The 144,179-nt window shown below is 36.8% G+C and overlaps 1 protein-coding gene and 1 long non-coding RNA gene across 2 annotated transcripts; one reads left to right on the forward strand and one right to left on the reverse strand.

The window, feature by feature from the left end:
• Positions 1-1,809: 1,809 nt before the first annotated feature.
• On the forward strand, positions 1,810-93,758 carry LOC149796300 (heat shock protein 75 kDa, mitochondrial-like). Its single transcript, XM_089960950.1, has 18 exons — positions 1,810-1,968; positions 4,517-4,690; positions 8,312-8,394; positions 13,308-13,457; positions 15,808-15,879; positions 22,071-22,237; positions 29,415-29,524; positions 36,816-36,889; positions 41,824-41,986; positions 50,248-50,361; positions 50,702-50,771; positions 56,976-57,123; positions 60,928-61,055; positions 64,561-64,751; positions 80,530-80,615; positions 82,503-82,648; positions 88,013-88,085; positions 91,992-93,758. Exons 1-18 carry the CDS (start codon positions 1,830-1,832, stop codon positions 92,091-92,093), a joined length of 2,190 nt encoding a protein of 729 aa, XP_089817076.1. The 5' UTR covers positions 1,810-1,829; the 3' UTR covers positions 92,094-93,758.
• Positions 93,759-99,053: 5,295 nt separating this feature from the next.
• Positions 99,054-118,304, reverse strand: LOC149796301 (uncharacterized). The gene is made up of 2 exons (XR_016421656.1): positions 118,177-118,304; positions 99,054-100,360 (listed from the first exon to the last, which is right to left on the reverse strand). It is a non-coding gene; the product is annotated as an uncharacterized LOC149796301 (long non-coding RNA).
• Between the last annotated feature and the right edge of the window lie 25,875 nt (positions 118,305-144,179).

Below are 144,179 nucleotides of genomic sequence, written 5' to 3' on the forward strand. Positions count from 1 at the left end.
CAGTACTGAAACTACTCTTCTAAAAGTAGTTAATGACATTTCTCTGCTTTGGATAGCGGAAAGAGTACAGTCCTCACCCTCCTTGATTTGTCTGCAGCATTTGACTCAATATACCATGATATATTACTTCACCGTCTCCAGCATGTATTCGACATTCATGATACAGCCTTACTGTGGTTCAAGTCCTACTTGGTCAACAGGACACAAATAGTCTGCAAATGGAATACATTCCAGCCCAGTTAATCTATGTTGTGGTGTTCCAGAGGGGCCTGTTCTTGGACCTGTTCTCTTCATTCTATACACTCGGCCGCTCTCAAGTGTCATAGATCATCATCCAGTGTCTCACCAATTGTACGCTGACGATACCCACGTATACAAATCTAGCCACCCAAATAAGGTTGATGCTACCATCCAAGGTGTAGAGAGGTGCATTTCTGATATGAAATCATGGATGACATGTAACAAGCTACAGACGAATGATGATAAAACTGAGGCCATTCTGATCACAACACAAAAACTTTCTCGTCACACCCTTTGCCTCAAGCAATAAATATCAGTAACAGCAACATTAAATTCACACAGTCAGTACGAAACCTAGGTGTCTCTCTGGACAGCACTCTCACGTTGCATCAACATGTCATGAACATATGCAAGGCTGCATATCTTGAGCCGAGACGCATCAGCTCAGTTCGCTAATATCTTTCAGTTGATGCCACTAAAACACTTGTATGTTCATTAGTACTTTCAAGACTGGACTATTGTAACTCAGTTCTGACTGGTTCATCTCAATATCTACTTCAGAAACTTCAAAAAAGTTCAAAACACAGCTGCTCGGATCATACTTAGAGTACGCCGATCAGAGCATGCCTCCCCGCTGCTCTGTACCCTACACTGGCTATCCATTCGATCCAGAATCAAACACAAAATGTGTTCTCTGTGCTATGTTTCAATGACGGACTCCATTCCAACATACATATCCTACCTCACCCATGTGTATACACCTGCAAGATACTAATGCTCCTATTCTGACAATCGTATACTCATTATTCCCACTACGAAAACGAAGTCATATGGACAACGTTCTTTTGCATACCAGGGCCCAGAAACGTGGAATGAATTGCCCACTGAACTTAGACACAAAGATAGAGTGCTCTTAAAACTCTCTTATTTCGACTGCAAGAACAAACTTAAAGACCTAATAATGTTCTCTACCTTAAATATTTACAAATGTTTTTGTTTTCTAATTTCATGGTGTTTGTTTTCCGTAATAATATCATTATATATGGTTTTTATGTTATAGGTGTTGTCTAATGTTGTAAAGCGCTTAGAGCTTATAAAGATTAGGCGCTATACAAAGTCCTCATTATTATTATTATTATTATTGACTTGTCGACAACAACGATCACAACAACGATGACGGCAGAGTAAACAAATATAGCAAATTAATTCAAAAGCTGATGATTTCTTTAAAATAACAGAGTAATTCGACTTTTTAAAGAACCGAAGGAAACGCAAAACGAAAACCCTGATCAACGTTACGAACATAAATGTTAACTTCATAATTGGTAAATGAGTCCTGAAAATTTAATTTGAATTCATTTAGTCTGCAAGTAATTTTAATGTGTTAATGTTGAATAACTGAACACATATATAATGTGTGATAGTTTTGCAATTTATGTTTGTTACGTAAACTGCAATGAAAAGAAAAGAAAAAAAAATCTTATTTTCTATTGTACTTTGCAGTGGTAGAATTTGACGGGTTCCATGATATGATTTCTATAAGCACAGTCTGGTTCTTGCCTAGCAACATTTAACCAGTCTCTTGCAAAATGTCAGCCTCCATTGCAACACGTTTTCTTCGCCGATCTTATTTGAACAACACTTGTATGAAAAGTTGTTTGAAAAGTACAAAATGCTTACACACGGCGCGTGTTTGGAGATATGTAAACAACTCATTTTTTGGTCAGGGTATGTAAACAATATGAAACTTACATGGTTCAGCCAATTCAAGAAGCATGACATGCTCGAGTCAAGGTCAAAAGTCGCAGTGACCACATGAATGTGACGTTTTATCAATAAAGTACGATGAAATCTCTGACAACACGAAACCACCTACCTTATCAGTACCATACATTAGATGTTAATTAAATGTTAATGTATGGTACCGATAAAGTGATTTTGTGTTGTTGGAGGTTTCATTGTACTTTGTTAACGTAGACCTACATGTAAAACCTCGACGTAGTCCCACAATGTACGACATCAAACATGTTGGTTTTGTTTTAGTGATATATCTTACTATCCAAATAACGGCCTTGTATAGCATGTTCCGATGTCAACGACATCGAAATGAGTAATCAAAGTTTCAGGAACATCGCACACACTTGGCAGCCTATATCGACAGTCTTCCACTAATTGAAGTATATTAAGTGTATTAATATACTTACTGTGCTGTCTTTATCCAGGCGGAATGAAAGTATGATACAAACAAATGAATGCATTTTCACATTCCGTTGACATACATTTGAATTTGTTGCAATGTGGCGGTAGTCCAGGTCTGCCTTAAGTAACTTCAAGTAGGTTCATTTTGGGGATATGTTTCATGAACAAAACGAACCGTTGCTTACAGTTCCAATAGGCATAATATATTTTTATTTGTTTCGTTAAAGAATAATATTTCAACTTAACCCGATTTCGGCATTTCCGGCTTTCATTGCTTTCCAGCCAACTGAAATGTCGGCCAATGAAACTTTAAAACAGGTCCATTTCTTTTTGGAGAATTTGAATTTATTACAGAAAAGACATCAGAGTAAGTAAAATCTGACTAAAACATTATGACTTTACTTTGTAGAAAAGCATTGCTATTTTAGTTGTCATTTGTATGAAATATTTGTGAAAATGTGACTTTCCTAACTTGGTAGCCTATATTGACAGTCTTCCACTAATTGAAGTATATTAAGTGTATTATTATACATACTGTGCTGTCTTTATCCAGGCGGAATGAAAGTATGATACTAGCAGATGGATGCATTTTCACATTCCGTTGACATACATTTGAATTTGTTGCAATGCGGCGGTAGTCCAGGTCTTTCCAGCCAACTGAAATGTTGGCCAACGAAACTTTAAAACAGGTCCATTTCTTTTTTGAGAATTTGAATTTATTACAGAAAAGACATCAGAGTAAGTAAAATCTGACTAAAACGTTACGACTTTACTTTGTAGAAAATTGTTGCTATTTTAGTTGTCATTTGTATGAAATATTTGTGAAAATGTAACTTTCCTAATGCTGTTAGTCTACATAAAAACACGCTACACAGTGCTGTTACTTCGGCTGTAAGACCTTGACACCCACAACATAAATATCAGTGCATGTATATTAAAAGTAACTAATACATAAATAAAAAATTCTTGTTTTATTATGAAATATCTATAAATACTGTGCAGTAAAGGAATTCAAATGTATGCCAATGGAACATGGAAATGTGTCCATTTGCTATTATCATATTTTCATTAGTGGAAGAGTGTTGATATAGGCTTCGAAGTGTGTGGGATGTTCCTGAAACTTTGATAACTCATTCTGATGTCAATGACATTGGAACACGCTATACAAGGCTGTTATTTGGATAGTAAGACATAGCACTAAAACAAAACCATCATGTGCTATGTCATACATTGTAGAACCAAAAGAACCCATGGCCAAAATGGACTAGTGTTGAAAAGGCCCATTCCAAAGAGGCCCGACCCCAAAAGGCCCATTTATGTCTCAATTACTAATTACTACTATTATGTATATTAAAAGTAACTAATACATAAATATAAAATCCCTGTTTTATTATGAAATATCTATTAATTACTGTGCAGTAAACTAACATTGTGCAATATTTCACTTGCACGTGAGTTGTCATGAAAATAATTGTGACACTACTACTTGTAAGTAAAATGAACAGAGAAGAAAATAACACAAGCTATTGAATGTGAGAAAGTTCAAATAAGGCAAATACTAATTGTGAAAGAAAACATTCAAAGCAATGCAGATCGGTAACATCTGATATAAAGACTGAATATGAATTAGCGTAACCCACATGTGCCTTGTGTATGCCAACTTTGTCATAGTAATGCCTTAAGTAATGATGATTCCATTACTGATGGATAAATATATTAATTTGTGAAGACTATTTACTCTTTTCCTGTTTCACATACATTCAATATCGTTAATACATTTGTATGCATAATTTATTTTTATTGATATAATTTAAGCTTTAAATAGACGTTTGCTTTATTGTGTGACTTGTTGGCACTGTTATTGTACATGGTTGCAGTGAAGGTCAAGTCAAAATTTAACGAGAATTAAGGGGTTATTTTTTTTTTAATTGTTACGGTTAGGTGATAGATAGACAAGAAGTAAAGGTAAATTGTCTAAATAGCATTAAGCAACAAAAGAGACAATTATGCTAACTCAATTTCAGATTTATGAATCTATTAATAATAACAGTTATTGATAATACATGAATATTCACAGAGCTGAATGGTACCATTCCCATCTATCAATCCCGGAAGACCATTCAAGGGCAACTTCGATGTGGCTTTGTAACAAGCTGTCGATGTTTGGAAGCTGAGGGAGCAACGGAGGTGAAAAGAGATGACCAAGAGGAGGAGTATCACTCCCTCATAAAGGATACTGAAAGGGCTAGAGGTTAGATATGTTGTACGGATAGAATGCAGTCATAATAACATTGTCATTAATGATGGTCTTTTTGGTTACATGGCAAAGACTTCATATTCCATTTCTAAAGGAGCAGTAAACTCACGTATGCCATATATACTTGCCTTTAGGTTGGATCCAACTGCATAGACCCATATCCACCATTTCAGTGTCTGTTGTTAGCAGTTGTAGTTGTCTTGTACATTAGTATGTATGGTTTATATTTACTGTATACCCTTTTTAAATAAAGCAGAAATACATATTTTTATGTTACGTTATGTTATGGCATTGTAAAATGTGAACTGCACTCTTTACAAAGAATAATAATGATGAATTCGGATTGCAATTTTAGTTATGTTTGAGCAGCTTTTAATGGATGGAAGATGATGGTTGATTAAAACATGGCAGATATCTGAACAAAATTCTAAAATAAGACCTTGTGGTCATACAAGTTGACCAAGGCATTGTTGAAAAAATTGTACTTAAAAGTGCTGAGAGATAAAAATTGGATTAATGATAGCAAAAACATACAATATTCAGTCAGACTGGAAATGAAAGAAGACATTTTGTAATGCCTTGGTAGATCAGATTGATGAAAGATATAATATTCTTTCAAAAGGTTCATTGTTTCTTTTATATGGCAGGTACCGCTATGAATCCCATAGAACTAAAAACTTGTATGTATGTATGTGTGGTCTTTTTGTAAGGCAGTTAGCTTAATGACTTCCATGGACAGTGTTATAATGAATGATAAGGCAGTCTCTTAGGCTGTTAGCTTAATGACTCCCATGGAGAGTGTTATAATGAATGATAAGGCAGCCTCTCAGTTTGGCTGTTATCTTAATGACTTCCATGAAGAGTGTTATAATGAATGATAAGGCAGTCTCTCAGTTTGGCTGTTAGCTTAATGACTCCCATGGAGAGTTTATAATGAATGATAAGGCAGACTCTTAGGCTGTTAGCTTAATGACTCCCATGGAGAGTGTTATAATGAATGATAGGGCAGCCTGTCAGTTTGGCTGTTAGCTTAATGACTTCCATGGAGAGTGTTATAATGAATGATAAGGCAGCCTCTCAGTTTGGCTGTTAACTTAATGACTTCCATGGAGAGTGTTATAATGAATGACAAGGCAGTCTCTCAGTTTGGCTGTTAGCTTAATGATTTCCATGGAGAGTTATAATGAATGATAAGGCAGACTCTTAGGCTGTTAGCTTAATGACTCCCATGGAGTGTTATAATGAATGATAAGGCAGCCTCTCAGTTTGGCTGTTAGCTTAATGACTTCCATGGAGAGTGTTATAATGAATGATAAGGCAGTCTCAGTTTGGCTGTTAGCTTAATGACTCCCATGGAGAGTGTTGTAATGAATGATAATGCAGTCTCTCAGTTTGGCTGTTAAATCAATGATTAACTTAATGATTACGATGGACAGTGTTAGAATGTATAAAAAATCTGATTACTCTCGTTTTTGGTGATTCTTAGGTTACATGTTTAGGCTCGAATAAACAGTAACACAGAAAAGAGTGAAAACATCAAGCTTTGAAAAATATAATAATTTATATCACTGGAAATAAATTCTGTAAAAATAAAAAAAAATGTGAACTTATGGTTTTAAGAATAAAATCCAAAATTAATCCAAGAATAATCCACAAATAAAATTTTTGAAGTCCTAATAACAAAATGTTCTAATGATTTCAAGTTCAAGTCCTGATGAAGAATCAAAGATGGAAGACGATGACATATGCTATAACCTGTAGTGTTGAAGTCTACAGTTCCTTGTAGAAACAAGAATTATCACTCCTGTTTTGGAAATCTGAATAAAATTTTTATAAGAACTGTCTTTGATTAAGAATCTCATGCGAGCACATGTATTTTCCAGGGAAAAAAAAAGAATTAATCCTTTTGAATCCAAGTAATTTGAAATAACTCTGAACAAAACAACATACACCTTCCGGTGTAAAGAAAAAGCCCAGTTACTACTGGGGGCCCCGAGTGGCCGAGTGGTCTAAAGCGCTCTTCATTACGGATCACTGCCATCTCACCTCTGTCTGTGGCGGTTCGAGTCTAAGATTCAGCCAATGTGGGTATATGAGAAAGCTTGCCAGTAGCTTCTCGAGGGTTGGTGGTTCTTTCCGGGGTTTTCCTGGGTTCTTCCTCCACCATTAATACTGGCCGCCATGTATAGCCTATTGTGTGCTGAAAAATGGCATTAAACCCCACAACAACAACAACAGTTATTACTGAGAATATCTCTCCAAATCAAAGGTTATATCATATTCTAAAACACAGAAGTGGTTCACATGATCATGTTCCAGAACCTTGTCAAAATTATTTACATGTTAAAATACATGTAACCCAGTGTGGCCCTGACGAAAACCAAGCATTTTACTTTAAGAAATTAAATTTTAAAAAATTGTTTACATCTTAAACATGTAGTCCCATCATGACCTCGACAACAGCCAAGCATTTTAAAATGAAAATAGAACTTATTTACATGGTTGCTACTAATTTTGAATCAAGGTCCGGATCTAGATCAACACCTGGTGTTTACTAAAACGAACAGTCAAGGTCAAACTATTGTCTGGAAAAAGTATCATCTCCAGTGAATAAATTTACATTACAATAGCATGTAATGAAAAATATTTTTTTTAAAACTGACAAAAATCAATTAAATTGAAATACATATATATTAGATCAGATATAACTCAATCAAATATACATGACAGTGATGCATGGTGATTACTCACATTTTTGATGGTGCACTTTGTTGGTGGTGCATGGAGACTATCATTGTTGGTGATGTACTGTGATTGCTTATTGTTGGCGATGCACTGTGATTACTCTCATTATTGGTGATGCACTGTGATTACTCTTTTGTGATGCACTGTGATTACTCTTTGGTGTTGATTCCTTGTGATTACTCATTGTTGATGATGCACTTTGATTACTCTCATTGTTGATTCAGTGTGATTACTCATATTATTGGTGATGCACCATGATTACTCATTGGCGATGCACTGGGAGTACTAATTGTTGGTGATGCACTGTGTTTACTCATTCTTGGTGATGCACTGTGATTACTCATTCTTGGTGATGCACTGTGATTACTCATTGGTGATGCACTGTGATTATTCGCTGTTGGTAATTACTGTGATTACTCATTGTTAGTGATACTTATGATTAGTTTCATTGTTGTTAATTCAGTGTGATTACTGTCATTGTTGGTGATGCACTGTGATTACTCATTGTTGGTAATTCACTGATTACTCATTGTTGATGCAGAGGATTACTCATTGTTGGTGATGCACTGTGATTACTCGTTGGTGATGTACTGTGAATATGCATTGTTGGCGATGCACTGTGATTATTCATTGGTGGTGTTGCACTGTGATTACCCATTGTTGGTAATTCACTGTGATTACTCATTGTTGATGATGAACTGATTACTCTCATTGTTGGTGATGCACTGTGATTACTCTGATTGTTGGTGATGCACTGTGATTACTCTCATTTAGATTTATAGTTGTTTAAACTGTATCTACTATCTTTTAAAAGAGACATTTTCCTCTGGTTTAAAATGATTCCATTGTTACTGTATGTTCTTATTGCAGGCCCAGCTGATAAGCATGAGTTCCAGGCAGAGACAAGAAAGCTTCTTGATATAGTAGCTCATTCACTGTACTCCGAGAAAGAGGTATTTGTCAACATCAATATTTTGTCACAAAATGTTCATTTGTTTTATGCTTGCAGTATTTGTCATGACTGGACTTCAAGGTAGTAAGAAATGAGGGCCATATTGGATATGTCTTGGGACAAAAGGCATTATTTATAAAACTTGTATGTATATAAGTTTGTCTGTCTGTCTTTCAAGACTTTAATGGTACATCAGTGCAATCCAGGCTGTACAGGGGCCAGTTAAATTTTGACATCCCCTAAAAACTGTACAAAGCAAAGATGATGCTTAAATTGGTAAAATTATTAGAAGTCCAGTTTTGTATGAAGTAGCACTCTTCTTAAAAGTGAACACCTTGGCAGAAACTTCATCATGAGCTTCTCTGGGTATTAAGGTGGCCTCAATTAGTGGTCTCTTCTGACATGCAGTAGGGCCCTTTAAGTCCATTCTACATTTCCAATATTTTTATGAGGTGCTATTATAATTGGGACAACCTTGATTATTTTAAAAAGTAAATTTTTAATGCTTTGTAAATATTAGGATATAAAATTATTGGATTTAAATACAGTATTACCTCATGATTTAAATACATCAGTACCTCACTATAGAATTTAAATACATTAGTACCTCTGATTGGATTTAAATACATTAGCACCTCATGATTTAAATACATCAGTACCTCACTATTGAAATTTAAATACATTAGTACCTCACTATAGGATTTAAATACATTAGTACCTCATTATTGGATTTAAATACATTAGTACCTCATGATTTAAATACATCAGTACCTCACTATAGAATTTAAATACATTAGTACCTCACTATAGGATTTAAATACATTAGTACCTCATTATATCACCTCTGTCTGCGTGGGTTTGAGTCTAGGATTCGACCAATGTGTATATGTGAGAAAGCTTGCCAGTAGCTTCTTGCGGGTCGATGGTTCTTCCAGGGGTTTTCCCGGGTTCTTCCTCCACCATTAATACTGGCCGCCATGCATAGCCTATTGTGTGCTGAAAAATGGCATTAAACCCCACCAGAGCAACAGCAACAACAACCTCATTATAGGATTTAAATACATTAGTACCTCATGATTGGAATTAAATACATTAGCACCTCATAATTTAAATACATTAGTACCTCACTATAGTATTTAAATACATTATTACTTTCATTATAGAATTTAAATACATTAGTACCTCATTATTGAATTTAAATACATTTGTACCTCATTACAGAATTTAAATACATTAGTACCTCATTATAGAATTCAAATACATTAGTACCTCATTATAGGATTTAAATACATTAGTACCTGACTATATAATTTAAATACATTAGTACCTCATGAGATTTAAATACATTGGCACCTCACTATAGGATTTAAATACATTAGTACCTCATTATAGAATTTAAATACATTAGTACCACACGATTGGATTTAAATACATTAGTACCTCATGATTGGAATTAAATACGTTAGCACCTCATGATTTAAATACATTAGTACCTCACTATAGGATTTAAATACATTAGCACCTCATGATTGGATTTAAATACATTAGCACATCATGATTGGATTTAAATACATTTGTACCTCATTATAGAATTTAAATACATTAGTACCTCAGGATTGGATTAAAATACATTAGTACCTCATTATAGAATTTAAATACATTTGTACCTCATTATAGAATTTAAATAAATTAGTACCAAATTATAGGATTTAAATACATTAGTACCTCATTAGAGGATTTAAATTGTTGTTGTTGTTGTAGGGTTTAACGCCATTTTTCAGCACGATAGGCTATACATGACGGCCAGTATTAATGGTGGAGGAAGAACCTGGGAAAACTCCAGAAATAACAACCGACCCACGAGAAGCAGAGGATTTAAATACATTAGTACCTCATTATAGGATTTAAATACATTAGTACCTCATTGTTGAATATAAATACATTTGTACCTCATTATAGAATTTAAATACATTAGTACCTCAAGATTGGAATTAAATACATTAACACCTCATGATTTAAATACATTAGTACCTCACTATAGGATTTAAATACATTAGTACTGCACTATAGGATTTAAATACATTAGCACCTCATGATTGGATTTAAATACATTTGTACCTCATAGAATTTAAATACATTAGTACCTCATTATGAGATTTAAATACATTAGTACCTCATTATAGAATTTAAATACATTAGTACCTCATTATAGAATTTAAATACATTAGTACCTCATTATTGAATTTAAATACATTTGTACCTCATTATAGGATTTAAATACATTAGTAACTCATAGAATTTAAATACATTAGTACCTCATTATAGGATTTAAATACATTAGTACCTCAATATAGAATTTAAATACATTTGTACCTCATTATAGAATTTAAATACATTAGTACCTCATTATAGGATTTAAATACATTAGTACCTCATAATTTAAATACATTTGTACCTCATTATAGAATTTAAATACATTAGTACCCCATTATAGAATTTAAATGCATATGTACCTCATTATAGAATTTAAATACATTAGTACCTCACTATAGAATTTAAATACATTTGTACCTCATTATATAATTTAAATACATTAGTACCTCATTATAGGATTTAAATACATTAGTACCTCATTATGGAATTTAAATACATTTGTACCTCATTATAGAATTTAAATACATTAGTACCTCATTATGAGATTTAAATACATTAGTACCTCATTATATAATTTAAATACATTAGTACCCCATTATTGAATTTAAATACATTTGTACCTCATTATAGAATTTGGGGCCCCGAGTGGCCGAGTGGTCTAAAGCGCTCTCCGTTACGGATCACTGTCATCTCACATCTGTCTGCGTGGGTTCGAGTCTCGGATTCGGCCAATGTGGATATGTGAGAAAGCTTGCCAGTAGCTTCTCGAGGGTCGGTGGTTCTTTCCGGGGATTTTCCGGTTTCTTCCTCCATCATTAATACTGGACGCCATGTATAGCCTATCGCGTGCTGAAAAATGGCGTTAAACCCTATAACAACAACAACAACATTATAGAATTTAAATACATTAGTAACTCATTATAGAATTTAAATACATTAGTACCTCATTATAGAATTTAAATACATTTGTACCTCATTATAGAATTTAAATACATTAGTACCTCATTATAGAATTTAAATATATTTATACCTCATTATAGAATTTAAATACATTAGTACCTCATTATAGTATCTAAATACATTAGTATCTCATATAATTTAAATACATTTGTACCTCATTATAGAATTTAAATACATTAGTACCCCATTATAGAATTTAAATACATTTGTACCTCATTATAGAATTTAAATACATTAGTACCTCATTATAGAATTTAAATACATTAGTACCTCACTATAGAATTTAAATACATTTGTACTTCATTATAGAATTTAAATACATTAGTACCTCATTATAGGATTTAAATACATTAGTACCTCATTACTGAATTTAAATACATTTGTACCTCATTATAGAATTTAAATACATTAGTACCTCATTATAGGATTTAAATACATTAGTACCTCATTATAGAATTTAAATACATTTGTACCTCATAGAATTTAAATGCATTAGTACCTCATTATAGGATCTAAATACATTAGTACCTCATAGAATTTAAATACATTTGTACCTCATTATATAATTTAAATACATTAGTACCTCATTATAGGATTTAAATACATTAGTACCTCATTATAGGATTTAAATACATTAGTACCTCACTATAGAATTTAAATACATTAGTACCTCATTAAAACAAACATGAGAAACGTGATACTAAGTTTGCTAAAAGATTACTCCATGTTGGCTATTATATTTATATGGTATGTAGATGATTAGATACATTTAGTTAATTTTGTTTTAATTGCAGTTTTAGCACATTCTTGGTCTTATCATGCTAAGAAAATGGGCACTTCATGCATTTCCCAAGGACATGCCACGGCATCCATTCCTGGTTGACCTTGGTGGGTATCAGACCAAGACTTTTTAATAACAAGTCTGATGCTCTGTCTGCTGAGCTACTTTAGTTCCCCAGATCCAATTTGTGTTGGATTTGTGGGGTACTAAAACTCTCCAGATCCAATTTGAGTTGGATTTGTGAGGTACTAAAACTCCCCAGATACAATTTGTGTTGGATTTGTGGGGTACTAAAACTCCCCAGATACAATTTGTGTTGGATTTGTGGGATACTAAAACTCCCCAGATACAATTTGTGTTGGATTTATGGGGTACTAAAACTCCCCAGATACCATTTGTGTTTGATTTGTGGGGTACTAAAACAGTTTTGAAATTTTCTCTAGATTCTTTAAACTAGATAGCCTGATTATATGTGTAGGCCACAAGAGAAGAAAAGGAATCAAGGAACCCTTTTTTTTGAACATTTGATCTGAAAATGTTTTCTTAGCATGGTTATGTACAAACCTCTTCTGTTAGACTTTGAAATTGAGTGTGCATGTTGGTGTGGATACAAAGATAGCTAGAAATTTAGCATGTTGCTTGGTGTGGATATTTAGATAACATGAAATATAGTATGTGTGTTGATGTGGTTATTTCGCTGATCAGATGAGATTTTCATGCATTTTCTGTTAAAGATTTTGGATTTTGAATATTTTGTCTTCCTGTGTGTAGTGGAGGCAAATTTGTTTTCTAGACAGAGATCTAGGTTCTTTTTAGGTCAGTACCTGAAATACAAGATGATATATTAACCGAGAACTTGATTCTATCAAGATGAATGTATTGCCTGCTAATTCTACACACACACACACACACACACACACACATAATATAATGAATAGACAAGTACTGTCTTTGCTACTGGCAGTAGAGGCTTGGTCATGTGTAATGAAATCTTGATTACCTTCATCTCTTAATTTCAGGTTTTTATTCGTGAGCTGATATCAAATGCTAGTGATGCATTGGAGAAGTTGCGCTACATACAAATGTCACAAGAGAATATTGTAGATGAACATGTCCCCCTTGAAATCCATATTGCCACTGATGACAGCAAAAAGACATTTACCATTCAGGTAATCCTTGTGTTTCATTTCATCTAAATGTACGTTTCCTTTTTATCTTTATTTTACTCTCCTCATTTCCTTATACATTAGTTTTTGAGATGTTGGTATTATGTGTTATAAGGTTTCATGAATATTGGTAGACGACCAGGAATGATTTCCACTTCTGTATTAAGCCTCAGGGTGATGGTGGTAGTTTGGTAGCTCTGATGACTTTAATAGCAATAATACAAACATCTGTCATCACTATTGGCTTGTTTCCCTTCTAGGATGCATAGTTTCTTGGTTTAGGCACATAATTACAACCTCTCATTACATGGGAATTTCTAGAATTCAGAAAGAGAGAACCTGGACCCTGTTTGATTACCACAGTATCAGCTCATACAGGATTCCTCGTTTCCTTGGATGCTTTAAATTTTAAGACTTGTTCATATTTAAATATGTGTTTATGTAAGTTATTCTAATTTTCATTTTAATTAAGGCATTCCTCATTCAGTCCTAGCATTATTATATGGCAAATTTAGCTCTCTTGATAGTTATATGTCCATGCAGCAGATTCTCTGCAAGGGGACTTCATTATATGTCCATGCAGCAGATTCTCTGCAAGGGGACTTCATTATATGTCCATGCAGCAGATTCTCTGCTTTTCTCCTTTTCCCATACCTCATGTTAATGGAAAGAATTCCTTCTGTATGGTAATCATGAAGTTTATTTTAGTTATCATTTGGGCAGTACTTGTTATAATTTTTTTGTGCATATATTTCGTACAGGATAACTGTTACTCCTTATCATGGTTCTGGAATCTTAATAACCTTTGAATTTGCTTATGGTAATTAATAGCGCATGCTTAGGCAATGCCCTTTGTGGTTTTGTTGAATTTTGTCAGAATGGTTAAAATGTTTTTTCATCCAACATAATATAAATTTAGGCTGTATTATAATAATTTTGTTTGTTACTCACAGGTGTTAAAGGAATAAAGGTACCTAGTTTTCATATGTCACCATTAGTGTCACATTAAATTAAAGTTCAATTCTGTTTTTAAAAAATGCAAATCTTTACAGCATAATTACCAAGAAGAGACAAGTCAACAGACTAGAATAATGTCATTTCACCTAAACGAGGCCATTATAAACAAGTGAAAAGTTCAATTTCTGGAGTAAATTATGACTCCGTAGATGTAGCCAGGTCGATTAGGAATAAAAATAATCATTGTATCCACTATTTAAAATACAGAGGGATAAAAATAGGCCTGTGTGGAAACAGTTGCCAATTTCTAACTGTAACTAATTTTCAAGGTTGTCATTCGATAAATACAACTGTAGTGAAGCCATATAAGAGTATTACTGTTTTTATAAAAGAAAATTTGTGATAATATTTCATCAGCATTTTAATGTGACATGAAAATATGCAAAAATGAAATTAGATATTGGGTCACTAGCTAGAAATAAGAGTTAAAAAATGAGTCCATTCTTTCATCATGATATATATTATAAGATATTTATATCCAGATTTAAAACCAAACCTTGGCTGAAAGACTTTTGTCATGCCATCACTTGCAGTTCCATGTAAATTCATTTGAATTGAAATATTTTTGCTTTACTTGTTTCTAGTGGTACATCTTGTGTTTTGGTACTAGTTCTAATTCAGATGTTATGGGAGAGTCTAAAAATAGACACAGCTTTTTCTTGTAACACATTTTCTAAACCAAATGATTTTGTTTTTAGTTCAGTAAGGGTTACAAGTGTTCCTTGGAAAAAAAATCAGAGGAAATACTTGGAAAAGACAGCAACATTTTTTTTAATACACAATGTTGAGTTGTATTTATACACAAGGCATGCATAAAGGTAAAACATTTAACTCATAATGTTGAGTTGTAACAAGACATAAGTCATGCATAAAGGTAAAACATATTTAACCCACAATGTTGAGTTGTAACAAGACACAAGTCATGCATAAAGGTAAGAACAAATTTAACTCAGTTTTGATATGGATCAAGACAATCACGAAGATGGGTTATAGAAGTCACTTCCTTTCCACAGGTCATCTAGGACTGAAACAGTTACATTTTATAAAGGATGTATTTATTTGATTTAAGGATGTATGCATATTAAGGAATGTATGGATGTTGTCAGATAGTGTCAGTGCAATCTCTTTATTTGTATTGTGATAATAATAGTGTGTGCATTTTGAATAGAAAAGTTTGCACTTTCTTCAATAGTCACCTGCAAAATTTATTGTAAAATTGATAGTATTTGTTACTGAGTTGATAGTATTTGTTATTGATTGTTTTTTGCAGCCATAATCTCCATCACCAGTTATTTAACAACATAATAAATAGTGATTCTGTTTTGTCATTTTGCAGGACACTGGAGTTGGCATGTTGAAGGAAGAAATGATCGATAATCTTGGCACAATTGCTCGGTCAGGATCCAGGGTGAGAAAAACAATCATTTCTTGAAGTCGTTGAATGTAATCTATTTAGATGCAATATTTAGGCCCTTATTATAACAGTAGAAAGGATCAAGTTCAAGCATTATCTTTTCTCGATTTATACAGGTGAACTTGTATCGTTATTATACAAATTTGGATATTCCATAGTTGTATCATGGCTCCCAGATTTTACTTGTTTTAGATGTCCCATATTCCATGACACTATGGAAAAACATTCAACAGGCTGCCCCCCCCCCCAATAATTCAGTTCATTTTCAGAAATCTGTAATTAATGTTTGTACACATCAAGAACTTTCACTGTTGATGTGGCTGACTTAATCCCAACTGTCATATAAATTGGTATCTATTAAAATCAGTACTATTCATTTGACTGGTTTTCTTTATACCACCACCATCCCATCACACAGCGCTTATCATGCACTTGCTAAAATCTTGATTGTTCACATTATACTGTAAAATTGTTAAATAATATAGACAGCATTTATGGTCTCCAACAACTGAGTTACAGCTGGCTTCCCCTGTATTAGTAACGGAGGCAGAATGCTTATGAGGATGTCAGAAAGTCAGGATAGAAAAGACACAGGTTCATTAGTAATTTCCTAAAGTGTGGTCAGTATTCAGTATTATCTTTTTGATGGTATTGTGTTGAACACGAATTGGAAGCACGTACCTTACTCATGAATAAAGACTTTAAAAAATTGTACTAACAGCTGCATTGCTTGGCACTCAGCATTAAGAGGTTAGTGTTAGGACTGGTCGGCCTGGTGTCAGGATAATGTGCTACATGTCTGCGGCATGATGCCCCAGTGCTAGACATCACTATAAACTGTCACACTGCAGACATTGTAGTGATATGACTGAATTTTTTTTAAAGCTACATTAAAGGTCCAAACCACACACACCAGTGTTTCCCTATACGCACATTTGTGCGTCAGGGACGCACGCTGGAGAAAATTGACGCACACATTTTGTTTCTGTGCGTTTTTTTGACGCAAAGGATTTTCATAATGTGATCATGATTTATTTAATACCCAATGCATTGGATGAGGGATGGCATCATAATACTTCGAGCATAGGCATTGACTGGTTCCCCGCTTTGTTTGTTCCTTGCCTTGCGCTCCTCTATTCGTATAGCAGAGTGCAACGCAGGGAACATTCGAAAAATGAACCAGACCAGCATAGGCAATATTATGACGGAATAGCTTCCCTTAATCTCGCGAGCTCTCACGCAATTTCCATCGAGCTCAGCAAGCTGTCATCTAAATGTTTAATCTCAATGCTTGTTGTACTAGAAAGTGATCTCCAGATTAAAACGACGTACACTAAAAATCATTAGCGAAGAAAGTGAAAGAAGCAGAACATAAAAGAGTAACTGTGGATCTAACTTTAATGAAAAATGGAGAAAATAATACCCTTGACTGGAATATGGTATTCATACATTAGGATTACTGGTGTGACTTGTGATCGCGTGATTGCGAAGACTGCAAAAGTGAATAATCCTTTCATGACAGGGTTTTAGAATTTTAAAAACTCTGCCCTCGTTCGCCACAAGATATCTGGAGAACTCATTATAGCCCAAGACTTTCTTTCACAACAAAGAAATCAGTAAACTTGCATAGACAAATGCGTTATATGGATTACAAAGTCAGCGGGTCATTGCAGATTTTGTTGGTTGTTAGCTTTGCTGCAATAAAAGATAGATCTTAAAGTTCAAGTGTAACTTATTAGAAAGAAGATGAATCATTATAATCCTTAATATTTGGATAAATATGTTCTAGGACGAAGTACAATGAAACCGATGATAGTACACATTTTATGAAAGGCAGTAATTTGACTGCCATTTTGTTTAAAAGATTTTTTTTTTTTTTTGTATTGGCTTGTATGTACTGTGTTGGGCTATAATATTGCTTCATATTGATTATAAGGAGACTGTTAAAAGTACGACTTTAAAACAAAAATGAACTAATAAAATTTTTCTTTGAATGGACAATGCATTTGTTTGTTAATTGTGCATGTTGGTTTATTTGTATGTTTAGAGAGAGAGAGAGAGTATGTTGTGCAAGTTGCAATATTCTATTTCAAGCTGAAAAAGTACAAGTCATATACAAATTTGTCAGTACATTTTTGACCCCCACATTTTTTATTTGACCCCCAGTTGTGACAACAAGGGGTTTTATTTACCCTCAGTTTTACACCCCTGGGGGATACACTGCACACACACACATACTCATGCATACCTCCTGAAGGGTGACCCTTGACCAGAGTATGTACCCTGCCAGTGTCCACTGACATGGGAGGACATACTTGTTGAGTGTGTTGATTTCAGCTCCATGAGACAAAAGTATTTTGACGTGAACTGCTTAAAACTGTACAAGGCTGTACCACCAGAAACAATCATGTTTTTTTTAAACCAATGCAGTTTATACATAAAAGTTTCATCATGTTGTCATGATTTTGATGTGATCTATTATTTTTGTATACTTTATACAGAAGTTTAACATCTTTACATTGTACATTTAAATATGTTTTATATTTTATTTTGTTGAACATAATTATACATTTATTTCAAATACTTGATGTTCCTAATTTTTTGTGCAGTTCTGTTTTACTTTTTGAACTTTTGTAGGCATTACATAGCCACTTTATGCTGAGGTGCCCTAAAACATCAATAGATACATACATACATAGACACACACACACACAGACACACATACATACATATGGTAGGTCTTGCATCTTTATTCCAGTCTTATGTATTTAATTTCATGAGATGCGTCTTGCCATGATTTACCTTTAATAAAAAAATTGCGAGTGGTATGTATTCTTGAAGTGCTGAAAATAATGGGACAGGTACAGAATTTTCATATATTTATTTACGAACAAATCAAGTTTGCCTGACAAATAAAAAAAATCAATCTTTTTTTCACTTTTATTTCTTTTGAAAAGTTGTGTCTTTCATATCAGTAAGGTGTGTATATATTCAGAACAGCCAAAACATTTGCATATATAACTATTCTATCTCAACTCTTGCTGTCTTCACTGCCATATGTAATTGGGTGCCTTGTACTGTCATTCCTGTGGCAGTTATGTAAATTTGAACACTCAGCTATAGACTTACCTCACTTAATGACCGAGTTTCATTCCTACAACTAGGTCGTTAAGTGAATTGGTCAATAAGCAAGGAGCTTAATCGTTTTTATTTACTCTGAATAAAGAAAAGGTCTAAAGGAAACTCCAACTTGATAACCTTGTTTTAATTTGCATCTCTTACATATTACAGAACATAAAAATGCAATCAGCAAATTTTATAAAAATGATGTACCCAAAATATTAAAGTTTATTCTTAAAAAAAAGACATTCAGATTTTAGTCATCAAATCCTTCAACGTGTGGTAGCGGTTCGAGGTCATCAGTGTCATCATCGGAGTTTTCAGCAGGGTTTTCAGGAGCTGTCGAGTGCACGGGTAAGGGAGATGACGACGAGGAAATGGAAGTACTTGTAGGGGTAGGGGTCCTGGGTGTAGCATTCAAGACTCTCGTTTGTGTGGTCGTCTTTGTAAGTTTCTTTCTTTCTTCATAAATGTTATGGTAGCATTGTAAAAGTTCATTCATTTGATATTCCACTTTCGTGAACCGTTCAACATTCGGAGCCATACCCACTAGTTCTAATATAGTCGCATTCACTTTCGAGAACACACCAGCTAATGCCTTTACAGTGAACTTCTTTTGTACTTCTTCAATTCTTTCCTCTTCTTCCTCTTCCAGTTACTGCTGCACTTCCAACTCTATTAAATCTTCGTTAGTTAGGTCTCGCCGACATCTTGTATTTTGGGTGTACAATAAAGTACAAATTTATAAACAAAATATGTAGTCTTGGAGATTGCGAACCCTTCGTGTAGTGAATATATGTACATGTACTGATTGACTGCAGGAATGAGAGTGACTGAGAAAGGGGATTCCCTGTGCTGGAGAGCTGGTAGTAAGTCCACATGGTCATTAAACGGGTAGTTCGTTAAGTGAGGAGACTATGTCCAGTCATATAGGTCAAAGCAGTGGAGTCTCGCATTGCATGATTGGACTTGGAACAACCTACTTTCAGATAGCGGCGTGTTTTATGCATGCCTCACTTCTGTTTGTTAATAATATTGACTGATCTCTTCACAGATTATATTGGCTGAAACTTGAACAGTGTTGGAAGGTACATGTAGTTATATTCAACAACCATAAATTTGTAAAGGCAAAAAGGTAATATTTATGCTGGTTCCTTAATTACCCCCTTATTGTATGGAAAACGTGGAATATTAAATTCTGTCCACTCTGTCTGTCTGTCTGCTCCTTTGTCCCACATTCAATTCCATACAGTAACTCCCTTAATTACTATTTAACCAAAGTTGGTTTTTGGCTTGATATTGACAAGACCATGTCGGAGTTTGGTTAACAACATTGTGTTTATTTAGCAGAGTTATAGCCCCTGGTTTTCAAAGCTTTTTCATTTCCACACAGCAACTCCCATAATTATTATTGTCCTTCAACCATGTTTGGTATGCAGTTCGTATTGATAAGAACGTAGCTGATGTTGATTTTAGTCTAATAAATTACCATTTAGCATAGTTAAGGTCAGTGATTTCGGACATACCCACCTTCTTTTCTGCATAATAAATCCCTTGATTATTATTACATTTCAATCAGCTTTTGTATGTTGCTTGATGTTGACGACACTTTGGCTGAGTTTGTTTGACTGTATTCTACATCATTGTTTGGTGAAATTATAGATTCTGATATTCAGACACACCACCTGTCATTTCCAGACTATAACATCTTAATTATTGTTGTGTTTTTTGATGCAGCTTGATTTTAATGAAACCTTGCAAGGGTTGTATTGTCAGTGTGCTGCTTCATCGCTTAGCAGTTATATACTCTAATTATCCCACTTTTGCTATAGGAGTTTCCTTAATTATTGAATTTGAACAAGATCTAAATCAGATGTATCTTGATATTGATCAAACGGACTTAGATTGGCCGCTTTTTGCATCATTATTTAGTAGAGTTACAACCTACAATTATTAAAGCAAACTGCTTTTATTTTGCACCGAGCCCAAACTTATAGGGAGCTTGCTAGTGAAGAAACATGAAATTTGTTTTCATCCATTTATTTGAGTTATAGCCCCTGATTAACAGTCCCACCCACTTTAATTTCCACACAACTATATTATTTATGATATTAAGCAAATTAGACACATTGATATTGACAGGATCCTTGCAGGTTGATTATAAGCATTCTACATTAGTGGAGTTACGGTCACTGGTTGATTATAAGCATTCTGCATTAGTGGAGTTACGGTCACTGATTATAAGCATTCTGCATTAGTGGAGTTACGGTCACTGGTTGATTATAAGCATTCTACATTAGTGGAGTTACGGTCACTGGTTGATTATAAGCATTCTGCATTAGTGGAGTTATGGTCACTGGTTGTTAGAATTACTGTTATTTCAGCACAACATCTCCTGGCTACCACTTTTAATTGGAGTTCAACCCTATTTGATTTGAGACTTGATCTTGTTAAGACCTCAGTTCATTGTTGCTTAGATACATTTCCAGCATCTTTTGGTGGAATTATGGCTCCAGATTGTCATTGTGCTGACATTACTTTACTGCACTGTAACTCCCTTGGTAAGCAGCTTATATTGATCACACTTTGGCTTGGTTTGATTTTTGAGCATTTGATCTGCATCATCACTTGGCAGATTTGTGATGTCTGATTGTTGAACTTTCCAACATTTTCTTACACAGTAATTATCTTAATTATTATTTGATTTTAATACAATTTTATATGCAGCTCTTTAATTGTATAACTTAAGCACTTTTTATTATGAGCTTCCTGTATCTCATCTTTTAGTGGAGGGATGGCTGCTGAATATATGTATCCACATTTTACATGCAGATTTATATTGAGAAGTCTACAAAGGGTTTTAACTTTAGTGTTTTATGTTGTCGTTAGTGTCTTGCCTTACAAATGAACCTTAACTGAATTGTTAGATTCACTGTTACAGTAACTTCTGGCTTTACTCCTCTACTTCAGTGACATGCAGAGAACATCTGTTGCTGGAATATTTTTCAAAATGAAATTCTTGTTCATGACAAATAATCTTGTATTAAAGGCCGTTCTGATTTCAGGCATTTCTGGAGTCACTGAAGGATAAACCATCAACAGACATAAACAGCAGTATTATAGGACAGTTTGGCGTTGGATTCTACTCTTCCTTTATGGTTGCAGATAAAGTCTCTGTGTTTTCTAAGTCATACAAGCCAGGTTCCACAGCCTACAAATGGACCTCTGATGGGTAAGTATGGGAACAGAAATAGTCTTCCTTTATTCACCTAACATAATCATTGCATTTAAATCACAATGGAGAAATCCAGTTGTTGAATGAACAGATATCATATATGCAAGCTTATAAGTTGAGTCCGATTGTAGACAATATAGGCCCTGGTTTGCTGTTGCATAAAACGTTTGTTCTACTAATTACTTGTGACAAACTTGATATTCCTAGATCTGCTGGCACATTATGCAGTGGCAGATCAGGGTCTGTGCAGTTTGCATTGGACCAGGCTTATAAGTGAGTATATGCGGTACTTATTTTGAAATTAGTGGTTCTACACTAGTATCACCATGTGACTCCTCTGGGCTGACATAAAAATGTGACTCCTTTGGGCTGACATAAAAATGTGACTCCTTTGGGCTGACATAAAAATGTGACTCCTCTGGGCTGACATAAAATGTGACTCCTCTGGGCTGACATAAAAAAGTGGCTCCTTTGGGCTGACTTAAAAATGTGACTCCTCTGGGCTGACATAAAAATGTGACTCCTCTGGGCTGACTTAAAAATGTGACTCCTTTGGGCTGACATAAAAATGTGACTCCTCTGGGCTGTTCATAAAAATGTGACTCCTTTGGGCTGACTTAAAAATGTGACTCCTCTGGGCTGACATAAAAATGTGACTCCTCTGGGCTGACTAAAAAATGTGACTCCTTTGGGCTGACAAAAATGTGACTACTCTGGGCTGTTCATAAAAATGTGACTCCTTTGGGCTGACATAAAAATGTGACTCCTCTGGGTTGAGATAAAAATGTGACTCCACTGGGCTGACATAAAAATGTGACTCCTGGGCTGACATAAAAATGTGACTCCTCTGGGTTGACAAAAAAATGTGACTCCTCTGGGCTGATATAAAAATGTGACTTCCTCTGGGCTGACATAAAAATGTGACTCCTCTGGGCTGACATAAAAATGTGACTCCTCTGGGTTGACATAAAAATGTGACTTCTCTGGGTTGACATAAAAATGTGACTCCTCTGGGCTGACATAAAAATGTGACTCCTCTGGGTTGACATAAAAATGTGACTCCTGGGCTGACATAAAAATGTGACTCCTCTGGGCTGACATAAAAATGTGACTCCTCTGGGCTGTACATAAAAATGTGACTCCTTTGGGCTGACATAAAAATGTGACTCCTCTGGGCTGACATAAAAATAAATAATTACTCTAATGAAAACAACGATAAAATCTTTGGATCTCTGTGTCATGTCAAACAGTATATGCCAAACATCATTTTATAAAACCGGATTTATTTTTTGCAAATGAATATGTATTCCGAGTTCAGGTTAAGATTAATGGATTAATTATTTTTCCCTGCTTTTTGGAACTTGTTGGTTTTTGTGTTCCCAATTTTTTATAGAATGTGGGTGAGAATAAATTGTGCCTTTCCATTTGTCCATCTGGCCATCTTTCAATTCATCTCATTTCATTTCTGCACAACAATTCCCATTTATTTTTGCATTTTGGCCAGTTGTGATAAGGTCTTGGCTGTCAGAGTGCAGTCTACCTATCCTTTAGTGGATTTATGGCCTCTTTTGTCAGACCCACTTCCAGAATTTTTGAATTTTGATGTAAACCTTGGAGGTGAGTCAAGGGGGTTTTGAGGTGTTGTATATAAGATGTTTTTTGTAAACTAATTATATGGTTATGTGTTCTATCAACACTCTATGTATTAGGTTATGTGTTCTATCAACACTCCAATTATTAGGTTATGTGTTCTATCAACACTCCAATTATTAGGTTATGTGTTCTTTTAACACTCTAAGTATTAGGTTATGTGTTCTATCAACACAAACCACTCTGGTGGCCTAGTGGTTATAGTGTCCGCCTTGGATGCGGAAGAGTCTTGGGTTCGATACCCAACTGAGTCATACCAAAGACTTACAAAAATGGTACTAACAGCTGCCCTGCTTGGTGCTCAGCATTAAGAGGTAAGTGTTAGGACTGGTCGGCCTGGTGTCTGGATAATGTGACTGGGTGGGACATCATGCTACATATCTGCAGCATGATGCCCCAGTGCTAGACATCACTATATATTGCCACACAGTAGACATTGTAACGATATGACTGAAAAATTGTTAAAACTACTTTAAATAAATCCAAATCACAAATCCAAATCTATCAACACTCTAAGTATTAAGTTATGAGTTCTATCAACACTCTTAAGTATCATGTTATATGTTCTATCAACACTCTAAGTATTAGGTTATGTGTTCTATCAACACACTCTAATTATTAGGTTATGTGTTCTATCAACACTCTGATTATTAGGTTATGTGTTCTATCAACACTGAGTATTAGGTTATGTGTTCTATCAACACTGAGTATTAGGTTATGTGTTCTATCAACACTCAGATTATTAGGTTATGTGTTCTATCAACACTCTAAGTATTAGGTTATGTGTTCTATCAACACACTCTAATTATTAGGTTATGTGTTCTATCAACACTCTAAGTATTAGGTTATATGTTCCATCAACACATTCTAATTATTAGGTTATGTGTTCTATCAACACTCTAAGTATTAGGTTATGTGTTCTTTTAACACTCTAATTATTGGGTTGTGTGTTCTGTAAACACTCTACTAGGTTTCATTCGACTCTTTCGGCAGTTTGATATCTCAGTTTAATTTTCAGTTTTCTCCATCATATTTAGCAGTTACAATCCCGGACTGTCAGGCCAATATGGGTAGGCCATTTTATATTGATTAGATTTATTTGTCAACATTTTGTGTTATTATTTAGAAGAATTACAGCCCCTGAATGTTATACCCCTCCACTAATTGGAACATTCCTGGACTTTTACATTTCATGCAAGGAACAATCTTGGATGCAAATAATGGTGGTTTGGAACTGCTGCCATGCCCATTGTTATTTTTGATAACAGCACATTGACGAGATCGAGTTTCTATTAGACATAGTCATTTAACTTGCATCAGACAGTGGTGAGGATGTTTGTAATGACCCATCCACTTTCACTGCTACACATTAATTCTTATTATTGGATAATTTAGTAGGCAGCTTCAAATTGATGGGACCCATGCTGAATTTGATTGAAAATATAGTGGAGTTAGATTTCAGAATGTTTCATCATCTAGCTGCAGTGATGTACAAAAATAACCTTTTTTTTGTATCATCATTTTTACCCATCTCCTTTCTTAACAAAACTAAATTCTGATAAATCTAATGAAGATCAGATTTCTTGTTGAAATTTCAATTTAAAGCATTAAATTTTTTTTTTACAACACAATTTACAATACCAGATTTAGTTAAATAAGCAGCCTAAAGATATTTGCCATGCCTTTGATGATGCCCTAAATGGGACTATTTCTAGGTATGCTTCATTATCCACTTGAATGATTATATTCATGGTGATCAAGTACTATCATTTTAAAAGTGTGCAAACTATAAGTAACTCTTTCTGTTGCATAATTTATATTGATAATGTGCCACCATAAGAAACATTAAATGTAAAATATACAAATTTGTAACGTAATGTTTAAGATTAAACTATTTTGCGTACTCTAAATACATTTATAAATTTCTTTATGGATAATTAGCAAATTCAGATACAAGAATATGGTGTTTATCTAGGACAGAGCATGTTCATTTTACTTTGTTCTTGACCTGTCTTGTTTATTTTTTTCTTTTCTCTTCATTTTCTTTACTTGTATCTCTTTTCAAGTCTATAACTTTCTAACCCAGTGTGTAAGGCAAAGTGCCAAGTGTAAGGCAAAGTGCCAAGTGTAAGGCAAAGTACCAAGTGTAAGGCAAAGTGCCAAGTGTAAGGCAAAGTGCCAAGTGTAAGGCAAAGTGCCAAGTGTAAGGCAAAGTACCAAGTGTAAGGCAAAATACCAAATGTAAGGAAAAGTACCAAGTGTAAGGCAAAGTACCAAATGTAAGGCAAAGTGCCAAGTGTAAGGCAAAGTGCCAAATGTAAGGCAAAGTGCCAAGTGTAAGGTAAAGTGCCAAGTGTAAGGCAAAGTACCAACTGTAAGGCAAAGTACCAAGTGTAAGGCAAATTGCCAAGTGTAAGGCAAAGTCCCAAGTATAAGGCAAAGTGCCAAGCGTAAGGCAAAGTACCAAGTGTAAGGCAAAGTGCCAAGTGTAAGGCAAAGTACCAAGTGTAAGGCAAAGTACCAAGTGTAAGGCAAAGTACCAAGTGTAAGGCAAAGTACCAAGTGTAAGGCAAAGTACCAAATGTAAGGCAAAGTGCCAAGTGTAAGGCAAAGTACCAAGTGTAAGGCAAAGTACCAAGTGTAAGGCAAAGTATCTGATCTGGTCCTACATCTGTAGCTTATCATCTGATCACATATGTGGTGTGCCATCCATCATGCATCTGTGGTGTGCCATCCATCATGCATCAGTGGTGTTTCATCCATTATACATTTGTGGTGTTTCATCCATTATACACTGTGGTGTTTCTTCCATCATACATCTGTGGTGTTTCATCCATTATACATCTGTGGTGTTTCATCTATTATACATTTGTGGGGTGCCATCCATCATGCATCTGTGGTGTGCCATCCATTATACATCTGTGGTGTTTCATCCATTATACATCTTTGTGGTGCATCATCCATTATAAATCCTTCAACAATTACTTTCTATCAACCTCCCCTGCCAAAAAACTAAATCACTTTCTTGCAAACTTGGTGAAGGCATCCTGTCAGGTAAGCCTTGTACATTTGTACAAATGATGCCAGTCTGCCATCAGATGTGGCTGCAGTTATATAAAATAGAAACAATCTTAACAGCTACTCAAAAACCATTATATGTAATTTGACAAAGTTAGGCAGAAAGGATCATGGCATGAAGACCTTTCAGTTTTATGCAAGGATGCCATTGTGCTAGCAAATACAGCTACCATTGTTTACAAGTAGGAACATGTTTAAATGATTTCTTATGAGAGATCACTTGGCTGAATTTGACAAAAAGTCAATTTTGTTACAAATTAGGCTGATTTGCCATCAAATATAGCCACCTCTACTCAAAATTAAAACCATTTGTATGGTTGTTTCTCAAAATCCACTCATGAGATTTTGACCAAGTTTGGCAGAGGGCATCCCAGCTTGATGGTCTTTGAAGTCTGACAGAGGGCATGCCAGCTTGGTCTTTTAAGTGTGACAGAGGGTATACCATCATGATGGTCTTTTAAGTCTGACAGAGGGCATCACAACATGATGGTCTTTGAAGTCTGACAGAGGGCATCACAGCATGATGGTCTTTTAAGTCTGAAAGAGGGCATCCCAGCTTGATGGTCTTTTATATCTGATAGAGGGCATCCCAGCTTGATGGTCTTTGAAGTCTGACAGAGGGCATGCCAGCTTGGTCTTTTAAGTGTGACAGAGGGTATACCATCATGATGGTCTTTTAAGTCTGACAGAGGGCATCACAGCATGATGGTCTTTGAAGTCTGACAGAGGGCATCACAGCATGATGGTCTTTTAAGTCTGAAAGAGGGCATCCCAGCTTGATGGTCTTTTATATCTGATAGAGGGCATCCCAGCTTGATGGTCTTTGAAGTCTGACAGAGGGCATGCCAGCTTGGTCTTTTAAGTGTGACAGAGGGTATACCATCATGATGGTCTTTTAAGTCTGCTAGAGGGCATCCCAGCTTGATGGTCTTTTAAGTCTGATAGAGGGCATCCCAGCTTGATGGTCTTTTATATCTGATAGAGGGCATCCCAGCTTGATGGTCTTTTAAGTCTGATAGAGGGCATCCCAGCTTGATGGTCTTTTATATCTGATAGAGGGCATCCCAGCTTGATGGTCTTTTAAGTCTGAAAGAGGGCATCCCAGCTTGATGGTCTTTTAAGTCTGAAAGAGGGCATCCCAGCTTGATGGTCTTTTATATCTGATAGAGGGCATCCCAGCTTGATGGTCTTTTAAGTCTGAAAGAGGGCATCCCAGCTTGATGGTCTTTTATATCTGATAGAGGGCATCCCAGTTTGATGGTCTTTTATATCTGATAGAGGGCATCCCAGCTTGATGGTCTTTTAAGTCTGATAGAGGGCATCCCAGCTTGATGGTCTTTTATATCTGATAGAGGGCATCCCAGTTTGATGGTCTTTTATATCTGATAGAGGGCATCCCAGCTTGATGGTCTTTTAAGTCTGAAAGAGGGCATCCCAGCTTGATGGTCTTTTAAGTCTGAAAGAGGGCATCCCAGCTTGATGGTCTTTTATATCTGATAGAGGGCATCCCAGCTTGATGGTCTTTTAAGTCTGAAAGAGGGCATCCCAGCTTGATGGTCTTTTATATCTGATAGAGGGCATCCCAGTTTGATGGTCTTTTAAGTCTGATAGAGGGCATCCCAGCTTGATGGTCTTTTATATCTGCTAGAGGGCATCCCAGCTTGATGGTCTTTTAAGTCTGATGGAGGACATCCCAGCTTGATGGTCTTTTAATTTTACACAAGTGATACCGATTTGCCATTAAATATGGCCACTATAAATAAAAAGAAAAATAAATATTGAAATGACTTCAGAAACAAGTCTTTTATTGATTTTAACCAAATATGAGGTATTCTGCTTTTCATCTGTCAAAATTTTGCTGATCTGCCATGAAATGTTGCTGATATTGCTAAAGAAGACACACCATTAAGCTTATCATTACAAAAACCATTCAGCAACTTTTTCCATCCCTCCCTCCATCCATCCATCCATCATTTTTGGTGGTACATAATTTCATGTACTGGACAATACATCGTTTCAACAGAAGAATCACTGTGTATAGTCATGGTTTTTAGTGTCAGTTTTTTGAGTCATTCAGTTTGTGGTGTGTTGAGTCATTCTTGGCATGTTGGGTTGTTCATTTATGGCATGTTGAGCCATTCAATTTATGGTGTGTTGAGTCATTCAGTTCATAGCATGTTGAATCATTCAATTCATGATGTGTTGAGTCATTCAGTTGATGGTGTGTTTTGTCATTGAATTCATGATGTATTGAGTCATTCAGGTCATGGTGTATCGAGTCATTCAATTCATGGGGTGTCAGGTCGTTCAGTCATTCATTTCTTGTTGTGTTGAGTCATTCATTTCATGGTTTGTAGCAACCATGAATTGAATGAAAATTGGTGCTGTGCAAATATTAGTGAGTTGACAGTGAATATATGGTGAAATTATACTTGTTTCTTTTTAGAACTGGGACCTATGATATAACTGAGGCAGAAGGGGTACAGAGGGGCACTAAGATTGTAGTCAGCCTTAAAGGGGATTGCTATAACTTTGCAAAGGAGGAAATCATTAAAGGTAAGAATGAAAAGTGAAGCCTTCCATTTACATAAGGTATTCAGGACTTTGGTCTTTGAATGCCTTCCAGTTATGTAATGTATTCCAGATCTTGGTCTTTGAAAGCATTCCATTTATGTAATGTAATCAGGACTTTGGTCTTTGAAAGCCTTCCATTTATGTCATGTATTCCAGATCTTGGTCTTTGAAAGCATTCCATTTATGTCATGTATTCCAGATCTTGGTCTTTGAAAGTGTTCCATTTATGTAATGTAATCAGGACTTTGGTATTTGAAAGCGTTCCATTTATGTAATGTAATCAGGACTTTGATATTTGAAAGCCTTCCATTTATGTCATGTAATCCAGAACTTGGTCTTTGAAAGCCTTTCATTTATGTAATGTATTCCAGATCTTGGTCTTTTCCTTGAAATGAAGAGTCGAGCAAAAAATAGATCTTGAAGTTGTCTGATTTTGTGAAACAAATGTTTGCTTTGCATTTGAAATGACGAGGTCATTATGATGAGACACAGTTGTGATGTCTCTATACAGACCTTATACATAATGATGTAACACAGTTGTGATGTCTCCATACAGACCTTATGCATTATGATGTGACACAGTTGTGATGTCTCCATACAGACCTTATGCATTATGATGTGACACAGTTGTGATGTCTCCATACAGACCTTATGCATAATGATGTGACACAGTTGTGATGTCTCCATACAGACCTTATACATAATGATGTGACACAGTTGTGATGTCTCCATACAGACCTTATACATAATGATGTGACACAGTTGTGATGTCTCCATACAGACCTTATACATAATGATGTGACACAGTTGTGATGTCTCCATACAGACCTTATACATAATGATGTGACACAGTTGTGATGTCTCCATACAGACCTTATACATAATGATGTGACACAGTTGTGATGTCTCCATACAGACCTTATACATAATGATGTGACACAGTTGTGATGTCTCCATACAGACCTTATACATAATGATGTGACACAGTTGTGATGTCTCCATACAGACCTTATACATAATGATGTGACACAGTTGTGATGTCTCCATACAGACCTTATACATAATGATGTGACACAGTTGTGATGTCTCCATACAGACCTTATACATTATGACGTGACACAGTTGTGATGTCTCCATACAGACCTTATACATTATGACGTGACACAGTTGTGATGTCTCCATACAGACCTTATACATTATGACGTGACACAGTTGTGATGTCTCCATACAGACCTTATACATTATGACGTGACACAGTTGTGATGTCTCCATACAGACCTTATACATTATGACGTGACACAGTTGTGATGTCTCCATACAGACCTTATACATTATGACGTGACACAGTTGTGATGTCTCCATACAGACCTTATACATTATGACGTGACACAGTTGTGATGTCTCCATACAGACCTTATACATTATGACGTGACACAGTTGTGATGTCTCCATACAGACCTTATACATTATGACGTGACACAGTTGTGATGTCTCCATACAGACCTTATACATTATGACGTGACACAGTTGTGATGTCTCCATACAGACCTTATACATTATGACGTGACACAGTTGTGATGTCTCCATACAGACCTTATACATTATGACGTGACACAGTTGTGATGTCTCCATACAGACCTTATACATTATGACGTGACACAGTTCTGATGTCTCCATACAGACCTTATACATTATGACGTGACACAGTTCTGATGTCTCCATACAGACCTTATACATTATGACGTGACACAGTTCTGATGTCTCCATACAGACCTTATACATTATGACGTGACACAGTTCTGATGTCTCCATACAGACCTTATACATTATGACGTGACACAGTTCTGATGTCTCCATACAGACCTTATACATTATGACGTGACACAGTTCTGATGTCTCCATACAGACCTTATACATTATGACGTGACACAGTTCTGATGTCTCCATACAGACCTTATACATTATGACGTGACACAGTTCTGATGTCTCCATACAGACCTTATACATTATGACGTGACACAGTTCTGATGTCTCCATACAGACCTTATACATTATGACGTGACACAGTTCTGATGTCTCCATACAGACCTTATACATTATGACGTGACACAGTTCTGATGTCTCCATACAGACCTTATACATAATGATGTGACACAGTTCTGATGTCTCCATACAGACCTTATACATTATGATGTGACACAGTTCTGATGTCTCCATATAGACCTTATACATAATGATGTGACACAGTTGTGATGTCTCCATTCAGACCTTATACATTATGATGTGACACAGTTGTGATGTCTCCATACAGACCTTATACATTCTGATGTGACACAGTTGTGATGTCTCCATTCAGACCTTATACATTCTGATGTGACACAGTTGTGATGTCTCCATTCAGACCTTATACATTATGATGTGACACAGTTGTGATGTCTCCATACAGACCTTGTACATTATGATGTGACACAGTTGCAATGTCTCCATGCAGACCTTATGCATAATGATGTGACACAGTTGTGAGGTCTCCATACAGACCTTATACATTATGATTAGACACAGTTGTGAGGTCTCTATACAGACCTTATACATAATGATGTGACACAGTTGTGATGTCTCCATTCAGACCTTATACATTATGATGTGGCACAGTTGTGATGTCTCCATACAGACATTATATATTATGATGTGACACAGTTGTGATGTCTCCATACAGACCTTATACATTGTGATGTGACACAGGGCCCTGAGTGGCCTAGTGGTCTAAAGCGCTCACCATTACGGATCACTGCCATCTCACCTCTGTCTGCATGAGTTCGAGTCTCAGCCTCGGCTAACATTGGTACGTGAGAAAGCCTACCAGTAACTTCTTGTGGGTTGGTGGTTCTTCCCAGGGTTTTCCAGGGTTCTTCCTCCCCCAATTATACTGGCCACCATGTATATCCTATCTTGTGCTGAAAAATGGCGTTAAACCCTACAACAACAACAACAACAACATGATGTGACACAATTGTGATGTCTCCATACAGACTTATACATAATGATGTGACACGGTTGTGATGCCTCCATACAGACATATATTATGATGAGACACAGTTGTGATGTCTCAATACAGACCTTATACATAATGATGTGACACAATTGTGATGTCTCCATTCAGACCTTATACATTATGATGTGACACAGTTGTGATGTCTCCATACAGACCTTATACATAATGATGTGACACAGTTGTGATGTCTCCATACAGACCTTATACGTAATGATGTGACACAGTTGTGATGTCTCCATACAGACCTTATACATAATGATGTGACACAGTTGTGATGTCTCCATACAGATCTTATACATAATGATGTGACACAGTTGTGAGGTCTCCATACAGACCTTATACATGAAGTTATAAAAGATGATGCATAGTCTATGTGGCACAGAGAAAAATTTCCAGACTTGGAGAGAATTGCAGTAGTTTTCCATTCTTGTCATGGCTCTTTAAATAAATATACAATAAGAGGCAAGATTTTTAAGTTGAGAAATTGCAGATGCACACCAAGTTCCTGATTTCTTAATGGTATTCAGGTGTACAATGAAATCCATCGTAATCTAGGTGTCATTTTAATGGGGAGAAATTTTCATTAAGCTATTATGAAAATGTGTCAGATGTGTGAGGAATCAGGGGATGGAGAAAGTTGTTATTTTTCATTGGGACAGACTGTCACTCTTGCATCTGGTCACTGGTATTCAAGACAATCTTTATTGATCTGTTGTCAAGCCAGGCCATCAACATTGTCAAGACAATCTTTTTGATTTGTTGTCAGGCCAGGTCATCAACATTGTCAAGACAGTCTTATTGATCTGTTGTCAAGCCAGGTCATCAACATTGTCAAGACACTTGTTATTGATCTATTGTCAAGCCAGGTCATCACAATTGTCAAGACAGTCTTATTGATCTGATGTGAAGCCAGGTCATCAACATTGTCAAGACAATCTTATTGATCTATTTGTATCAAGACAGTCTTATTGATTTGTTGTGAAGCCAGGTCATTAGCATAGTCAAGACAATCTTATTGATCTGTTGTCGAACCAGGTCATCATTATTGTCAAGACAGTCGTATTGATCTGTTATCAAGCCAAGTACTCAGCATTGTCAAGACAGTCTTATTGATCTGTTGTCAAGCCTGGTCATCAGCATTGTCAAGACAATCTTGTTGATCTGTTGTCAAGCCAGCTCAATGGCATTGTCAGGACAGTCTTATTGATCTGTTGTCAAGCCAGGTCATTAAAATTGTCAAGACAGTCTTATTGATCCATTGTCAAGTCATGTCATCAGCCTTGTCTAGACAATCTTGTTGATTTGTTGTCAAGCCAGGTCATCAGCATTATCTAGACAGTCTTACTGATCCATTATCAAGCCATGTCATCAGCCATGTCTCGACAGTCTTGTTGATCTGTTGTCAATTCAGGTCATCATCATTGTCAAGACAGTTTTATTGATCTATTGTCAAGCCAGGTCATCAGCATTGTCAAGACAGTCTTATTGATCCATTGTCAAGCCATGTCATCAGCCTTGTCTAGACTGTCTTGTTGATCTGTTGTCAATCCAGGTCATCATCATTGTCAAGAGAGTCATATTGATCTGTTGTCAGGCCATGTACTCAGCATTGTCAAGACAGTCTTATTGATCTGTTGTCAAGCCAGGTCATCAGCATTGTCAAGACAATCTTGTTGATCTGTTGTCAAGCCAGGTCATTAACATTGTCAAGACAATCTTATTGATCCATTGTCAAGTCATGTCATCAGCCTTGTCTAGACAATCTTGTTGATTTGTTGTCAATCCAGGTCGTCATCATTGTCAAGACAGTTTTATTGATCCATTGTCAAGCCAAGTCATCAGCCTTGTCTAGAGTGTCTTGTTGATCTGGTGTCAATCCAGGTCATCAGCATTGTCAAGACAATCTTGTTGATCTGTTGTCAAGCCAGCTCACTGGCATTGTCAGGACAGTCTTATTGATCTGTTGTCAAACCAGGTCATTAACATTGTCAAGACAATCTTATTGATCCATTGTCAAGTCATGTCATCAGCCTTTTCTAGACAATCTTGTTGATTTGTTGTCAAGCCAGGTCATCAGCATTGTCTAGACAATCTTGTTGATTTGTTGTCAAGCCAGGTCATCAGCATTGTCTAGACAGTCTTATTGATCCATTGTCAAGCCATGTCATCAGCCTTGTCTTGACAATCTTGTTGATCTGTTGTGAATTCAGGTCATCATCATTGTCAAGACAGTCTTATTGATCCATTGTCAAGCCATGTTGTCAGCCTTGTCAAGACAGTCTTATTGATCTGTTGTCAATCCAGGTCATCAGCATTGTCAAGACAGTCTTATTGATCTGTTGTCAAGCCAGGTCATCATCATTGTCAAGACAGTCTTATTGATCTGTTGTCAGTCCAGGTAATTAGCATTGTAAAGTCAATCTTGTAGATCTATTGTCAAGACAGAACATCAACATTGTCAAGACAATCTTATTGATCTATTGTGTGCTTTAAAAATAGATTACGGTAGAATGCATAGTATTAAAGTGGTTGGAATTATCGCATTTTTCTTGTGAATCTGGTGATGGGTGGTAATTCAAATCCCTCATCTCAGTTTAGTGTTGGCCTCTGCTCTCATATTTTGATTGCCTCCTTTGACTTCCTTTTTTCATATGTTGTCTTCTGATGTGATGACCTTGGTCCGATTGGGAACAAAGGGAATATCCCATATTGCTACAATGTTCATGTATGACTGATGCCTCTGCTGATTTTTTCCCCGATGCAGTGATTCTCAAAAGCATTACATTTGATGTAATAAATCTTACATGTTTTCAAATTTTCTGCTTTGTCATTCACATGTGTAAGTTGTCTTAAAGAGTTGTATGGCTTGTTTGATATGTTAATCCCATATTGTCTGAATACTGTAGCTATGGCTTCTGATGTACCACAGATTATAAGATTACGATGTTGCTTCTGTTTGGGCTACTCCTGGTTTTGTTTGGTGTTTTTTTTAAAACGCTTTTCTAGAAGCTTGAAAATCAACTCTAGATAGCAATTTACCTTTGCTTAATCCATCATTATTACGCATGTCCAAGAATAATAGTTTGCCATTTTCTTCTTGTTCTGAAATGAACTGAATATGTGGGTTAATGGAGTAGAGATGATCAGAGAACTCTTGAACATGGTGCTCATGTAGTTGAGTCAAGTTATTGTCCACATTTTTTAACCATATAGTTGATGGGTTCTTGGCAGATTCCAGGGCCTTTCTCAAAAAAATTGGCACCTATGGGTGAGACTCAAGACCCAACTACTGCTCTCTGTTGGTTGTTGTTGTTGTTGTATGGTTTAATGCCATTTTTCAGTACATGATAGGCTATACATGGCGGCCAGAATTAATGGCGGAGGAAGAACCCAGGAAAACCCTGGAAAGAATCACCAACCCATGAGAAGCTACTAGCAAGCTTTCTCACATACCCACATTGGCCGAATTGGAGACTTGAACCCACGCAGACAGAGGTGAGATGGCAATGATCTGTAACGGAGAGCGCTTTATACCACTCGGACACTCTGGGCCCTCCTCCTTGTTGGTAAAACTGCCTGTTATACATAAAATATGTGCTGTCCAAACTTAGTTTCAATAAGGCACAGACATGTCCAATAGTGAGGTCACAGCTAAATTTCATTGTTGTCTGCCTCTAATGTGTCATCACACTTGTAGCTTTATCCACTAGAATACTGGTGAAAAGTGGTAATACATCATAAGAGACCAGTTTTCTTCATGGTGGTACCTCTAGTCAAAACGTACTGTGCATTGCCCAAACTAGATACTATAGTGGGGGATTCTTCTTGTGAATTTTAGGTAGCCCATATAGCTTCAGGATATTGATGCTTTGGCTATGGGAAATTATTAATGATCATGAATTATTCCAAGCAAGGAAGCAACTGTTTCAGTTTTTGAGGATACATGGTTTTCTTGAGACGGTTGAGGGTGAGTTGGGATAAGTTGCCATGGCAGCAATGTGTACTTTGTATTGTTTTTCAATAAAGAGTTGGGATAAGTTGCCATGGCAGCAATGTGTACTTTGTATTGTTTTTCAATAAAGAGTTGTGAAATATACCAAGTAATCAGATTGTACTTTTTATCTTATTTTAGATGTTGTTAAGAAGTACAGTATTGTTGCTTTTGTTCCAATTTTCTTGAACAAGAAGAGGGCTACAATACTTTTTTCCATCTTATTTTAGAGGTTGTTAAGAAGTACAGTAACTTTGTTGGTGTTCCAATTTACCTGAATGGGAAGAGGGCTAATATAATTCAGGTAAGTTTTGTAGAAATGTTTTGATACCATCATAAACTTTTGTTGCTGCCGGTAGAAACATGTATGATGTGGATGGTCCTTTTATTGTAAGTTCCAATTCGTAAGGAAATTCCATTATGTTTGATAAAATTATCACATTTTTAAAGAAATTAAATATGGCATGACAGCCAAATTTAAAGTTCATTATCCCACTTTGTTCCATAGTTATTGTCAAGAAAGGTTCATAGAGACAATCAAAAATGACTTTGTATGCATGCCAATGGGTGGAACATATTATGTTAGGACATTGCCTGTCCATCTCCGTCTGTCATTTTGTATGTCCCTGCCATAGTTTCTTTGATGCCTATGTCCTTCTCAATTTATATGTTTTTCCTGGAATTCACAAATTTATTTTCTTTTCTTCGATTTTTTGTTATGAGTCAAAAGAGACAGCAATCAAGCCTTATTTCACCTTTTCCAAACTAAAACATGACTGAATTATAACCCTTATCAGTTTGAGGTTGAATTGCCCGATTTGCATATGATTTATTCAGTAATTTGGCATCCCTTATGAGTTTCTTTTTGTCCAGTAATAATTTTCTTTATAGTAGGAAACTTGATGTGGACACTGAATGGATATTAAGTATGCTTCATTTCAGCATGCACGGATGGAATGGTTGGTTGCCATGACAACCAAATCCAGCCTAGATTGTGTAAAAATCATGACAAAAAATTACATTTTTTGCTGTTCATTTATATCATGTTACTGCTTTCTTCACAAATCAGGCATGCTTTTGAATTATTTCAAATTATGATTGAGAAAAATGAGATCTTCTAATTTATTTGGCTTGGATTGTCCAAGTGCCACCAAATATAGATGAATTTTAAGTTTGTAAAGTTTTAGCTTTAAATTCTGTGCTTATATTTTTCTTGAATGTACTTGCTTGGTCTTAAACATTTAAAATATAAAAAGGTATTTTAGTTTAACATTGAATTTATTTGAAATTTATATAAGTAGATTGGTTATTAATGGTAACAAATACAAAAATGCAGTGAAAATATTAAGATATTAAAGCCGATTTTGTAACATCTCCAAAAATGAATGCCTGTTTTCAAGTTCAAAAGAAGTTGAAAGAAAGATATATGGAAAAGACTTTATAAAGATAAAAGTAGTATAATCAATTATTTATTCACATATTCATGTGCTTAAATACTGCATTATTTTTATCCAGACACAATGAATACAGTGTACCATGCTGATGAATCAATTTATTATCTCCTAAGACCTAAAATTGACCAATTAAATACCACATGAAGTGTATTCAGTTATTATATCCTAAGACCTAAAATTGACCAGTTAAATACCACATGAAATGTATTCAGTTATTATATCCTAAGACCTAAAATTGACCAATCAAATACCACATGAAATGTATTCAGTTATTATCTCCTAAGACCTAAAATTGACCAATTAAATACCACATGAAATGTATTCAGTTATTATATCCTAAGACCTAAAATTGACCAATCAAATACCACATGAAATGTATTCAGTTATTATCTCCTAAGACCTAAAATTGACCAATTAAATACCACATGAAATGTATTCAGTTATTATCTCCTAAGACCTAAAATTGACCAGTCAGATGCCACATGAAGTGTATTCAGTTATTATCTCCTAAGACCTAAAATTGACCAATCAAATACCACATGAAGTGTATTCAGTTATTATCTCCTAAGACCTAAAATTGACCAGTCGAATGCCACATGAAATGTATTCAATTTGAAGTTGTATCACCATTTTTTAAAACTTCTAACATCATTGAGAAGAATACAAAAAAGCACATATTTTGGTGTCTTCAAACAAGTATTTAAAAAAATCTAAAATATTTTAACAAAAACTTATTTCACAGTTTACAGGCTTGCATAGATAAAAAGTATTGAAAAGTCTGCGCAGTAAAGCTTGAATAAATGGGTTGTAATAATGTACGTTGAAATAATCAGCAACAATAACTTTATAAAGAAGCCAAATAATGAGTGGATAAAGTATGTTATTTGCATCAAACTATATAAATGGTATCCTTGTTAGTATGTGCCCATTGACATTTGTGACAGATGGAAACTCATTGTTTCATTTAACTAAAATTTAGATTTTCTGATGAAATTATGTTACATTAGCTGCCAAATGATACATCTTGATTGCACAAACAAGTCTAGTGCATTATCAGTTTCTAGCTTTCCTAAATGGATTGTTTACAATTATTTGTATGTATTCAGTAATAAAAATGCACTATCAATTGGTGGAGCCAAGCAGAATTGGATGTGCTATGTTTCTATTTGTTTTTCCTTTTTATAAAACTAGATGAAAATTCATGGACTACATTTGTTTATTTTTGTATGTTAGTATTACAGTTAGGGACTATATGATTTTTAAATATCAAAAATCCCTTTTTTTAGAAGTTGGTGATTCTTGGTTGTATCTTTGAAATAAATTATGGATATGAGCTTAGTAACTTATAACATGGGTTGGTGCCTAAGGCATCATTATGCTGTACGTGGGTTGGTGCCTAAGACATCATTATGCTGTACATGGGTTGGTGCCTAAGGCATCATTATGCTGTACATGGGTTGGTGCCTAAGACATCATTATGCTGTACATGGGTTGGTGCCTAAGGCATCATTATGCTGTACATGGATTTGTGCCTAAGGCATCATTATGCTGTACATGGGTTGGTGTTAAAAGGCTTTGTTATGTATTAGAGGGGTTGGTGTCAAACTTCATCATTATTCACAAGAGGGTTGGGTTAAGGTTTCTTCATTTATACCATATTGGAATGAGGATCTGTATTGTCAGCTTTGTTACTTGGAATATCAAATAGAAGGAGACAAAGTAATCATAGATTGGTCTAGCAACCATTAACCATGTGATTCTTGTAATAGTGGAAGTGGAAACAAAAATTAGAGGGAATCGATTAACTAGTGGTATTAACTGATAATGGAATATGGTACTGCACTTGTACACAAGTAAAATCAGTAATCAGGTAAATGAACAATACAGAATTACAATCATGAAGACATTTGTATGTCTCTCTCTCTCTCTCTCAATGGGACATACAAATTATTTTAGATCATTAGGTGCAAGAAGAATATTGTGATGGAATATGTCTTTGTCATGGTTATTCATCTTCTAACTTGTAAATTCTAATGCACATATATGTAATTAAATTTAAACAACATATATTACGAACAACGTACATTACTGGTGCATCCTGCTTTAGCGCAATTACATCTGATCTGTGTTAATTTTTAATACTAACGCTCATGTAATTGTTAAAAATACTCACTGTGGGATCCTGTATTTGTTCATACATAATCTCTTCCCCAAAATGAAATATTTTTTGCACATTATTTTTTGTACTCTTGCAGACTTATTTTATTAATGAGAAATATGATAAAGCAATTCAGATGACATAATCCTTATATATAAAATGAACCACACATGAACCTTATAGGCTGGCAAATACAGTATATATATATATATATATATATATATATATATATATATATATATATATATATATATATATATATATATATAATGAACCACACATGAACCTTATAGGCTGGCAAATACAGTATATATATATATATAATGTACCACACATGAACATTATAGGCCGGCAAATACAGTATATGTATGTATATATATATATATATATATATATATATATATATATATATAATGAACCACACATGAACCTTATAGGCTGGCAAATACAGTATATATATATATAATGTACCACACATGAACATTATAGGCCGGCAAATACAGTATATATATATATATATATATATATATATATATATATATATATATATATATATATAATGAACCACACATGAACCTTATAGGCCGACAAATACAGTATACATATATATAATGAACCACACATGAACCTTAGTCTGAAGCTTCTTTTGAGAATCTTACCCATAAAACTGTCTTCCTGCTCTCCTTAGTATTCGTAAATTGAAGCACACATGCATTCATCCCATGTGTTAGTAGTCCTAAATGAAAATGGTGCTGCTTGGACATTCTTCATTAAAAATATTATCGCCATTCATCTTGAATGGAGGGTAATATCAACATGATGTTTTCGCTAAATAATTCCTTATGTCAAGTTGGTCTTAAATATGGTGCCAATCGGATGCACAATATGGCCACCATGGCAGCCATTTTTGAAAATCTTGTTATTTCTACTTCTTCTGAATAGATGGTCATATCAACATGGAATTTGCACTAGGAGACTTTTTGTGATCATTTGGTCCTATTTGAAATGGTGCTGATTTGATGTCCATTATGGTTGCCATGGCAGCCATCTTGAAAACCTTGTACTCCCGCATGAATGGTCATAACAATATGGGGTTTCCACTAAAATACTTCTTATGATGTCTAGATGGTGCTGAATAAAAATGGTACCAGTTCAATATGACTGCCATGATGTCTGTTTTAAAAATCCCTTGGATTGGATGATGATTGTGACAGAGTTTTTACCAAGTAAGTCATAAATGAAAATGGTACCAGCTGAATAGTTATATTGCCACTATGATCATTGTTTTAAAAATAATGCTGACTCTACTCCCCATGAATGAATGAATTGATGATCATTATAACATATGGCTTTCGCCTACAAACGATGTCTACTTTGTCCTAAATGAAAATAGTGCCATAATGATGTACAGTATCTGCACCACAGCAACTAATTTGAAAATCTTGTTATCACAGAATAATATGAGAGATGGTTTCAACACACGACAGTTAAAAGAATGAAATGTATTATCTTGAATTATTGGAAACTATTTTTGCCCAGTAGAGTGTCAGTTCCTTTGATGACTATTGTTTTGTTATTATTATTATTATTATTATTATTATTTAATTATCATCATCATTATTGCAGCCTTTGTGGTTAATGGATCCCAAGGACATTACAGATGAAATGCATGAGGAATTTTACAGATTCATCACCAATGTCTTTGATAAACCACGTTATCATTTACACTACAAGACAGATGCCCCATTAAACATCCGAGCACTTTTCTACATCCCAGAATACAAGCCAAGTAAGGATTCACTGACAATTAATGAAATTTAATCTTTTAATTTGAGCAGAATTTTTAAAAATCTTATACGGGAAAAATATTTGGATGTTGTTTAGCACACCTCAGTGTAGTGGAGTAGTGCTGTTTGACTACAGTTGGCATCAGTGTGGCATCCACACATGTAAGACCATATAAAAATGTACAGCCTTACTGCACACCAATGAGTCCTGGGTGATAGTCAACAATGTGAGTTGGGTTTCATGGTACCAACTCCCTTGAGGTGTGGGCTAAGAGGGCTTATTTTGTATAGTATTAGTAATTTAATGCTGATATAATTCATAACAACAACTGTTCTTTGCACCCTGTATACATACTATTATACCTAGAATATACCTGGATGTACACCCTGTATACATGCTATTATACTTAGAATATACCTGTATGCACACCCTATATACATACTATTATACCTAGAATATACCTGTATGTACACCCTATATACATACTATTATACCTGTATGTACACCCTATATACATACTATTATACCTAGAATATACATGTATGTATACATACTAGTATACCTAGAATATAGCTGTATGTACACCCTATATACATATTATTATACCTAGGATATACCTGTATGTACACCCTATATACATACTATTATACCTAGAATATACATGTATGTATACATACTAGTATACCTAGAATATACCTGTATGTACACCCTATATGCATATTATTATACCTAGGATATACCTGTATGTACACCCTGTATACATACTATTATACCTAGAATATACCTGTATGTACACCCTATATACATACTATTATACCTAGGATATACCTGTATGTACACCCTGTATACATACTATTATACCTAGGATATACCTGTATGTACACCCAGTTTTCGTACTGTTATACCTAGGATACATACTATTATACCTAGGATGTACCTGTATGTACACCCTGTATACATACTATTATAGGTAGGATATACCTGTATGTACACCCAGTATAAATACTATTATGCCTAGGATATACCTGTATGTACACCTTGTATACATACTATTATACCTAGGATACATACTATTATACCTAGGATATACCTGTATGTACACGCTGTATTCATACTATTATACCTAGAATATACCTGTATGTACACCCTGTATACATACTATTATACCTAGGATATACCTGTATGTACACCCTGTATACATACTATTATGCCTAGGATATACCTGTATGTACACCCTGCATACTATTATACCTAGAATATACCTGTATGTACACCCTGTATACATACTATTATACCTAGAATATACTTGTATGTACACCCTGTATACATGCTATTATACCTAGGATATACCTGTGTACATACTATTGTACCTAGGATATATACTATTATATCTAGAATACATACTATTACACCCTGTATACATACTATTATACCTAGGATATATACTATTACACCCTGTATACATACTATTATACCTAGGATATATACTATTACACCCTGTATACATACTATTATACCTAGGATATATACTATTACATGCTGTATACATACTATTATACCTAGGATATATACTATTACACCCTGTATACATACTATTATACCTAGGATATATACTATTACACCCTGTATACATACTATTATACCTAGGTTATATATTATTATACCTAGGATACATACTATTACACCTTGTATACATACTATTTATACCTAGGATATATATATACTATTGTACCTAGGATACATACTGTTACACTCTGCATACATACTATTATACCTAGAATATACCTGTATATACACCCTATATACATACTATTATACCTAGAATATACCTGTATGTACACCCTGTATACATACTATTATACCTAGGATATACCTGTATGTACACGCTGTATGCATACTATTATGCCTAGGATATACCTGTATGTACACCCTATATACATACTATTATGCCTAGGATATACCTGTATGTACACGCTGTATATATACTATTATACCTGGGATATACCTGTATGTACACCCTATATACGTACTATTATACCTAGGATATACTTGTATGTACACCCTGTATACATACTATTATACCTAGAATATACCTGTATGTACACCCTGTATACATACTATTATACCTAGGATATACCTGTATGTACATGCTGTATATATACTATTATACCTGGGATATACCTGTATGTACACCCTATATACATACTATTATACCTAGAATATACCTGTATGTACACCCTGTATGCATACTATTATACCTAGAATATACCTGTATGTACACCCTGTATACATACTATTATACCTAGGATATACCTGTATGTACATGCTGTATATATACTATTATACCTGGGATATACCTGTATGTACACCCTATATACATACTATTATACCTAGAATATACCTGTATGTACACCCTGTATGCATACTATTATACCTAGAATATACCTGTATGTACACCCTGTATACATACTATTATACCTAGGATATACCTGTATGTACACGCTGTATACATACTATTATACCTAGAATATACCTGTATGTACATGCTGTATACATACTATTATACCTGGGATACATACTATTATACCTAGGATACATACTATTATACCTAGGATATATGCTATTACATGCTGTATACATACTATTATACCTAGGATATATACTATTACACCCTGTATAGATACTATTATACCTAGGATATATACTATTACACCCTGTATACATACTATTATACCTAGGTTATATATTATTATACCTAGGATACATACTATTACACCTTGTATACATACTATTTATACCTAGGATATATATATACTATTGTACCTAGGATACATACTGTTACACTCTGCATACATACTATTATACCTAGAATATACCTGTATATACACCCTATATACATACTATTATACCTAGAATATACCTGTATGTACACCCTGTATACATACTATTATACCTAGGATATACCTGTATGTACACGCTGTATACATACTATTATGCCTAGGATATACCTGTATGTACACCCTATATACATACTATTATGCCTAGGATATACCTGTATGTACACGCTGTATATATACTATTATACCTGGGATATACCTGTATGTACACCCTATATACATACTATTATACCTAGGATATACTTGTATGTACACCCTGTATACATACTATTATACCTAGAATATACCTGTATGTACACCCTGTATACATACTATTATACCTAGGATATACCTGTATGTACATGCTGTATATATACTATTATACCTGGGATATACCTGTATGTACACCCTATATACATACTATTATACCTAGAATATACCTGTATGTACACCCTGTATGCATACTATTATACCTAGAATATACCTGTATGTACACCCTGTATACATACTATTATACCTAGGATATACCTGTATGTACACGCTGTATACATACTATTATACCTAGAATATACCTGTATGTACATGCTGTATACATACTATTATACCTGGGATACATACTATTATACCTAGGATACATACTATTATACCTAGGATGCATACTATTATACCTAGGATCATAGAACTTATTGAGAGGATACTTTTTACAAGTACTGCAAAGTCATTAGATAAGTAGGTTGCTGTGACCCAAATTTTATGTTGCACTAATTAGAGTTAAAGTGTATTTCTCATGCATTCTTTATGCCAGAATCATTACACTAGATGATTTGTATTAATCTCTGTTAGTACCACAGCCATTTATCAACAGGATGTAAGGGACAGAAAAATGGGAGAATGACTTTTGCAAATGAAGAAAGGGAGAAATGAGAGAGAGAGTGAGAAAGAAGTGATGGAGAATAAAATATATAAATATAATTTTCTATTGCAGATGTATAATTATTAACTGAAGATATAAATAAGTACATAGCTGCCAACCCTCACGAAATTGGTGTGAATTTCACAACTTTTTCAGCGATTCATGGATTTCTGCTGTAAGCCAAAAATTCATGAATTTTCCAATCCTCAATTATTTTAAATCTTTTGTAAAATAACCGATTTCACGTTAAGCACTAGTCATGATATTCGCAGTTGCCGAAATGGTCCAGTACTGCTGGTCATGATATTAGTAGATCTACAGCTGATTAGTACAGTTGGCTTGGTAGCAAGCAATTTAGCCTCTTTTAATCTATATGTATAAGAGTAGTTTTACAAATGCTTTTGAGAGAAACTGAGGCGTAACGGAAATTTGCTCCGCACATGCGTCAAAAGACTGATTTGAGTTACCGTTCAGCCTCGCATGTAAGATTTTGAAAATGTCTTCACCACCAAGGAAAAAAGAAATGTATTACTCAAAAAGTGAAGTTTAATTTGGAATATATCAAAAATTGGCCATGCATTCTGCCATTAAACATTGATATTCATTCATGCTTTTTGTGCTCAGTATGTCATCGCAGAGACGATATGAGGAAGAATGTCGGTTGCAAAAAACACATAGAAGTTGGGAAAATTAAGAATTCGCAGATTTCAGCTCTGGAATATTTTAAACCATTTGCAGAAGACCTGCAGGCTACCAACGCTGAAGCATTATTTGTGAGTTTTCTTGTCGAACACAATCTACCTTTATCAGCTGGAGACCATCCTAAACATTTGTTGCGACAAATGTTCCCAGACTAGAAAACCACTTCCAAATTTTCCTGTGGAAGAACCAAAAATGCAGCAGCTCCTGTGCATTACTCACAGCAACAGTGACAGTGAAAGAGTATTTTCTTTAGTGAGGAAAAATAAGACAGACTTTAGGGCCTCCTTAGCTGCAGAAAACTTGTCAGCAATTTTAGTCCCCAAGATCAACCTGCAGACAATAAGTCGGAACTGTTTAGAAAACAAATTTACGATCAAGCAGTTGAGGAAGTTCAAGTCTGCCACAGTATAATGTTTTGATAAATAAATATTTCTGCATATATGTAGTGTTTTATTTTTGTTTTGCGAACTTGATATAGTGTAGTATTGATGGTCGGAGTGGTCAGAGTGGATGGAGTTATTGTCATGGTATTTTTCACGAATTCATGTCCAAATTCACGACTTTTTATCCCTATTTTCACTAACTGTGAGCCTGGAAGGTTGGCAGCTATGTAAGTAGTCTTTTACTGGGGTAAACTAAAACATGCCTTCATAAACCACAACAGAATTCTTTTGTGATTTTGAAATTAAATTCAAGTGCTACACATTTATTTTAAAATGTATTTGTAAACATAAAATGTTTTTGGAAACTGTTCCTTCCTGTTACAGGCGAAAAATAAATGTACTTATTTGTCTGGCCATCTTTCTGCCCACCTGTCTATTCATCATACATTGCTATAAGGACAACTAGTCCTGAAGTTTCGGATGACTTACCATGAAACTTTATGAGAGTCTAGAACATTACCCCCATGTCAATTACCCCCCTGCCACTATCCCCCTGCTATTACCCCCCCCACATCATTTACCCCCCTCAGTAAATTACCCCGCTGCTTATTACCCCCCTTTTTGTTACACCCCTCCCACCCCCTACCCAATTGTCTATTACTGTATAACATATAAGTGTTATACCCCCGAAGGAAAAAAAAAAAATTTCAAAAGAATTATTGTAAATTTTTATTTTATTTAATTAATTTCAGCCTTGAAAACATGTACTTGTCCAGGAATATTTATTATTAAATTCATCGTATCATAATGTTATAGTACCATAAAATATGTTATATTGATATGATTATAGTATAGATTGAGCACAGAGTAAACTGCTAAAATCATTTGGATTGATCTGAAGCCAGTACTCTTATCAGATTGTGTTTGTGTACACTTAATTAGAAACCATTTCTGCTTTAATTATGTTCAGTGAGGTGAAGTCAGCACAATAGTATAGATTGAACTGCTAAAATCATTTGGATTGATGTGAAACCAATACTCTTACCAGATTGTGTTTGTGTACACTTAAATTGACGGGATATAATCTTATTGCGGTAAAGCCTACACAATATGAATTAACAATTAAATTCGTAGTAACTAGTCATCATTTGCTTTAGTTCGATTTTGTATCTGTACTTGTAAATGATGGTAATGGCATGGGGGGTAATGTCATGATTCCACTTTATGGTGCACATGTTGGCAGATTGATTCCCTCCTGTAATTTTTCAAGGAGTTATTGCTCATTTTTAATTGCAGCTGAATGCATTGGATGAAAAAATCTTATAGATGCAAATAGCCGTACAGTTTTCATTGGGTCTTGTGGATGCAAATAGCCTTACAGTTTTCAGTGGGTATTGTGGATGCAAATAGCCATCAGTTTTTATTGGATCTTGTGGATGCAAATAGCCTTACAGTTTTCATTGGGTCTTGTGGATGCAAATAGCCTATCAGTTTTTATTGGATCTTGTGGATGCAAATAGCCTTACAGTTTTCATTGGGTCTTGTGGATGCAAATAGCCTTACAGTTTTCATTGGGTCTTGTGGATGCAAATGGCCTTACAGTTTTCATTGGGTAACCATGAAATTTTGTAAATGTTATGGTCATTATCTGAAAAAGTGAATATCAACAATTGGCCTTACTCCTTTTGATTTTGTTAGAGTTATTACCCTTTTTGTATTGTGGCTTTATACAGTGAATATCAACAACTGGCCTTGCTCCTTTTGATTTTGTTGGAGTTATTACCCTTTTTGTATTGTGGCTTTATGCAGTGAATGATAGAATCTTGTGATCTCAACTAGTCTCAGTTTTTTTATTGCTTACTGTGAAAATTGGTACATATTTATTTGAAGATACACATAAAGCAGTGTTCACCAATTATTATGTACTTTTGAAAGAGTTACGTATGTAAGGTGAAGTTGTTTGCATTTAAAACATGCACAGTGGAGAGATGTTTGCATTTAAAACATGCACAGTGGAGAGAATGTTGGCATGCCTCTATGCTACTTTAATGTAGCTGACATTTCTTTGGATATTGTACTTTTGGAAATTGTTCATGATCTAAGCGAACTGCTAGCTAAAACGACTTCTCCCTTGTGCTAAAAAAATCAGCCTGAATTAGTCTAAAGTACATTATCCGTAGCAGCTATTAAAATAGGGAAAATGAATTTTGCCAGACTAGACAATACAAGCTTCTGAATGTGCAATGAATGAATTACCAAATATATAAGATGTAAAAAAAGGTTTTGGCTCTTTTCTATATAATTTACCTCTGAAGTTTAGGAATTGAAAGTGACCAGGTGGAGCTAGCACTTTTTTTAATGGCCAAGCTCTGTACTCTATAACCCATCTTACATCCATCAATCATACACCAAAATAAAGGGAATTAAAGGTTCTTTGAACTTTACCAAAGATATACAAGATCTTTTTTAAATAGCCAGTATAACTAGTAAGGAAAGTTGGGGAAATTCTTTTTCTTTAAAATTCTAACCCAGTGCAAAATGCGAAACTGTAGAGCACACATAAGCAAATCACTGTGCTTCTGTGAATTTGTTAGAGTTAATGCACTTTTGACATGGAGCTGGATTTGGTGTATGACAGAATATTATGAATTCATCAGCTGATTGTCAGGAAACTTTCTATATTATTATAGCTATCATCTGAAGATGTGCAAATCGACAGATCCCTTTGCTCTTGCAGTGCTTGTTAGAGGTGCTGGCCATGTACCCCAAGCAGGTGCAGTGAATGTAAGGCAGATTTTTAAGAACACAACTTGTCTATTTTTTTATTGATCAATATGAAGCATGGAGCTTGTTTTATGGTCACCATCTACATATGTTCATCTTGACAATTCTTTTGTGGTTCTTTGATATTTGTAAGAGTTATTTCCTCTTTTCACCTTTAACTGGATGCTGTGTATAAAAGCATTTGTTAATACAACTACACTCCCAGTTTTCAGTGGATTGCTGTGAAACTTTCAACATATGTTCATCATCAGAAAGTATGCATATTGACCGATGATTATACTCACTATTTTTAGAAGAGTTGTGCATTTTGTTTTTACTGTTGACTCGTCTCCATGTTGGGGTTAGGGGTTGGGATCCAAGAGAGGCAGGAATATATTTATGTGAAGAAATTGCTCGTCATACCGCTAGCTGAATATTTTTTGACCAAGCTTTATATATATGGTCAGAGCATTAGGACACAATATATATGCAACAGATTTGGGGTTAAAATCCCTGTGTTAAGATTGTGGACTTAGGTCAGGGGTAAGATGTAATAATAATCATGTAGATTTACCATGGTCAGTAATGGAAGCAGATAAGGTTTTAATTTTGTTTTTTATTCTAGCTATGTTTGACATGAGCCGAGAGACAGATGTCAGTGTAAATCTCTACAGCAAGAAGGTTATGATCATGGCCAAAGCAAACACCATCCTGCCCAAGTGGCTTCGCTTCATGAAAGGTAATGTCCCTTTCTCTGTTGTCCCTTAAAAATAACGAGGAAAGGATGTGGTTTATCACTGCCATAGATTAGTGTCAGCATATACTATGTAGTGACTTATTTTCTTGGTGTCATATTCCATAAAAACAAAATGTTGTGTAGCCATTTTTTTATAGGTGTAAGTTTTAGCAATATTATCTAAAATGGTATATTCAAAATTATAGTTAGTCATATTTTAGCCATTGGAGACCAAAGGAGTTTATAATATGTATAGGACATGTTTTAAGCAGTAAATTACTTATATTTCTCCCTCACTAAAATATCCACTCAGTACAGTATAATCTGCTTGCTACCATTACAGGTGTTGTTGACAGTGAGGATATTCCATTAAATCTCAGCCGAGAACTACTACAGGACAGTGCTCTCATCAGGTGAGACAGGTTTTTCGTGGAGAATTTATCATGAAATATTCATAGCTTCCAAGTGTCCCGTTTTTCCCATGTTTGTCCTGTATTTTGGATTTTGCTATTGGGCAAATTGGGCATGAGACCACTCTGGTGGCCAGTGGTTAGAGTGTCTGCCTCGGAAGCAGGAGGTTGTGGGTTCGAACCATGGCTGAGTCGTACCAAAGACTTACAAAAATGGCACTAACAGCTGCCTCATAAGGCACTCAGCATTAAGAGGTTAGTGTTAGGACTGGTCAGCCTGATGTCAGGATAATGTGACTGGGTGGGACATCATGCTACATGTCTGCGGCATGATGCCCCAGTGCTAGACATCACTATAAACTGCCACACTGCAGACATTGTAGTGATATTGCTGATTTTTTTAAAAGCTACATTAAAAATCCTAATCACACACACACACATGCTATTGGGGATGAAGGTGCCCATGACTTACAAGATAATGAAAAAGTGAATAAACATCAGTTTGCTGCTTCATCATCAACAACTTAGCCTGAACAACGCCATATATAATACCAGAGAGAGCTTTGATGTAATTTGATCAAAATTCGGTTTATTCAATTTCTTGTAGAAATGAACCTTACTCTTTCAATTATTAGTGTTGCTGGTGATTTGTTTTGCGCATGTTTTTGAGACAGCATAATTGCAAAGGATTACTTGTGTGCTAGAATGCAAACAGTTCAGTAAGAAAATCACACAGAATTCAGATCATCAGTGACAGATGGTACATTGGAATCGATAATGATTGGGAAAAAAGCGAGGTGTGGAAAAGGCTCATATAAATAGCCTGTGTATAAGTGTGTGTGTTTTACTATATGGACACCCAAATGGAACTGGATGCCCATTCTAAAGGTGCAAGAGTGCAATACAGGCATCTTTGACATTAAATAATTAAGTAAGGTACTGTCCAACTTTGCCATAGGTGTTGTAAATAGTTACATATGCATTAAAATTTTTAAATCAGTATTTGTTCCTGAAAATCAGTATTTTTGTCATAAGATGTCCATATTTCTGTACTTGGGGGTTGGCAGCTATGAATATTGTATTTTCTCTTTTGAAATTCATATCCTCTTGTGAATAGATAAACCTAGATATGCTATCCCATAATATACCAGCAGATCTGTGTCATTGTTGATAACATAAACTAAAAGGAGAAAAGTGTTCACCTTGGTGTGCCATCCCATAATATACCAGCAGATCTGTGCCTTTGTTGATAACATAAACTACAAAGGAGAAAAGTGTTCACCTTGTTGTGCCATCCCATAATATACCAGCAGATCTATCTTGGCTTAGGTAGCGCTCTACAGTTTCGTATTTTGCATGGGTTAGGATTTTAAAGAAAAAGAATTTCCCTGGCTTTCCTCACTGGTTATAATGGCTATTTAAAAAAGACCTTGTATATCTTAGGTATAATGCAAAGAACCTTTAATTCCCTTTATTTTGGTGTATCATTGATGGGTGTACTATGGGTTATAGAGTATACAGCTTGGCCTTACTTCAGATGTGCACCTTTCAAAAAAGTGCTAGCTCTACTTGGTCATTTTCACTTCCTGAACTTCAGAGATAAATTGTATAAAAAGGAGCCGATAACTTTTTTTACATTTTATATATTTGGTAATTCATGTACTTTAGACTAATTCAGGCTGAGTTTTTAACACAAGGGAGCAGTCATTTTAGTTAGCAGTGTGCTTAAATCATGTAAAATTTCCAAAAGTACAATATCCAAAAGAAATATCATCCACATTACATTAATGTAGCATAGAGGTATGCAAACATTCTCTCCATTGTGCATGTTTTAAATGCGAACTACTTCACCTTACATACGTCACTCTCTCAAAAGTACATATTATCTGGTGAGCGCCCCCTTATCACAGAGATTCATAAGGAGATCAAACAGTGCAGGCCATCCCATAATATTCTAGTAGATATGTGTTGTTGATCATAAGTAGAAAAAGTAAAATAGAATGGACATAGATCTGGGCATGACTGATAGTTTGGTAAGTGACAAAGCACAGTAAATATTGTATCTGTTATTTCATCAGGGTATTTCTTGTGAAATATTGTTTTAAGCAACAGATGACCTTGGTTATCAGAATACCATTGTATTCATACACTGGTACACTTATACTGAACTACTTAAAACAGATGTCATTGGTTATTAAAGATTACTTACGCATTATGTTATGGATATATGTTTTATACTGTGGCTGTTGTTGACATTTATTATAGGTGCATGTTTTATACAGTGACGGTTGATATTTATTATAGATGCATCTTTAATATTCTGGAAGTTGATATTTATTACGGATTCATATTTTATCCTCTGGCAATTGACATTTCTTATGGATGCTTGTTTTATAGTTTAGCTGTAAAAGAGGCATTGGTTACTTTACCAATTTTCCGAACTTATATGTTTTTAAACAGTGTATTTTCCTGTCATAATCATTATCTGATCATATTACATTAGGATAACTTTATTTGCTACCTCTGAATCCAGCTCTCTTGAAAAGCTGGAAAAATGTGTCATAGACAAAGGGAAGCAACTCTTACACTTTAACTTCAGTCTACACTTGGTGGCAACATTTATGCCCTGTTTAAACCAGTTTTTGCTTTCGATGCTATATCAGATTGTACTGCAGACAATCAAGTTATAACTTTTTGAACCGAAACGTATTATTCAATATTTCTTTTTCAGAGGTATAACATGTCACAATTTTGTTTCTTATGGTACTTAAAACAATTTTGTAAAATATCACTGAATATCATGATATTTTTGAAATTATCATAACATTTGTTTTTCATTATTGATTTAAAACAGCAACACATATTTTCACTGGTGGAATTTCGTAGGCATTGCTCTACTTTTCTCTCATTTTAATAACATATGTGTATACTTCATATTTTGTGTGTGTCTGTATGTGTTTATTTCATATTCTATGTGTGTGTGTTTATTTCATATTTTGTGTGTGTGTGTTTATTTCATATTTTGTGTGTATATATGTTTATTTCATATTTTATGTGCTTATTTCATATTTTGTGTGTATGAGTGTTTATTTCATATTTTGTGTGTGTGTATGTAGGTGTATTTATTTCATATTTTACGTGTCTGTGTGTGAGTATGTGTGTGTGTGTGTTGTATGAACTTGTTTGTTCTCTTCATTACAGAGATGGCAATAAATGCAAATGATCAAGAGTTATGGAGGGCATTCACAAAACACACCTGCTTTGTACAAAATGCTGTGCATCACACAACTGTAAAGTTTGTGTTGCATGGATAGAGAATATGTGGTGACCAGTGTCCTTAAGAAACAGCTCAAGGAATACAAAAAGAGAGCACTATTTATACACCCCATGTCAGACTCGCTTACAAGTCTCATGGGGGATGTCAAGGTACCTCCCTCCACCCCAACCCCCCTGAAGATACAGAAGGCAGTGCTAGATATTAAGGCAGTCGGAATGAGTAGAATAAGAGTTGGAAATGTGGATACTATCTCTAATCAGTAAGACTTTTAATTAGAAAGAAATTTCTTTGGATCCTGTTGGTGATGAAACTTTACTTCCACCCAAGAGGCAGGACAGTCAAATATCATCCTGCCTCTTGGGACATGAGTTTTCAAAGTCATATCTCTGCCCTTGAGGCATGAATATTCAGAAACCCATAAAATGGGCACGAGGAGGAGTTTCACTCAGACCAGTCTTGACCAACTGCCAAGGTGTGTCCTAGAACAATGCACATTATTATAGTTGCCTCATCTCTAAATAACCAACTTCTGTTACTGTGCCATAAACACCAAACAAAACCCCAAACAAAATTGATCATGCACAGCATTTTTGTCGGACATGAGGGGATATTATTTCAGACTTATGAATGTGCGATATGTGACTATAATGGTCACAAATCTCTTCTAGACTGAGGGGCTTGCCAGCTGGCCACATATTCAGACAGTTATGATGTACCACGTAGTGAAACTGACTTGTCAGATTGATACAGTATGTGAGCTGTTTTTTATTTTGGGTTGAAATGATAACACTCGCTTGTTGATTGTGGGATTTATTACAAGATGAAATAGTACGAAATAAACTTAAAAATATGCAAAATGCATACTTAGAATACAAGACAGATACAATATAGATTATAACTGACACAAATACAGTATACAGTATACAACCCACCTACCGACATTTATAATTTTATCACAGAAAAACAAATCATACCTTACCAGACTCGAATGGTATAATTTTTTCAAAATTATATTCAATCCCTGCCTGGTCCAACAACGGAATGGATGGAATTCAGCTTAAAGGCATCAGTAGAAGAATTCTGTGCTGCCTACATCCAGATGTCCTCCTCCACATGTCACCATCCCAATATACAAGGTCAAATCCTCCTCCACATATCATCCCTTTCTCCAAGGTCAAATCCTCCTCCACACATCATCCCTTTCTCCAAGGTCAAATCCTCCTCCACACATCATCCCTATCTCCAAGGTCAAATCCTCCACATATCACCCCTATCTACAAGGTCAGATCCTCCACACATCATCCCTATCTGAAAGGTCAGATCCTCTACACATCGCCCCTTTCTCCAAGGTCAAATCCTCCTCCACACATCATCCCTTTCTCCAAGGTCAAATCCTCCACATATCATCCCTATCTCCAAGGTCAGATTCTCCACACATCATCCCTATCTACAAGGTCAGATCCTCCACATATCATCCCTATCTCCAAGGTCAAATCCTCCACATATCATCCCTATCTCCAAGGTCAGATCCTCGGTAAATGTAGATGATAATGATGATAGTCCATCATTCAGAAATTTGCCTCAGTCGTCAAAAGTTGCAGAACTAAGCAAGCATTGGAAAATATTTTCAAGCCCAGCAATGCAGAAGCCTTTTATTTCCATAATTCATTTGCCAGGTAGATTCTCATCCCACTGGTGTAAGTCTCATGCATACTGTCTGGAGATACCTGATGTTGACAAAGATGTTTCCACTTTTAGCAGGACTGCACCACATTGTTTTGAAGTGGATCAGAAGTCTTCCCTGCTTGTTGAGATCTTTATACTTGTGATGCATAACTCAACATGCTCTAAAGGGCATCACTCAACATGCTCTAAAAGGCATCACTCAACATGCTCTAAAGGGCATCACTAAACATGCTCTAAAGGGCATCACTCAACATGCTGTCTAAAGGGCATCACTCAACATGCTCTCTAAAGGGCATCACTCAACATGCTCTCTAAAGGGCATCATAGATTCGAACCAAATTAAGTATGAAGTTCTACATTGAGAAGTTAGATTTTTAGAGGTTCACAGTTAAATTTGATTGAGTTCACAGTTAGGTATAGAACTTGCCCTTAGATTGTATTAGAATTTTGTATTAGATTGTATTGCTATTTGATTGCGTCCACTGTTTGATAAAGAAATTGCCCTTAGAATTTTGTATCCTGGAGGGGCCCCGAGTGGTCTAAAGCGCTCACCGTTCCGGATTACTGCCATCTCACCTTTGTCTGCGTATGTTCGAGTCCAAGGCTTGGCTAGCGTGGGTACGTGGGAAAGCCTGCCAGTAGCTTCTCGTGGGTTGGTGGTTCTTTCCTGGGTTTTCCAGGGTTCTTCCTCCACCAGTTATACTGGCCGCCATATATGGCCTATCTTGTGCTGAAGAATGGCGTTAAACCCTTGAACAACAACATTTGTATCCTGGAACTCAAGGACTTAGTGCACTGAAACTAAATTTTGTATTTATATTAATAAGACCTAGGTCAGGTTTGATTTTCACATTTTCAGACAAAAGTTTCAGAGTTCTGACCCCTATATTTTACAGTCAAACTTTGTCGTTTAGTTGCATCATATTGGCAGGGGCATCTGGCATATTGACAAATTTACAGTTTCGATGCATACGGTCAGTTCAGATCATATTGGCAGGGCATCTAGCATATTGACACATTTCTAGTATGCATAGATGTTGATCCAAATTGTTTGGGGCAATGTGTATTACCGGTAATAATATAAAGATATGAAGTAATTCCATTTGTTTTATAATTCACTGGACAGCATTACTGCAAAATCTTCCCTGGTCTAAAACATCTGGAACAAATTAGGAGTTTCATTATTTAGTTCCACATTGGAAATTCTGGTCCATGTAATTAGCATATTTATCTCTTTTTTGCAGAAAACTAAATTCAGTGCTAACAAAGAGGATCCTGAAATTTTTGTTAGACCAGGCCAGGAAGGATAAGGATAAATACTTGAAGTTTTATGAAGATTATGGACTGTTTTTTCGTGAGGGGATAGTGACACAACCAGATCAGGAAACCAGGGTAAGTTTTATGAACTGTTCCCATATAAGGATGTAGTGACACAGCCAGATCAGGAAACCAGGGCAAGTTTTATGGACTGTTCCCATATAAGGATGTAGTGACACAACCAGATCAGGAAACCAGGGTAAGTTTTATGGACTGTTCCAGTATAAGGATGTAGTGACACAACCAGATCAGGAAACCAGGGTAAGTTTTATGAACTGTTCCCATATAAGGATGTAGTGACACAACCAGATCAGGAAACCAGGGTAAGTTTTATGGACTGTTCCAGTATAAGGATGTAGTGACACAACCAGATCAGGAAACCAGGGCAAGTTTTATGGACTGTTCCAGTATAAGGATGTAGTGACACAACCAGATCAGGAAACCAGGGCAAGTTTTAGGAACTGTTCCAGTATAAGGATGTAGTGACACAACCAGATTAGGAAACCAGGGTATGTTTTATGGACTGTTCAGTATAAGGATGTAGTGACACAACCAGATCAGGAAACCAGGGCAAGTTTTATGGACTGTTCCCATATAAGGATGTAGTGACACAACCAGATCAGGAAACCAGGGTAAGTTTTATGGACTGTTCCAGTATAAGGATGTAGTGACACAACCAGATCAGGAAACCAGGGCAAGTTTTATGGACTGTTCCCATATAAGGATGTAGTGACACAACCAGATCAGAAAACCAGAGCAAGTTTTCTGAGGATTATGGACTGTTCCTACATAGGGGTATGGTTACACAATCAGTACAGGAAACAGTCGTAAGATATATACTACAGATAGCTACTCTTCAGCTTGGAAAATTGTTTTAGTCTGCCTTGTTATGAAACTTTACAGGAGTTCTGCCATCTTGTACATAATTTAGCATTCAGTTTAAGATAGCAAGTGATGAGGAGCAATTTTACATATCAGAGTTAATCTTTTGTTTTGGACATAATATTTAAAATAGGAGATACATCTCTTCAGAAAAAGAGCTTTATAATAAATGTTCATAGATCTAGAAGATACTTTAAAACTGTTCTCTCACAATACCTCATCAACTTTTATAACGCAAGTGTTTTTAAAAAATGATAAACATCATTCACTTCATGCATTAGCATAGATATAGTTTACAAAAAACAAGGAGCTAATTAAATAGAATCATTGGCATGATTATTAGTGTATACCAAAACAGTGGTATCACCATCCTATCTACCTTATACATACCAACATAATGGTATCACCATCCTACCTACCTTACATACCAACATAATGGTATCACCATCCTACCTACCTTACATACCAACATAATGGCATAACCATCCTACCTACTTTACACATGCCAACATAATGGCATACCATCCTACCTACCTTACACATACCAACATAAACAGTGGCATCACCATCCAACCTACTTTACACATACCAACATAATGGCATACCATCCTATCTACCTTACACATATCATCATAATGGCATCACCATCCTACCTATCTTACACATATCAACATAAAGGCATCACCATCCTCCCTTGCACATAAATATTTGATGGCAAGACTAAGAGAGTTTATATATAATTTTGGTTGCATGCCATTAGGAAGAGCATACATTATAATGTAAATTTTTGGAATAAGAAGTTCATGCTAAAGTTTAGAAGGGCTGTACTGACAGTGGGTAAATTTAGGTAGAATATAGCTAGAATCCCAGATTGTCCATACTTTTCTTGACTGCTTAATTCATATGATGAGGACCTATGTATCACATCTGAGTTTGATTGCTAAATTGTATTGATGAGGACCTGTGTATCACATCTGAGTTTGATTGCTAAATTGTATTGATGAGGACCTTTGTATCACATCTGAGTTTGATGACTGCAAAATTGTATTGATGAGGACCTACATATCACATCTAAGTTTGATGACTGCAAAATTGTATTGATGAGGACCTGTGTATCACATCTGAGTTTGACTGCAAAATTGTATTGATGAGGACCTGTGTATCACATCTGAGTTTGACTGCTAAATTGTATTGATGAGGACCTATGTATCACATCTGAGTTTGATGACTGCTAAATTGTATTGATGAGGACCTGTGTATCACATCTGAGTTTGACTGCAAAATTGTATTGATGAGGACCTGCGTATCACATCTGAGTTTGATGACTGCTAAATGGTATTGATGAGGACCTACATATCACATCTAAGTTTGATGACTGCAAAATTGTATTGATGAGGACCTACATATCACATCTGAGTTTGATGACTGCTAAATGGTATTGATGAGGACCTACATATCACATCTAAGTTTGATGACTGCAAAATTGTATTGATAAGGACCTACGTATCACATCTGCGTTTGATGACTACTAAATGGTATTGATGACCTATGTATCACATCTGAGTTTGAGGACTGCAAAACTGTATTGATGAGGACCTATGTATCACATCTGAGTTTCATGACTGCTAAATTGTAGTGGGGCCCCGAGTGGCCAAGTTGTCTGAAGTGCTCTCCGTTATGGATCACTGCCATCTCACCTCTGTTTGCGTGGGTTCGAGTCTCGGATTCGGCTAATGTGGGTATGTGAGAAAGCTTGCCAGTAGCTTCTCGTGGGTTGGTGGTTCTTTTTGGGTTTTTTCTGGGTTCTTCCTCCACCATTAATACTGGCCGCCATGTATAGCCTATCGTGTGCTGAAAAATGGCATTAAACCCCACAACAACAACAACAACAACAAATTGTAGTGACGAGGACCTGTGTATCACATCAGAGTTTGATTGCTAAATTGTATTGATGAGGACCTATGTATCACATCTGAATTTGATTTTGAGTTTCTTGTTCCAAGAGTTACAATGGAATATGCAGTTGTTCTTCAGAAAGATGGATATCACTTGCATTTAAGATTTAGAGCTTTTAGACTAGGTTTTAGTGGAATTTTGAGAGGTTTCCTATTTTGTCGTAAATGCTGTGTGTTGATACTTTAGAAGAGTAGGTTCATTGTCTACAGAGGACACTCTCCACTTTGCAGGTGCTTTGGGCCTTTTATTATTGTTACAGTGAATAAAAATGTATGTATGATTAATTTTTGAGACTGATTTAACTCATTAAATTATATGGTATTGAGACATTAGACATGCATAGTGCAAGCTTCAGCCGGTCAACCCTAACAAGTCATGCTTGGATAGCCAGTCACCACTTACAAGGTATGCCTGGACAGCCAGTCACCCCTAACAAGGTCGGCCTGGACATCTGGTCATCCCTAACAAGGTAGGCCTGGATGGACAGTCAGTCACCCCTAATTAGGTCAGCCTGGACTGCCAGTCACCCTAACAAGGTATGCCTGGACTGCCAGTCACCCTAACAAGGTATGCCTGGACAGCCAGTCACCCCTAACAAGGTTGGCCTGGACATCCGGTCACCCCTAACAAGAGATTCCTGGATGGACAGTCAGTCACCCCAAATTAGGTCAGCCTGGACAGCCAGTCACCCCTAACAAGGTTGGCCTGGACATCTGGTCATCCCTAACAAGGTATGCCTGGACAGCCAGTCACCCCAAACAAGGTAGGCCTGGACAGCTAGTCACTCCTAACAAAGTCGCCTGGTCAGCCAGTCACCCCTAGCAAGGCCAGCATGGACAGCCAGTCACCCCTAACAAGGTAGGTCTGGACAGCCAGTCACCTATAACAAGGTAGGCCTTGACAGCAAAACATGGGCACTTTGCAATAGGAATATTTGCCCGCTTTGACAAAATAAAAGGTGTTTGCTAATTAAGGCTTGTGTAAGTATCGTATTGAATATGTTATCTTAATGAATTTTGCAGTGAATATTTTATTTTTCAGGAAGAGATTGCTAAACTGCTGAGGTTTGAGTCCTCACATTGTCCAAAGGGAGAGAGTGTTGGTCTTGAGGATTATGCCAAGAGGATGAGAGCAGGATCCAGAAACATCTACTATCTCTCAGTGCCAAGGTACAGTACCTCATATGTGAATACACCTTTCTCCACTGAATATGATCTGTAATCAGATTAACATTAAAACTCTGTTACTGCACCTACACAATCCTCTAGGAATGAAAAAATGCTTTCCCATGTATATACCATATAGCCCAAGGAAAGACACTCATCATTACCTCCTCTTTCCATCACTAGGTGACTTCCAATATACTGTATGTTTACCATTTTAAGCTTTACCCATTAGAAATTGGTTTGAATTTTACTCGTCTACATGGCATATCAGGTTAATATTGATTAATAATGTATTTGATACATACTTGCTCTAATTTATTTTGTATTTTAGTCAATATTTGTGCAACTTGTTTGACGTTTGTGGACATCAGTTTTATGACCTCGTAAACCAGCAAAATATTGTTAGTGACCATTGACAGTTGTCTTAATTGTGAACACTGCTTGACATCAGAAAGGTCAAAGGTCAGGGTATTTGTAAATGGTTTCCCACAAAAGCATTAATTCTGTATCAGAGACCTATGTTGATGACTTTCACATGTGTATCTATATTTATTGGTAACTCCTGATACATGTGTATCTGTATTTATTGGTAACTTCTGATACATGTCTATCTATATTATTTGGTAACTCCTGATACATGATTTCATTTCATTTTTGTAATTTTTATTCATGGTTGTAACCTGTACAGAATATCTTTAGTTAGATTTTGCAAATATGACCTGAGTGTGTTAAGAGCATAACATTACATAGGATCTATAAATAAATGCTGATGTATGTATTGACAAGTACTAATAATAGTCTTAATGATTACTTTGGCTTAATTTTTCTTTGGCTGATGAAGTTTAGTTGATTCTAGAAGCATTCAGTAACTTCCCATTGGTAGGGCAACTGAGCCATTAGATTCTACCCAGTTTTGGAGTCATTTCTTTGTTCCTGTTGTATTACATATTGAAATAAAATCCATGATCATATCCACCTTATAACAGGGAATGTATTAAATATTGAAATAAAATCCATGATCATATCCACCTTAAACAGGGATTGTATTATAATGAAGTACACTATAACAGGAAATGTATTATAATGAAGTACACTATAACAGGAAATGTATTATAATGAAATACACTATAACAGGAAATGTATTATTATGAAGTACACTATAACGGAATGTATTATAATGAAGTACACTATAACAGGGAATGTATTATAATGAAATACACTATAACAGGAAATGTATTATAATGAAATACACTATAACAGGAAATGTATTATAATGAAATAACTATATTAGGGAATGTATTATAATGAAGTACATTATAACAGGGAATGTATTATAATGAAGTATACTGTAACAGGGAATGTATTATAATGAAGTACACTACAACAGTGAATGTATTATAATGAAATACACTATAACAGGAAATGTATTATAATGAAACTATAACAGGAAATTTATTATAATGAAATACACTATAACAGGGAATGTATTATAATGAAGTACACTATAGTCAATGAAGAGATGTTTGTATTCCTTTGGCACATTCAACACATGTAGGCAAATAAAGTGCCTTGCTGAAGAACACACCACTGTATATGACTAAGGCTTGTTGAATTGAAGGATTTGAACCCACACTTCTTTGGTCATGAGTTTAGCACACTAACCACTAAACCACTATGGCTCCCACAGGGAGTGCTGTACTTGGTTGTATCATGTGATACCTTAAATAGATTATGTGAGTTTGCTTTGTAACAGAAAGAAGCAATAATTATTTTACAACACATCACTTCCATTCAAACCAATTATGTGAATTGAATATCAATCCATTATAAATTTGAAATATGGAAAACTTGTTCCAAAAAGAAGCAATGCTGTTAAAAACAAATGAACATTTAAATATCAAAAGTAGGACTTCATACAAGAACAAATTAGGGAGACAGATAAACTGATAAAAAACAGGTTTTGGAAAAAGTGTTCTTAGTCCGGTGCTTGGGCATGATCACATGACAGGCACTTGGGTGGTGAATAGTGGCAGTTATTATTGAAAACCTTGTTAGCAGGATTGTACAGAATCCACAAGATATAGACCCATGAAATGTATTAGATAATCATGTTTATATGCATGTTTCAGTAGTCTGGTTATATTTTTCATGTCAACAAGTCAACTATAATCTGTAATCTGTGATCTTTAATCATTTTCTTTGCAGTGGAGGCATACAAATTTTGTAAAATGTAGTTTACATCTGTGAAACAAATTGTTTTCATTTTATTTTTTAAATAAATCCATGCTAGCATAGGGTTGGATATTCCTGTATTTATTCATTTATAAGCCATTTCCAACTGCAAACAACATAACCATGATCTGCCCTCAGATGTGCCAACAGATCAGGATCTTTGTTGTCTGTTGTTAACAGCAGTTTTCAGGCAATGTAATTTCACCAACAAATTTCTCAAATGGACAAATAATTTTAAGTGTAGATATTTAACCTGGAATTATGATTTAGGAACAACTACTTGGAGTGGACAATGAAAAAGTATGGTTGTTTGTATATATTTCATTATATTTTCCAAAACCTTGAAAATTGATACCCACAAAAATAAGTGAATTGACAAGGAGTTATTGCTAAAGTTGGACAAATGGACTAATCTTAGAGTCCTAATTGACAGCTGTTGCTTGAGTTGGACAAATGGACTAATCTTAGAGTCCTAATTGACAGCTGTTGCTTGAGTTAGGCAAGTGGACTAATCTGATTGTCATATCATACAGTAGCAGTTGTTGCTAGTTAGACACCAGGATTAATCTAAGAGTCTGGTTGTTCTTAAGAGTTAGACAAGTGAGCTCCATAACAGTTGTTAGCTAAAGTTAGACAAGTGAACTACTCTGTGAGTCTGATTGACTGTCCAAATCGATAGCTGATGCTAGAGTTAGAGAAGTGAACTAATCCGAATGTCATATCTGACAGTAGAAGTTGTTGCTAGAGTTAGACAAGTGGACAGGCTAAAGTCCATTTGACAGACAAATAAACTAATCAGAATGTCATATCTGACACTAGCAGTTGTTCCCAGAGTTAAACACGTGGATCAATCTAAGTGTTAACAAAATGTTGCACTAATACATTGTAGTCATTGATTGCTGCAGGCCTTATTTTGCAAAGCTTTGTTTGTCCTAGGATGACATAATTTTCAAAAGTAATGGATAGAGATTATTTCTTTGCTCCTAACAAGGTTTGAACGTGTGTTGGAAACATGATGAAACCATAAGAATGTAAAGTTTTGAAATATGTTCCTTTCTCTCGAACAAAGAACGCATGTTTGCATTTACAGTACCATGATTCTCTCATGACAAACCCAAAATTTTTGTCAGTTTTTATTTGTCTGATGAAATTGCCAACTTTTCAACAGGTTTTCAAGGCTGCCCCATCAAATCAGTGTTAATCATAAGACAAATGCAGTAATTATGGTCTTTATGCTACCATTTTTTGTATTGAATCTTTGTTGTCTCTATTCCAGTCGAGAGCTTGCAGAGAACTCACCCTACTTGGAAGCATTGAAGAAGAAAGAAGTGGAAGTTTTATTTCTCTATGAGCCATATGATGAGCTGGTGCTTATGAACCTTGGACAGTTTGACAAGAAGTTTCTTAAGTCCGTTGAGAATGAGATGACGGAAGACAAAGAAGACACCAATACTGTGGATGAAAAAGGTAGACAGAGGGGTTTGGAGGGAGGGTCAGAGTAGAGAGAGGGAGGTGAAGTGGGGTGGAGATGGAGATAGAGGTTGGTCAGAAATTGAGATATGGATGAATGGGAAAAGATAGATTCAGACAGGATAGAGACAAAGGAAGACAAAAATAAGTCAGAAGGAGGAGAGAAATTTAGAGAAGGAATTGCCATATTTGGAAAGATAACAATAGAAAGGAATGTGGATTATTACTGAAAAAAGAATAAACAATTAGCACAGATTTATTCTGACATGGTGTCTAGGTAATACCAAAAGATTGACACAGATGACTATGTAATATCAGTAATTGCAGATTGACATAGAAAATAAAACCAATAAGGGCGACCCTGGAAACTGGGTAATATAAATAAGATTGACTCTGATGACCAGGTAGTATAAACTATTACAGAATGACTGTGATGACCAGGTAGTATAAACTATTACAGAATGACTGTGATGACCAGGTAGTATAAACTATTACAGAATGACTCTGATGACCAGGTAGTATAAACTATTACAGAATGACTGATGACCAGGTCGTATAAACTATTACAGAATGACTGATGACCAGGTAGTATAAACTATTACAGAATGACTCCGATGACCAAGTAGTATAAACTATTACAGAATGACTGTGATGACCAGGTAGTATAAACTATTACAGAATGACTCTGATGACCAGGTAGTATAAACTATTACAGAATGACTGATGACCAGGTAGTATAAACTATTACAGAATGACTCTGATGACCAGGTAGTATAAACTATTACAGAATGACTGATGACCAGGTCGTATAAACTATTACAGAATGACTGATGACCAGGTAGTATAAACTATTACAGAATGACTCTGATGACCAGGTAGTATAAACTATTACAGAATGACTGATGACCAGGTAGTATAAACTATTACAGAATGACTGATGACCAGGTAGTATAAACTATTACAGAATGACTCTGATGACCAGGTAGTATAAACTATTACAGAATGACTGTGATGACCATGTAGTATAAACTATTACAGAATGACTCTGATGACCAGGTCGTATAAACTATTACAGAATGACTGATGACCAGGTAGTATAAACTATTACAGAATGACTCTGATGACCAGGTAGTATAAACTATTACAGAATGACTGTGATGACCATGTAGTATAAACTATTACAGAATGACTCTGATGACCAGGTAGTATAAACTATTACAGATTGAATGATGACCAGGTCGTATAAACTATTACAGAATGACTGATGACCAGGTAGTATAAACTATTACAGAATGACTGATGACCAAGTAGTATAAACTATTACAGAATGACTGATGACCAGGTAGTATATACTGTTACAGAATGACTCTGATGACCAGGTAGCATACATGCCGACCATTATGATTTTGGCGTAATCATTATGTTTTTTTTCACTAAATTACGCCTTATGCGTAATTGTATATAGATTACGCTTTTTCGGTATATCCACCATCCCCAAAAAATCAATTGTTTCTTTTCTCATTTTTATTAACATCCCATTAATCCCACAGACTGTGTTTTTAGAAAAGACAGCTTCTACATAACTACGTTATAAGAGTACACTTGTCTGTGCACTTTCCTAACTGTACTATGTTCTATTTATTGCAACTATCCTATTACCCAGAAACATGCTGGTTCTACTTTCAAACTTTCGAATTCGTATTCTATTTATAGCAGCTGTATGGCTTAGTGAGGAGAGAACATACTAGTTTTCTAATTTTTAATCTTTACTTGCAGATTCTTTTTTTCTAATTTATATTTAGTACAGAACCAGTCTATAGGTATTTGGCGCTGAAAAGTATAATTTATTTTAGTCGATGTATGTATGAGAGCAAAAATATCTCCTTTCAAATAATTTCACAGATGGATTAGAAAAAGGCCAAAAATAAAGGAAACAAAAAATAACATTCCTCCAAAGATGAGGACACTAGGGCAGCATCACGTGACGTCTGTTGCAGGCCGTGTGGAAATAATTTTACTATTTGGCGCTAAAAGTCTTCAGATATATTCTAGTCAATGTTTGTGTTAGAGAACATGTATTTTTTCAAAGAATTTCACAGGTGGATCAGAAAAAGACAACAAAATATAAACGAATCCTTCAAAGATGAATACATGAATGGCATAATACAGTGTTCCATTCTCGGGCACAGGGGCTTGTATCGTTGCCTAAAATTGACCTGTCATACATGTACTATATATATAAACTATATAGTACATGTATGACAGGTCAGTTTTAAGCAACGATATGAGTTCCTGTATTCTAGGGCAGCTTCATGCTCATTGCAGCAAGTGTGGAAATGATTTTAACAATGGGCATGGTGGTAAATTTTGTGTGGATAAACACTAGAAAACAAAAAACACATCGAATTAGGTCATCTTATGTACTCCAATACTATGGTAACTTACTTATCTACAGCAGAGCTAAAGTGAGGACATGAATGTTATAAATGCAGAGGTGTTATTTACCGAGTTCTTAATAGAAAGATAATGAAGATCTTGCTGTTGGTGCAGAAGCAAGAGAATTCATAGAGCACAATTCTACTTTGCTGTGAAGGTGTTTTATGATAATGTTAGAGATTATTATGCTACAGCCTGTGATTACATGCTCCAGAAATTCCCCTATGGAGATGAAGTGCTTTTAAATGCTTCTGTTGCTGTTGTAAATGAGAGACAGTCAAAAGCTTCAAAAGTGTTAGATTCTTTGTCAAGAGATATCCCTTTCTATTACCATCCTTTTCTACCTTGGATCATCTGGAAGGAGAATTCCTGAAGTATAAAGTTGGGATTCTACCTGACAATATACTTAGTGCAGATAGAGTTGATGTTCAATGGCACCTTAGTTCCCAGCTAAAATAAACAATCACTGGAAGATATAAGTTTCCTCTTCTTTGTCAGGTTATGAAAGGAATATTGGTTCTTTACCATTCTAATGCTGACTGTGAGAGATTGTTTAGTATTGTTAACAAACATAAAAGTGAATTCAGATCCAGGCTCAGTAACCCAGTACTTTGTGCTCTACTGGAGTGCAAAACATTCATGGTCTCAGTTGGTACAAAGTGTTTTAAAATGCAACATGAAAATATGTTGCTTTCAAAAGCTAAAAGTGCTACATATGAAAACATGAAGCAGTAAAGGATGTTAAAAGACGAGAGGGGCAAATAAATCATTGTTTATTGAATTTTATCATGTTATATGTGGATTCCTCTTTTTCTGCTTGGATCCCTCTTTTTGTCCACTTGGATTCCTCTTTTTGTCCACTTGGATTACACTTTTTCCTCATCAGGGGTTGGCATGTATGAGGTAGTATAAACTATTACAGATTGACTCGGATGACCAGGTAGTATAAACTATTACAGAATGACTTATGATCAGGTAGTATAAACTGTTACAGAATGACGATGATGACCAAGTAGTATAAACTATTACAGAATGACTGATGATCAGGTAATATAAACCGTTACAGAATGACTGATGACCAGGTAGCATAAACTATTAGTGAATAACTTAGATGACCAGGTAGTATACATTATTACAGAATGACTGATGACCAGGTAGTATAAACTAGTATAGATTAACACTGATGACTAGGTAGTATAAACTATTACAGTTTGTCTCTGTAGACTAGGTAATACCAGTACACTAGTGTCTAGGTAATATAAATAATTACAGATTAACATTGGAGACTAAGCAATACCAAAAATTGGACAAGATGACTAGGTAATATAAATACAGATTGACCCTGAAGACTAGGTAATAAGATTGACACTGGAGTCTGGGTAATAAGATTAACCTGGAAGACTAGGTAATAAGATTGACACTGGAGACTGGGTAATATTGACCCAGACGACTAGGTAATAAGATTAACCCAGACGACTAAGTAATAAGATTGACCCAGACGACTAAGTAATAAGATTGACCCTGGTGACTTGGTAATATTGACCCATTTGATTAGGTAATAAGATTGACCTTGGAGACTAGATAATAAGATTGACACTGGAGACTAGGTAATAAGATTGACCCAGATGACAGGGTGATAGCATTGACCCTGGAGACTAGGTAATAAAATTGACACTGGTGACTTGGTAATATTGACCCATTTGACTAGGTAATAAGATTGACCTTGGAGACTAGGTAATAAGATTGACCCAGATGACAGGGTGATAGGATTGACCCTGGAGACTAGGTAATAAGATTCAGATGACAGGGTGATAGGATTGACCCTGGAGACTAGGTAATAAGATTGACACTGGTGACTTGGTAATATTGACCCATTTGACTAGGTAATAAGATTGACCTTGGAGACTAGGTAATAAGATTGACCCAGACGACAGGGTGATAGGATTGACCCTGGAGACTAGGTAATAAAATTGACACGGGTGATTAGGTAATAAAATTGACACGGGTGATTAGGTAATAAGATTGACACAGGTGATTAGTTAATCAGATTGACGTAAGAGACTAGGTAATAAAACTGATCCTGGAGACTTTAAGTTTCTTTGTTGACACAATTCTGCTGTGGAATAAAACCTTAGAATCTGCCCTGCACTAAGAGCATGTTATAATGTAGTGAGAAGTTATTGACAGCAACACTTCCATAATGGAGAAAAACAATAGTCATTGAAATAGAAAATTTAGTAAATGAGAAAACTAGTAATAAAAACTTAAAACTGGTGAGAAATAAAGTGAATAGTAGAGTTACCTACACTTATGATATTGGCGTAAGCCTCACGATTTTCAGGGGTAACTTACACCATTATTAATTTTCTTCTTTCCCTTACGAATGTTAGTAAAAATATGTTTGGTGATTTGCCCCTGGTGCAGTGCACTATATATGTTACAACATCAAAGACCGAGGCTATTCCGATTGTGACCTTGTACTTGTGCTGCCATATTGTACCATCATATGAACAAAAGTAGGTCAAAACATAGTACTCAGTGGCGAAGAATTACGTCGGAGGTTTCATTCTCATCTTGACTTGATGGAACAGGCTGAGGATACGCTGACTGCCGATATTATTATAACCAAATATGGCACCAAAGAAAAAAATGTGCTCTTGAAACTGACTCCAATGATGAGCCACCAATAAAGATTACACGAAAACAGTGGGCACAGAAGTTCAAACCAGAATACCCGCAACTTTTCCCTGTTATCCAGAGATTGGAAGAAGGTGAAACCTTTAGTAATGTATGCAGTCAGAAAAGATGAACAGTGGAATATGTTAATTAAAAAGAAAGACTCAAATGGAAATCTCAACTACAAGTATTTACTATATGTCATGCTGGAAATATTGACAATTCCTCACAGTAATGCTGCATGGGAGACGTGATTTTCTGTTATAAGGAAAAACAGCACTGAATTTGGATCACAGTTAGGCACTTAAACTGCTGAATCTGTTATGGTGTTCAAGAAAATAGCTTTCATTGCTACAAAAGACAGCACAGTGCATCAGACCTGGATATAATTAATGGTACCTGCAGTAGAGCACCTAACAGGTAGATATTAATATTGTATTAATGGTGCCTGCAGCAGAGTGCCTAACAGGTATATATTAATATTGTATTCATGGTGCCTGCAGCAGAGTGCCTAACAGGTATATATTAATATTGTATTAATGGTGCCTGCAGCAGAGCGCCTAACAGGTAGATATTAATATTGTATTAATGGTGCCTGCAGTAGAGCTCTTAACAGGTAGATATTAATCTTGTATCAATGCAGTAGAGCTCTTAACAGGTATATATTAATATTGTATTAATGGTGCCTGCATTAGAGCTCCTAACAGGTAGATAATAATATTGTATCAATGGTGCCTACAGTAGAGCGCCTAACAGTTAGATATTAATATTGTATTAATGGTACCTGCAGTAGAGCTCCTAACAGGTAGATATTAATGTTGTATTAGTGGTGCCTACAGTAGAGCTCTTAACAGGTAGATATTAATATTGTATTAATGGTGCCTACAGTAGAGCTCCTAACAGGTAGATAATAATATTGTATCAATGGTGCCTACAGTAGAGCGCCTAACAGTTAGATATTAATATTGTATTAATGGTACCTGCAGTAGAGCTCCTAACAGGTAGATATTAATGTTGTATTAGTGGTGCCTACAGTAGAGCTCTTAACAGGTAGATATTAATATTGTATTAGTGGTGCCTACAGTAGAGCTCTTAACAGGTATATATTAATATTGTATTAATGGTGCCTGCATTAGAGCTCCTAACAGGTAGATAATAATATTGTATCAATGGTGCCTACAGTAGAGCGCCTAACAGGTAGATATTAATATTGTATTAATGGTGCCTGCAGTAGAGCTCTTAACAGGTAGATATTAATATTGTATTAGTGGTGCCTACAGTAGAGCTCTTAACAGGTAGATATTAATATTGTATTAGTGGTGCCTACAGTAGAGCTCTTAACAGTTAAATATTAATATTGTATTAATGGTGCCTACAGTAGAGCGCCTAACAGTTAGATATTAATATTGTATTAATGGTACCTGCAGTAGAGCTCCTAACAGGTAGATATTAATATTGTATTAATGGTGCCTACAGTAGAGCTCTTAACAGGTAGATATTAATATTGTATCAATGGTGCCTACAGTAGAGCTCCTATCAGGTAAATATTAATATTGTATTAATGGTGCCTGCAGTAGAGCTCTTAACAGGTAGATATTAATATTCTATTAATGGTACCTGCAGTAGAGCTCTTAACAGGTAGATATTAATATTGTATTAATGGTACCTGCAGTAGAGCTCTTAACAGGTAGATATTAATATTGTATCAATGGTGCCTACAGTAGAGCTCCTATCAGGTAAATATTAATATTGTATTAATGGTGCCTGCAGTAGAGCTCTTAACAGGTAGATATTAATATTCTATTAATGGTACCTGCAGTAGAGCTCTTAACAGGTAAATATTAATATTGTATTAATGGTACCTGCAGTAGAGCTCTTAACAGGTAGATATTAATATTGTATCAATGGTGCCTACAGTAGAGCTCCTATCAGGTAAATATTAATATTGTATTAATGGTGCCTGCAGTAGAGCTGTTAACAGTTAGATATTAATATTGTATTAATGGTACCTACAGTAGAGCTCCTAACAGGTAGATATTAATATTGTATTAGTGGTGCCTACAGTAGAGCTCTTAACAGGTAGATATTAATATTGTATCAATGGTGCCTACAGTAGAGCTCCTATCAGGTAAATATTAATATTGTATTAATGGTGCCTGCAGTAGAGCTCTTAACAGGTAGATATTAATATTCTATTAATGGTACCTGCAGTAGAGCTCTTAACAGGTAGATATTAATATTGTATTAATGGTACCTGCAGTAGAGCTCCTAACAGGTAAATATTAATATTGTATTAATGGTGCCTACAGTAGAGCGCCTAACAGTTAGATATTAATATTGTATTAATGGTACCTGCAGTAGAGCTCCTAACAGGTAGATATTAATATTGTATTCATGGTACCTGCAGTAGAGCTCTTAACAGGTAGATATTAATATTGTATCAATGGTGCCTACAGTAGAGCTCCTATCAGGTAAATATTAATATTGTATTAATGGTGCCTGCAGTAGAGCTCTTAACAGGTAGATATTAATATTGTATTAATAGTACCTGCAGTAGAGCTCCTATCAGGTAAATATTAATATTGTATTAATGGTGCCTGCAGTAGAGCTCCTAACAGGTAGATATTAATATTGTATCAATGGTGCCTACAGTAGAGCTCCTATCAGGTAAATATTAATATTGTATTAATGGTGCCTACAGTAGAGCTCCTAACAGGTAGATATTAATATTGTATCAATGGTGCCTACAGTAGAGCTCCTATCAGGTAAATATTAATATTGTATTAATCGTGCCTACAGTAGAGCTCCTAACAGGTAGATATTAATATTGTATCAATGGTGCCTACAGTAGAGCTCCTATCAGGTAAATATTAATATTGTATTAATGGTGCCTACAGTAGAGCTCCTAACAGGTAGATATTAATATTGTATCAATGGTGCCTACAGTAGAGCTCCTATCAGGTAAATATTAATATTGTATCAATGGTGCCTACAGTAGAGCTCCTATCAGGTAAATATTAATATTGTATTAATGGTGCCTGCAGTAGAGCTCTTAACAGGTAGATATTAATATTCTATTAATGGTACCTGCAGTAGAGCTCTTAACAGGTAGATATTAATATTGTATTAATGGTACCTGCAGTAGAGCTCCTAACAGGTAGATATTAATATTGTATTAATGGTACCTGCAGTAGAGCTCCTAACAGGTAGATATTAATATTGTATTAGTGGTGCCTACAGTAGAGCTCTTAACAGGTATATATTAATATTGTATCAATGGTGCCTACAGTAGAGCTCTTAACAGGTAGATATTAATATTGTATTAATGGTACCTGCAGTAGAGCTCTTAACAGGTAGATATTAATTCAATATTGTATTAATGGTGCCTGCAGTAGAGCTCCTAACAGGTAGATATTAATATTGTATTAATGGTACCTGCAGTAGAGCTCCTAACAGGTAGATATTAATATTGTATTAATGGTACCTGCAGTAGAGCTCCTAACAGGTAGATATTAATATTGTATTAATGGTGCCTACAGTAGAGCTCCTAACAGGTAGATATTAATATTGTATTAATGGTACCTGCAGTAGAGCTCTTAACAGGCAGATATTAATATTGTATCAATGGTGCCTACAGTAGAGCTCCTATCAGGTAAATATTAATATTGTATTAATGGTGCCTACAGTAGAGCTCTTAACAGGTATATATTAATATTGTATTAATGGTACCTGCAGTAGAGCGCCTAACAGTTAGATATTAATATTGTATTAATGGTGCCTGCAGTAGAGCTCCTATCAGGTAGATATTAATATTGTATCAATGGTGCCTACAGTAGAGCTCCTATCAGGTAAATATTAATATTGTATTAATGGTGCCTACAGTAGAGCGCCTCACAGTTAGATATTAATATTGTATTAATGGTACCTGCAGTAGAGCTCCTATCAGGTAAATATTAATATTGTATTAATGGTGCCTGCAGTAGAGCTCCTATCAGGTAAATATTAATATTGTATTAATGGTGCCTACAGTAGAGCGCCTAACAGTTAGATATTATTATTGTATTAATGGTACCTACAGTAGAGCTCCTAACAGTTAGATATTAATATTGTATTAATGGTACCTGCAGTAGAGCTCCTATCAGGTAAATATTAATATTGTATTAATGGTGCCTACAGTAGAGCTCCTATCAGGTAAATATTAATATTGTATTAATGGTGCCTACAGTAGAGCGCCTAACAGTTAGATATTAATATTGTATTAATGGTACCTGCAGTAGAGCTCCTAACAGGTAGATATTAATATTGTATTAATGGTGCCTGCAGTAGAGCTCCTAACAGGTAGATATTAATATTGTATCAATGGTGCCTACAGTAGAGCTCCTATCAGGTAAATATTAATATTGTATTAATGGTGCCTGCAGTAGAGCGCCTGACAGTTAGATATTAATATTATATTAATGGTACCTGCAGTAGAGCTCCTATCAGGTAAATATTAATATTGTATTAATGGTGCCTGCAGTAGAGCTCCTATCAGGTAAATATTAATATTGTATTAATGGTGCCTACAGTAGAGCGCCTAACAGTTAGATATTAATATTGTATTAATGGTACCTACAGTAGAGCTCCTAACAGTTAGATATTAATATTGTATTAATGGTACCTGCAGTAGAGCTCCTATCAGGTAAATATTAATATTGTATTAATGGTGCCTACAGTAGAGCTCCTATCAGGTAAATATTAATATTGTATTAATGGTGCCTACAGTAGAGCGCCTAACAGTTAGATATTAATATTGTATTAATGGTACCTGCAGTAGAGCTCCTAACAGGTAGATATTAATATTGTATTAATGGTGCCTGCAGTAGAGCTCCTAACAGGTAGATATTAATATTGTATCAATGGTGCCTACAGTAGAGCTCCTATCAGGTAAATATTAATATTGTATTAATGGTGCCTACAGTAGAGTGCCTAACAGGTAGATATTAATATTGTATTAATGGTACCTGCAGTAGAGCTCCTAACAGGTAGATATTAATGTTGTATTAATGGTGCCTGCAGTGGAGCTCTTAACAGGTATATTAATATTGTATTAATGGTGCCTGCAGTAGAGCTCTTAACAGGTAGATATTAATATTGTATTAATGGTGCCTACAGTAGAGCGCCTAACAGGTAGATATTAATATTGTATTCATGGTACCTGCAGTAGAGCTCCTAACAGGTAGATATTAATGTTGTATTCATGGTACCTGCAGTAGAGCTCCTAACAGGTAGATATTAATATTGTATCAATGGTGCCTACAGTAGAGCTCCTATCAGGTAAATATTAATATTGTATTAATGGTGCCTGCAGTAGAGCTCCTAACAGGTAGATATTAATGTTGTATTCATGGTACCTGCAGTAGAGCTCCTAACAGGTAGATATTAATATTGTATCAATGGTGCCTACAGTAGAGCTCCTATCAGGTAAATATTAATATTGTATTAATGGTGCCTACAGTAGAGCGCCTAACAGGTAGATATTAATATTGTATTAATGGTACCTGCAGTAGAGCTGTTAACAGGTAGATATTAATATTGTATTAAAGTTGCCTACAGTAGAGCGCCTAACAGGTAGATATTAATATTGTATTAATGGTACCTGCAGTAGAGCTCCTAACAGGTAGATATTAATGTTGTATTAATGGTGCCTGCAGTGGAGCTCTTAACAGTTAGATATTAATATTGTATCCATGGTACCTGCAGTAGAGCTCCTAACAGGTAGATATTAATGTTGTATCAATGCAGTAGAGCTCTTAACAGGTAGATATTAATATTGTATTAAAGGTGCCTACAGTAGAGCTCTTAACAGGTAGATATTAATATTGTATTAATGGTGCCTGCAGTAGAGCTCCTAACAGGTAGATATTAATATTGTATTAATGGTACCTGCAGTAGAGCTCCTATCAGGTAAATATTAATATTGTATTAATGGTGCCTACAGTAGAGCGCCTAACAGGTAGATATTAATATTGTATTAATGGTACCTGCAGTAGAGCTCCTAACAGGTAGATATTAATGTTGTATTAATGGTGCCTGCAGTGGAGCTCTTAACAGGTATATTAATATTGTATTAATGGTGCCTGCAGTAGAGCTCTTAACAGGTAGATATTAATATTGTATTAATGGTGCCTACAGTAGAGCTCTTAACAGGTAGATATTAATGTTGTATTAATGGTGCCTGCAGTGGAGCTCTTAACAGGTATATTAATATTGTATTAATGGTGCCTGCAGTAGAGCTCTTAACAGGTAGATATTAATATTGTATTAATGGTGCCTACAGTAGAGCTCTTAACAGGTAGATATTAATGTTGTATTCATGGTACCTGCAGTAGAGCTCCTAACAGGTAGATATTAATGTTGTATGAATGCAGTAGAGCTCTTAACAGGTAGATATTAATATTGTATTAATGGTGCCTACAGTAGAGCGCCTAACAGGTAGATAGTAATATTGTATCAATGGTACCTGCAGTAGAGCTTCTAACAGGTAGATATTAATGTTGTATCAATGCAGTAGAGCTCTTAACAGGTAGATATTAATATTCTGTTAGTGGTGCCTACAGTAGAGCTCTTAACAGTTAGATATTAATATTGTATTAATGGTACCTGCAGTAGAGCTCCTATCAGGTAAGTATTAATATTGTATTAATGGTGCCTACAGTAGAGCGCCTAACAGGTAGATATTAATATTGTATTAATGGTACCTGCAGTAGAGCTCCTAACAGGTAGATATTAATATTGTATCAATGGTGCCTACAGTAGAGCTCCTATCAGGTAAATATTAATATTGTATTAATGGTGCCTACAGTAGAGCGCCTAACAGGTAGATATTAATATTGTATTAATGGTACCTGCAGTAGAGCTCCTAACAGGTAGATATTAATATTGTATCAATGGTGCCTACAGTAGAGCTCCTATCAGGTAAATATTAATATTGTATTAATGGTGCCTACAGTAGAGCGCCTAACAGGTAGATATAATATTGTATTAATGGTACCTGCAGTAGAGCTCCTAACAGGTAGATATTAATGTTGTATTAATGGTGCCTGCAGTGGAGCTCTTAACAGGTATATTAATATTGTATTAATGGTGCCTGCAGTAGAGCTCCTATCAGGTAGATATTAATATTGTATCAATGGTGCCTACAGTAGAGCTCCTATCAGGTAAATATTAATATTGTATTAATGGTGCCTACAGTAGAGCGCCTAACAGGTAGATATTAATATTCTATTAATGGTACCTGCAGTAGAGCTCTTAACAGGTAGATATTAATATTGTATTAATGGTGCCTACAATAGAGCGCCTAACAGGTAGATATTAATATTGTATTAATGGTGCCTGCAGTAGAGCTCCTAACAGGTAGATATTAATATTGTATTAATGGTGCCTACAGTAGAGCGCCTAACAGGTAGATATTAATATTGTATTAATGGTACCTACAGTAGAGCTCTTAACAGGTAGATATTAATATTGTATTCATGGTACCTGCAGTAGAGCTCCTATCAGGTAGATATTAATATTGTATTAATGGTACCTGCAGTAGAGCTCTTAACAGGTAGATATTAATATTGTATTAATGGTGCCTGCAGTAGAGCTCTTAACAGGTAGATATTAATATTGTATTAGTGGTACCTACAGTAGAGCTCCTAACAGGTAGATATTAATATTGTATTAATGGTGCCTGCAGTAGAGCTCCTATCAGGTAGATATTAATATTGTATCAATGGTGCCTACAGTAGAGCTCCTATCAGGTAAATATTAATATTGTATTAATGGTGCCTGCAGTAGAGCTCTTAACAGGTAGATATTAATATTCTATTAATGGTACCTGCAGTAGAGCTCCTAACAGGTAGATATTAATATTGTATTAATGGTGCCTACAGTAGAGCGCCTAACAGGTAGATATTAATATTGTATTAATGGTACCTACAGTAGAGCTTTTAACAGGTAGATATTAATATTGTATTCATGGTACCTGCAGTAGAGCTCCTAACAGGTAGATATTAATATTGTATCAATGGTGCCTACAGTAGAGCTCCTATCAGGTGAATATTAATATTGTATTAATGGTGCCTACAGTAGAGCGCCTAACAGGTAGATATTAATATTGTATTAATGGTACCTGCAGTAGAGCTCCTAACAGGTAGATATTAATGTTGTATTAATGGTGCCTGCAGTGGAGCTCTTAACAGGTATATTAATATTGTATTAATGGTGCCTGCAGTAGAGCTCTTAACAGGTAGATATTAATATTGTATCAATGGTGCCTACAGTAGAGCTCCTATCAGGTAAATATTAATATTGTATTAATGGTGCCTGCAGTAGAGCTCTTAACAGGTAGATATTAATATTGTATCAATGGTGCCTACAGTAGAGCTCCTATCAGGTAAATATTAATATTGTATTAATGGTGCCTACAGTAGAGCGCCTAACAGGTAGATATTAATATTGTATTAATGGTACCTGCAGTAGAGCTCCTAACAGGTAGATATTAATGTTGTATTAATGGTGCCTGCAGTGGAGCTCTTAACAGGTATATTAATATTGTATTAATGGTGCCTGCAGTAGAGCTCCTATCAGATAGATATTAATATTGTATCAATGGTGCCTACAGTAGAGCTCCTATCAGGTAAATATTAATATTGTATTAATGGTGCCTACAGTAGAGCGCCTAACAGGTAGATATTTATATTCTATTAATGGTACCTGCAGTAGAGCTCTTAACAGGTAGATATTAATATTGTATTAATGGTGCCTACAATAGAGCGCCTAACAGGTAGATATTAATATTGTATTAATGGTGCCTGCAGTAGAGCTCCTAACAGGTAGATATTAATATTGTATTAATGGTGCCTACAGTAGAGCGCCTAACAGGTAGATATTAATATTGTATTAATGGTACCTACAGTAGAGCTCTTAACAGGTAGATATTAATATTGTATTCATGGTACCTGCAGTAGAGCTCCTATCAGGTAGATATTAATATTGTATTAATGGTACCTGCAGTAGAGCTCTTAACAGGTAGATATTAGTATTGTATTAATGGTGCCTGCAGTAGAGCTCCTAACAGGTAGATATTAATATTGTATTAGTGGTACCCACAGTAGAGCTCCTAACAGGTAGATATTAATATTGTATTAATGGTGCCTGCAGTAGAGCTCCTATCAGGTAGATATTAATATTGTATCAATGGTGCCTACAGTAGAGCTCCTATCAGGTAAATATTAATATTGTATTAATGGTGCCTGCAGTAGAGCTCTTAACAGGTAGATATTAATATTCTATTAATGGTACCTGCAGTAGAGCTCCTAACAGGTAGATATTAATATTGTATTAATGGTGCCTACAGTAGAGCGCCTAACAGGTAGATATTAATGTTGTATTAATGGTACCTACAGTAGAGCTATTAACAGGTAGATATTAATATTGTATTCATGGTACCTGCAGTAGAGCTCCTAACAGGTAGATATTAATATTGTATCAATGGTGCCTACAGTAGAGCTCCTATCAGGTGAATATTAATATTGTATTAATGGTGCCTACAGTAGAGCGCCTAACAGGTAGATATTAATATTGTATTAATGGTACCTGCAGTAGAGCTCCTAACAGGTAGATATTAATGTTGTATTAATGGTGCCTGCAGTGGAGCTCTTAACAGGTATATTAATATTGTATTAATGGTGCCTGCAGTAGAGCTCTTAACAGGTAGATATTAATATTGTATCAATGGTGCCTACAGTAGAGCTCCTATCAGGTAAATATTAATATTGTATTAATGGTGCCTGCAGTAGAGCTCTTAACAGGTAGATATTAATATTGTATCAATGGTGCCTACAGTAGAGCTCTTAACAGGTAGATATTAATATTGTTTGACTGCAAGGAGCAATTTGATATTTACGGTTGAAGTTATTGTATAGCCAGAAGAACACAGCATTAATGAAAAAGCAGACATCTTATCCAATATTAAAATAAGGTGTGTTTATATTTTTACTTTTTTGATCACCTTGCTATTTAAAGCAGCTACCTTACTATATTTCTTGACCAACCCTGCTATTTTTCATTGGAAAGGGTAGGCAACTCTGGATTAGTGTCATGAAAATTTATTTTCTTACACATTTACTGTACCTGTTGCCATAAAATAGCTTCTTGGTCACCTGTAACATCAAGACTTGGGTTCCAGGAAATGCAGCATCTTGCCTGTACATTATGCTGTGACATACCCCCTCTTATCTACACCTGTAACATCAAGTCTTGGGTTCCAGGAAATGCAGCATCTTGCCTGTACATTATGCTTGACATACCCCTCAATTATTTACACCTGTAACATCAAAGCTTGGGTTCCAGGAAATAAAGTGTCTTACCTGTACATTGTGACATGATGCACCCCTACTTATCTGTGGCAACAATAATTGAATACACAAGTCAGTTTCATGACATGTTTGATTTATTTATTTCTTCCAGGGTTATGGAAATTGTAACATTTTCATTGATTATATTGATTTTAAATCTCTTATAGTTTCATACAATAATGCTAGTTTTCTTATTTACTAGATTCCTTTAAGCCAAAACATTCTGTATCAGAACCTTGTGTATGAGGAACAGTAATGTTTTCCTGTTTTTCTTTTAGATCCAGCTAGCCTGAAGCAGGCAGAGGCAGACAACCTCATGTCCTGGTTGAAAGGTGTCTTAAATAACAAGGTTCAAAAAATTAAGGTAAGCAATTAACCAGAATAAAGTGATTCTTAGGAAAAATAAAGTGATTCCACTTTATGGTTTATCTTCTTAAAATACCATAATTCTCTTTTAATAAACCAATGCTCAATGAAAGGCCAAAAGGCCCATTCCCATCCCCCCCCCATTAATAAAATGTTAGAAAATATATTGTATGAAAGCATTTCCTCATAATAAGTCTAGCCAATAATTTTCAAAACAATTTTGAAGACTGGCTTTAACGTGGGGACAATGTTGTATTGAGGCCATGTTATAATCGGGACCATGTTGTATTGAGGCCATGTTATAATTGGGACCATGTTGCATTGAGGCCATGTTATAAAGGGGACCATGTTGTATTGAGGCCATGTTATAATGGGGACCATGTTGTATCGAGGCCATGTTATAATAGGGACCATGCTGTATTGAGGCCATGTTATAATGGGGATCATCCTGTATTGAGGCCATATTATAATAGGGACCATGCTATATTGATGCCATGTTATAATGGGGACCATGCTGTATTGAGGCCATGTTATAATTCCTTAAGAATTTTTTTTATTAAGTGTCTTTTTGCTGAACGATTCCATTCAGCCCAAATAGGAATGGTGATACCGGTATTCCGCCAACGTACATGATTTTGACTTGTGTGAATTTCATGTGAATGCAATTTCATATGAATTTTTTTAGTGAAGACTGAAAAATATGCAATTGTTTGTCTAAAATAAAAATAAAAATTAGTATGTCTAAACAGCTAAAATAAATGGGTATTAAAGTTAATTTAATTACATATATTTGAATGGAAATTAAAGTCAGTAAAACCCAAAATGTTTAGTTACGTGATTTCAAGTCATGTAACAAGTCTTGGGAATGCATCTATCACATAAGTCAGGGAATGCTGTACATGCAGAAATAGAAAGCAAGATATATATATTAACTGTACATGCAGAAATAGAAAGCAAGATTTATTTTGGACAACATTTATGCCTATAATAAATTAGTAAACATACCTGGGCAGAATTACATTTTGATGTTTTTATCCATCCATTGCCAATTTCCTTTCTGCACAAGTTGTCCATCCATGGTAATCTGCTGTGTGGATGGATTGCACTTGGGATAAGGAAGAGTCCTGTTGATTTCAGGGTCAGAAGTTCAAGTTGATATTCACTGTTACTGAAAGAACCAAAATGGTTTCTGCACAATAACTCAAGTTTTTCATCATCTGCAGTACCAGCCTGTGGTTCACACTTGTGGTAAGAAAGACCTATTAATTTAGCTCAAAAGGTGAAAGGTTATTGTGACAGAAAGAAGAACAATGATTTGGGCTTTTGAGTTTTTTCCATCATCAGTGTTTACCAGGCTTTGTGGATGGCTTGCATTTGGTGTCAAAAGAAATCAGTGGTCAAGGATACTGTTACTGAAAGAATAATAATGGTTTCCATACAGTAACATTAGTTTTGACACTCAACCAGACTTTGTGAATGGCTTGCATTTATAGTAACAAAGCAGCCTTTCAGTTTTGTGGTCAGAAAGTCAACGATTAAGGTGACTGAATGATAGGAAAAATAAGGATTCTGCACAGAAATGTCAGTTATCTATGTAGATGTTGATTAAATGCATGGCAGGTGAATAAAGTGTCACTCATAGTACTCTTGTTTTCACTTCTCATATATCTTTAGCTGCACTTTGTGAATGGTGTTCAAGACACAATTAATTAGAACTTATCAAAGTTGGATTCAGTTCATTAGAAAATATCAATACATGGACATGAGTGAAGGCACCTCAATAATTTTAAGGTGGTTGTTTGATATGGAAATATGGAGCAAACATCCATTTGAAATGGTTTATCAACCATGCAAGATTAAATGTTTATCTCACATAATGTTACAGGTTACCAGGAAATTGGTTTCTCATCCCAGTGTTGTGACAGTGTTAGAGATGGGCTCTGCACGACACTTCCTGAAGACTACTCTATCAGACAAGAGCCAGGATGAAAAATTCCGTCTGCTTCAACCCACACTAGAGATAAATCCAAGGTAAAACTGCACTCCAAGTAGCTGTCAGGCTTTGGTAGCCATAGGGTGACCTACTGGAAAATTGTAGTGGCTGTTTCATATTTTAGCTTACCATGTCCTCCTAATAATTGGATCACTTCAGACTATGACAGCAGAACTCAATTTAGCTGAGATTATTTGTAGAATCTTGCAGAAGGTGAATATTTTTAGTTAAGGTAAATTAAAGAGCAAATTACAGAAACCATATTACTGTTTTCAGTTGTATACCATGATCTGTCTGTCATATACCATGATCTGTCTGACAGAACTGTCAATAATTGTCATCTACTTAGGACAGCCATTAAGATTCACTATTGGGAGATTTTTCTTCATTCAGGTGGTTGCTTATAGGTAGCATGATAGGTTAGTCACATGTAAATATAGTGGCTTAATGTAGCAACTGACCGTCTGTCACTATATCAGCTTAATGTAGCACCTGGCAATCTCTCACTGTAGCAATTTAATGTAGCAACTGGCAGTCTCAATCTAGCAACTGAATGTAGCAACTTAACAGCTAGCAACTTAATGTAGCAATTGGCAGTCTCAATGTAGCAATTTAATGTAGCAACTAGCAGCTCTCACTGTAGTAACTTGATGTAGCAACTGGTGTTCTCATCTCTCACTGTAGCAACTGGAAGTCTCTGACTGTAGCATCTTGATGTTGCAACTGGTGTTCTTATCTCACTGTAGCAACTGGAAGTCTGACTGTAGCATCTTGATGTAGCAACTGGTGTTCTTATCTCACTGTAACAACTGGAAGTCTGACTGTAGCATCTTGATGATGCAACTGGTGTTTTATCTCACTGTAGCAACTGGAAGTCTGACTGTAGCATAGTGATGATGCAACTGGCACACAGTTTTAAAGTTATTATGAGGCTGACTAGTTGACAGATCTTATTTGCTAGTTCTGAACATATACTTGGGACCATTTTAGTCAAACTTACAGTACTGTAATATACTTGTGACCATTTAGTCAAACTTACAGTGCTGTAATATATCTGTGACCATTTAGTCTAACTTACAGTGCTGCAATATACTTGGGACCATTTTAATCAAACTTGCAGTGCTGTAATGTACTTGTGACTGTTTTAGTCAAACTTGCAGTGTTGTAATATATGTGACCATTTAGTCAAACTTACAGTGCTGCAATATACTTGGGACCATTTTAATCAAACTTGCAGTGCTATAATGTACTTGTGACTGTTTTAGTCAAACTTGCAGTGCTGTAATATATCTGTGACCATTTTAGTCGAACTTGCAGTGCTGTAAAATACTTGTAACCATTTTAGTCAAACTTGCAGTGCTGTAATATACTTGTGACCATTTTAGTCAAACTTTCAGTGCTGTAATGTACTTGGGACCATTTTAGTAAAACTTGCAGTGCTGTAATGTACTTGTGACCATTTTAGTCAAACTTGCAGTGCTGTAATATATCTGTGACCATTTAGTCGAACTTGCAGTGCTGTAAAATACTTGTAAACATTTTAGTCAAACTTGCAGTGCTGTAATATACTTGTGACCATTTTAGTCAAACTTGCAGTGCTGTAATATATCTTTGACCATTTTAGTCGAACTTACAGTGCTGTAGTATACTTGTGACCATTTTAGTCAAACTTGCAGTGCTGTAATATATCTTTGACCATTTTAGTCGAACTTACAGTGCTGTAATATAATTGTGACCATTTTAGTCAAACTTGCAGTGCTGTAATATGTCTTTGACCATTTTAGTCAAACTTGCAGTGCTGTAATATACTGTGACCATTTTGGTCAAACTTGCAGTGCTGTAATGTACTTGGGACCATTTTAGTCAAACTTGCAGTGCTGTAATATATCTTTGACCATTTTAGTCAAACTTGCAGTGCTGTAATATACTGTGACCATTTTGGTCAAACTTGCAGTGCTGTAATGTACTTGGGACCATTTTAGTCAAACTTGCAGTGCTGTAATATATCTTTGACCATTTTAGTCAAACTTGCAATGCTATAAAATATACTTGTGACCATTTTAGTCTAACATGCTGTGCTGTAATATACTTGTGACCATTTTAGTCAAACCTGCAGTGCTGTAAAATATCTTCAGCTCATGTATCCATAGTTGTAGACAAGTTTATTGTCTATATTGTGAAGTACTAACTTCCGATGCATAGACATGCAAAATACACCATACCTCCTTAACTTCCGATGCATAGACGTATAAAAAGTGCATCATGCCTCCTTAACTTCCGATGCATAGACATATAAAAAATACACCATGCCTCCTTAACTTCCGATGCATAGACATAAAAAATACACAATGCCTCCTTAACTTCCAATGCATAGACATATAAAAAATACACCATACCTCCTTAACTTACGATGCATAGACATATAAAAATACACCATGCCTCCTTAACTTCTAATGCATAGACATATAAAAAAATGCACATTGCCTCCTTGACTTCCGATGCATAGACATATAAAGAATACACCATGCCTCCTTAACTATAGAACTAAAGTCAATGGGCCCAAATTTTTTTGTAATTTTATCGAATTTAATAGGTCATAGTGAAGAAAATAGTTTTCCCCAACGACTTATCCAGTACAAGTGATTGATGCTAAGTATTAGAATGAATTATATTTTTTTTTCATTTTCTTTATTTTTACATGATGAACGTTTTTGAAGTTTATATTCTTAATTATTCAATGTTCTATTCTCAATTCACATCCAAGTTATTAATCTGTTTGCAATTTGATGAACCAATCTAAATTTACTGAGGTCTACGTTTATAATGACTTCAAATGTCTCCAAAGTTTGAATTTTATTTATTTATTGTCAGTATGAGTCATAAATGCTGAACAAGTTGTACCACATGCTTTGGATTGATTAAATGATTCCATGTGGTGATCTTTGACGTGTGGTAAATTGGAGAACCCAGAGAAACCACCAACCTTAGACTAGCATTTACTTATCTGTATACTTGTCTGAACCTGGAGAAACTATCAACTTTTCACTGGTAATTACATACACATGCACTTGTCTGAACCTGGTAAAACTGTCAACTTTTCACTGGTAATTACATACACATGCACTTGTCTGAACCTGGTAAAACTGTCAGCTCTGGGCTGGCAGACAGGCTGTACTTTTGACATCTCCAGTGGCCTAAGTGGTTAAAGCATCTGCCACAGATGGGGGAGGTCGTGGGTTGAAACTCTGACTGAGTCATACCAGAGACTTATAAAAATGGTACTTAAAGCTGCCTCCCTTGGTGCTCAGCATTAGGAGGGTAGTGTTTGGACTGTTTGATCTGACGTCAGGATTAAGTGACTGAGACATGATGCTACATGTCTGTAGCACAATGACCCAGTGATAGATATCACTATAAACTGCCACACTGCAGACAGCTTAGCAATATGAATGAAAAATTATTAACGCTATGTTGAAAATCCAAATCACACACACACACACATGCATGTCTGAACCTGGAGACAACCTCAACATAAATCTGGCTACCACATATACATGTAAACTTGGATTGATAACCACATACGTATACACCTACCTGTACACATGCCTGTACACCTACCTGTACACATGCCTGTACACCTACCTGTACATCTACCTGTACACATGCCTGAACTGGAAGAAATTGTCAACCATATATTGGCAATCACATACCTAAACATGTGTCTGAACATGAAAAAAGCCTCATCCCTATTCAGGGGGTAACCATATACATGTGCTCATACCAGAACCTAGAGAAAACTGTGACTTTGGACTGGACACCAAGTACCTGTACATATGCCAGAACCAGAAAAAACTATGAATTTTGCAGGCACTGTTGGATATGGAATTAAGAAAGGCACTGTTGGATATGGAATTAAGAAAGGCACTGTTGGATATGGAATTAAGAAAGGCACTGTTGAATATGGAATTAAGAAAGGCACAGTTCAATATGGAATCAAGAAAGGTACAGTTGGATATGGAATCAAGAAAGGCACAATTGGATATGGAATGAGGAAAGACCTTTGTTCTTTTATTTCTACATGGTTTGATAAAACAAGTTGAAAAATAAAAAGCAACACTGCAAGTTCAAATTAATCGACACGGTGGAGAGTTGTGATAATTAATACATAAATCTGATTTTTCAGAAGGTCTGCGTGTAAACAAGCAAGGTAGTGAGATTTTATTTTAAATAATGATTGTAGTCAGCATTCCATTGAATGTGACACGGAGTTAAAGCTGTGTACAGTGTATGAACTGTTAATTGTGGTTATGGAAAATTATGATGGACGGGTGAAGGTAACTGGAAAATTATTTTAGATAATTAGATAGATATAATTATCAGTGGCAGTGAGATTATTAATGCATAGTGAAAAACAAAAAGGGCATCTTCTGGAATGCATTGGAAATACAGAATAATACTTATGCAAAAGTATTAAAAAAGCTTAGATCCAAAATGACCTTATAGCAGGACCTGCACATTATACTTTTTACCATGTTACTTGGATACATTTACTACACATATGTTACTTGGATACATTTACTGCTCACATATTACTTGGATACTGTTACTAGCCAGTTAATGGGATACTGTTACTAGTCACATGTTACTGGGCTACTGTTACTAGTCACATGTTACTGGGCTACTGTTACTAGTCACATGTTACTGGGATACTGTTACTAGTCACATATTACTGGGATACTGTTACTAGTCACATGTTACTGGGATACTGTTACTAGTCACATGTTACTGGGATACTGTTACTAGTCACATGTTACTGGGATACTGTTACTAGTCACATGTTACTGGGATACTGTTACTAGTCACATGTTACTTGGATACTGTTACTAGTCACATGTTACTTGGATACTATTACTAGTTATATTAGTTGCATACTGTCATTAGTTACATATTATTTGCATGCATAGTGTTACTAATCACATGTGGGACCCCGGGTGGCCAAGTGGTCTAAAGCACACAATGTTATAGGTCACTGTCATCTCACCTCCGTCTGCATGGGTTCGAGTCTCAGGCTCGGCTAATGTGGTTATGTGAGAAAGCCTGCCAGTAGTTCTTGCCGGGTTTTTCCTGGGTTCTTCCTTCACCAGTTATAATGGCCACCATGTATAGCCTATCTTGTGCTAAAAAATGGCGTTAAACCCTACAACAACAACAACAACTAATCATACGTTATTTGCATATTGTTACTAGTCACATGTTACTTGCAGTGTTAATAGTCAGATGTTACTTGCCAACTGGTACTAGTCATATGTTACTTGCAAATTGGTACTAGTCATATGTTACTTCCATATTTTTACTCGTCATATGTTACTTGCATATTCTTATGAGTCAAACTTGTGTTTCAGTCATCCACTGATTAAAAAGCTGCACAGGTTACAGACAGAAGATCCAGTACTGGGGAAATTATTAGCAGAGCAGGTAGGTGTTAGATTTGTCATGCTTCATTGCAAATGTTGTTAGATTTGTCATGCTTCATTGCAAATGTTGTTAGATTTGTCATGCTTCATTGCAAATGTTCTTTTAAACAAAAAGAAACATAAGTATTGCAATATGAACCCTTGCAGATCCTGCAGTAGGCAAGGAGAATTGTTTTACTTTTACATGATCATTTAATTGTAAGCTTTCTGTCTGTCAGAAATTATTCCTATCCTTACATGAAAATCTCTGGTTTATTGCATGTAGTTATGCATGTAAATCTTCAGGGTCTCTGCTTGTAATTATCTCCACACTCATTAGTTCTTAGTCAGAGACCAGAAGAGGATATGGGACAGTCTGCCATTGTCCATCCATCTGTCCATTAGCACAAGTTTGCTATTACTGCTTATCCTAAACTGCTTGGAGGATTGCAGTGAAACATTACACACACATTCATTCCAGTGAAACATTGGACAACTGTGGCTACCTTAAATTTCAAAATAAATTTGCAGGTAAGTGATTTTAGACATTTTTTATGCCCAGTGCCACCAGACTACACCAGACAACAGTTACAGCCTTTCGAGGATAGATTTTGTGCCCCATGACATAGGCCTTAAGCAGACTACATTTACAGCCCATTAAGGACAGTTTGTATGCCCCCAAACACAGGACATAAGCACACCACATTTACAGCCCATTAAGGACAGTTTGTATGCCCCAAAACATGGGACTGAAGCACACCACATTTACAGGCCATTAAGGACAGTTTGTATGCCCCCAAACACAGGACATAAGCACACCACATTTACAGGCCATTAAGGACAGTTTGTATGCCCCCAAACACAGGACTTAAGCACACCACATTTTACAGCCCATTAAGGAGAGTTTGTATGCCCCCAAACACAGGACTTAAGCACACCACATTTACAGCCCATTAAGGACAGTTTGTATGCCCCCAAACACAGGACATAAGCACACCACATTTACAGCCCATTAAGGGCAGTTTGTGTGCCCCTAGACACAGGAAATAAGAACTGAAACAGACTACACTAACAGACCATTAAGAACAATTTTTATGCCCCAGACACAGGACTTAAGCATACTACAGTTACAGTCCATTAATTCATTAACCCCTGGAGGTTTTTGTTGTTTTTGCCTGAAATGCGAGCAGGAAACACAATTTAGAAGATATTTCAGAACACATTCTTATACATTGACTTCCAGTTAACCTAATGCCATGTTGTGTTAGAAACATCATTTTTCATTGGCTATTTCACTCATGCATGAGCAGAGGGTAAAAGTTGTTCTTTTTTCTTCTTTATTTTGGCTTAAGAGACCCATCATTTTTGTATCCAGACCACTCTTTATTCCAAATGCCTACCGTATCCTAATTTTTTGCAGTTGAAAATTTGATTCCGACCATGGGCAAATTTTTGGTGAAAATAAATCAGGACCAAAAAATGTTTTTCCCTTTGTATGTTGTAGTACAACTAGAACATCCAGATTATCTGGCATCATTGTAGAGCTACATCTGTCTACCTTTCTATAATACCACCCACTTTAGTGTATCTTAAATGACCTTAAGGCTACAGAGCTTGGAAGTAGGCTACTACCTCCCAACGTGTAAACGAGGCAACAGGGGTTAATGAGTTAAGGATGTTTATTTTATGTCTCTTGACATGGGACTTAGAAAACTATAGTTACATCCTTTAAATGACAGCTTGTATCCCCCGGACACAGGACTTTAACAGACAACAGGTACAGCCTATTAAGGACATTTTATGTGCCCCCAGACACCAGTCTTTAGTGGACAGCAACTACAGCCCATAAAGGACACTTTCATGCTCCCAGTCACCTGGCTTCAGCAGACAACAGCTACAACATACAAAGGACAGTTGATGCAATCCCCATTTATGAGACTTCAGCAGACAAATGTTGCAGCCCATTGAGGACAGTTTATGTGTCGTCCCCATGTGACAGCAGACAATAGTTAAGGCAGTAAAGGCCATTTTATGTGCCCCCAAGTGACAGCAGACAATGGTTAATACAGTAAAGGCCATTTTATATGCCCCCACGTGACAGCAGACAATGGTTAATCCAGTAAAGACCATTTTATGTGCCCCCAAGTGACAGCAGACAATGGTTAATACAGTAAAGGCCATTTTATGTGCCCCCCAAGTGACAGCAGACAATGGTTAATCCAGTAAAGGCCATTTAATGTGCCCCCAGGTGACAGCAGACAATATTTAGGCAGTAAAGGCCATTTTATGTGCCCCCAAGTGACAGCAGACAATGGTTAATCCAGTCAGGGCCATTTTATGTGCCCCCAAGTGACAGCAGACAATGGTTAATACAGTAAAGGCCATTTTATGTGCCCCCAAGTGACAGCAGACAATGGTTAATCCAGTAAAGGCCATTTTATGTGCCCATGGCCATATCTACAAAGGCGAGCATTTTCAGTGATAACTTTTTTTATTGCAATATGATCGAAAACTTAACTGATCAGGTTTGTGTTAGCTTTACCTACTTCTAAAAACTGTTCCCTTTTGATAGAAAATTTGCACCTGTTGATAGTTTTGCGGAAAAATTAAGTTGTAACCGTGCCTAAAACATCTCTTACTGAAATATATCTAATGCATCTATGTGAGAAAGCTTGCAGCAGGATCCCATTGGATGGTGGTTCTTGTGGGGAGGCAGGTTCTTTTTCAACCAGATGTACTGGCTGCAATGTCATTAAAACCAAAACAAGAACAATAACAAAAACATCTGTGAGCTAGCATTTACTTTTGGAAGATGCCTATTTTAAAAAATAATAATCTGTCATGGTGCATTCTTGTAAGTGACATAAATTCATCATGATACGTTGTACTTTCACTTTTCTATCAGATTTAAAATAAAAGAACTGTTGCAGGAATATGATCAATAACTATATGGACAGGGTTTATGATAAGGAATATTATCAATAACCTATATGGACAGGGTTTATGATAAGTTTGATTTATACCATTTCATTCAAATATTGGATGTTATGACACCTGTCTGGCCTTGCTCAGATTTGCAGGGTTATCTGTTGTGTAATGACATATCTAGTTCATAACCTGTTTATTAGTATCATACTTTGTATTAGTTCTGATTCATTAGTATTATACATTGTATTAGTTCCGATTCATTAGTATTATACATTCTGTTAATTCTGAATAAGCTGACACCTGTAGATAAAGGATAAAATAAGGCAGTCCCCATAGTGTCTGCTAGGGACGTCTTTTACCTAAGAAATCAACAAAATAGGCTTTAAGTTCCACAATTGATTAATACGTTTTTACTTGTGTCGCAGCCCCATATCTTAGAAAGGGATTGATTAAATTAATTGCATATTTTCCATTGAATATGGCTTATTGTCATTTATTGATTTTTGCATTTTCCATGGTTATGTAAGGGAGGATACTCTATTTGTTTACTAGATCTATACTCAGGTTTTAAAGGTCACCTTTATTAGGCAGTCACCTGTCTGAAATAACTACTCAGCCTTTGCTTCTTGCATGAAATCATTGCTGAAGTTGAGGTCTAAAAGCAAACATTATATCAGGTGAGGTCTTTTTACTGGTCTGACGGTATATGTGTATTTTCCAGTATGCCAATGCACTAAATGTGGAATAAATTCAAAAGCAAAATTTAAAGTAATTTATTTAGGTACATATACTTTGTATGCACACATTTAATTAAAACTTTTTTATCGACTCTTAGTGGATCATGATGACTATTAAGTATCAAAGCAACTGGAGTAAGGCTATTTTAAACAATGGCAGCTGACCTGGTCCAATTTTGAAAGGATTCAGAGCTCCAGATTGCAAGTCTAGTGTAGGACATTAATCACCTAGCCATTGTAAAGAATGTTCTTTTTCATTTCAGTTGTATGACAATGCGATGATCAATGCTGGATTGATGGATGACACACGTTCAATGGTGAATCGGCTGAATCAGCTGCTGGAGAAAGCCCTGGACAAAAATTGAGCCATCCTACGCAGTGGTCCAGCTTGGATGTTTCCTTTCTTTTATTTTGGGTCATACCACCAGGCAGTGAAGGGGTGAAGTGATGTATTTGGCAGAAAGGCTTGAAGAAAACAATGCAAACAAATCATCTGCTCTACTGTACATGTACTGATATGTGAAAATTTGAAGTTAGAGATATTACAGAAAACATTGATCTGTTTCCATCTCATTAGAACACAGTACAAAGTGCAGTAGTTGTGTATATTTAGCTTTTACTATGCATTGTAGTATGCTCATGAGATGGGGACATCTGGGTTTTGGATTGTGTGTGTCTGTGTCTGTGGATAGCTTTTGTTAAAGGTTTTGCTAGCATTTGTAGCTTAGTAACAATGCACTAACTTTACATCACATTTGGAATACATTATCTTGACATACACTCTTCTCTCATTATCGCTTCTGTCCCAGAGTTCTACCATTGTAGTGCCAGGGGTAAAGAATAATATATGTTCCCTTATGTTTCTCTCTCTCAACTGTTCCTCCATTGCTTTTTTCCCGGGGGTGGGGTGGGGATAGGGTCCTAATGTACCACATATATTTGCTTCCAAGTCACAGCCAATTACTGACTTAATTGATCCAGATCTGCTGTCACATAATGCACTGGCTGATCAGTGTCTATGCAGTTTCTTCAGAGAGATAGCAGAAGTGCTAGAGCAGATCTGGGTCTATGTTGTTTGCAGTTAGACTTGACTCACTGACAAGTATATACAGTAATATGCTTCATTATTTAAATAACACCTTGTCCAATTCAGCGAAATATACCATTACATTTTTACCCATCACCCTATACCACTACTGCTCTAGGATTATGTCCTTAGATAATAAGTATGATACAGAAAATGTGTGTGTGTGTGTATATATATATATATATATATATATATTACCCTATTTGGAATATATAGAATAATATACTGCCCTTGTTTCTTGTTTCATTCCTGCCATGAGGTCATGCCCCCTTTTCAAGGTGATTGGGTCATACCCATTTATGAGAGGTCGTCATCCTTATTAAAAAAGTCAATCCTCAGATACATAGTTGTGACAGACTTAAAGTTAAATCATTATTTTCCATCTTAGATTAGTTTCTTGGCTTCCATTCGCAGCAAAGTTGCAGCACACAGGTTTGGTAAATTTCTGGCATAGTTTTGGTACACTGAGGCACACTTGTGGCACAATTCTGGCTCCCAAGCAGTAGGGTTGTGGCTACTTCCTGGCACACTTTTGTTTTGGTTTTGTTAAAGAATTATAGTGAGTCACAATTTTAACAAGCAAAACCTTTTAGTTTTTATTTAATGAGTAAACTAATTTTCACAACAATCTTCGTCATACTAAAATTACGTCATGAAAATGTTTACAACAGAAATACTGATAACTAGCCTAACAGACACTTCTATAAGTTTCTGAGATCTATCAGGATTGTAGAAATCGTCAACCACCAGTTCATGAGTGTCATGCTTTTTCTGTGTATGTTAGACGTCAGCTCAACATGCAGCCATTGACCTCCCGTTTTTTTTTGCTATTTGATAATCCTTTTCCTAGGAATAGAAATTACCTCATCATTATTTAGAAACTTTACGTAACATTCTTTTATAAATAGCATTAATGATAATATAATAAACTGATCAGAAATACTATCAGAATTTATCTTTTTTTTAAATCACGAAGTAAATAGGGGATACAAATTTTGTACTGCCTGTCAAAATTATCAGCTGATTGACATTTGTGAAGCTCAGGTGACAATAGCAAACAGTGAGCCAGATGTCAATGATGTCATTAATTTGATGAATACTCTGCTACTGCATACAGCTGACATTTGATGAGTATGTTAGGATGGATATCCTTCTCACAATAAATACAGACTGCACCAAGTACAGCAGAATTGGCATTACGTTCAATGTTTACTTACCATCTTGCTTAAAGGCTGAAACGGGGTCCAAGCAAGGTCAAGGAACTAGAGAAATGTGACATGGTCAAGGTCCATGCAAGGTCAAGGAACTATAAGAAGGGTCACAGGATCAAGGTCCAAGCAAGATCAAGGAACTTGGTGAAGGATTGGTTGACAGGATTAAGGTCCAAGCAAGGTCAAGGAACTAGGAGAAGGGATGGTCCTTGCAAGGTCAAGGAACTTTGAGAAGGGTCAAGGATCAAGGTCCAAGCAAGGTCAAGGTACTTGGAGAAGCATTTGCAGGATTAAGGTCAAGGAACTAGGAGAAGGGTGACAGGATCAAGGTCTATGCAAGGTCAAGAAACTATAAGAAGGGTCACAGGATGAAGGTCCAAGCAAGGTAAAGGAACTTGTTGAAGGGTTGACAGGATCGAGATCCAAGCAAGGTCAAGGAACTAGAAGAAGGGTGAATGAAATTAGACTCCAGGAAACTGTTGTATCTTTCCAAGATGATAATATCAAGACAGTTCATTTCTACTTACTTGTAGATATTTTAGCTCATTTCCATTATCCAAAGAAAAGATCAGCCTCGAATGAAGAAGTTGATATCTGCATGTTTTTACATGCCAAACATAGGTTTTTACGATCATGGCAAATGCCATGGATGTCATTGTCATGGCAACATATGGTTTGAAGGCTTTGAGAACTATGAATAACTTTTCATAAAGGATCCAGTCTCAGATGGATTCCAGTAGATGCAATTGGCCCTGAAAATTCTAGTGGAATCCTTAGATGCAATTGGCCCTGAAAATTCTAGTGGAATCCTTAGATGCAATTGGCCCTGAAAATTCTAGTGGAATCCTGTTCTTCCGTGCCTTCAGTGGATGCGATCTGTCTGCCCTCTGTCACAAAGGATAGAGATCTGCATAACAGACATGGAATATGTGGATCAGGCTTCAGGTATCTTTACAAGTCTGGTCAATGACCACAAAATAATTGAAGATGAAAACCTTTATATCCTTGAGAAGTTTTTTCTAACAGTGTATGACAGGTCCATCACAGGTGCAAATGTAAATGACATAAGACATATTTGCTGCAATATATAAATGATGAATCGATCTTTCAGAATCAGGCTGGACATATTTGTAATCAATCAACAGTTCACCAGTCAGTAACTGAATGTCCCTTGAACTGGGGATGGTCAGAGGAACGGTCAATGTGGTGGACAGTTTTGGACTGTACTTAGCCTATTTCGGTAAGCTGTCAAGAGCTAACTAAATGTGGCTGTAAGACAGACTGTTATGTGGGATGCAAAAAGTAACACTTGGGTCTCAGATGCACATAACTATGCAGCTGTGCATGCCTATACTAGCTGAAATATAGTTAATCTGTTTCGCAAACCAAACTGATGTATAATCATGAATGCAAACACAATGGCATGGCTCTATTGATATGTATTTTAAAATAAAATCAAATTCTGGCATGGAGGCTGTCTTGAATTTTGCTTATTATGCAAAGATAATTAGCATTTTTTAATTTATAAATTAGATCCTAAGCAAAAATACAGACACTAATAACACTTAACATCTTTGCTTTAAAGGTATAAAACAAATAACTTTTTTGAAAACTTGGTGGCCATGTTTGATTTGTAGGTGGCTAACCTTTTTCTTTCTTATTAAGTGGCCTCAGCAAATATGTGCTGAATTTGGCATATCAACATATGAATGATTATCGCTTTTTCGTTTTCACTATTGGTTTAAATTATCGTAAGGTTTTGATTATGTTTAATAAATAGCGTAACTTCCAGTATTTCATAAGCTCTTTTGTACAAAAACCTTAAAGTCATTTTCCAGTTTTCAAATGCAGATCTCTCATTTTAAGAACATGCAGCTCTACGTTGAATATTGTTTGCAAGCATGCTGGTCAATGTTGGTCCGTGTGCCCATCTAACTATGGCCCTAAATACAGCTCTAAGTTGAATATTGTTTGCAAGCTTGTTGGTCAGTGTTAGGCTGTGTGCCTATCTATGGTCCAAAATACAGCTCTAGGTTGAATATTGTTTGCAAGCATGCTGGTCAATTTTGGTCAGTGTGCCCATCTAACTATGGCCCTAAATACAGCTCTAAGTTGAATATTGTTTGCAAGCTTGTTGGTCAGTGTTAGGCTGTGTGCCTATCTATGGCCCAAAATACAGCTCTAGGTTGAATATTGTTTGCAAGCATGCTGGTCAATGTTGGTCAGTGTGCCCATCTAACTATGGCCCTAAATACAGCTCTAAGTTGAATATTGTTTGCAAGGTTGTTGGTCAGTGTTAGGCTGTGTGCCTATCTATGGCCCAACATACAGCTCTAAGTTGAATATTATTTGCAAGCATGCTGGTCAGTGTGTCCATCTAAATGTGCCCCTAAATACAGCTCTAAGTTGAATATTGTTTGCAGAGTTGTTGGTCAGTGTTGTTCAGTGTGCCCATCTAACTGGCCCTTAATATAGCTGTAAGTTGAATATTTGCAAGTGCGTTGGTCAGTTTGCCCATCTAACTGGCCCTTAATTCAGATAAGAGCAAGGTTTACAACTATTAAGGCATCAACAGGAAATTAATGAATGTCACATTACAGTTTTAAAGATGTGAAAATATTTTCAAGAACTTTTTTTTAGTGATTGTTTTCTTAAACCATGAAGTTATGCTTGCCTGTTTTGTGGACTTGGTGTTTGTCATTTATATAAGCACTGTTCATTCTCTCTACCCAACATACACACTGCATGAAAATAAGGATTTTCCTAGGATACAGATATACCTGACAAAGTTGCACATTCAGTACAACTGTTAAGTGACATGTAAATTCAGTACAACAGTTAAGTGACGTAAATTCAGTACAACTGTTAAGTGACATGTAAATTCAGTACAACTGTCAAGTGACATGTAATTCAGTACAATTGTTAAGAGACAGATGTAATTCAGTACAACTGTTAAGTGACATGTAAATTCAGTACAACTGTTAAGTGACAGATGTAAATTCAGTACAACTGTTAAGTGACAGATGTAAATTTATAAATTCCAAACTAGCTTCACTAATGATTACATTTTCCAATCTTGCTTGTTTTTTAAAGACTTGATAGCAAAATGTTTGGTTTGATGGATATTGTGTCCAAGTCATGTGCATAACATTGACAATCCAAGTCAGAGATGGTAAAATCTCCATTAACATATTTCCATGCCTGAAGCAAATCTGAATATATTTTATCATTTAAATGTTTTAAAAATGAAAATACAGTTACCAAGGCATAAAAATGGAAACAGTGTACAATATTAGATTCCAAACATTTCATTCTTTTTTCTTCTTCATATTTTGTAAAATTAAATTGGTATTGTTTAAAAGTGGAATACATTTTCTGTACACTGGAGAATATTTGAAAGATAAAATTTTTAATTTAAGGGCAGAATAATGAGCAAAGAATGCTGTCTTTGGAGTAACATGTAAGCTTTTCCATTGCAGCTATTAAATACATCCTCTAGTTTATGCATTCATGTTTTAAATGATATAATATTTGGCATATATATTAAACAGCTAAATAAAGCTTTTTAGACTACACAACCTTTTAGAAAGCTAATGTTTATTTTAAGGGTTCTATTTGGGATCTGAACATAAACATACAATTATGTCTTTGACATTACTTGAACCGCTTTCTATTGCAGTTGTCAAATGCATGCCAGTTCCTGTTTTAAGTATTTAATCATACTTAGTATCATTTAAAAGTATGACTGTACTGGAGGGAAGCCATTATAGGTGTATTTGAGTGAAACATATTTGTACAAACACGGACCGGCAGTGGAAAATTGCTTATCAAGAGTCCATTCAAGATGTGTGATCCAATTGTCTTGATCATGTAGGAGCCGTGTTCAAATCTGAACAACTTGATTTTAAATGGATGCGGTGCTTGCTGCTGCAACCAGTGAAATTCACAGACATGAAGCACAGAAATATCTGCTCAATACACCAAAATGTAGATAGGGTTATCATATCGGATGCTTGGCTAGCAAAGATGCTGTGGCAATAACAGTGGTATCGCCATTTTTGGGGTATAAAGCTAGATATTCAATGAGTTTCATAAATTTAAGTATTAAATTACTGCCCATTTCAGTTTCTGACATAGTTTTGCTTCAATGGAAATTGTTTAGAAAGAAAGAAAATAAGAATAATTTAGCTTTTTCTTACTCTGCTCCTTTCATTTGTTGCACATACAAAATAGTCCCTGACACAGTTCTATAACCATTAGCATTTAAAAGTACATATTTTTACCATTATAAATCAGACAGCAAGTTTTCTGTTCATACTATAGATAAAGTGTACAGAATAAATTCCTTATCTCACTATGAAATATATAATAAGAAGTTGTATCCGTATGAAAGCATATAACTTAATGACGCATCATTACAGTTCATGTTAAAATGTAGTATGCCGAGTTGAGCTTAGGTAATCAAATGAAGAAATACAAAACAAATACAATTAAAAAAATGAAATTTCATAACTACAAAGTCAATTTTAACACATATAACTACATTCTTTAAAGTTATCAAATAGCTTCTCTGATGAAATATCAATAATGTATTTCTCCTATCATAAATGTTTTCCTCTGTTAGTCAACCCTGACATCACAGGAAGAAGATGTACTAGGTCTATTCTAGATTCTCTAACCCAGAGTGATGTTTTGGAGGAAATAAATGCAAAGAAAATTGAGATGATAAAAGAGCATCTCCTCCTGAAGCAGGCATGACAGCTGGAACTGTGTCTTAACGCTATTTAAAACCATATAAGGCTGGCGTGGCAGCTGTAACTGTGCCTTAACGCTATCTAAAGCAGGCATGGCAGCTGGAACTGTGTCTTAGAGTTCTTTAAAACCAAAATATATTAAACAATTTCAATAGCTTTAGAACTGTATATTCTCACAAGTATAAATAAAGACAGAATAAAAGAATGCACTGAAAATTATTTTTGTAAGAAAAGTAGTAGGTGGTATAAAAGAAAAAGGTTAAAAGCATCGAATATTTTTTTTACAAATGATTTTATTATCTTCATCATTAGAGTGACACATCGGTGACTTGTTAAATACATATGGATTGAAATGTTCTTTAAATTTGCTTAGATATCTTTTCATTGTTTTTACTCCATACCTAAGTTAAATACTTAACATGAACTGCTGTATATCTTTAAAATGCAATTATTATTGACTTTTCAGTGCAAAGTTAAAGTTGACTCACACGGTCCGCTTTAAATCTAAACTTGGTGTGGCTAAACTCATGGAGTTAACTCCCTTTCCAGGATTTATGTCGATAGCATCTGATAAATGCCGAATAAATGCCTTTGACTTGCTTTGGGAAAATTAATTTTATGATTTTGCCCACAAATTATTCGTGTATAAATTTTGGATTGGACTAGATGACCAATATATCGTATTATTCAGTTATCACTGTCCAGTTCGTTTTGAAATAAATGTTAAATATGTCATCTTTTACTTAGTAGTATTATAAAAAGCTGTTTTAGAAATGTATCTCACCCAAATTAAGTCCATAATTTAGGCCATCTAATTGGTAGCAATCGTGAAGGTATATACATTCAAACCATTGCCTCATCTACGCAGCATATTTAACAATGAGAGTGCCATGAGGTTATCCTCGAATAAGCGCATTGACGATTGCACAGGTGCGTCTGTTACCGGTGACGTCTCCAACACCTGCGGTCTCACATTCGGATCGGAACATGCTCTAGAAACTCGTTGCACCTGAGAATCGGCGTCACAGTAAGTGATCGTGCATACGTTCCCCACCTGTCTTTCAGACATGACGTCTCCCGGATAAAATGTTGACGGGCCTCGGATACACCCTTCGGGGTGTATATTATCACTTGGCGTCCTGGATCTCGTGACTGTCGACCCGGCAACTGTATTAGACGACATTGTTCTGGGCTGTGATGCTCGACTCCATGACCCTCTCACTGGCCTAGGACCTGGGGCTTTCCTGGAAACTTTAGGCGGAGGTGGCGGTATATTTTGACTTCCATGTGAAAAAGATCCGTCTGTCTGCTGATTGCTAATGATGTCCTGAACGGTTATTGTTGGGTCGCATGTGTACGATTCCCACTCACGAACAACCCCTTCTTCTCCACAGTAAATAAAGTGGCACCATCTTCCATCACGTACCTGTCGTATGGACTGACCGACCCTGTACCAGACGGCATCAACTAAACAGCCGTTTGTAGGGTGGTTGTGTCTGGAAGAAACTGGGGGTGGTCTCTGTCCATGTGACTTTTCAGAACAAACGCATAAAAGCACAATCCATAAGAATGACTCCCTCCTGAAATTTAAAAAAAAAATGTTACAATTTTTGCGTCGTTAAAGGGCAATGATTATCTGTAACCAATGCAATCTGTGTCTTTGTGGTTTAACCATGGATGAGATTTGGCAGATTTCGAATTTAATGAGGACTTTTTGCAGTGTTAAAATTAGCTCCAAAATTTGATCTTAACCTAAATTTGCTTTTTTTAATAGGGTAGGAGATAAGTAGGTTCAAATTTTTTTTTGTTGATGTCCTTGTCATCACTGTCAACCTCTTATTCTAAAGAATTATCTTTCCTGTCTTCTGATTGTATCGATTGGAATATAGGATAGTTAGTCTATTTCACCAGATAATGTACAGGTGACAACTGTCCGTCGGAGACAGAAGGAAACTTGCTTACATACAATCTTATTTTGATCATGATAGCCTTTGATCCGGATTCCATGTAGTTCTGAATTTGTTGATGGCAAAGCTATCCTAGCAGCAGAGGGGGCGAATCCCACAACTTTTAGAAGCCTCCAAACGCCGAAATAAGCCCTTTAAAAAAGCGCGTTGACGCTTCATTGTAAACGTAATTGTCGTCGTTGTTGCTGCGTTTTGTTGTCGTCGTCCCCAGAAAGGGTGAATCCCACAACATTTTAGAAGCCTCCAAACGCCGAAATGGAGGGCTAACCCTACGCCGTTGTTGTCGCCGTTGTTGCTGCGTTTTGTTGTCGTCGCCCCCTCTGCTGTTGTGAATTAAAAATTTAAGTTGACAATAATAGCCAACATTGGAGAAGCACATTCCGCTAAATTAGCTCGAGAGCGACTAGAAACAATAAAGAAAGTTCTTCCCGTGAGAGATTCTGTAAGACAAAAATTACAAGCGCGGCAAGAAGCACAAGTTGAATTTGCGACGGGTGCAGAACAATTATTTAGACCTGTTACGACAGCTACTGAAAAAGCTGCGGTGGTCACTGAAAGAGCTTTACTGGGAGATCCTAAGGATGATATTAAGGAGGAAAATGGAACGAAGAAAGGGTATTCTTCCAGTGCTAAAACAAACCGCCGAGCAGACTGAAAAAATTGCTAGAAGAACCAAACAAACAAAAAAGATTTTACGAGATCTTCCAACTGATATAGCTGTAGCTCAGCCTCCGCCCACAGCCGAAGAAGGTACTGAAGTCGACGAAGCTGCTGCACCCAAAGCAGCAAAAGAAAGTGTTGAACTGACTGCAAAATTTGATCCGTCTTTTATTAGAGTCCTTAAGAAAGCACCAGAAGAAAGATTACCTGGATTTATATTAACAGGTTTATATAACAAAAATGAGGTTTTAAACCCGAAATATATTTCCGTGACTGATGACAATTTTGTTAGATGGGCGTATCGTGTATACTACGACAAAAAAGCGGTGAAATCTAACGATCCAAAATATTCAAAACTTATAAAGGCAATGCGGGAGCTTCATGAAGGTAGACAACCACAAGATCCTCCACCTCCCTATTCGCCGCCTGAGCAAATTTTGTCGATGCCGCAACAAAAGAAATCTCGACCCACACCTGTAGGATTTTTTACCAATAAAGCTCTTAGTGGTTTTACTAATCGGGATAAATTACTCGATATTGCTGCATATGATTATGATTCTAGAAAAAAATATCTAAAACCCCAACACGTTAAAGGAATAAATCCCGAACATTGGGCTCCTTTATTATATTTTGCTTTTAAAAATTTACCTGTTGATGAAGAAGATCCCTGGTTTAAAAAAATTTATGAAAGATGTAGAGGAGAAAAAACGACCACAATCTCCAGAAGTATTGTACGATGCGTCCGACACCGGCGCAACTGGCAGTGGTTTTGGGGGGGTGGTGATTTTATTCCCTGCCCTAACAATATTATCAATGACGTATCGCGGTTAGAAGATCTCTTAGGAGGAGAGCGGGCTGGAAATAACTCGCCAGAAATAATTAATGAAGCAGCTGATATCTGTCAGCGATTATTTCAAGGTGGTATTATGGATACTAGTATCTATCGAGAACTTATTGATGAACTCACGGACAGCGACTAGTTAGATAAATAACTAATTAAATAAAATGATCGTACACAATTCTCATCGTAGACCAGTTATGGTCAGGGTTGTAAATTCACGAGTACCCGTATACAGAATGACTTACGGAAACGGATTTGGTGATGTTGTTCGGGGTTTATTCGCGAGAATGGCTCCTAAAGCAATACGGATCGCAAAACAATTATCAATGAAAGCTATTGACGTTATTAAAGATAAAGCTACTGGCGCTGTTGGTAGCGCTGCCAGTAAAGCATTCTTGGCAATCAAGGACAGACTAGCACAATTAATACGTAGACCCCAAGGGGGTCCACCTCAAAGAGGTTCGCTGCCGGTAAAATTACCAGCCACCGCAGACATGCCCGCAAATGTTAGTAAAGTAATAAACGAAGCCGCAAATCAAAAACTGGCAGCGCTGATAAATCCTGAACAAATAAACACAAGTTTGGTGGCGGGAAGTGGTCTTCGTTTTAGACGATAACTTCTATAATAAAATGTTTAAACGGGAATCTGACACAGATTTCGACGTAGACGAACCGGTTCTTAAAAATGAATCAGTGGGTGATTATCAGTATTATTCTTATGACGCACGAGAACCAAATAAACGAGGACCAATTGAATTACAGGTTCAGGATACAAGTAGATATTTCTTGCCCGCTGAAGCATTTATTGAAGTAGAAGTTGAAATTATAAAAACAGATGACACAGAATACGGACCTGATGTTAAAATCGGTTTTGTCAATAACAGAATTATGGCCTTGTTTGATAGTGCTATCTACATGATTGATGGAAAAAATATCGAATCGATTCAGAAGGATGTCGATGTTGCTACAACAATAATTGGTCTAGCAAGATATTCTGATGATTATACAAGATCAGCTGGTCCATCAATGATGTTTGTCAAGGACACTTCTAATTTTCCTAACAGTGATCAGTACAATATTAGACAACCAAGAAATAATGCCAATAACGCTGACGCTGATGTGTGGCCGGTGGTTCATGGTGCTAATGCAGAATTTAATTTAGGTTTCGCTGCACGTAGACAAATGTTGAAAGGTAATCGTAGAAATTTTTCATGTGCCATTCCGCTGTCTCACATCTTTGGATTTTGCCGAGATGTCAGAAGGGTAATTTTTGGAGCAAAACATACGGTCGTGCTTGTTAGAAAAAATAACGATAATGATGCTTTATGGCGACCCCTAGGTGACGCTGGTAAGGTAGAAATAACAAAACTATCACTGTGGATGCCGGTAATGACTCCTGCAATTACTGAAGAACAGCGACTGCTTTCTTTTATGGATCAGGGTGGCAAAGTGTTGTCATCGTGGCTTACAACAACCACAGATAGTATTCAAAGTACCAATAACGGTTTATTTACCTGGCATATAGCATCACAGCAGGGGGTTTCCGCGCCGCGACATATTTTTTATTGCTCTTCAAAATGCTGCACGAGTAGGTGATCAAACAAGTTCGCATATGATATTTGATCAACTTGGTATCACTGACGTTTCTCTGAGAATAAACGGACATCAAGAACCGTCTGAGAACATACTGTTAAATTTTGATAATCATGTTGCACGTGTATATCAACGATTAGCGAAATATCTAGCGCGTGATCTAAATATCGATACTGGTTTGCAAATATCACAATTGGATTTTATATCTCATCATCCAATCTATTACTTCTCACTAGTGCATCTTGATTTAACTAGACAGTCTGTCGTTGATGTGCACTTTCGGGCTACCGTGAATAGAAATGTGGCTGAAGTAGCTAATTACAGAGCAATTGCTGTTATACTTTCTGATAGAACAATGTTACTTGAAGGTGCTGGCTGCCGAATGAGATTCGTTGATGCACCAGTAGAAAACATGTAATATTTTCCAAAAACATATAGGACAATTAGATCAATCTCGCATTAAATAAAATGTCATATAGTCACGTTAATGTCACTCTGACTCCTGGTCAGGCTAAGAAATTACAATAAAAAAACGCGAGCATATGTGGGGCAACGATAACACTAAAAATATGATCAGATTACTGGCGGTCCAAACAAGCTATCGCTGACTAAAACACAACTTAATCATTTCAATAAAGCAAAACAAGCAAAAACTGGAGTTGACTTGATTTCGCTCCAAAAGCTGTCAAGGACATGATTAAAACCGGTGGTATATTTCCTCTTCTCGCCGCGATACCAGCGCTGATTGCCACCGCCACTCCGCAGTCGCTAAGGCCGCCGCGTTAGGAGCTGTTGGAACAGCTGCTGGAATGGCACTAAAGAAAGCCACTGGAAAAGAATACAAAATAAATGACGCGGGCTAAGACTTTCAGGAACTCCACCATCGTGGTACCCAAAACGGTTTTAACAACGATGTCAAATTTTGATTTGCTCGATGCTGTTAAACAATTAAATATAAAAAATTTCAGAGGCGTCTTTATGCGAGATCAGCTACCACGACAACCGAATAATCCAGAAGCTGGAATTATTAATCTCGATAACAGCGATGGTCAAGGAACTCATTGGGTCGCTTACGCGATCGATCCACGTGGAATCATCTATTTTGATTCGTATGGGTTAGCACCGCCAGTTGAATTTCTCGAATACACAAAAGACATACCCCTGTCCTTGACAGGGTCAGGGTCAAAAGTTTGGTACTCAACGCTGCCAACACAAACACTGACCGATCCTCCGATATGTGGCCAACAAGTATTAAATGTTCTTGATGCGATATCAGCGTCAACCAAACCACCTCACAAAGTTGTGCACGAGTATACCACGGGTCGATTTAAACAGTTTCCTATCAAATAATGGTTGATATTTACGGAAGATCTCTTCTCAACAGAAAAGTAAAGCGCACCGACGTGGATTTATCAAAATATGTGACCAAAGATGAAATCGATAATCTTTTAAGTCTAACCGGAATAGACCCAGATGAGGTTGTTATTTTTCAGGATCGACACGGAAAACTAAAAACCAGGGATATCAAATGGCATGAAATAATTCGTAGGGTTATTGGAGCTACTCCGGGTAACATCCCTGTGTTCACTGATAGCGGAAAAATCAGAGATTCGCTGATATCAATCGCGGCGCTTCGAGATGATATGAAGAAAGTTGCAGTAAAAAAGACCGGTGATACAATGACAGGTGAACTCAGCATGAACGGTAACAAAATAACCGTTTTAAGAGATCCAACATCCCCGGAAGATGCCGCGACAAAAAATTATGTTGACGCCATTGACGATAAATTGTCCACGTTGCGGGCCGAGTATGATGTTCATGTAAACGCGTTTACAAATCTCCGTAGAAACTTTAGAAAAACCGATGAGACCACAGATAAGTTCTTTGGAACTCCTCCTGTCATCGACATGAAACTTTCTGATATCAAAACCAACACTGACACGATCAAACAAACACAACAGGATATCGTAGCGGGGATTCCTGAGATCGTTAATAAAACCGGTTTGATTAAAATACCATCTGGAGTTACTCCAGGGCATATTACCAACATAGTATACACAGCATCATCTGGATTTGCAACATGGTCTAAACAAAATAATACTATTAAGTATACAGCAACAGTCACTGGTGCGTACAGGTTGTCTGTGTTCAGGTCAGCAAAATTTGAAATTTTCACAACATACCCCTGGCGACATTCCACTGACAAGTATTCCGGGGTTGTGACTATCATATTAAACAAGGGGACCGAAGAAACATTTATACTGGAATCCGCCGACAAGAAATTAATCGCAACATCTTACTGGTGGTGTTTGGAATTCGTAGCTGAAAGACTTCAATTGGTTACTGCGTAAAATAATAAAATGGCATCATCGGATGCGCAACAATACAGATATGATCAAGTACGCGAATGGCAATCATCGGATGCGCAACAATACAGATATGATCAAGTACGCGAATGGCAATCAGAGTTAAAAAATACCATTAACGAATGCACAGCAAAAGTAAAAAAATACAAGCGGCGTGTAATCATCCTAGACACAATAGTGTATTCAGTGTCCGCGTTAGTTGCATCTACGGGAGTATTATTATAAGCGCTTACAGCAGTGACAACTGCAATCGCGGTCACAATTACAGTTTCAACATCAACGACAATTGCAGCCGTTTCTAATATTATCGCGAAAAAAATATCCTCGTGCGCGCTAACAAAATTGCACGAATATGAAAAGTTAAACAGCGCGGCCACGAGCACCTACTCGAAATTGTCGTCGCTGATATCAAGTCTTGACGACACAACAATATCAGATTCCGAATTCTCGCAAATGGCAAAGATGTATGAAGACTACACTGGTCATTTGAAGCGACAAAAGATAAATAATGACGGAATTACTTCAACAGATAGTCGCAAATACAAGCCCCAAAAGAACTTCGATGATAACAGTAACCTCAACTAGACCAGAATTCAGTATTAATTTTCCAACTGCGATTCCAGTAAACGAGATCGCGTTAGTACAATTACGAGTATATCATAGTTGGCCCAATATCAGATCAAGATCGTTTGGTGGATTGCCAGCAAATAATTCACTGGTATTTGCATATAAAAATAAACCCGATGGCACGCCAGACTGGAACGTCATTGGGTTACCAACCGAGTCTTATCAAATCGAAGAAATCAATGAGGAATTACAACGCGAATAAAAAATATCACAACAAAACAATCCAAGATAATAACTGTTCATGAATTAACGGTGTCTTCTGCCATCGAAATAAGCACCCCAGACTACGCCGTGGATATATACAATAGTTCGATCAGAACAGTGTTAGGATGGCCTAAAATTCCACCGCCGACGCCGCCAATAGCACCAGAACCTAAGAGATCTGACTATGTCACGGATAATAAGTCATACCACAATCAGTCTCGTCTATATTCTGTCGCTGTGACTTTGATCATGGCTGAACAAAAGATGTGGCAGAATATACATAACGCACCCCTTATCGATGAATTGTTTGATGAACTTAGCAGGGTTATAAACAACAACTTGAGCAATTACGGCAGCGCTTCCAAGAACATCTTTCTGATATAACTTCACGCGGTGAAATCATCAAACACATAGAAATATTAGATCAGATTGCACATGACATGGAACATATTAACATCCAATTAATTCAAGCTATATTAGACGCCACAGAGGGCTCTGTTAGAACCAAATTTGCAGGTAAATATAAAATACACGTAAAAGATATTCCAAATTTTAAATTTCCCAGATATGTTTCTCCAGCCGAGAATAAAAAATCCGTCGATGACCTCATCAATGAGTCCTTTGATGACATACTTGCACAACACAGGCGATCACTGCCCGCGCCAACTATCCTCAGACACAATAACAGTCAAATCAGCGATGGCAGGCATGTATCTCCGGGCATCGTAAAGTGGTCGCGATCAATCTTGTGTGTGGTGTCATTGATGGCAGTTACAGCACGGACACGACAGTATCAAATCAAGCCCAGCAAGGATTTGTTCTTTATTCATTTACTCCGAAAGATGTACCACCTGGATATCTGATTGTGCAAGAGCCGATCAATCCGGTCTATCTACGATGTCATAATCCGTGGCTGACCAGAATAAATTTCTCGCTGACAGACCAAAGTGGCCATCATCTTGATTTTCGAGGTGAAACACTACATATTAGTCTGCTAGTAAAGTCTTAAGACTTTCAATTCTAAGGATTTTCAGTCTTAAAAATATATATATTTTGTGCACACTGTCCGATTTGCTAATTTTGATAGAGTGTTTATTAGTAAAAATCATGCGGATTTAGTAAAAAGCAAAAAATATATATATATTTATTTTTTTACTGAAAATCGTTTACGATTTCACAATTAATCAAGCAAGTATTATATTATGTACCATCGCGTAAAATGTTTCATACATAACAAAGAACTTCTTGATGAAGCTGTCAGTGTTGGAAAAGTTACCCCGGAAATAATAGTTGTCGATGAACACGGCGATGACGATTTTATACTGACTGATAACCAACTACAGCAACTAAAAAAAGATCACATCGTGATCGCGTGCTGCAGTATATCTCAAATTTTAAAATATATACGCGTATTTAGATCTTAGATTAGATTTATAAATCTTGAATATGTACCACCACATATTTTCGTGTGTGACAAACAAGCGCTCGAGCAAGCAGTTAGGGCTGCATTTGCACAAGAAGAAATTAACGTTAAATTCATTATTGACGAATACGGAGACGAAGACTTCTTACTAACACAGCAACAGTTAGATAGTCTCAGATGCGAGCATATTATTTCATTTGTATGCGACAAAGATAAAATTCTCAATTATGCGTACTCCTGCATTAAACCTCACCGAATAAGGGAAATATTATCTAACTCAGGCTGATGCAAGTAAAAAAAGTGATATATTTTTTTTTACTTCCCCTTGACAATATCAAGGATTTTATCAAGGCAATTTCATCTCCAAGTCCTTGATTTCATCAAGGGGACTTCTAGGTATATCAAGGTGAGATATTTACTTCCTTGATTTCGTCAGCCTTGTTTTCAGCGGATATACAATTTTTCAACTTCCTTACACGAGTATTTATTATCTTCCTTGTTTCATATTCTTGAGCTAATTCCAACCTAATCTTTTCAATTGCGCGAGACAATGAAACAAATTCATTTATTTGTGCTTCTTCTACTAGCCAGCGATTTATATAAATTTGTTTGTATCATCTTTATAAATCGGTACTAAGCAGGAAGAATATAACGCCCTGCGCATTTAGCTTCATGTAGTGTTTCAAAATCAGACATAATTGTTTCAGGATTTAGTGATATATTAAATCCGCGCTATTCTAATTTTTTAATAGCAACAATCACATCATTGATACTTTCGTAATTCATATATATATATATATATATATATATATATATATATATATATATATATATATATATATATATATATATATATATATATATATATATATATTATATATTTAAAAGAAAAAAATAAACAGTAGCCATTGATTAGCGGTTATCAATGAGTCTTGCATTGGCCTATGTGTCTCCACGAGGTCCTTTCAGACTTGATTTTGTCAAGGTGATTTTTTCTCAGTCTTACAGAGCTTTTCTGATAGCTTCTCGGCATCCTCGTGATCGGTTCTTTTAGCCATATTCTTTTTTATACATCCAAGGCTACTGTTTATTTTTGGGAGCTCCATGTACATACCCCCCCAAATCGAATTCCCAGGGGTGAAAAACACACCACCACGATTCGACGTGGAGATATGTACACAAGGCCCCTGCTGGAGCCCCCATTTTATTATAAAACCCCAAATGGGCATCGTCGACAGTATGTCCGTGACGATGATTCGAACATGGCATCTGATAAAGTCGGGACGAGAGTCAAACGCGCTACCACTGTGCCACTGTCTAATTTGATAATACGGGATTTAAAAATTATCATATAGGTAACTTGACAGACAGTTATACATTTAAAATTATACGCGACACTGACTCTGTCAAGGACGCTACAATGAATGATGCACAAGCGAAAACAATTATTGATTATCTTAATCAGAAATATTTTTTCAGAATAAAATTTATTGTGCAAGCAGATTCCGATACGTGGATTATCCGTGACATAAATGACCCCGTCCTTGCTAATGGAAAAACCATTCTGTTAAGTAAAGATTCCAACCCAGGAATGCTGACTGGGATTGATAAACCATATTACGCTCGAGCGTATCCTGTGACCGCGGTCATTTATGGAATCTGTCCGATAAAAAAACCAAAAATCAATAAACTCACCCCAATGAGATTGTCAAGACTGAATTGTGTAGCCGAGCGAGTAATGTAACATATTAAAAATGCGATGCGCGGAAACGGTCTAACTGATCTAAGACGTTCCAAGATAGCAGCGTGGGCTGAAAAGGTCAAGGATACAGGAGCGTCAATAAACGATGTTGCCGAGCTAGAAAAAGCATTAAGATTTCCCATAACCGTGACAACGATAACAGAGGAAGTATTATACAAATCGAAATATAATCGATACGGAGCTCCAATAAATATCATTGATCATAACGTTCACGCTTGGACTAACGCAGTTACGATATTTCCGCGGGATCGTGTTGTGAAATATTATTCGGGAAATATATTTGATTTTATTTATCAAATAAGTAAAAATGACCCTGTGTCGATGTGGTTGTTTAAAAGTTCCGAAGATGGCGAGCATGATCAATTTGTAAGACCCAGCGGTGAATTATACCGGACGGAATCTCTGCAACAACAATTGTTTTACAGTTCCATGTGTTGCCGCTCACACCGCCAGAGAAAGAAATTTGTGGAGGCCAACCCGAAGTGAGTTTCTTGAAGACATACAATTGAGTTGTGTCGAGTATGGACATGGCGGTTTGTGGAATACCGAGTATGACCACAGCGAGATGATTTCATTGGATATGATTGCGTGTTATCCGGGAAGCTTTCTTGGGATGGGAGAGTGTAACGAATACTTTAAAAGATTTGGACATCCCACAAACTCGATGACACGAGTTGCTATAAACGGTCCTTTACCCGATTTTCCCCTGACAGGATTTGCTCGTGTGACGTCATTTGAATTTGATAAAGAGCTTCATCCGTGCTGTTATGTTTGGTTTGGCAGACACTTTAGTGAAAAGCGCTGGGCACCAATAGTGTTTTTGCGATATATGCTTGACAGCCGAAAACTGGTATCGTTGACTGTCAGTGAAGCAATCATATCATATCGACCGCAGACTATAGTTTGGTTACCAACACCGGAACGTATCAGTCTCGATGAAGTCATTGAAGAATATGCACGAGAGAGTCCAAATATTCCCATGGATGTCATTGTCGGTGAGGCTGCTAAAGTTCTTAAGATTAAACTCAGCAATAGTGAAAAAACAGCAAAGGATCTCGGGAGAAAAATAATCGGTACATTTACTCAAGGTGGTGCATAAACTACATCACTCACGATTGATTATCGTTGACGCTGAATTAAATTTTATAATTGCTGATGCCGCTGCGAGAAATATATTTTGTAATCGGGAGGACGCTTTCTTGTCCGACGGGAAAATGTTAGGCACAATTGTAAGTTATATTAATGGAGAATCACCTCAATACACACATTTAAGATCTTCGATGCTGGCTTATGTTTCTATAAATTTGCTATCGATGATAAAACGATTTCCCGACACTGCAGTTAGAGTTGCAACGGATTCATTTTATATCAGTAAAAGATATTCAGAATCACTGGGTCGTTTTGCAAGCAACGATGAATCATGGAGTTTGTGGAGAATAAAAAAGGAAATGTTACATTGTTATTGTGAATCCGCTGATGTGGCTATCAAAGATAATTATTGTAAATCAGAATTATCAGAAATGTCTTCTGCACCATCTGTGTATGATCCAATCACCAGACACAAAACCGTTTATTTGAACGGACCGGGTGGGTCTCGTAAGAGAACTCGAGTGATTGAATTATTTCGAAATTCAGATATGATTGTGCTAACAATTACACACAGACTTGCCAGGGAGATGAAACAACGAGGAGTTAATTCTTGCACTTATCACAGCTTTTTCAAATACAGCGGTGGTGTGTGGACTCCAGATCGAATGGGAACAAAATATATTCCTGAGAAAGTAATCTGGGACGAAATAGACACAGTGTCGTTAGATATATTAAAATTGTTCCTGGATTGGCTGCTAACAAACTATACAGTTGTGATAATGTGCGGCGATCACGGTCAGCCACCTACGTTTGTTGGTCCATCTCCGCATTTGTGGTTAAAAGATTTTGTTGATTATTATGAAGAAGTGTCTGATGATCATAGAGCACTTGATGCAACGTTGAAGGAATTTAAAACATTAATCAGATTACAACCGAATAAAATTCAATGTGAAATTATGCGCGGGGTGATTTCAGAGACTTCAATGAGCGACTTTTGGAAAACGTGGAAACCAGACGATTTGATAGTGGCAAGTAGAAAGATAGTTAGAGACACACTTCAACGGCAGTTATTTCAATTACAACAAGAAAAGTTTCCAGTGCTGCCAGTGCCATTGTGTTATAGACCAGCTGATACGCGGTTACAGAATATAGATGTTGATTTACCAGGACAGACAGAGAAACAGAACTTAGTATTGAATTATGTTGTTGCAGTTGATATCAATGCTGTTGAAGATGCACTAAAAATGAACAAATCCCCGTGGACGCTAGGATACGCAATGACGATACATTCATCTCAAGGACTAGCTATCAGTGATACAACTGTCTGGATCGTTGATGATCGAATCGAGTGGTCAAATTTAGTTTACTTGGCTGTGTCCAGAGTCAGAAGAATATCTCAACTGCGAAGAATTGTCTTGGATGAGTCAATGGCTGATAATAATGAAAACAACAATGATATAATAAGAAAAATATTAACTGGTGACAAACAGAGTGACAAAAAATGATCGCGATTTCGACCTTGATGTTGAATTTATCATGGCGTTGAAAGAACAGCAGAATAATCACTGTGCGAGCTGTAATTATATAATGTTGTGGTGTAATAAAAATCCAAGACAATTCACCGTAGACAGAAAAGAGAACAGTCGCGGTCATACACGCGATAATGTGCAGGCACCCTTGGTGCTAGTTAAGTGATTTGGGCGGTGATTGTGTGTCCTCGGGAATTACTTGTAATTGTTCACGTGTGAATCCACGTTGAGGAGCAGTTGAATCCAGCCTGTAGATTGCTGGTCTACCAGTAGATCTAGTTATGTTAGATATCTTGTGTGCGGTGATGCTTCAGATAGGATCAGTCGCTCTTTTTTAACCACCTTCAAGTTCACCTGGTTCATATAAATATCTCACAGTGACATTACCCAGTATTGGTTGCGCTGAAAAACCACGTCGTTGTACAGGTATATGTTTTCTGGTGACTGCGCTAATAGGTTTCATGTTGGTTGTTCGAGTTATTTCATTATTTAATGCAGCTATCACGCTTGGTAATCTTGCAACCCATTCGCGCGATCTCGTATCCTGAATGAATTCTTTCGCCTACTGATATTCAAATAATCGCTCAGCAAGTGTTCGATTAAATCGCTCAACAATTGCCTGATCACGGTGAATTGCAGTATGTCCTCGCCTGATGGTGACGTTATGTTGTTTCATCAGCGATGATGCTGCGCCTTGAAATTCTTTGCCAGGATCAACTTGCAATAGATTTGGCCATCGCAGAGGTCCTCGTTGATAAATTCGTTCAAAAGCAGAAGCAACCTCAGATGCTGTTTTAGTCGTTAACGGTTCTGCACTTAGTATTTACTTGCAGCATCAACTACAGTTAACACGTACTTGTATGTTCGACGACGAACGGTATCATGTGGTAGAAATAATATATCAGCTTGATGAACTTCATTAGGAACACTAAGATCAAAATGTGCAAAATTAATTTTTCTAGGACGCGGTAGATAAATTTGCCATATTACCTGTTTGGATAACCAATCTACTACAGTATCACGCGTGACTTTTGCTGCACTGGCAAGTTTGCTAGTTGCTGCGCTATCCCTCCAGTATCCTCTTGGGGAATAATGAATCGACTCCATTATAATTAATTACCAGCGCCTAATACAAGCTTAGATTTCATCGCAGATTTTATTAACCAGCTTGCTAACCTCTCCTTGAAAGATTTATGAGTAATGGAATTTAACGCGTGAATTAATTTCACATCCGCGAGATGCCTATCTTGTAGATTTTTACTTTTATAAGCTACATCATGGACATGGCATGCTTTATCGATATCATTTATTGGTTCTTCTCCGGGTTTTGGTCGATCTTGGTCATCAAGTCTGATATCAAGTCGGGTTCCAGGACCACAGTAATTATATCCTGGGAGATGTTTTTCTCTGGGATATTTCACCCACGGAGCTCCTGGTAACTTTTCTAACTTCGCTGCGATATCACCTCCTTTTTTTTTTTGCTGACTTTGGTTTCGGCGCTGACTTTGGTTTTGGCGCTGACTTGCCACTGGAAATAAATTTAAATTTTTTTGTACCTCATCGCTCACACTTGCCTGAAACCGCAGATCTGTTATTTTTTGTTGCAACCGTTGTCAGATCACTTGTTGGGGTACGTGCTCTACATTTCACACAATATAAATCCATATTTATATTATATTATTCTAATGGAGATCACTGACTTTTCTGCACAAGGAAGCGAGAACCGGTTAAGCACCATCCGATGCTACCAAATTCTGTTCGAATGATTATCACGGGTCCATCTGGATCGGGTAAGACTCAGTTGTTGTTAAATTTAATAATGAAGTGGATGAAGTGGGACAAGTTGTATTTGGTAGCTCCATTTGTGGACGATCAGCGATGCTACAACGTGTTAAAAGATTTTAATGAAAGTGCAAAATCATTAAACGACGGCGATGATGTTGTTGAATTTATTACTGGTATTGATGAATCGCCGTCTGTGGATGATCTTGACGGGTCAATTAACAATTTAGTCGTGTACGATGATGTGATGTTGGATAAACAATCAAGTCCAGCTAGGATATTTTCCGGAGGTAGACATAAAAACACAAATATGATCTATGTAACCCAACGATATATACAAATTCCTAAAGTGATCAGGGATAATTTTAATATTCTTGCTGTGTTTAACGGAGTTGATACACACACGTTACAAAATATTCATCAGACTTGGTGCACCGGTGACATGGATATAAATAAGTTTAGAAATTTATTTAGTCAGGCTCAGTCAACCCCGCACGGATTTATAGCAATAAATTTACATGATCCTTGAACACGGTATCGAGTCCGGTTAGATAAAATTTTTGGATAGAGAGCAGCAGAGGGGGCGACGACAACAAAACGCAGCAACAACGGCGACAACAACGGCGTAGGGTTAGCCCTCCATTTCGGCGTTTGGAGGCTTCTAAAAAGTTGTGGGATTCACCCCATCTGGGGACGACGACAACAAAACGCAGCAACAACGGCGACAATTACGTTTACAATGAAGCGTCAACGCGCTTTTTTAAAGGGCTTATTTCGGCGTTTGGAGGATTCTAAAAGTTGTGGGATTCGCCCCCTCTGCTGCTATCCTAAATTCATTTGTCCATTGTTGATGATGGTTTTGCACACGATACAAGGGACATAGGTGGTCCAGCTATCATTTAGCTATGTCACGTTGTCAGACAGGACAACTACCCGAGACGATGCGACTGACATAGGTGGGCCAGCTATCATTTAGCTATGTCACGTTGTCAGACAAGAGAATTACCCGAGACGATACGACTGATATAGGTGGGCCAGCTATCATTTAGCTATGTCACGTTGTCAGACAAGACAATTACTCGAGACGATACGACTGATGTAGGCTCGAAACAGAAATCTATACAATTTAGACCTATGGCAACAATACTTTTTATTCAATTAGACGCGTGATAAAAATGTACTGTTTAATGAGGTAGATTTTATAGAGCAGCACAAAATTCTAAAGATCTTTAATTTAGTTGAAATTAGATTCTGGAGTCAAGCTCTTTTCTCACCGCTCCGGTAGCCTAAGTGGTTAGACCGTCCTCCTGTCATACCAAAGACTTATAAAAATGACAGTAGCAGCTGCCTCACTAGGCGCTCAGCATTAAGAGACTAGTGTTAGGACTGATCGGCCTGGTGTCAGGATAATGTGACTGGATAGGACATGATGCTACACGTTTGCGGCGTGAAGCTCCATTGCTGTAGTTCACCATAAACTGCCACACTGCAAACATCATAGCGATATGACTGGAAAATTGTTAAAGCTACGTTGAAAATCCAAAATCACACACACACAGCTGTTCTCTGGACATCAGACTTAGTCGGTTTTCGTCTCCTCGCTGACCGTTAGCATGAATTACAACAGCTATTTATCTTCGCGGAATTCCCAAGAGGAATCTGTTAGTGAAATTAACATTCGTGAATATTTTCTAAAAAACGAAAATTGAAGAAAACAATTTAAAGAATGCAAGTGTCATACCCACGAAATTTAGTAGCCTTGAACAGTTTCGATTCGGGAATCGCAAAATAAACGTAACCACGAGCAAATATTGATATTAGGCATTTTTCGGTTTAAGAAGACTTCTCCAATCGATGAATATGATGGAGAAATTGTTGCTTGTATTTTTTATGAATTTATCTTCCTTTAAGATCAGCATTAATGATGTACTCAAAGTAAAGTTTTCGATTGTGTATGTTTTATCATAAGCGATTAAATTTGACAAACCTTTTCAACGATAAGATATGTTTTGTTTTGCTTGGAAGGAGTCTATTTAAGCAACAGCAACAAAAAAGGAAACATATCTCTTACTTAATATGAAATAAAAACACGTTGGTCTTTATCAAAATTGATTAAAACCTTTCATGAGGGATGAAATACAGTTCCTTAAATGGAGACTTTCGAAGTATACAGACACACACACGGTCACTCACGCACGCATGTACACACACAAACACAAGTGCGCTTCCTCCCCCCCCCCCCCACCCCGAACATTCTAAACCAGGCAAGTGATATTGTGCCTACTTGAATAGAGCGGGCACAATCTTGAGGAACACTTGAACTTGGGATTCTGGTTGTGTCTGTCAGAAAAAAATACGGAATGAAGATTCCGGTGCCAAGGTAGAACGTAAGGTATATCGTACGAGAATTTACAGGTGCATCTTACATATTGTCGTACGTCCCCTCCGTGGTCACAATATTTTGTTGGTCATGTTTGTCCTTGCTTTTGCTTCTTTCACTTACAAGTACTGACTTGGCATACATACTAGCTAGGCATGCGTACTAGATAGGCGTACCATACTAGCTGTGCATATGTCCAAGCTAGGCAATCATACTAGATAGACTACGTACTAGCTAGGCATACATACTATATAGGCGTACATACTAGAAAGACATACATACTAGATAGGCGTACGTACTAGCTAGGCATACCTGCTAGTTAGGCTTGCGTACTAGCTAGGCGTACATGCTAGATAGGCCTAAGTACTAGTCAGGCATGAGTACTAGATAGGCGTACATACTAGTTAAGCATGCGTACTAGCTAGGCATACATACTAGATAGGCGTACGTACTAGCTAGGCATATATATTGGTTATGTATACGCTCTTTCACACTGAACTCGCGTAATTCTGTATAAATCAATCTACACGGTCAAGACAAGTTTAGATGAAGTGATTGCTTTTCCTTTAAAAGAAATATCACAGGGGAGCTAGCTCCTTATATCAAGATAAAATTATTAATCTCTATGAATTCGTGCTAAGTGTCAAAGTCGTATTACTCATTATTACGAATACTCAGTTGTAGTAACATAGCTGACTCGATATGTTGGTTCAATTTTTAATCTGTGTTTAGAATGTAGTTAAATCGCTTATCCACCAAATATTAAAAACACATATCTGCATTTTTCAACAGTATCTATTATTTCAACAGCCTCGAGTCTACATTTGACTTTAACTTAATTCGACATATAGCTAAAGTTCTCGACAACTCATTTAACTTAATTCAACATATAGCTAAAGTTCTCGACAACTCATTTAACTTAATTCGACATATAGCTAACGTTCTCGACAACTCATTTAACTTAATTCGACATAAAGCTAAAGTTCTCGACAACTCATTTAACTTAATTCGACATATAGCTAAAGTTCTCGACAACTCATTTAACTTAATTCGACATATAGCTAAAGTTCTCGACAACTCATTCTTTTTTGTATTGGCGCAGTGGTTTCAATTCAATCGAAGAAGAGCGACAAATCCAAGATTTATGAACAATGTCGAATGAAATCAACTTACATTTTTTGGTATCAGCAATCCTGGCTGTCATTTATTTAACCAGATAATATTTTCCTCTGCTTTCTTTCTACCAAAAGGATTATCCTGCATGTTGGTCTCATCGATATGACTGCTATAGGGAAAACGCCTATATGTAAATTTATGATCGAAATCATTGCTGACATCATGAATAAAACAACCCTAATTATGTTGGAATCACTTGTCATTTTGATTTATCACAGACCTCATACATACACTTAGATCTGAAAACAATAGGACTATATCAATCAGCAAACGTCTAGACTTTGACATCTGTTCAAATTTCACATGTAAATGGACAAGAGTCAAAATTAGAGACAATAAAATTAAGGCACGTGCAAAATGTTGCCGTCGGCCGACACATTACGTGATTTATTTTGATTGATGTCTCGTGTATTAATGAAGGAAATTTGTGAATAAACAATTTCCCCAAGCAGAATAATTTCATTCAACGGAGGCAGGAATCTTAAGGTAGTCAGTTAAATGTTATGAATTCAATAAAATCTTTTAAATGCTATTAAAAGATATTTAAGAAAATTGAAAATAGAGTGATCAAAGTTATTGTTGTGTATAAAGTTTTTGCCATATATAACTTCAAACATTACATCAAAAAAGAAAGAAGGTTGGAAGGTTGAAAGAAAAATAACCATGGTCGGATTTGAAACCTTATCCAACATCTTGATTTGGATGTTAAATAATGTGAATTCATTTTAACTTTCATGTTAAAAGATTGACCAGACATTTGTCCTTAACCTCCTTTGCATATCTATCTACCTGGTGGATGGATAGACATAAACACACACACACACACACACACACACACACTTTGACTTTTTTCTCTGTGAACCTCAAAAATTGATCCAGTTCTCATTGTTTGATGGAAAAACCAAGTGAGATAAGAAATTGAAAAATAGTATTTTTCTTCTAAGTACGTGAACGAAGACTTATCTAGTTTTATCTCTTTTCGTCATCTTTAACATCTTCATATGCTCCATTATCCTAATAATATGGATTGATTTAAAAAATGCATGTATTTGATGCCCGTCAGTTACATTCATTTAAATCTCTGTAAAAACTCGTTATTAGTTTTGTAATTAAAATATTGTGTAGATTTAGTTAATTACAAGAACATATTAGCGTTGCAAATGTTGGAAATTCTAGAGCTTCATTCAGAACATGATTGAAGATTTCGACCATTTCATTAACGATGTCCACGTCTACATTTTCCGCTTGTTTCGAATGCATCAGTAACTTGAGTCGATAGACGATTTCATCAGGAGTGTGAAAGTAGCCGATAATCCCTCCACGACGGAGTCCTTGTCCCTGTTTGGGTTTTCGTTTGATCTCCCGTTGACGTCTTATCACATCCGATTGTTTAAGCTTACCCTCTTTCGCCAGCCTTGACATTTTATTCGCGATGTCGATATCTTCACGAGTACTATTCATTTGTATCGCTATTCAAGTATCTTACTAATCTCAACATCTTCAGCACGTGTTGGACGGACCCTAACTCGTCCCTTCAAATTCATTACGTACAGTTGCTCATTCAGCGTCGCTGCCAGATACTCATCTTGTTCCTTGAATGTCTCTAATCCTAAGGTAATCTCCTTTTGAGGCTATCTCTAAGCATAACTGGCTTGTTTTCTTTTCTCGGCGTTTTCATCAATCATTTCCGCACTGATTCAATGAGTTTCTTAGATGGTGATGGCGTCTCTGATTTCTGGAACCACCTAGGAAAATTCCAGACGTGTGAGGGAGTAAACACGAGAGCGACCATTTCCTATCACTTTGGAACTTCAGATCGTTTCCTTTGGATCAATAGAGAGGCGAATTGAAATTACTGTCCCATCACGGTTCAAAGCGTAGAGGGACTTCGCTTCAACATCTCGAGTTACTGACTCTTTGGAGGAGATCATTGGTAGCCGAATTAGTCTGTACAGAATGACGTCTGTGCCACATCGCCGATCACGGATAACACTCAAGCGATTTCGTATTCCCAGCTCAACTCGTTTGGAAATACTAAATTATCCACTACGGGTGGAACAATCACGGTGACTCTAAAAGCTAAAATGGTAGTGACGGATTATCCACCTGTAACCAACAACGAAGTAGCTACAAAAATGTACGAGGATACGCGTCTCGTCAGAAACATTGTGGCGCATGTTCCAATTCTCTCTGGAAGCACGGATACTCGCTCGGGAATAGTCAAGTGGAGATATCCAAAGACACTCCCTGTCGCATTCCTGAAATGTAAAAATTGCAAGACGTCTTCGTTCCACGCTACACATTGAATGTGCACCCTCAAGAAGTGCGTGGGCCGCTGTTGATTAGAGGCAAAGATTGCCTCGACAGAAAATATCTTCACGTCTATCATCACGATGAACATGTCGATGCCATCACCAGTATTGCACCATTCCTGGGATACAGTTATTATTGTGAGAAATGTGACTATGGTTATAACAATCGAGAGTTACGCATTGCGGATCGAAATGTGAGGGATGTTTGGCCTCTCAACCCTGTCTGGACGAAGGACAATAACAAATACATTCTCCAGCGTGTCAGTGCACTTTTTTTCAGTCCAACTAGCAAAACTGAAGACGCGAGGTTCACAACGGAAAAGTGCTTGTCAACTCCTGATATTGTGCCCTACTTGTGGATAAGGCATACGTACCAACTGTGCCAAGTTACACGTTTATCGAAGAAAGAATCTAAGTCTCATTTGTCGCCAAATCGTGGACTTGGAACACGATTGCATCATTCAAAATACCAAACATCAAGAGGAAGACGATGACCAGAATAAAGACAATTTCATCTTTTTTTGATTTCAAATGCATGCAAGAGATCGGTATTCACATTCCTAATTTCTGCGTGGCTCACCGAGCGTGCGAGAAGTGCATCCAAGAGCCTATCTTTAGTCATTGGCCTCACTGCAGCACGATTCCTGGAGGACGTGAAAAAATCGTTTGGGGACCGAACACGCTGGCCGATTTCACCCAATGGATCATAGACCCCATCGATGAAACGCGGAGCCAAGAGGACATTGAACGATGCGGAGATTGTTATTGTCATGCCATGGTAGTGACTCACTTTCTCGGGATACGATGGACAGTTTCTTTTAAGATACTATACGGAACAAAGTACCGAACGTCCGAAAGTGACTTTGAACGGAGTCAAAAACATTTCCATGCAAGTGAAACAAATGCAGTTTAAAGATTCGATGAGTTACTTGGCCGTGCGTTTGAGTCGAATGCCTAAAACGTTTGGAATGACAGAAATGGCCAAAGGCTATTTCCGCACTTTTTCAATAACGTAGCCAATCAACACGCCGTTCTACCCCATTTGCCTGAGACTCACTACTATGACCCCGACAACATGCGCCCTGAACAACGGGAAGCTTTCTACGCTTGGTACCAGACTGACGCCTCAGACCCCTTCGACTTTCAGGAAGAAATGTTAAAGTATTGTCGTTCCGACGTGGACATTGTACGGCGTTGCTGTGGAAAAGTTCAAGAATTATTCATGGAATACGGAGAGATCGATCCTTTGAAAGAAGCCTGTACCATTATCAAAGTGTGTTCCTTAGTATACCGCTAACTGTTCATGCCCGACAACAAAATGACTGTCATAAGCCCTCAAACGACGAACTTTGTCAAATGTTAATTCTCGGTCAAAGCCATACGCTGGCTTCATTACTTGTGCGACAAGAAAGACAAATGGCTCGAAGATGTTCGCAACGGAGGAGGCGAAAAGACCATCGGAATATATTCGATGGAAGGATGAGACTTAAAGAACCGTCAGATCTTGTACGAGTTTATTGGTTGCTTATTTCACGGATGTCCTCTCTGTTACCCTCAACTTAACACCAAAATTCAGATCTTACAATCATGGAAGAATTGTACCGGGCCACTTGTCAGCAAGGATACCAAGTGGTGGAAATGTGGGAACATGAGTATAATCACCTTTAGAAAACCGATCCCGGGTTTAAACGCATAGTAGAATGTTACAAGTTGGTGGACCCTCTGAACCCGCGGGACAGTTGTACAGAGTACGGACGAATGCCATTTGTTTACTGTACCACGCCGACGAGGAGAAAGGAGAAGAAATTAAATACTTGGACGTGTGTTCGCTGTATCATTACGTGTGCAAATATTGTCGCTATAGCCGCAGGGCACTTACATTGCTGACGGAACACATCGACCTGGACAACATTCGACAATACGAAGGATTGATCAAGAGTGCAAAGTCTTCCCTCTCACGGACTTGTACCATCCCATTTTGCCTCACAATTGTCATGCAAACTGATGTTTCCCTTGTGCCATACGTGTGCGGAAACCTGCGACCAAGACCGACCTTGTCCGAACACCCAGGAAAAACGCTCGTTGACAGGAACGTAGGTCAGCGTTCAATTATGTAAATCTCTGTAACTTCGGAAACCAACTGTTTCAAGTGTACGAAATTTACTACTTTCCAAAATTTACTACTTGCCCAAGATGGAAAAGTTCTACAAGGGCGACGAGGCTCAGAAAGGCATTTTCGCAGACTACGTGGACGCCTTTTTGAAACTAAAACAAGAAGCCAGCGGATATTCTTCCTGGTGTCACAATCCCGAAGACCAAAGGAAATTCAAAGAGATATACTGAGGGCAAGAATGCAGCACTTTCGACGACGCGGAGAAAAACGAAGGAAGGCGATTGTTTGTTACTGTGATGTCAAATTGCTTGTGAGGTAAAATAGCACAACGACCGTGTTTACACAAGACGGATATTTGACAGAACCTTCCCGCTACTTCCAGGTGATTTACGACAAAACCAAATACACGAAACACGTGGACTTCGTTCGTTAAGACTTGATCTTAGTCTATTACGATAAAGAACATTACTTTGTAGAAGCCGACGAAGATGGAAATGTCATCACTGCGTCTTACGTGACAGCCCACGCTCGCTTAAAATTGTAAGAAGTTTTAGAACTGTTAGAAGATCGTGTGCTATATTTTGACAAGGACAGTTACATATGCATCGATCGCCTGGGTCACTGTTACCTTAGAATCGACGGAGACATTTAAGAGCCTGGACGGATGAGCACCCCGACGACAAGATTCTGAGTTTTGCTAGTGGCGGTCCCAAATAGTACGGCTACGAATACCGGGACCCACTAGGAGAAGTGCACACCGAGTGTAGAGTGAAAAGATTCACTCTCCATTATCTCACCAGTCGAGTGGTGAACTTTGGGGTCTTGAAAGAAGCTTTGCATTCTGGATTGGATTGAAACTTTAAAGCAATAAAGATTGTACTTTTATTCAGACACCAAATCGTCATTTGACGTTTAGAAAAACTTTATCAAGTCGTGTACCAGAAGGGAGTGCGTTTTCCCAAATACTTCACTTTGCCGTTTGGACACGTCGATATTGGGTATAGAAAGGGACAATGTACAAGACCGATTGTTCATTGTAACTATAAAGGGCAAGCGAAAAGATGAATACTTTGAAAAAGACATTATTCAAGTTCAGGATTTCTCTAGTGGAGATCAATGATGTGCCCTGCGATGAGAGCGATGTAGTATGCTGTGATCTCAGCGATTCAGCATCACATCATGAGAACTTTGCTATGACTACTTCTGCCACTATACCTACCAAAGTGATGATGTGAGTGTCAAACCTGAAGGATGCGAAAGCGATGCCACTCATTACCGAACATCTTATCACTTTACTGGATTTCATTGTCGATATCATCTTTCACGTGAAACCATGCAGCTGACACCCTACGGATGTCATCCAACCCTAAGGAAACTCCTGCGGATTTCACCGTACTCTCATCGAAACGAGCCTACGAAACACGGAAATTCGTTCCGTATGCGTTTGCCTCAATACTGCGACTTTGAAAGGCGATTATAAATCTTCAAAGGAAAATGGCCTAAATACCTGGGAGGACCTACCTCCGAAGAATTAGCCAGAGGCGGATTTATCTACTTGGGTGAAGGGATAACGTCGTCAAGTGCTTCAATTGTGGTGTGTCACATCTCGAGTGGGAGTAGAAAGATTCGGCTTACCTAGAACATGCTCGATGGGCTCCGAAGTGTCACTACCTACCTTTATTGGGACGGCCTCAGTAAACTCTGGATGAATATTTTGCAAGAGAACATTCATGGTTTGCCTGTGGAGTTGAGAGACGGCATTGACATAGAGTTGGTCTAAATACAAGTGAAACTCAAACTCAAAATCGTTTCTCCATTTTTAAACTCATCTTTTCCAAAGTAAATGAAGACTGATCATGGGAGGACACTCCTTTATTCATAAATATAAACGAGGCTATTGACCACAACCCAGGGATTCCTGATTCTTGCAGGACACTGAATGGATACTTTTACAAGGGAACATTCGTGGTTTGCCTGTGGAGTTGAGAGAATGCATTTACCGAGAGCTGGCCAAAATACAAGTGAAACGCAAAGAAAAAATGCATCCATTACGTCTCCGATGTTTTAACCAGTGGTACCTGAATACTATAAGAGGACTGATTGAGATGAAAGTGTTCCAGTGTTCAGACATTGTTAAACTGGACATGGGTGATAAGGATTGGTTTGTTGTGACAGAATCATTTTACACCAAGGTAGACATACCGCAACGAATTCCAAAAGAAGATTTAGAGGGTTACAAAAATCATTTACACAATGTAAACTTTCTTCTAGAGGAAACTCTTGAACGGAGTGTGATGTGTAAGTTGGTAACTAAACGATTTAGAGTCGCCACTGGAGTTCGATCATCTTTGTACAGAAAGAACACGTATTGCCTCCGACAAAAGAGGTATGAAAATGAGCTATCATGCCTACACCTTTATCAGTGGTGATACAACATATTCGATGGAAGGAAATCAATAAGAGTATTCAAACTGTGGAAGATTACCAACACTTATTATCAGAACTGTGTCCCATGAATTTGGTCAATGTCTGGTGTATGTCTTAGCGACTTCCTTTCATGGATTTCGTTTATCAGCCGAATTCTTGTGGACTCTTTACGAACAGTACTTACCACCAAATAAAATTTGAAAGTGGACCCTTAATTCTGGATACTTCTTGATCTCTACGGGAAAGAAGATTCGTCAGCTTTTAGGTACTGAAGATGTTAACGACGATGTATGTGTCGCTTGTGACTTACACCATCACTGGAAAGATGTACATGACTAGAAAAGTTCGGGCATCGAGGCTAGGACCGAAGAAGTGGCCAATTATGCCAAATAGTTGTGATCCTTAATTCAAACATCCAAGAAAAAAGTAACTTTAAACCTGTGTTAGTGACAGTGCCAGAAGAAGAACCCGTCACCGAGGAAAGCCACTCCTTTCAAGACAGGACTGTCATGGACATTCCCCAAAGACCATTTCGGGAGTACCTCTGTATGACTGTACCCAATGTAGAGGCTGTAATAACATTACACACTGTCCCTATGACACCTTTGTAACCAAAAACATGTTGTACAGTGACTTGTTTATATTCCACTTTGATCGTTGTGATGTGTATTTTAATGATGTGTTTTAACCCTTTGATTTTCATGTATATAAGTCTTTCGTGTTGTTCCATTTTAAACGTGTGTTGAAATAAACGTGTCCTGTAAAAAGTATAAAAGCTCTTGACTTGTCTGCCTTCGTGTCAAAAGTGACATTCCCTGCACTATGGCTACCTCAACTGTCTCTGCTCCCTCTTCATCCACGTTTAAAGCAATCGACGAAAACTTAGATCGTGCGAGTGGGAAGGCCTTGTTTCTTTGCCATCCCTTTAAAGTTTAACATGTTAACTGTCGGACCTAGTTGTTCAGGCAAAACCGAATTGTCAAACGTTTGATCGAACATAAACATCATTTGATCGATTGTCCACCTCAACGGACCGTGTAGTGTTACAAAGTGTGGCAATCGGCGTACAGCCTCTTGCGAGAAAATCAAAGCGATTCCATAGTGTTTGTGGAATGCATACCTGGCGAAGTCTTCGGGATTGTGTCTGACCCCAGACAAATCCATCTGGTCATGTTCGATGACATGTTAGGGGAAGAAGAAGAAAAAGTAAACTGGTTTACGCGAAAAGGGCATCATCGTACTGCAACTGTCATTTACATCACCCAAAATGTGTTGCAACAAAATAGAGACCATCGTACCATCAGTCGCAATGCTCACAATGTTGTCTTGTTTAAAAGCCATAGAGATAAATGGCAAGTACAAGTGTTAGCCAAACAGCTAAGAACGCCTTGGCTGACTCATGTGTGCGACGATGCCACTCAAACCTCACACGCCAATTTAATCGTAAATTTAAAACCCACCCCACCCCCCGATTATTTGCGATTTCGTACCCATCTGTTTCACCACTGGTGCCAAGAAATGGGATCTGTCGTGCACACGTTCCCGTCGTCGACTTAACAAACAAATCCATAAAATTCTGGACAGTTTGGGTCTGTCTAATACAGCGTAAACATGACGTCCCTTCAGCCTCAGCTTCCCCTCAAATTGATTCGTGCCTTGTACGGAATCTGTCGCAATAAAAATCCACAAATACCTTCTCGTGTCTTAGAAGCCAGTCTCAAAGAAGTCTTACAATGATTTGAGGCGAGAGTACGTCTGTTACTGCAAGGCATCATTCACATTCCACATCAAACCAAACGCTTTTTTGAGAGAAACAAAGTAGCCTTGACGCAACGGCTAGATCGCCGCATAGGCATTCAAACCATAAAGCAAATCGTTTTGAAACCTAGAGGTAGCGGTTCTCTAGGAGGTGTCGTCATTTGCTCCCTCTAAAAATATAACCCCAGTTCCCCCAAAATCCTCCCCAAGAAAAAAGCCACTCCCAAAAAAGCAAAACGGACCCAGAGGAAACAGAGGAGTTGTGTAAAAACCAGGTCACAGTCACATCAAAAGAAAAGTCATCGGAAAAATAAAAGTCCCAAGAAAACAGCGTCTATTCGCAAGAGAGGCACTTCAGCCAGGACGCAACTTTACATTCGCAAACCACGACAAGAATCGACGGTGACCGCGTATCCAGTAGCCTGAGGTTCTTCCACTTCTCCGTTGCTGATAATGAAAGCCAAACCCAATTTGACATCCATTCTTCCTAATTTGATGAAGCAATGGAAACCCGCGTCTCCAAGAACTTCTCCTGCAGCGGGGACCACCTCTTCTGGTTTAGCTGCAGTGGCAGCTGCTCACAAAGTACCTTCTCCAAAAAACAACGTCCAAGAGAGATCGGGCATGCTACAGAGTTTACTGGAATTATCCAAGCAAGAACTGTTCCGCTTTAGTCCTTTGCGAACCCCTCCCCGAGGCATGATGTCTGTCATCAAGTTGATATGATGTAAGGACAGTTAGCGATGAATTCGAGTATAAAAAAACCTGCGAAAAAGAAAGGGAATAAGTGTTGTTGTGCTCCGGAACAAACAAAGATGTCACCCCCACGAGTCATCCTCTTCTAACGCCAACGGAAAGAAAGGGAAAGGACTGCCTCCCTGTTTAGCCAAATATTGGGAGGTGTTATCCGTTCTGTCCAATGCGCCTCCACCTATGCAAAAATAACTCATTCAAACATCCTCCATAAACTTCGTCGATTTCGTGTGTGAATGTTGGCTGAATGTCTTGCAAGGTACGATACCTTTGTCTCCACATCAGAAATAATGCATAGCCAAGCATCGACAGGTTCTTCGCCAAATGGTCAAGAAGAAAATACCCCATCAACTTCCTATCGCTAACCTCAAGATCATCAAAGCTATGTCATCAATACGGACGACTGTCATCTCCCAGGAACCCACTGGATAGCCGTCTACTTTCCCCGTGATGATTGTGTGGAGTATTTTGATTCGTATGAATTGCCACCTTTGGAAGACGAAATCATCGACTTCATGTAAAATAATGCCCAGACGAAACGATTCAACAATGTGAAATTACAAAGCATTTATTCAATGTTGTGTGAACAATACTGTTTGTATTTTTTTCGTCAACGCAGTCCTCGATATTCTTTAGAATATTTGGTAACTTATTTTGATTGTCACTCTTCTAGAAACGATGACAAAGTAGATCGATGGTTTTGTGACCATTATGACTATCTCTTGTCTTTAATTTGGAAACGTAGTGTGCATCATTGGCCTAATGACTTCCATCAGTGAAAATTTCACTTTACTTCAAAACGTTCTCAACCATGTCAAAATAGTTTGCTTGAAAAATTGTTTGTTAAAAAATGTTTTATGGTTAATTGTTGGATGTTAGTTGTTTGAATACAAATGTGTTTTGAAAAATTGTCGTTTATTCTCTCAAATGTTAGAATTATATATGCTCTTTGACTTCTCTCTATCTCTCTGCCTAAAATCAACTATAATAGTGTTCCGACCTTAAACATTGTAGGGATGTTTTATATCGCGTCCGCGCTTGAAACTTATAAAGCAAGGCAGTCTCCAGTCTGATCATCCATTGTTCACTCATCCTCCTATCAAGATTGAAGACTAGCGAAGCTTACGTGAATTTACATCGTGTCAGACAAAGCCTGATACCCAAGCCTGAAGAGGTAGATAATCTCAAAATAATAAAAGGTACAGAAGACCTGATAAAAGAGCTCTTCAGAAAGAAAATGAAGAAAGAGAAAGAAGAATGGACGGAGAAGTACAGATGTCAAAAGCAGAGAGAGAGAGAAAGTGGGGATGTATACACACACACACACACACACACACACACACACACACACAAGTGTTCTCCTCCTTCCGAAGAAGCAGGCCCTATCCTGTGGGAAAGCCTGCCGCCATACGTGACACAATCTTAGACGATAAAAGATTGGCATAATCCCCGTCCACAAAAAACAGCCCTTTTCAGGGCTATCTCAATACTCAAGAAAAGACATACTAGTTTAATTGTCTAAAATGTGTGTATTTTTGTTTATCTGTACGTAATAAAAATAGAAGTGTGTCAGTAAGCATTTTGTTTCCATAGCTTGTCAAATAGTATGTTTTTCTCTGTAGTCATTGAGTGTTTACGTAAAAAAGTTAGTGTTTCTTTTTGATCAACGCCTTCCATGTTTTTTGGATGATGATATAGGCAACGTAAGGTTTAGTGTCAGGAATGTTTTCCTTCACGTCTCTGATTCACACTTTTAAAGGGAAGCGTTCGTCGGTCTGGCTGCCCATCGTTGGCGTATAAACGTCGAGAAAATGAGTAGCAGAATAGCGAAATTGTTGGAGCTTCAAATGCAACTGGAGTACGCCAGGCGCATACTAGATGAACTGACAATGGAGGCTATAGCAGAAAGTGCTAGGATAGAGGAGGGGAAGAGGAGAAAAGGGAAGAAGAGGAGAAGGAAAAGAAGAGAGGGATCCTGCCTCAACTCGTAATGAGACCTCTGTGTTAGGTCAACCTTGAGGTGAGGACGCCTAGACCACTAAAATGAGCACGACAACCAGCACCACAACCACAACAACGTCAGCTACAGCCACCAGTACCAGTGACAGGTAAGGAGACCTCATCATCCCTGACTGCAAAATAGAAGACAGAGGGAAGTCTTCACTATCCCACAAAGTGAAGATTGGGATGATGAGACCACTCAACCCGCCTTTGCGTTCACAAGAACAAATTTGGAGCAAGACTGGAGTAGACGTTGCCTGTGTGGGGCCAGGCATGGGAGATGTCAGCATTAAGCAGGTGTATCTGATGCGCAAACAACAGCCCTTCTCAGGACTAAACAAATCTCTAGAAAAGAGACTATTCAAGGTGCCAATTTGTGTAAATATAGAGTAGTGTGACTATAAACACTCACTTCTTTGCTGATGTGATTGTGTGTGTGTGTGCGTGTGACTTAAAATGCCCACGACCTTTTTGACTGGGATTTTCATTGACGCTAAGCAGACCCCTATTATTACTGACACATAGACTTTTGCTTTGGTGCTCTTTCGAGGTAAGTCTGGGCCCTTTGACATTATCAACCCCATACCACCAACATAATAACACTTGACCTGATCCTGCGCTGCACTCAACTTTGCGCCCTAGAGAACCGCCAAGTTCCCCATATAGTTCTCAGACGAGAAAATAAACAACAAGTTGACAATACTCGCTGTAAGAATTAAAATGTCTCCTCGCTCTCTTATTGTTGATCATCTATATCTCTAATAAATGTAAACTTGCCATAGTTTTCATATATGTTCAGATTTTTGTACAAATTTACGAGGACTGTTTTAAACATTATCAATATTTTAATTTTATCTTCTTGTTCCTATCAACCTGTCAATAAAATAAGACCACTTGCTATACAAGATAATACTCTATAAAAATGATTCTCAACTGTACGCGCAGCACGCTGGAGAAGTGCGTAAGTATGCGTGTGACAGTGACCGTAAAATATCGAAGCTCTTGAGCCAAGGTCAAACGGTAAAATCGAGCGCTCTTAAGGTATCGGTGTAGTAGGAGCGGAATTATAATCATGAATACTTCGACAAGTTTACGGATGATATAGCACCCATTTTGAAGATGGTCGCCAACCAATGGAAGATGACCCACATTATGGAATACCGATGTATGTGATTGGTGCACTGGAAGTGGCTGCTGTGAATGGACAATTGGTGATGCTCCAGAGTCAGCAGAAGACGTTTATTTTATCACGGGCATTTCTTCCGCTAGTGTTTTTAATATACCGAAGAGTCATTTGAAACACAAGGCTTTTTGCTAAATTGTGTTGGTATTTTTTGACAGCCTATCGAAACCATGCTCGCTATGAAATCGCCATATATCTACACCAAGTATAAAAAGAGTGACCACGGACGCTTAAATGCGATAATAACAGGTGATGAAACATGGATTTACCTTTTCTAAAACACGACTTGAGAGAAAATAATAAAATTTGGCCAGAGAAAACTAGCAGAACCCACATGTGTTGTGATGGGATTATCAAGAGAGTTTTATACGGATTATGGTTCCACGCAGTTGGCTGTGATTGACTCTGATAGTGTCACTAGTCATTCTCATGTCTTCAAGGTGTTGCTAAAGTTGTGGAATACTACCAAAGAACTCGTATGTGCACCAGTACGATAAAAAGTTATCTACTCCACGACAAAGCACTGCACTTAAATCCGCCGGCCGGACAGACTTTCTGCAGGAGTACAGAACCCAAACGTTGCCCCATCCTCCATACACCCGAATTGATATTTTGCTGAATTCCGTGGTGAAAGGTTCCTAGCGGGTAGACGGTTTAACAGTCGAAATACCGTTAGAAGCGAATTTCGCTAGTGTATGAAGCATGCACAAAAGTGATCGCCAAAAATACATTTGATAATTGGATTGTAAGGCTCAGAAATTGTGTCAGTGTGCGTGGTAAGAACGTTGAGAGAGTGCACTGACGTGTTACTCATAAGTAAAGAAATAGTTTGTTTTGTACAGTACAAAAATGTTCAACGCGTTTCAATCACCCTCGTATGTCATCTTTGCATCATTTTTGTTAAATTTTGGGAAATAACCTAGATTAGTTACTTAGATCAGGTCGAATTCCATATCTTATTATATAAGAACTTAATATGTTGGGAAAAAATAACAATGTAAAGAAATTTTTTTTATATATGGCATTTGTTTTACGTTTGATTGAATTACACAAAAGAAGAAAGATCTGTAGTTCGTAATATATGTAAAGTAAAACTGTCATAAATAATCATTATAAAGGAATGTAGCAGCTTAATTTGTAATGAAGTATTGTATAAAAGACCTTTGTGATATAATCGACGTAAAAAACAAAACAAATAAAGCTGGCAATAAAAGAATTTACTTTCATTTAATTCAGAAAATGAAATATACTACACGAATGGCATGTATCAGATGTAGCATACGTCATTTCAATATACATACTTAATCATTGCATGTTAGCAACTCAGTAATAAAAACTCAAGGAAGTATTCTGCTATTTGGATCAGTGGGCTTCTATGGTGCGTCGATGATCAGGCAACGTACCCCAATGGCCTAAGCACTGACAGATCAAATCAATTTTTGCATGTTTTGCGTCTATGGGTTGGTGGAATGTACTGATCCAGAATTGAACAAATTTGTCAATGTCGTATTTAATATTATGTGATGCTTCTTTGCGTGCCACATAATATGGCCCAATTAGTCATTCCACGAATCTTCTATGCTACACTGCGTTCCACAGAAGATATAAACCAGTTAGTTATTCTATGAATCTTCTATGTGACAAAGATCAGCAGATGAGGTGAACAGACCTTTTGCTAAAACGTCATGTTTGAAAAAATAAAGCTTCATACGAAGATGAAAAATATAAGCGTAATAACGTCAAACCGAAGCCTCTAACTTACCGAGAGTTTATCTAATTGGGTTAGTTTTTTTGTTACTTTATCTTTGTCGTTTGTGTTTTTCTAAATTGGTATGTGCGTTTTGTTTATCCACCGGACCTTTCATTGAGATGTCACCTCCTCTGCTGCTATAAATGTATGAGTAATTAAATCATTATGATATATATTAATGTAATCTTACACTAGTAGATTAGCTAGAGAAAGATTAGACGCAAATATAAATCTTCCATTTCGTGATGCTCTCAAACAAAAACTGCAAGAACGCCAAGAGGCACAAGTTGAATATGCAAAAGATAAATAACGATTTTGTTAACCAATTATATAATCAACCAAGAAAATTGTTACAGCAACTGAGGCAACACAAAAGCTCTTGAAACATTTCCTATTGATACTGCTTTCCGTCTTCAAACAGCTCAACCACCATCCCAGCAACCTCCTCAACCACAACCTGAAGTTCAACCACAACCTCTGTCAAGAGTCAGAACCAGGATAATATATAAATTTACGCCTGAAGGTATTGCCGATATCGAAGACACAGACAAAGTAATTGATATTGCCGTGTTTGGATATGGTGAATATGTAAAACACGAATATATTAATACTCTAAAAGCTACCGATTGGAATAAGGATTATATTGTCTAGCTACTAATACTCTGTAGATCAGATATGTGAAAGAACTTAATGATTTTAACATCTTTAACCAGACAGTAGGTGAATATATTAAACAAAAAATACAAGACAGGAGAAAAAAGAAGAAGAAATGAAGTTGCGACTTGGAGAAGCTAAACAGTTAAGGAAACAAACAGAAAAAGAAATGAAGTCTAAACTTAAGGAGGTTGAACGAGAAAGGAAACAAAAAGAAGAAGATTTAATATCTAAAGAAATTAGACGAAGGAGGGAATTACGTTATTCACCAATTAAAAAATAGCAAATGGAAATCAGTCTCAGGAAATTGGGAGAATTAAGCAGATATAAAATAAGTGAGGAAGAATGAGCAACTGGAAATGGTTTTTCTAATCAAGGAAGTGGCCTTTTTACTTGTCCTGACAGTGTTATTGGCGATGTTGATCACTTAGAAGTTCTGATCCGAAGAAAACGTGCAGGAAATAATTCTCCAGAAATTATTAATGAGATATCTGATATTTGTCGAAGGTTGTTTACAGGCGGTGTTATGGATCGTAACATTTATCATTTTCTCATTAATGAAATTGCTGATGATTATTACAGTGACTAAAAACAATTAATCAGCATGTAATTTAAAAATGATTATACACACTGCTCAACGTGGGCCTGTAATATTTAGGGTAATAAACTCACGATTGCTAACTTACAAAGCGATTTACGGAGATAGATTTGGTGATGTTGTTCAAGGTTTATTTAGGAGAATAGTTTCAAAAGCAATACCCATTGCAAAACACTTAGGAATGAAAGCTATTGACGCTATTCGCAACAAAGGTATTGGTGCTGTTGGTGATATTGCTGGTAAAGCATTTTCATCGATCAAAGAAAGATTAACTCGAGTAGTACGAAGAAAACCACAACCAGCAAATTTATCCAGTACAAATATCAATAAAATAATAAATCAAGCTGCAAAAGAAAGTCAACCAGCGTTGGCTGTTAATGAAGCCGTTCCTTCAAAGTTGACTAATGAAATTATGCCGACAAATACACGTTTTATTTCAGGGAGTGGTCATCGTGTTAGATAAAGATAGTTATAATATAATGCTCAAGCGTATATCCAATCCATCGTTTGATATAGACGCACCTGCTCTTCAAGACGAATCTATACGCGATTATCAGTATTATTCTTATGACGCACATGTATCAGATCAACGTGGTCGAATCGATTTATTAGTTCAAGATACAAGCAGATATTTCTTACCTGCTGAAGCATTTATTGAAGTAGAAGGAGAAATTGTACAAACAGATAATACAGTATATCATGCTAATGACATAGTTGGTTTTGTTAACAATGGTACCATGGCGCTGTTTGACAGCGCTACGTACATGATTGACAGAAGAAATATTGAAACAGTTCAAAAAGACGTTGATGTTGCTACAACGACAATAAATTTAGCAAGATATTCAGATGGTTATACAAGATCAGCTGGTCAGTCAATGATGTTTGTTGAAGATAATTTTGAAAGTTCTGATCATAGACCTATCATATAAGACGACCAAGAAACTTCGAATATAACGCTGACGCGGATATATGACCCGTGGTTCATGGAGACAATCAAGAATTTAATTTAGAATTTGCTACACGTAAGTCAGTTTCCATCCGCAATTCCACTGTCGGAAAAGTTATCTTCGGAGGCAAACATACAGTTATATTTGTGAGAAAAGGTAATGATAATTATGCAATCTGGCTATCTGGTGCTGTTGATAATGATACTAAAGTAGTATTAACAAAACTTTCACTGTGGATGCCAGTAATGACTCAAATAATTACTGAAGAAGAGAAGTTAATTAGTGTTATGAATTCAGGTGGAAAATCGTTGTTTACATGGTTGACAGTAACTACAGATAGCATTCAGAGTAATATTGCTGGGTTATTTACATGGCATATTGCATCACAACAAGGAATTTCTAAGTCAAGACGTATATTTATTGCTTTACAAAATACTGTTTGATTAAATTCACAAACACATAATTTTTTGCGACTTTGAAGTAAGTGAATTTTCTTTACGGATAAATGGACATCAAGAACCATCTGAAGATATATTATTAAATTTTGAAAATAACTAAGTAGCACGTGCATATCATCCATTAATGACATTTATGGGACGTGATCAAAATATAGATACCGGTTTACAGATATCACAATTAGATTTGAGAAATCTGTATCCGATCTATTACTTTTCATTGTAGCGTATATACTTACATAAACAATCTGTTGTTGATGTTCACATTCGAGGTCGTGTAAACCAAGCTGGTTTTAATTACAGAGCAATTGCAGTTATACTCCGCGATAAAGCAATGTTACTTGAAGGTACTGGTGGACGAATGAGAGTTATTGATGCTCCAGTAGAAAACATGTAATTAAATCAAAAGCGATATTTATAATGTCATATCATCATATTAGTGTCAGCCTGACTCCTGGTCAGATTAAAAAGATTCAATCAAGTTCACCAAGAATCTGTGGAATAAAAAATATCACTAAAAAGATCTGATCACATGTGGTCAAAATAAACTATCGTTGTCAGAACGTCATGTCAGACATTTCAATGGCGCCAGACAATTAAAAACAGGTGTTAAACTTAGTCTTTCTGCTGGTGTGGTTAAAGACTCAATTCCAACAGGTGCTATATTTCCACTTCTTATTAGATGCAGGTCCAGTTATTGCAAAAACAGCTGCATTTGGTGGCAAAATGGCTTTTAATAAAATAGTAGGAAGAGGATTTAAGAAAGGGGAATGGGTCTAATATTACCAGGAACTCTCATCGATACGGAAAAAGTTCTGAGACTTCCAGGAAAACTTCGTTAGTTATTCCAATGTCAAATTTTGATTTACTTGATGCTGCTAAAATATAATACATATCAAACATTTCAGAGGTGTTTTTATGCTTGATCGATTATCAAAATAACCAAATAATATTGAAACAGGTATCATTAATCTTAATAGTTCTGGTCCTGGTACCCATTGGTTTGCATAAGCAATTGATCCACGTGATATTTTGTTTTTTTAGTCGTATGGATTGGCCTCACCAAAATAAGTTTTAAATCACGTAAACGCAATAAAAACTCCAGTCTGGTATTCAACATTACCAACACAGACAATAACAAATCCGCTAGGATGTGGGCGTGAAGCAATTGCTGTACTTGACGGTATATCTTCGGCAACATTACCGCCTCATAAAGTCGTGCACGATTATACAAGTAGCCGTTAATCGTTTTAAACATATCTTAAAATATGATGGTAGATATTTACGGAAGATCTTCTATCAAAGATATGAAAAAAGATGATATTGATTTGTCAAATTACGCCACTAAAGACGAACTTGCCGTATATATATTATGAACCTCTATGGAGTTGACCGAGATGAAGTTGTTATTTTTCCGGATAAATACGGTGTTTGAAAGACGAGTAATATTAATTGGAATGACATACTTCATAGAGTTCTCGGTGCTACTACGGATGATATTCCTGTATTTACTGACGGCTGTAGAATAAGGGACTCCAATATATCAATGACAACTATTAGAAATGAAATTGCAAAAGGTGTTGCTAATCATTTACGACCTACTGGTGATATAATGACAGGTGAACTCAGCATGAATGGAAATAAAATAGTTGTTTTAAGATATCCAACATCTGATTAAGATGCCGCAACACCAACATATGTAGACAGTAACTATAATACAGCAGATATTAAATTAACCACGCTGAGAGCTGAGTATGACGTTCACGTAATTATGTTTTTAAATCTTCGTAGAAACTTTTAAAAACTCAATAAAATCGCAGATGATTTCTTTGGATATCCGTTGACTGTTGACGTAAAACTCTCTGAAATCAACACAAAACTCTGCGATATTAAAACAGTTATGTCAGAGATTGAAACGATTAATAACTAATTAGTGTTGTTACAGATCCTAAATCATTTTCAGAGTCAATCACGATAGCGCAGAATAATATGAATGATATTAGAAAAATATTTGAAGATGTTATAAATTTCATTCTTGATATCGTTAAAAATTTAATCTGATTAAAATTTCCCACATGCAGATTAATTATGTGGTTACACAGTGCCATCAGGATTCTCGACATGGTCACAGCAAAATAACATTATCAAACATACTGCAGAAGTCATTGCTGTGAATAGGCTATTCGTGTACAGCGGTGCAAACTCTAATATATTTACTACGTATCATTCAACCGATAGTTTTTCTGGAACCGTGTATATTATGTTAAATAAAGGAGACGAACAAACATTTATGCTGGAATCATCTGATAAAAAATTAACCGCAGCGTCATACTGGTAGTGTCAGGAATTTGTCGCTGAAACACCTCAATTGATTACTAAATAAGAATATAATGAGCATTCCGATAAACGTTCAACGTTTTAAGTATAATCAAGCACGTGAATGGTAAACAAAACTATAAAATATCGTTGACAAATATACAGTAAAAAAAAAACTGTCGTAGACGTGTAGTTGACATAATTGTTTATTCAGCATCTGTTGTCGTTGGAACCGATCTATTATTATCAACAACAATACCATCGCTAGTGATGGCATGAGGAGCAGCAGAGGGGCTGTACAGACCGAAACTTTTTGCACAATAAACCCCTCCAGGAAACTATTCCTCGATAGAGGGCTTATTTCGACGAAATAAACCCTTCTATTCAGAATACAGGACAAAAAAAAATGTCCCCCGAAAACTCAAAGAGTTTCCAGGGACAAACTCGTTGAGTTTGCACTGACAACTTGGGTTACTTCAATAAATCTGAAACAGTTTCCGTGGCGGGGTCGTTATTGAAAAATCCATGGGTCGGGTCCATCCCCTCTGCTGCTCTGGGAAATGAGTTTCCAAGGAAAAACATTTTTATGTTGCAAATAGTGTATCAAGTCCAATACGGTATCTTGTTCTGGGATCGTGTAAATTTATTGTCACAAATCCGTGAGGTTTTCTTTGAGCATGACTGAAGAAATTTTTAAATTTATTTAAATCCATATCGCCACCACACCAGGTTTGATGAATATTTCTCAGTGTATGTGTATCAACTCCATTGAATATCGCAAGAAGATTACAATTATCCCTGATTACTTTAGGAATTTGTGTATAACGCTGAGTAACATAAATCACATCAGTGTTTTTGTGACGTCCCCGGGAAAATATTCTTGCGGGATTTTTTTGCTTGTCCAACATAACATCATCATACACTACTAGGTTGTTAATTGATTCATCAAGATCCTCGACGCTGGGGGCTTCTTCGATATCAGTGATAAATTCAACAACATCCTCACCGTCTTTACTCAGCGCGCTTGCACTCTCATTAAAATCTTTTATAACGTTATAGCATCGTTGATCATCTACAGATGGAGCTATCAAATACAGTTTATCCCATTTCATCCACTTCATTATCAAGTTCAGCAACAGCTGTGTTTTACCTGAACCGGATGGCCCAATTATAATCGCGCGGATAGAGTTTGGTAGCACTGAATTATGCTTAACTGGCTCTTTCTTTTTTGTCGCAGAAAAATCTGTAATTTCCATTTGTATATAAAGAATAATAATTATGGATCTATATTGTGTGAAGTGTAAGGCACGAACCCCTACGAATGATCTAACAACCATTACAACAAAAAATAACAGACAAGCACTTTCTGGTAAGTGTACGCGATGTGGCACAAGAAAATTTAGATTTCAAAAAAAAAGCGAGAATTTAGCGGAGGTGACATTGCAGCCAAACTTGGAAAGCTCCCCGGAACTCCCTGGGCAAAGTATCCCGGAGAAAAACATCTCCCAGGATACAATTACTGCGGTCCAGGGACCCGACTAGATATCAGACTTGATGAACAATCTAAACCAAAACCGGGAGAGTATCCGATAAACGCTATCGACGCAGCGTGTCACATACATGATGTTGCTTATCGAAGTAAAGATCTACAAGACAGGCATATCGCGGATGTGAAATTAATTCATGCACTAAGCGCCATAAAAAATAAATCATTTAAGGAGTCACTCGCTAATTGGTTAGTAAGATCAGCGATGAAATCTAAATTAGTATTAGGCGCTGGATAATTAAATAAAAATACAAGCGATTTATTATTCCCCAATCGGATACTGGAGAGGTAACTCAGCAATTAATAAACTCGCCAACGCGGCATCAGTAACACGCGAGGTTGCCAAAAATTGGCTATCAAAACAAGCAATATGGCAAATCTACTTACCACCACCTCGACAAATCAACTTTGCACATTTTGATGTTAGTGTGCCCAATGAAGTTCATCAGGCTGACATACTATTCCTGCCTCATGATACTGTCCGTAGAAAAATATACAAATACGCGCTAACAGTAGTTGATGTTGCCAGTAGATACAAAGAAGCAGAACCGTTAGCGACTAAAACAGCGTCCGAAGTCGCCTCTGCGTTTAAACGAATTTATCAACGAGGACCTCTAAACTGGCCACGATTATTACAAGTTGATCCTGACGAGGACATACTGAAATTCATCGGGATCAGGCAATTGTTGAGCGATTTAATAGAACACTCGCTGAGAGATTATTCGGATACCAGTACGCGAGGGAATTCATTTACGATACGAGATCTCGTGAATGGGTTGCAAGACTGCCAAACGTGATAGCCGCACTGAATAATGAAATTACCAGAACAACAAACATGAGACCTGTAAATGCAATCACAAAAAAATATATACCCCGCGTCAGTGAACGCGGACAACAGCAACAAAATGTTTCAACGCAGCCAGGGACGCTAGCGTCCCCACTGCTGGGTAATGTCACCGTTAGGTATTTATACGAACCAGGCGAACTAGAAGGAGGAAAAAAAAGAGCAACCGATCCCACATGGAGTGTTACTACACATAAGATATCCAGCATAACCAGATCAACTGGGAGAAACGCAATCTACAGATTAGATTCGACTGCTCCTCAACGCGGATTTAAACGCGAGCAACTTCAGGTGATTCCCGAGGATACACAATTACCACCCCGATCACTAAAGTGATCCGCACTGAAGTGATTCAATCATTTAAATAACTGCAGCAACACCTCTGCGTCGGTTACACTCAAGACAGGTCAACATCACATTTTCACGTGTATGACCGCGACTGCTATCTATTCTATCTACGGTGAATTGCCTTGGGTCGTTTTTCGAATACTGCCACAGCAATAAACAATTACAACTCGCACAGTGATTATTCTGCTGTTGTTGTAATTGTATTACAAATTCAACATCCAAACTTTGTTTGGGATCAAACTCTCTACCATTTTTTTTGTCGCTCTGTTTGTAACCGGCTAATTTCTTTCTTATTGTGTCATCAGCGATTGAGCTGTCGTTGACAACATCATCTAATACAATTCTTCGTAACTGACCTATCCTTCTTACTCTTGACACGGCTAAATAAACTAAATTTGACCACTCGATGCGATCATCAACAATCCAAACTGTTGTATCTGAAATAGTTAGTCCCTGCGAACTGTGGATGGTCATAGCGTATCCTAGCGTCCACGGGGATTTGCTCATTTTCAGTGCCTGTTCAACAGCATCAACATCAACTGTGACAATATCATTTAATACTAAATTCTGTTTCTCCGGACCCGACGCAGTCAGGCGCCCTGGAATATCAACATCAATATTCTGCAATCGCGTATCAGCTGGTCTATAACACAACGGCACTGGCAACATGGGAAATTTCTTCTGATGTAACTGAAATAACCGCTGCTGAAGTGTGTCCCTGACTATCTTTCTACTTGCCACAATTAAATCACCTGGTTTCCACGTTTCCCAAAAGTCGCTCAGCGAAGTCTCTGGAATTATTTCACGCATTATCTCACACTGGACTTTATTGGTTTGTAGCCTGATCAGTGCCTTAAACTCTTTCAGCGTTTCATCGAGTGCTCTAACATCGTTAGTTATTTCCTCATAATAATCTACAAAAGTTTTCAGCCACTCGTGTGGAGATTCACCTGTAAATGGGGGTGGTTGACCATGATCGCCGCACATCACCACTGCGGTATTTTTCTTTAGCAGCCAATCCAGAAACTGTTTTAATGTATCCAACGGCACAGTGTCTATCTCATCCCAGATGATTTTCTCGGGAATATATTTCGTTCCCATTCGTTCAGGTGTCCACGTGCCGCCGCTGTATTTGAAAAAACTGTGATACGTGCACGCGTTAACATCCCGTTGTCTCATCTCCCTGGCAAGTCTGTGTGTGGGTGTTAGCACAATCATGTCAGAGTTTCTAAATAATTCAATCGCTCGAGTTGTTTTACCAGAACCACCAGGACCGTTCAGATAAACTGTTCTGTGTCTTGTAACAGGATCGTGCACCGGCGGCAACAACGAAGTTGCCCCCGACGAAACCATCGAAGATATTTCTGCGCTGCGATACTCATCCTCGATTTCAACATCAGCCGATTTACAATATCCGTGTAACATTTCATTCTTTATTCTCCACGAGCCCCACGATGGATCATCCGATATAACATTATCCAACAGCGCTGAGTGTTTTTTATCAATATAAAATGAATCCGTTGCAACTCTCACTGCGGCAACAGGGAATCTATTGATCATCGACAACAAATTTATGGATACATAAGCCAGCATCGAAGATCTCAAATGTATGTACTGAGATGATTCTCCGTCAATATAACTAAAAACAGTCCCTAGTTTTTCCCCGTTTGACAGAAACACATCTTTGCGGTTACAGAACATGTTGTTCGTGGCTGCATCAGCGACAATAAGATCCAATTCAGTCTTGTCCATGATTAATCGACTGTGATGTTGTTTATGATCATACGCTCCACCTTGAGTGAATTTCCCTATTATTCTTCGTCCTAGATCTTTTGCTGTGCTTTCATCATTTCTGAGTTTGCTTTTAAGTACTTCAGGAGCTTTCTTGATGATAGCGTCGATAGAAGTTTCTGGATATTCTCGTGACCAATCTTCGATGACTTCTTCTAACGTAACCGGCGTTGGAGTTGGCAACCAAACTTCGGTTTGACGACAATAACATATAATCGCTTCGCTGACCGTCAGCGACAACAGTATTCGACTGTCAAGCATGTATCGCAATAACACTATCGGTGCCTATCGCTTCTCAACGAAATGTCTGCCAAACCAAACATAACACACAGGATGTAAATCCTTAGCGAATTTAAACGACGACACACAAGCAAATCCGGTCAAGTCAAAATCGGGTAAAACACCGTTGACAGCTACTCTTGTCATGGTATTGCCAGCGTGGCCAAACCGTTTAAAATATTCGCTGCATTCTCCACGCCCAAGGAAACTTCCTGGATAACACGCCGTCATGTCCACGGATATCATACCGCGGTGATCATACTGAGTATTCCACAAACCGCCGTGTCCGTATTCGACACAGCTCTGCTGGATATCAGCAAGAAAACTTTTCGGAGTTGGTCTCCATGAATTTCGTTCCCGGGCTACATGCGCGACAACACCCGGGACAGTAAAACAGTGTGTCAGTAACGTATCAGTGTTGCCAGCATGATATTTTTCTGCGAGTTTTTTCATTTCCTGCTGTAACGCCATTGTTCTGTATATTTCCCCGTTGGGTCTCACAAACTGATCATATTCTCCATCTTCGCTACTTCTGAATAACCACACAGACACTGGATCGGTTTTACTTATCTGATAAATAAAATCAAACATGCTCCCAGAATTGCTTTGCAATTCCGGATAATACTTCACAACACGGTCTTGCGGAAATATCCTAACCGAGTCAGTCCAGGCGTGACTGTTATGATCGATAATAGTTATTGGTGTTCCACGGGAATTGTATTTACACTCATACAATACCTCACCGGTTAACGATGAAACCGTTATAGGAAATTTTAGTAATCGCTCTAGCTCAGCAACATCATTTACTGACGCTCCTTTATCCGCTACTCGTGTCGCCCACGCTGTTATTTTAGTTTGTCTTAGCGGTGTTAGGCCGTTTCCTCGCATTGCATTTTTAAAATGTTCCATTACTCGCTCAGCTACACAATTCAACACCGACACCTTCATCGGTTTGAGTTTATCAACGCGTGGTTTCTTCATCGGAGAAATTCCATAAACAACTGCGGTCACAGGATACGCTCTGGCATAATATGGTATATCAATCCCAACAAGTACTCCCGGTTTTGAGTCTTTACTTAACAGAACGGTTTTTCCACGAACGCCTCTGGCATCAAGAACAGGGTCTAGTTTGTCTCTGATAATCCACGTTCCCTCGCCGACTCCAACAATAAATTTTATCTGTACGAAATATCTTCTATCGTCGAGATACCCAATTATGTTACGCGCGATTGTATCGTTCATGGTAGCATCAATGATACGGTCACGAGAAATGCTCGCGTTTCCGAGGATAATTTTATACGAAGACCACGTGTGTGCGGCACCATCACGACGAAACTCTTCTTTGGCATTCTTGATAACACCAATTACCTCTGCTAACTCTCTTCGTCGTGGATCAGCGGTTAACCGGTCAAGATCGAATCTAGAACCTGATATGGGTTTTATTCTGGATAGTCTTTCAAAACCCATTATTATAATTAAGACAAATATTTAAATAGACAAATATATTATATGATGAACCAATGCAAGTGGATCAAACTAAATTCATCAGCGCCGTGTAGCAAACCCTGCAGAGGCGAATACTGTGGACAACATGCTCAACAGGTCCGCGGTGGGAGTCTAGGACCGATACCGTGTATCAGATGCGGCATTGGAGTACGAGGAAAAACGCAATTATGTTCAGCGTGTGGTGGAAAACGCTATCGAGAACTAAAACGGTATTATGATAAAAAAAATCCAGACTGTGATAACGCTCTCAAATGCGAGCGTGATTACATAAATAAGTTTTCAGACAAATTATGAATTAGACAATGATTTGCTTATAGTATAATGAATCAAGAATTCGTCCGACATCCAACTATTCCAAATTATGAGGCAAACCGAGATGGCATAGTGAGAAACTACAGGCTGAGGAAACAAGTTGGTAC

The sequence above is a fragment of the Sinohyriopsis cumingii genome, chromosome 6, assembly GCF_028554795.1.
Source record: "Sinohyriopsis cumingii isolate HCF-2022 chromosome 6, ASM2855479v2, whole genome shotgun sequence".
NCBI classification, from domain to species: domain Eukaryota; kingdom Metazoa; phylum Mollusca; class Bivalvia; order Unionida; family Unionidae; genus Sinohyriopsis; species Sinohyriopsis cumingii.

What these genes read in the sequence shown, in the direction of transcription:
- LOC149796300 (XM_089960950.1), top strand. Translation starts at nt 1,830, where the DNA reads ATGTCAGCCTCCATTGCAACACGTTTTCTTCGCCGATCTTATTTGAAC. An exon ending in AAAAGACATTTACCATTCAG is followed by an intron (nt 13,458 to 15,807) that starts GTAATCCTTGTG and finishes GTCATTTTGCAG; the next exon opens with GACACTGGAGTTGGCATGTT. An exon ending in TACTATCTCTCAGTGCCAAG is followed by an intron (nt 61,056 to 64,560) that starts GTACAGTACCTC and finishes TCTCTATTCCAG; the next exon opens with TCGAGAGCTTGCAGAGAACT.